This window comes from Suncus etruscus, chromosome 18 (genome assembly GCF_024139225.1).
Source record: "Suncus etruscus isolate mSunEtr1 chromosome 18, mSunEtr1.pri.cur, whole genome shotgun sequence".
Lineage (NCBI taxonomy): Eukaryota > Metazoa > Chordata > Mammalia > Eulipotyphla > Soricidae > Suncus > Suncus etruscus.
In genome coordinates this window covers 26897183-27041361 of record NC_064865.1, presented here as the reverse complement: position 1 = coordinate 27041361, position 144179 = coordinate 26897183, and the positions used below count along the sequence as shown (strand labels likewise).

General features: G+C 43.5%; 2 protein-coding genes, 1 non-coding gene and 1 pseudogene across 4 annotated transcripts; 1 reads left to right on the top strand and 3 right to left on the bottom strand.

Annotated features, from left to right (window-relative positions):
- Nucleotides 1–20587: 20587 nt before the first annotated feature.
- On the bottom strand, nt 20588–27568 carry SRSF3 (serine and arginine rich splicing factor 3). 2 transcript variants are annotated; one of them, XM_049765438.1, is made up of 6 exons: nt 27467–27568; nt 26001–26208; nt 25129–25263; nt 22944–22982; nt 22567–22653; nt 20588–22055 (listed from the first exon to the last, which is right to left on the bottom strand). In XM_049765438.1, exons 2-6 carry the CDS (start codon nt 26204–26206, stop codon nt 22028–22030), a joined length of 495 nt encoding a protein of 164 aa, XP_049621395.1. In that variant the 5' UTR covers nt 26207–26208; nt 27467–27568; the 3' UTR covers nt 20588–22027. The 2 variants fall into 2 exon arrangements, 1 of the variants encoding a protein (XP_049621395.1); XR_007491276.1 differs by lacking the exons at nt 20588–22055; nt 26001–26208; nt 27467–27568 and adding an exon at nt 23850–24304 and having other exon boundaries at nt 25129–25261.
- A 47116-nt stretch (nt 27569–74684) lies between these two features.
- LOC125996787 (uncharacterized) lies at nt 74685–74781 on the bottom strand (annotated as a pseudogene).
- Nucleotides 74782–83407: 8626 nt separating this feature from the next.
- Nucleotides 83408–138867, top strand: STK38 (serine/threonine kinase 38). The gene is made up of 14 exons (XM_049765375.1): nt 83408–83479; nt 94709–94841; nt 115231–115282; nt 116228–116350; nt 119872–119955; nt 125147–125270; nt 127302–127456; nt 129435–129537; nt 130791–130852; nt 132623–132740; nt 134156–134279; nt 135388–135483; nt 136873–136967; nt 137953–138867. The coding sequence occupies exons 2-14, from the start codon at nt 94711–94713 to the stop codon at nt 138081–138083; spliced, it is 1398 nt and encodes a 465-aa protein (XP_049621332.1). The 5' UTR covers nt 83408–83479; nt 94709–94710; the 3' UTR covers nt 138084–138867.
- On the bottom strand, nt 94049–94152 carry LOC125996767 (U6 spliceosomal RNA). The gene has a single exon (XR_007491447.1). It is a non-coding gene; the product is annotated as a U6 spliceosomal RNA (small nuclear RNA).
- Nucleotides 138868–144179: the final 5312 nt, after the last annotated feature.

Here is a 144179-nt window from a genome sequence, read left to right as displayed (position 1 = left end):
GCCACATGCACCACAGCACCTCAGAAACAAGGGAATCCTTGGAGGCGGAGCAATAGCACAGCAGTAAGGCATTTGCTTTGAACGAAACTGACCCAGGATGGACCTGGGTTCGATACACTCCTGGTATCCTGCCAGGAGTGATTTCTGTGCAGAGCCAGGAGCACTGAGCGCTGATGGGTGTGACCCAACCCCCATCCCAAAAAATAAACAAGGGAATCCCAATACCAGCCAGTTAATTGCAAATATAGCTCAGATGTGGGAAGAGCAGGCCCAAGGAGTCAAGCCTAAGGTTCCAGACCTAGGGATGGTGTTTCTCTAAGCTTCAAGTTTCTGTACCTCTATGATAGAACTGTACATGGTTGAACTGTGTGTTGCTTGAGGACTAATTTTTGCTTGCTTTTGGGGTTACACCCAGCAATATTGAGGGGTTACTCCTGGTTCTATATTCAGTAATCACTCCTGGTGGTGCTCAGGGGACCATATGGGATGCCAGGGATTGAACCTGGATCAGCCACATGTCAGGCAAATGCCCAACACACTGTACTATTGTTCCAGCCTCAAGGGTTAAGTTTTTTTTATTTTTTTTGGTTTTGGGGTCACACCAAGCGGTGCTCAGGGGTTACTCCTGGCTGTCTGTTCAGAAATAGCTCCTGGCAGGCACGGGGCACCATATGGGACACCGGGATTCGAACCAACCACCATTGGTCCTGGATCAGCTGCTTGCAAGGCAAAGGCCGCTGTGCTATCTCTCCGGGCCCTCAAGGGTTAAGTTTTAAGAGAAAGTTCCAATCTTTATTTTTTTTTTTTTTGGTTTTTGGTTTTTGGGTCACACCCGGCAGTGCTCAGGGGTTACTCCTGGCTCCACTCAGAAATCACTCCTGGCAGGCTTGGATGGGGTGGGGGGGGAAACATGGACCATATGGGATGCCAGGATTTGAACCAATGACCTTCTGCATGCTATCTCTCCGGCCCTGAAAGTTCCAGTCTTGACCATTATGAACACTTGCTGATCCATGGAACACAGACCACCTAATCCACAAGCTATTGTCACATCGAGTGAACTCTCACCACTATAGGGAATATAATTGCTTTACTTTCCTCTCCAGGATACAACCTGGATTGTATGACCTGCCGTGTCATCAATAACCTGCTTCTATGCCTGAATTTGCAATCCTACAAGGACAGTGCTAGAAAGGTTGGTGACCAGTATAGCTATCATCATGACCAACATAGTCATCACAGCTTGTTTCCTCTGCCTACAACAGTGACTAAAGCCGTGTTCAAGGAACAGACATCCAGAAGGGGCATACAATGGGCCCCTCCTAGAGATAGGCAAAACATGTATGTGAAGATCCCTTCCCTTCACCTGACCCCCAGCCTCTAGCTGACTGTTGTGCTGACAAAGGTGGGTGAACACATATCCAGATCCTACAGCATGCCCTCGTGGAGCTACACACACCCACAACACACACCCACACACCCACACCCACACCCATACCCACACACACACCCACACACACACACACACACACACACACACACACACACACACACGCTAGTTACAACCACACACACACTACTTAAATCACCACACGTACCAGTTATAATCACACACATATACCTTACAATCATCACCCAATTCAGGTCAATGAGATGGTATCTTTCTCTTCCGGACAATCTAAAGTAATACTGTGAATTTTAGGAAATAATAGCCATATGATCCAAGTAAAGCTCATTGTATAATTTTAACCATTGACCATATATGTCTGTTACTTCAGCCACAGAAACAGTGAATAAACACTGAATGAAATATTGAAACAGCCTAAAGAAACAACGGAAATATTTACTGGGAATCCCAAGATAAACAGAAAATAAAAAAAACTCCAGAAGAAAGCTAACAGTAGAGCAGCACTTAAAGGGAGGGAAAAGGTCAACTAAGGCCAGTGCAAACACCTTATTCCTGGAAAACAAAACTCAGGAGCCTATAAACAGATGAAATAGATTTTTAATCCACAAACTCTCCACTAACAGGCCTGTAGGACTGGGCAGACATCACAACAAAGCTTGTCTTTAGTAGGCAATGGGTAAATACCTCAAATTGTGATGAGGGAACAATGGTCTCTTGGGCACAGGTTCCTGGCACACAGGAGCTGAAACATATGACCTGTAGGCCCTGCCTGGTCCTGACAGAGTGGAGAGCCTGGACTCACACAGAGGTTTTCAAGTCCACTTACCCCTCCCTACTTTAGAGAAGGTACTTGCTTCCTCTTTGTGGAATTCACTTCCTCATTCGCAGAGCAAGGCCATGGTATCTCTAGTCTTATACCCCCCTCACGCCCCAACACAAAGGAAGAAACTTCCTGCTCCCAGCACACAGATCAAAGAAAATGGGATAGAAAAAGCCAATTAACCTTGTGATCCAGAAACTGTTTTTTCCTTGCAGTATGTGATCTCGAATTTGCTATTATGATCATGGATTACCTTTGACTTAAAAATGTGTGATTAAAAGGGTGGTGTGGAGTTGATGGAAGAAAAACACTGGTCTTGGCAACCTTCCCAGTCTCCTCTGTGCCAGGTACTGTTGTCGATGGTTTACACATGATATACTTCAGGTTTCTGTTCCAGCAAGCTGGAAGGGAAGTAGCGTATTTCCCTCTTCTCCGCCACAGAGTCTGAGTTCCTGGAGAATCCAAAGTCCTTACTACACGGTGAGGCCACAAAGCTGTGGCAGGTGAATGTAGTGAACACAAGAGAAAAAAAGGTCAAGCCTTGGGGCTGGAGAGATAGCATGGAGGTAGGGCGTTTGCCTTGCATGCAGCAGGTTGGTGGTTCGAATCCCGGCATCCCATATGGTCCCCCAAGCCTGTCAGAATCCATTTCTGAGCATAGAGCCAGGAGTAACCCGAGCACTGTCAGGTGTGACCCAAAAAACAAATAACAAAAAGGTCAAGCCTGGATTCAGTGAAATCGGAACCTCTTTCTGGCCATAGAGCAGCAGTAAGAGCCTTCGCCATCAGTCAGGTGCTCCAAGAGCCTCATTCCAATAGGGGATTCAAGAGGTTTCTGACATGAAATGACTACATATTAATTCAAAATCAGCCATGTAATGAAACCAAGGTGTTGCTGATGAACTTGCCTAGAATGTAGAAAGGGCTAAGAAATGGGACCTCTTTTTTTTTTTGTTTTTTTTGGGGGGCCACACCAGCGGTGCTCAGACCTGGCTGTCTGCTCAGAAATAGCTCCTGGCAGACACGGGGGACCATATGGGACACCGGGATTCCAACCAATCACCTTTGGTCCTGGATCGGCTCCTTGCAAGGCAAACGCCGCTGTGCTATCTCTCCGGGCCCCCCCCCTTTTTTTTTTTTTGGAAATGGGACCTCTTAAAGAAGACTTGAGCCAGGGGACTTTCTCTGAGTGCTGAGGTCAGGAGCATTTACTACTGAATGATGACCTTGAGTTTAACCAATTGTTTCAGTCTGAAATCTTTTATTGGCTGGTTGGTTTTTGTTTTGAGGCTACATACAGGGGAGTTTGGGGCTCCCACATGCAAAGCATGTGCTCCTGCCCTTTAAGCCCCCTTCCCATGCCTAATTTATTTTTAAAATGCATTTATTACTAGTGGGTTCACCTCAGTTAAATCCCCCAGGATAATGAATGATTCCCGAGCACAGAGCAGGGAGTAAGCCCTGAGCATGCTGGGTGTGGCCCCAAGAAGCCAAAATCAAAACCAAAACAATATTTGTTGGAAACAGAAAGAGGTAATACAGGGGGGTAGGAACTTCCCTGTTTGCGACTAATCCAGGTTGGATACCTAGCACTGCATAGGGTCCCTCAAGCACAGCCAAGGGTCATTTCTGAACACAAACTAAGAATAGTCCCTGAGACTCCAAGGTGTGGCCCAATTCACTCTTCAATTAAAATAATTTGTGTAAAATATTGTCTATATTCTCTTCAGTCATCACATGACACACAATACTAATTATCACGGTAAGAAATTTCATATTTGGGGCCAGAGAGATAGCATGGAGGTAGGGCGTTTGGGTGTGACTCCCAAAAAAAACAAAGCCAAGTGCTGGGGCTAGAGATGTTGAGGACTGCTAAGATTTGTCTTAGCAAATTTGTATGTGTGAGGTCCTGTGTTCAATTGCTGGCTCTACGTGGTTCCCCTTAGCACCGTTGGCATTGGAAATGTCCTTCCACCCCATAATCAAGCCAGGAATAGTCCTTTGAAGTACAGCCATGTGTAGCGTCTTCCCCCGCCCCCCCAAAAAAATATCTACAACCAAGCAACCTCAAACAACTAATAGGCAAGTTTGGGTGGCAGAACGGTAGGCCTGGCAGGCAGTGAGGCCAAGTTTGATCCCTGTACCACTAACACCACACAATGTGGACACAAAAATGCTGACAAATGAAAGTTTTGAACTTTCAGGAGGTCTCTCTTGCCCTGGAGGTCATCACCTATTGCCAATGTGTCAAGCCCTAGCTATAGGACAGGGGCCCAGGCTGATAACCGAAAATGAAGCTGATGGGGAAATGCCCAGAGAACAGGACAGAAAGTCCCTCCTGGGCCTGGAAAAGAATCTGCAATGAGCTGCATATTCTCACGCTCACAGGTGTCCTTGGTTGCTCAAGAATCTCCCAATTGAGCCACAGCAGGGGAAGTGATAAGGGCAGGGGATGAGGGGCCTGCCTTAGGGCTGGCACAGGCACCAGGGTGAATCAGACTTCCACCGACTGTTTGCCCTCTGTCTGAGCGTTTATCTGCCAGAGAGATGGGCATGCGGCCAGGCCCTCTCAGGTAAGAGGTTGAGTAGCCAGGTCGAGGCCACTGCCACACCAAAAGCCTTTTCTGGTGGCTCAGAGAGACCAGTGGGCCAGGATCAAGAATCTAAATGCTTGGGGAGGGTCCCAGCTGACATCCAATTCAAGGAGCTGGATCACATGCTCTGTAGGCAGTATGGATGGATTATGGCCATTTCTGCATGGTCCCAGAGCAGTGACCTCCCCTCACCTCACAAAACCAGGCTGGAGTAGGATCTGAGCACCAGGTGTGACCTCAAACAGAATTAAAAAAAAAAAAAACAGAATCTTGACAGTGGCTCAACCCCAGTCTCAGCCTCAGGCTCTCCAAGTGCAGCTGAAAGGTGGGGGCAGTCCAAGGAATTCTCATGCTGCTGCATTTGACTACTCTGGCATTTGACTGTGTTGAAATACAACGTGCCAAGGAGCAAGGCTAGGGCAGGTAAATGCTGTGCCACTGAGCTGCAGCCCTAAGCCAGATTGAGCAGTTTTTAAAAGGCAATTAAAGCTTTTTCCTGCTGAGCCAGCCTAGAGACACCAAGGACCATAATCCCTCCAGGGCCCACACCCGGTAAGATGTCCCCACCCAACGAATGTGGGGCCGATTCCTGCCATGTGAACTGGGCACCCAGAGACTTAAAAGGGAAGGCGGCCATGCTCTCTGCCTCTTTCCTGCTGAGCCAGCCTAGAGACACCAAGGACCATAATCTCTCCAGGACCCAAACCCGAGAAGCGCGGCCAGCTCTTATCTTTTAACCCCTGAATTCCATTTCTCCACATTGTAAGAAGCAATCTACAGCCTTAACAATGGAGAAATTTTGCAGAACACCTCCATGTTTAAAGAAATCAAGATGGCTGCTCTGATCATCTAAAAAGTAGAAAATAGCTAGGTATCCTCTCAAATAAGTTTAGATTAAAATTATGGAAGATGTTCAGGGAGCTCTAAAAAAGCATTGATAGACTTGACTGGAGCACAGTTAAGCATCAAGAGGATTTGACGACTGAAATTAGAAATTTTCACACTGAAATAACAGGTCTGAAAAACTGAGCTTATGCAACTCTTGCCAGCATGGGGCTTGGGAAGACCCCATGCCGGAGGCTTTCTCCCTAGCCTGTGGAGTGCTGGGAGGCTTGGCAGGCCCCACAGCTGTCCCCTCTTTATCCTCTGACTCCAGGCCTTCTCTGGGTGCCATCTCAGATGGTCAGAAGTGGGTTCAGGTGGACTCTTAGGGGTCCTCAGGCTTCCCCCCTCCCTTCGTATTCCAGGGGGGCATGCATGGAGAGGAGGGCAGCCAGATATCTGGCTTCCAGTTTCCTCTTTGATTCTAGAGGCCAGCTCTTGCCAGGTATGGGGTTTGGGGAGGCCCCATGCCGGAGGCCCTCTCCCTAGCCTGGGGAGTGCTGGGAGGCTTGGCAGGCCCCCAGCTATCCTTGTCTTTTTCCCCTGACTCCAGGCCTTCCCTGGGTGCCAGCTCAGATGGCCAGAAGTGGGTTCAGGTGGACTCTTAGGGGTCCTCAGGCTTCCCCCCTCCCTCCGTACTCCAGGGGGGAGGTGCATAGGGAGGAGGTTGGGCAGATATCTGGCTTCCAGTTTCCTCTTTGATTCTGGAGGCCAGCTCATGCCAGGTATGGGGTTTGGGGAGGCCCCGTGCCGGAGGCCTTCTCCCTAACCTGGGGAGTGCTGGGAGGCTTGGCAGGACGGCCATCCCTGGGCGCCGGTCCAGGTAGGCTCTATAGGGGTCATCAGGCTTTCCCCCTACCTCTCTCTACAGTAATGGGAATGCGCTTTGAGAGGAGGGTGGGTCATTCTAGCACTAGTTTATGTTGGGACAGTCACTGAAAATTTTTTCTTCTTGGTCTCCTATTGACAGTATTGTATGCATATAGTTTATATATGCATAATATCCAACTTGTATTGTGACCTTGATACTGCCCTACAAAGCTCATATCTAATCTTTTACTGCCTCAGTCCCAATCCTTATTTCCCCCCCATCTTCCCATGTAGGTGCAGCTCATGACATGAAGCTCAACACATAGAGTGATGAGTGCAGTTAGAGAAATGACTACACTGAAAACTATCATAACAATGTGAATGAATGAGGGAAATAGAAAGCCTGTCTTGAGTACAGGTGTGGGTGGGGTGGGGAGGAAGAGATCTGGGAAATTGGCAGTGGGAATCTTGCACTGGTGAAGGGGGGGTGTTCTTTATATGACTGTTATCATACAACTACAATCATATTTGTAATCATGGTGTTTAAATAAAGATAATTTAAAAAAAGGCAATTAAAAATATGAGGGGGCGGAGTGATAGCACAGTGGTAGGGTGCACAAGGCCGACCTGGGACAGACCCAGGTTCAAACCCTGCCATCCCCTATGGCCCCAAGCCTGCCAGGGGCAATTTCTGAACGCAGAGCCAGTAACCCCTGAGTGACACTTGGTGTGGCCCAAAATCAAAACAAAAAATAATATGTATATATAGTACATATATATGTATTATAAAAATATCCATGTAAGTACAGGGTGAGTGTGATGCACAGATGTGTGTATATATCATATATGTATATGTATACATACACACATATCCATTTAACCATCTGTGTTTCTACATGCTGGGGTGAATTTATTTTGCTGTCACTTTGGGATTGCAAAATGATCTTACTACATATAAAATATTCTTACAACTTACATATCTGTACAACTAAAATACAGAGATAGGGAGTTCTGTGAAGGCCCAGAGTCAATCTAAGACAAAATTTATTAAAGCATTACTCTTCTCCCAAATCAATGCTTACACAAATAATCATGCATTTTCCTATGTTCTCTATGACTTAGATCTATGCTGTGACTTTGTAGTCCATTCCCTTATACTTGCTGTATATTAAAAACTGACAGTGCTCAGAGGAACATATGAAATGTAAAACATGAGACTGAACCCAGGTTGGCCACAGGCAAGGCCAAGCACCCTACCAGCTATACTATCTCTCTGGCCCTTTTAAGTATTGAATGGCAAGTGACAAGTTACTTATTATAAACATATATATGATTATGCTATATGACTTTAAAATGCAGGATTAAAAGTAGATTAAGTATTTGGGATATAGTAATTAAACTATTGAATTACAGAAAGATATCTAACGAAATCTCACATCCCAAAATATAAATTGGGTCAAAAAAATCCTTTTAAATGCTTGATGATATAGAGCAGTTAAATGCTCTAGATAAAATCCTGAATTATATTTCAAAAAACAAAGAGCATTATTTTTCCTGTCTTTATAAGCCAGTACAATTCTAGAATGTTGTCTTTTGGGTGCATAGGCTGGGGAGTTTAAGCCATATTTGAACATGCTCAGAGCAAACGCAGGTCAGTGCATACAAGGCAGCTGTAATTCCTGTAATGTTATTTTTTTCTGCCCTAAAGAACATACATTTTATAGCAAAACTTTAATATTTTATACATTTAACTTTAAAAAACATCTTTTTGTTTGGGGGCCACACCCAGAGGCACTAAGGGTTTACTCCTGGCTCTGCACTCAGAAGTCATTCCTGGGGGATCATATGAGATGTCAAGGATAGAACCCGTCAATTGTATACAAGGCAAACTTGCCCCTCTGCTGTGCTATCACGCTGGACCCTGTAGTTGTTTCTTAAATTTGAAAATCATCTCCAATTCCTTTTATTTCTCCCCATCTTTTCACTAATCTCCATTTTTGTTTTAGGGCCACATCTGGTGGTGGTTGAGATTGTTGCACCAGGCGCAATGCTAGGAAATAGAAGCAGGGGTCATTCCTCTCAACAAGTGCAGTTCTCCAGTACACTGAGCTGTCTTCTCATCCCAAATCTCCAATTCTAAACCTTGAAAAGAAGGGTTTCTTATGTCACATCTACATAAAATCACGTCTACATAAAAATCTTTTAATTAAGATCATGCATTTTCCTTTTTTTCCCTTTTGAAAAAGTTGGGCCACACTCAGTGGTGTTCAGAGATTACTCCTGGTTCTCCACTGAAGAACTGCTCCTCGAAGGCTTGGGGAACCTTACAGGATGCTGGGGATAGTACGCCTTGTGTAAGGTAAACACCCTACTCGCTGTGCTATCGCTCCAGCCCCTGGCATTTTCCTTTATAACGGCATCCCATTTCTGCAGGAGCGAAGGCCTATAGGTCACTTCTGGCACTTGCTGACCAACTGTTCAATATGAGACAACGGTATGCTGTGCTAGGACCATGGCTAGATGCCATGTCACCTGGTACATCAAGGCATGCATCTTAACCTGATGCTATCTCAGCAGTCCTGGCAGTCAATTTCCTATTCAATACTATTTTTCAGCACTTAGCTTGAATACATCTTAATAATAAAGTATTTAGCATAAAATAGGACTTAAGCCTAATTTTTTCATTTGCAAAATAAAATAGTAGTAACTCCTTCAAGAGGGGGTTACTGGGAGTGGGGCAATAGGACAGGGAAGAGTAAAACACCACATTGGTGGAGGAAAGTGGTTACTCTGGAAAGTGAAATACTTGAAGGAGATATAGTGGCCCATTAGAGGCAGACTTGTGGGGAGTCAGGAAGGAAACTGGGGACATTGGTGGGGGAAAGTGGACACTGGGGCAGAGACTTGTCTTGAACTTTGTAATTCATGGTGACATCAAATTTTTTTGAAGGGAGGCCTTTGTATATGAGGTGGTGATATAAAAATATAAGATGTATATTCTTCTATAAAGCTCATGCATAAATCCAGGGAATGCTAGCTTTTGTCTCATAATTGTTGTTATGAGAAAAGATTTGTTATTATGGGAAGTTTGTTTGTTTGGTTTTTGGGTCACACCCGGCAGCGCTCAAGGGTTACTCCTGGCTCTAAGCTCAGAAATCTCTCCTGCATGACCTTTCATGCAGAAGGTCATTGGTTCAAATCCTGGCGTCCCATATGGGCCCCCGTGCCTGCCTGGAGCAATTTCTGAACACAGAAAAACCCCTGAGCACTGCCAGGTGTGACCCAAACCCCCCCCCAAAAAAAAATCGCTCCTGCAGGCTCAGAGGACCATATGGGATACCAGGATTCAAACCACCGTCCTTCTGCATGCAAGGCAAATGCCCTACCTCCATGCTGTCTCTCCAGCCTGTATGGGAAAAGATTTAAGTAAACAAATTTTACTAAAAAAAATGTGATGTCAGGCTAATGGCTGAAAGGTGAATTCTCAAAGTACTAGGAGGTACTGCCTCCTAGTGGGAAACTGAGAAATTAAATAGGGCTCTTTAACAGCTATCATGGTGGCTATTGACTTCAGGGAAATGATTAAGTCTAATACCCCAAATCTGCAAGATAGACTGGACTGGAGTTGGTAAAACTAGAAAGGCCACTGTAGAATGACTATTCATTTGTTTTCTAATTAGGTAGTCCCTTCCTATAAAAGGATATAAACTACTACTAATACAACTATTTTGAAGTGGCAAGAAACTGTTGAGAACCTTCACACATTCGTTTCTCACAACTATTCCCCCAGTAAAGGCACAGGCAGGCCACTATTACTGTTTCTCCTGCTGCCCCTTGTACCCCTTATATAAAAGCCCAGTTTACTTGGGGGTATCAGGTTTACACATTTTCCATTTCTGTAGCTTATTGGGTCTCTGCATGGTATCTCTACTTAAAGCCCACTTTTCCCTCATCACAACAAAGCACATCTGGTCTATCATTATGTCCTGGCTCTAGTTTTTTTTTATTTATTTATTTTTATTTATTTGTTTTTTTTTTTTTTGGTGGGTTTTTTTTGGGTCACACCCGGCAGTGCTCAGGGGCTATTCCTGGCTTCGGGCTCAGAAACTGCTCTTGGCAGGCATGGGGGACCATATGGGACGCTGGGATTCAAACCGATGACCTCCTGCATGAAAGGCAAACGCCTTTCCTCCATGCTATCTCTCCGGCCCCTTATTTTTTTTATTTTATTCTTTTATCTACATGTGCCTTTGCTCTTCATATTTTGGGAAGTCAAATAGAGAACAACTTCTAGTGTGTTCGTTTTTAACTCCTTGTCTTACAATACACATTTTTTGTTTGTTTTATTTTTTTTTGTTTTTTGTTTTTTTGGGTCACACCTTGACAGCACTCAGGGTAGTTGTTAACTCCTGGCTCTACGTCCAGAAATCGCTCCTAGCAGGCTAAGCGGACCATATCGGATGGTGGGATTTGAACCACAGTCCTTCTGCATGCAAGGCAAATGCCTTACCTCCATGCTATCTCTCCGGCCCCACACATATGATTTTGTATATACTTGATTTTCTTAGTTAAGGATTCTTTTTTTTTTTAACATGTGGTAGTAGGAAATGGCTCTTACTTCAGAAGTCAAAAATCATTGCTTATGTGTCTGATTCTCTGGAATAAATGTTACCAAAAGGGGGACCAACTATCAGAGTTCCCTTTCCTGTCCCAGCTTTTATTTAGGGGGGTGAGTAGGGCACATCCAATTGTGTTCAAAACTTACTCATGGTAGGCTCAAGGGACCATATGAAATGCCAGGGATCATACGGAGGTGGGATGTGTACAAGGAAAGCACTCTGGCCACTATAGTATCTCCAGCCTCTAGAGAAAAGAATTGGGATATCCCAGAGTAGATGTAAAAAACTTCCAAGTCTGAATTCAACATGTAATTCAATTTTATTGTCAGTCTGGCTGTTTCACCCATACCTTGCCTGAGGTAAAGGCAAGATTGCGAGGAAAGAGTTCAAGCAGTAGTGCATGCACCAGAATGTGCAAGGCCTTAATTAGATCCCTGCCACTCCATGGCCTTCTCAGCACCACTGAGATGCCCAGATATCATCCGAGCACCAAACCTTTAGGCCTGCAAAGATAGAGCTGAACATTGGTGTCTGCTAGACTATCCATATGACTTTCCCACCAAAGCTTTTTGCTGGTTGCAGCTACTATTGAGAAAGAAACGTAGGACAGGCAGAAATGCATATTAGAGCTCGTGTTTAGTATTTAGGGGACCCTGGATTCCATCACAGGCACTGGAGAAAAAAAAGGCAAGTGCAGGAGGTAGAAAGTTTGCCTTACATGTTTCTGCTCCTGCAACTGGTTTCTCCTCAGCAATTCAAATGGTCTCCTGAGCACCAGAGTGGCCACGCCTAAAGAGTCAGAAATTTCCCAAGCACTGAAGGGTGTGGCCCAACACTCAAAAAAAAAAAAAAAAAAAAAGATAGTCAAAGGGCATGGGCCAGTAGGCATGGTGCCAGGCTAATGGCACATATAGCTACTGTAGCTTCTTCCATAAAAGGAGGCCTAGGGGAACTGGGAAGAGACAAGAAATCATGGGAATCCCTGAAGGATCAGCATACCTTAACCCTCACTGCTCGGTAAAATCACCTGGAAACTTAAAATTATATAGACACCAAGTCCTCACCCCAGGCATTAATTTCTAGCTTTCAGATGACTCCAATATGCAGTGAAAAGAATGAAAAAACACTGATACTCATCAACAAATCCTTGAGATTCTGTGATATCCCCACTTTGAGATTAAGAAATTAAGGAAAATAAGATGTAAGTATTATGTTAAGTTCCTCCTCACACAGGGTTTTTTTGTTTTGTTTTGTTTTGCTTTGCTTTTTAGGCCACACCCGGTGATGCTCAAGGGTTATACTTGGCTATGTATTCAGAAATTGCTCCTGGCTTGGGGGACCATATGCTACACCAGGGGATTGAACCAAGGTTCGTCCTAGGCTACTGCGTTAAGGCCTTACGCCCTGCACCACCACTCCAGCACCACATTGAGTTTTTTATCCTTTTCTCTCTACTTTCCAATAAACTTTTCTACCTTCTCAAAATAAATTTGGGGGGGGGGGGGTTTGGGGCCACACCCGGCGGTGCTCAGGGGTTACTTCTGGCTGTCTGCTCAGAAATAGCTCCTGGCAGGCACGGGGGACCATATGGGACACCGGGATTCGAACCAACCACCTTGGGTCCTGGATCGGCTGCTTGCAAGGCAAATGCCGCTGTGCTATCTCTCCGGGCCCTCAAAATAAATTTTTTTTATATTTTATTTAAACACCTTAATTACATACATGATTGTGTTTGGATTCAAAATTTTTTGTTTTGTTTTTGGGCCACACCCAGCAGTGCTCAGGGATCACTCCTGGCTGTCTGCTCAGAAATAGCTTCTTGCAGGCACGGGGACCATATGGGACACCAGGATTTGAACCAACCACCTTTGGTCCTGGATCGGCTACTTGCAAGGCAAACGCCACTGTGCTATCTCTCCGGGCCCTCAAAACTTGTTTTAAGAAAAATATGGGGGCCATGGGGCTGGAGTGGTGGCGCAGTAGTAAAGCGTGTTTGCCTTGCACATGTCTGACCTAGGGCGGACAGTGGTTCGATCCCCCACATCCCATATAGTCGCCCAAGCCAGGAACAATTTCTGAGCGCATAGCCAGGAGTAACCTGAGTGTCACCGGGTACGGCCCAAAAACAAAAAAAATATGGGGGCCAGAACGACAGCACAGCACATATGTTTGACTTGCACCCTGCCAGGATTTGGGGAGCGGGGGAGACTTGGACCACACCTGGTGGTGCTCAGTGGTTAGTCGTGGTTCTGAGCTCAAAAATCACTTCTGGCAGGCTTGGGGGACCATATGGAATGCTGGGGATAGAACCTGAGCCCATCAGGTCAGCCACATACAAGGCAAATGTCCTACTGCTGTGCTATCTCACTTCTCACAGGCCCCCACAAATTTTCCTCTTGACCTTGGACCCCCTTCAAACTAATATCCCAAAATGAACAAGACATGGCTAAAGAGAATGCAGTGTAATCACTCCTATACTGGGGATGTAATGAAAGAATGCATGGGGTGACCCCTGCCTGGCAGCTCAGGACCCAAAGGAGTCCATTTTGCTTAAAATCTTTTTTTTTTTTTTTGGGGGGGGGGTCACACTCGTTGGCACTCAGGTTATTTCTAGCTCTGTACTCAAAAATGGCTGAATGGCAGACACAAGGGACCATATGGGATGTCAGGTTTCGAACCACCATCCATCTTGGACCAACTGAAATGCTCTACCACTGTGCTACCTCTCCAGCCCCTTAAAATCTTTTTGTTTTGATGTCACTCCCGGCAGCGTTCAGGGATTTCTCCTGGCTCTACTCCAGGGGTCTCAAACTCAATTTACCTGGGCCGCAGGAGGCAATGTCGGGGTGAGGCAGGGCCGCATTAGGGATTTCACTTACCGAATATTCGCGATAAAAATCGCATTAGTGGGGCCGGAGAGATAGCATGGAGGTAAGGCGTTTGCCTTTCATGCAGGAGATCATCGGTTCGAATCCCGGCGTCCCATATGGTCCCCCAGTGCCTGCCAGGAGAAATTTCTGAGCCCAGAGCCAGGAATAACCCCTGAGCACTGCCGGGTGTGACCCAAAAACGACAAAAAAAAAAAAAAAATCGCATTAGTAAGGGAAAAAAACCGCAAAAAATTGCATTAAACATTCGCATACCCCGAACAGAACTGCTTGGGGTATGCGAATGCTTAAAGCGATTTTTTTCTTACTAATGAGATTTTTATTGCGATTATTAGGTAAGCGAATAATCTCAAATACTGCGATATTTGAAGGCCGGCCTCGGGCCACAAAATGTTGTAAGGAGAGCCACAAACGGCCCATGGGTCGCGAGTTTGCGACCCCTGCTCTAAACTCAGAAATTACTCCTGGGGGGGCCGGGCGGTGGCGCTAAATGTAAGGTGCCTGCCTTGCCAGCGCTAGCCTTGGACGGACCACGGTTCGATCCCCCGGTGTCCCATATGGTCCCCCAAGCCAGGAGCAACTTCTGAGCACATAGCCAGGAGTAACTCCTGAGCGTTACCGGGTGTGGCCCCAAAAAAAAAAAAAAAAAGAAATTACTCCTGGCAAGCTTGGGGACCATATAGGATGCCAGGATTCGAGCCTGTCCTTCTGCATGCAAAGTGAAGTCCCTACCTCCATGCTATCTCTCCGACCCCTCCCTTAAAATCTTTTTAACCCCTGGGCCACACCCGGTGGCTACTTTTGGCTCTGCACTCAGAAATTGCTCCTGGCAGGCTTTGGGGACCATGTGGGATGCTGGGAATTGGTCCAGGTCAGTCCCACGTTGACCAGTGCAAAGCAAACCACCCTACCACTGTGCTCTCTTCTCCATCCCCTATTTTGCTTAAAATCTTTGACCGCTGACAGAGACATCACTAAGAGCCTGTCAGAGCTGTTATACATGTAACACATTACAATTTCAGGATAGTAACTGCAGAAAACAGTAGTTTCCTACTACCCTCCCCATGTTCGAAGAGAAAAAGAACTTAATGATTGGCCCAGCCAACTGAATCTTTTCAACTGTTGAGAACAGAGGGTAGGACACTAGTCTTATATGCAGCTGACTGGGGCTCTAAGCCCTGCACCCAATGTGGACCCCAACCTAGAGTGATCCCTAAGCACTGCCAGGTGTGGCCAAAAACTGAACAAAAAAACATAGCTACTGGACTCATCTAAAGGGCCCTAACCGCTAAGATTATTCCTGGGAACATGCACTGGGGTTGCTGAGGAAATAGTTCTGGCTTTGCCAGAACATCCCTGGATAAACATGCCTTGTATTTCTCAACACCCAATTTGGGTATGTTCTCAAAGCCATTTCCAGGGGCCGGGCGGTGGCGCTTAAGGTGCCTGCCTTGCCTGCGCTAGCCTTGGACGGACCTCGGTTCGATCCCCCGGTGTCCCATCCCCCGGTGTCCCGTATGGTCCCCCAAGCCAGGAGCAACTTCTGAGCGCATAGCCAGGAGTAACCCCTGAGCGTTACTGGGTGTGGCCCAAAAACCAAAAAAAAAAAAAAAAAAAAAAAAAAAAGCCATTTCCAGTTCGTCTATATCTGGCGCTTATCTAACTTCCAGTACGTCACTGCTGCTGCTTCCTTGGAACTTGTCCAACCTTCATACTTCGATAAACGTAGATAGCCATATTCATCAATTAGTAATATCCTTTTGAGTATCTTCTTCCGCTCTAATACTGAGGTCCAAAGAGCAGGGTCTGGGACATAAAGATAGCAGGGATTTATTTAAGACTGTTGCTCTCCAAATGAGCAACTGTGGCTCCATCCATCCCAGAGGACAGTGCTAGGAGGAAGCCCTGGGTATAGTGCTAGAAGCCAGCCCTGGGTATAGCCAAGTACCATCTACCCAATAAAAAAATTTCCTTCCCCCGCACCAAAAAAAAAATCCTTTTTAAAAGGCCTTGATTTCAGGAACCTCTCAATGATGCACAAGTTGTGAATGCACTTAAAAATCTTCCAGAGATGGGGCCAGAGAGATAGCATAGGTGTAGGGCACTTGCCTTGCACGAGGCAACCTGAAGAGGACCCAGTTCGATTCCCAGCATCCCTTATGGTTCCCCAGCCTGCCAGGGGCGATTTCTGAGTGCAGTCAGGAGTAACCCCTGAACAGAGCTAGGTGTGGCACAAAAACCAGTCAGTAAAGTTTAAAAAAAAAAAACCTCCCAGAGGACCTCTGACTGACGCTGGGAAATGATCACTCTGGACAAGAACTTATCTCAATAATTTGACTAAAAAATAATTTCCCTTCTAGCCTAGGAAGGATGCAGTTAGATCACTAGCATCCCATCTGGTCCGCCATGCCAGGAGCGAGAGCATCATGGGTGAGGCCCAAAAACTTTTCCCTTCCTAAGTGCTGGATGAAAGCATTATTTGCCAGAGGCCTAGATTCACTCCCTGACAAATCATGGTACTCCCTCTAGACTTATGCACCAAATTCATAGGTCCTAAAGGGTGTAGGCCAAGCAATCCCCACCCCCAAATCTTTTTATCTACCTTTACTAATAATAAAAAAAAAATCACTGAAGGAACGAACATTTTTTGTTTGGTTTTCTCGGGCCACACCCGTTTGATGCTCAGGGGTTACTCCTGGCTAAAGGCTCAGAAATTATCCCTGGCTTGGGGGAACCATATGGGATGCCAGGGGATCGAACCAAGGTCCTTCCTTGGCTAGGGCTTGCAAGGTAGACACTTTACCTATAGCTGCCAGTGAACCCATTATAAAATCTCATTTTTGGGACACACTGCTGCTTCTATACTCAGGAATTACCTATCCATGGTGGTGTCTGGGAAGCCATATGGGGTGCCAGGGATTAAACTCAGGTTAAGCACATGAAAGCTAAGTACCTTTTGTACTGTCACAAACCTCAAAATCCCATCATTTTAAACCCTCCTTAACTTGCCAGTGTTTTGTTTTGGGGTCACACACAGCAGGGGAGTGTGGTACTTAAGGATCAAAGGGGCCGAGAAAGCATGGAGGTAAAGCAGGGGTCTCAAACTCGGGTCCTGCCCTAGAGGAATCTTGTTCTGTTTTAGCTTGGGTCACAACCCCCAATGTTCAAGGCTTACTACTAACTTTGCACTCAAAGATCACCCCGACTTTGCCTCCTGCGGCCCCCAGGTAAATTGAGTTTGAGACCCCTGAGGTAAAGTGTTTGCCTTGCATGCAGAAGGACAGTGGTTCAAATCCTGGCATCCCATGATTCCCCCCCAAGCCTGCCAGGAGCAATTTCTGAGCATAGAGCCAGGAGTAGCCCCTGAGCGTAGTCTGGTGTGATCAAAAAAAAAAAACAAACCCGGATCTAAGGTAAGTACATGTGTACCTTTGAACCATGTTTCTCCTCCTTGGAAGAAATTTTGGTTCACTTTATCTTATTCTCTGCAACACTTGGTCTGGCCAAGAGTTAATATATTCCACTGAACTTTGATTTGAGGCCATACTAGTTGATATGACTACATGGTAACAAGATCTGGTGCACCTCTTTAAGTCCTTGACTTTTTTGGTTTATTGCGCCACCTAACAATGCTCAGGGCTTACTCTTTATAAACTTGGGGGGACATATTAAATAGATTACTGGAGATCAAACTTGGGTTGGTCATATGCAAGATAAACACCATACCTGCTGTACTATAGTTCCAGATACCTTTTCCCCTTTTTGGCTTTTGGGCCCCACCCTGCAGTGCTGTTTGTTTACTCCTTGGCTCTGCACTCAGAAGTCACTCCAGGCAGGCTCCATGTGGATCAAACATGGGTCTGTTCTGGGTCAGCGGTGTGCAAGGCAAACACCCTACCGCTATACTCTTTTCCTTTTCTAGCTTTTAGAAATGCTAAAATTCAAAACTCTAGACAATCACAAAGTATTACTCAGCTTTACAAAGATGACATCTAGATAAGTGACAGATGGTTATGGTTATGTAGTGAAGTCAGAGGGAGAAACACCAAAATCACTAGGAAATGGTACAGTGATTACCTCACACACACACAAAGCTGACAGAAGTCCCATACAGGGAACCCCATATGAACCTCTAGGCCAGTGATGGCTAACCTTTTAGAGTGCCCAAACTGCTGCACAATGCCCAGCCAGGCCGTTGCCAGGTGATTTGCAAAGCAGACACCAGCACTCACCTCCTGCTGCGCCGCAATTAATAAACTTATAAAATTTGTAGTTTTTAGATACCTAGGAGATTTGACCTCTCAGTGTCCCACATGGTCCCCCAAGCCAGGAGCGAGTGTGGCCCAAGATTGAAAAAAAAAAACGAGAGATAGCACAGTGGTGTTTGCCTTGCAAGCAGCCGATCCAGGACCTAAGGTGGTTGGTTGGAATCCCGGTGTCCCATATGGTCCCCGTGCCTGCCAGGAGCTATTTCTGAGCAGACGGCAAGGAGTAACCCCTGACCATGGAGCCTTGTATGCAGCTAACCAGGACAAATCTACCAGGAACAACTTCTAAGTTCAGAGCCAGGAGTAAACCCAAGTGCTGCCAGATGTGGCCCAAAACCCACCCACCCCCAGAACGAACCTTAGATGTGATGCATAGGGGCAACACACTAAACTTGAATTTATGTTAGATAGTCAAGTGGTTTGTCATGTGTAGAATGTGATATAAAATGAATGACAAAAGCCAACATTCTGATCTGTATTTATATTTATTGTCGAATACTCTTGAAAGTTTAAACATGGCTGGTCTTAACTAAATTTCTTCAGAAATCCTGGAGACAGAGATAGCTACAAATCATTTCCACCTAAATTTAAAAATCTGGAAATTTGGGGGGACTTCTAAAAACCAATCTGCAATTTTACCTTTCCAACTTATACAATTTTGTTATTTTATTTGTGAAAAACGCCACTTTAAATGTTTCTGAAAAAGTCCTGTTAGGGCTTTTCCAAATAACTAAGGAAGCAATGTACCAATGGTTTCAAAGATTTTTAGTTCTTCAAGACAATCCATACACTATCTGTAAAGGCACTAAGTGGCCAAATCCTAAGACTTTGGTAAAATGGATAATATATGCAATATTTTTTCAGAGTAAACTAAACATGAACCAAGTTCTATATTGGGATTAGGGTTAAATTTGTGGCCATATAACTTCAAATAAAGCCAATTCACTAAATGTTCATATCTAAATCTCTACTGTGGAAGTATTTCAGTAAAGAGGAAACATATTAGAAAAGGCTTACTATCAATAAACAAGATTTCAGTGTCTCTCAGAAGTGCTTAAATAACCAATAAATCTTTAATAGGGAAGAGAATATGAAAACCATCCCAAATTAATTTGATAGATTTCAAGGCCCAGAGATTGTGCACAGCAGGTAGGACACTCGCTTTGCATGTGGCCAACCCAGGTTAGACCTCCAGCACCCCATTCGGTCCACCATGTATTGCCAGTGATTGCTGAGCACAGAGCCAGGCGCAAAAGCTAAGCATACTAGCCCAAAGCCGAAAATTCTAAAATAAAGTTACTTCAACTCAATTCCCCCCACCCTAAGTATAAAATAGCTTCCTTACACTATTCTTAAAAAAAAAAAAAAAAAAGAGGAACAGGAAGGCAATAGTTTAGCTAATACATCACACCAAAATAGATCATTCAATATTCTGGGAGGAAAAAAATACCATTAAGACAATACTAAAACAGTACTTACAAAAACTAGAATAAAGGCATCACTCCATCCAGATAAGATTTAAAAAGTATCTACTAATCCTCTAATTTCACTTTTCTGCTGAATTAATGAAATCTACAATTTCTTAAATTCCTTAAATTGTCACACCAAGTAAGCCAAAGTTATAGTACAGTGGGTAATGATTTGCCTTCAATGTGGTTGACCCAAGTTCAACCCCTGGAATCCTATATAGTTCTCTAGCACTGCCAGGAGTAATGCCTGATCATGGCTGATGTTTAAATTTAAAAATCCACACACAGAAAGCAATAACCTCTAGAGAATACCTGTTAAATGAGTAGTACTAACTTTTAATTTGGGAAATTAGATGTATTAGTCTAGTGTTTAACCTTTTAATGTCTGTCTGGTTTTAAGTGACCCACAGAAAACTTACCCTATCAGGTTTAATTTTCTTTAAACTCAGGTTTGTTACAGCCTAAATACCCACAAATGATCCATTTCTAAAAATATAGGGACCGAAGATTATAGTGATTAAGGTGCTTGCCTCTCAGGAGACAGATTCTAGTTTAATTCCTGACACTGCTAAATGGTTCCGGAGCACAGCCAGGAGCAAGCCCTGAGCAACACACAAGTGTGACTCAAAACATAAGTAAAAATAATGAACCAAATTACTTCTATAACTTCTTAGCAATCGGGACAATTGCTAATAGGAATGGTTTTTAGGCTATGAAGAAATGGAAAAAATAAAAGACAAATGTTCTCTGTGAGACTCATACTGAATCTTATTCAACACCAATTCTCCGTATTCTCATACTGACACCTCACTGGGATTTGCACGGAAGATTAAGAATCATCAAAAACATTTTATTTAGGGCCTACATCTTTTAAATCGAACTCAATGTACTCATCTTTCATAAGACAGATCAGCACAATCCAAAACTATCTTCAAAAACACGTTTACGGAAACTAAGCCACAACTGTTGCATTATGATTTAATCTAATAGAACAAAATTAAATTACAACTCCTCTGTATTTTTAAGAGGAAGATTATACATGCCTCCATATTCATTCTTTACTGTTTACACATTTAAACCATAATGAATTTTTACATCATGATGGATCAATTTAGAATTTTCATGCAACACCTCAAATTATGAAATGGAAGCAATTTTAAAGCTTTGTGTCAAGTTTTCATGCTCATAATAAAAGCCATTTTTAATGGGCAACTCTGAACCACTATAACTTGAAAATGTTGGTCACAAAATTATTACTGACTTTGAAAACTTGCTACTATACCTGAAAATTGGCAACTACTAGGTGTTAGTTGGAAAATGACCTCAAAGTCGTCTCATGTTTCTCACAAGATTTGTGTAACCAACTGTTTCCCATGGTGGACAAAAACTATGGTAATAGTGGCTTCAACTATTACAATTATGCTATTATTTTATTAATTCAAAAGCACTTTACAAGAAAATATAAGTATGGCTTCCGATAGGAATGTTATACCTGGACTCGGTACTTAAGATTTGCAAGGAAAAACAAGCTTTCAAGTTAAACAACAATTTGTAACCAAAACTTTAATCCCAAGGAATCTCACAAAACATTACAAATGACAGCATGAAAAAAAATTCTTGCACAGTAACTTAAAAGTTCAGCTCAGCTCTACAATGTACCCTTAAACTGGCATACGGTTGGGATCTTAAATAGTCTCAATTTTCCAAATAGTTATGAAGACCTATGTATTCATATGTAACTTCGAACAACTCAGGACCTAAAGCAATGCTTGAAAAATTTTAGAACCCACACCAATAATCATCCTCCACCTGGTGAGTACTAGATTTAGAATTTTAAAATGGGGGAACCCTCTAGTTTATAATGGTACAGCTTTTAGACCATTTATTTTTAACCTACACTATCCCAGCTAATGGTAAACAAGCCAGGGATCAATTTTTACCAGTTACTTCCCTACCCTACTGTCCTTTACCAGGCAAAATTTAGATTGTCAGTCTATACATAAAGACTAAATTTGAGTTCAAGGCAAATTCAATTCTGCTTAAGGGAACATTGTAGAGTAACAATTCTTGATAGAATGCCTCTATGATCCATTTCAAACCATAGTTATCATCTTTATGCGGCACTGTTCCAAGAGACAAATGTAGCCAGCTAAAACATCTTAAAAATGCACCAAGCTTATGAAGTCTCAAACAAAACTTGAATTTTCTGTACATACTCCTGTCAAATGAAGTTATTTCCTGTACACCACTCCTTGTGTGAACTGGTCTTCTATTTTCTTTCATTTGACCTAGATCGGCTAAAATACAAAAATTAAAGTTAAACCTACTAAACAAGTTGACAGTAACCACAAAAACAATCTTTACAGTGAAGCCATAATTTTAATTCTTTTTAAAAAAGCCAGCATGTGGGGCCGGGTAGGTGGCGCTGGAGGTAAGGTGTCTGCCTTGCAAGCGCTAGCCAAGGAAGGACCGCGGTTCGATCCCCCGGTGTCCCATATGGTCCCCCCAAGCCAGGGGCGATTTCTGAGCACATAGCCAGGAGTAACCCCTGAGCGTCAAACGGGTGTGGCCCAAAAACCAAAAAAAAAAAAAAAAAAAAAAAAAAAAGCCAGCATGTATTGCCTTGCACAGAGCCTACCCAGGTTGAATCCCTGGTATCCTGTTTGGTTTTCCCCACCCAGCAAGCACTGTCAGAAGTTAATTCCTGATCAGAGCCAGGAATAATGGGAGCACACTGGATGTTAAGACCTATTTGTTTTTTTTTAAGAATGCAATACAAGGTTTGTTTCAAATCTTTAAGGATCTTACCTCCGAGACCTAGAGAAGGATCGAGACGGCTTGTGATTTCTCTCACGAGACAGTGATCTCTCTCTCCTCCTGTCTCTAGAAAGTGACCTGAACCAGAAGGAAAGATAGTTATCAGGGTTAATTGTTTTCTGGACTGGTTTTTATTTGGTGGAAATTGTGATAGAACCCTGCTTATGAGACTTAAAACAGCAAGTACTTTAGAAAGCAATTTTTGAAAGGTATACGCTGACTCACTGTTAAAATTTAACAGTGGTATTGTACCCATGTACCATTTAATTCGTTATAAAGTCAGGGTCTGTTATAAATCACCAAATCATTGAGAAAACAGTTAATATCCATTTGTAAAGATGTGAACCATAGAGGTGGCAATCATTTACCTGCTCCGGCTGCGGGAGAAGCTTCTTCGTCTTGGAGATCTAGAACCAGAAACGGGAAAATTAGGCTAACTGTCAATAACTATTTATGGCGTGAGGCATTTCCCAACTTTTCAATCTCACTGTTGGGCCCAGTGAATGTGCCGGAAGAACTGGCACCCATCGTCCAAAATTTAAAGAAAAAAGAAAAGAAAAGGGGGGGGCACAGAAGGATTAAGGAACCAAAAGCTCAAGTGAAAAGCAAGTATTCCAACCATGGATTCACTTTAACAAAGAATGCTTCACAGCAGATCTGTCCAATGCAAAACTTCATGACAAACTAACCTCACTACCCGAACACCACACCAAAATGTAGTCCCACAAAGTAGTTCCAAAAACAGTACAGTAAACCAGTATTTGGAACCCATGCAAACCTTTAAGTCCATGACAAGACTTAGGAGGTACCAGGTGGATAGTGTACTTTTGTGAAAACGCGCTGGGTGTAAATATTGATGCCATATAGTGCTACATTAAACTGCATTTGTGATTGTCACATTAAGAGTGTGTTTAGGCTTATCAAAATCACTGTAGCTTGGCCCATTTCACCCCCAAAATTTTTAAATTTGAAAACTGTTAGTAAAACCATTTAAAGGTGATAGGATTCAATAAAATTTTTGCTAGGAAGGAAAGCTAAATCTGTTAGTTATTAAAAAAATTTTAGTTTGGCATCTCACACATGCAAATAAGTTCCACTTGAAGATCTAGTTAAATGAGTTCCCTATCACCCTTAAAAGTTTTATTCAAGCAATATATATGTACGTTACCATTCAATTATGCACAGCCAGCCTTTGATCCAGAAAAAAGAATTACTTTAAGCCGCTTACTCCTTATTTTAACCAGCAGTAAACTGTATAAGCAGGAAAAACTTACTAGTTTTGGGTTTCAACAAGCTAGAAATGGTGAGGTGAGGCTGCCGGACTGACGGCCAGGAAGAATTTGCTGAAAAGGTTTTGCCAGATGTTGCGTTGGATTTAGTTGGTTGGCGAAGGGGGTGTTGTGGATTTTTCCTGCTTTTTTGTTAGCCGAAGGCTGCTGCTGTAGTTGTTGTGAAGACATTTGGTAAATAAACAGCTGAGCTGATTGGCCAGGAATGTGTGGGCGGTCGAGGTGGCTGCTGCCGATTTGGTTAAGGTTGGAGAAGGCTGAGAGAAAACAGCATGCTCGGGAACCAAAGGGCGGTGCAACCTGACGACTGGCCATGCCTGGGTCATGTGAAACGACACCAGCCAAGCTGAATGGGGCGCGCTGGTCACATGACGCTGAAAGGGCTAGTTGACTGGCTAATGCAGACTCAGAGGGTGGTGAGAAGAGACATGATGGTGACTCTGTAACGGGGTTCATTTTTATTAATAGATGGACCAAAAAGCACAAAAAAAAATGAAAAACAAGCCATCAGTACAACCATCTATTAGCTAACAAATACTCTTCATTATGATGGGCAACAGTGTTGTTTTTCAAAATAGCAAAAGGGGCAAGATTTTGAACTCCTCTCTCCTAGAAGGACTTCACTCACCTGTAAGAGGTAAATTCAGTCCTAGAGAATTATTTGAGGTCTGAGGAGATGTGGAGTTGGCATCCAGACAATACTGCCTGGTTCAAGAATGATGCCGTTTTCGATTACAAAAAAAATTGAATTCTCTCCTATTTGGGTTTGAAGAACAGATGACAGGGATTTTTTAGCCCCCTTTATTTTTATGGTCAGTGACGTTAGTTTCTGATTGATTTCTACTTTACAGTTGTAACAGTAAACAGCTGCCTGTTTGATATATATTACAATCGTGCTAACAGAAAATACATTTTTGTGAAGAGCTAGAGTTGAATGTCATGTTTGTCATAATGGAGTCAAGGAATGGAAAAAGGCCTAATTTGAAGTATAAAGTATAAGGGAAGACTTGGAAAGATGCAACTAGAAGATGAACTAGAAGATAGATCCAAGATAGAAGTTACTGGCTACCGACGTGAAAAGTGACCTAAAGACAAAAGCCAACACTCAGCACAACTCACATACCCCACACACCCAGCAAAATGTTTCAGGAAGTCTTCACACGCAAAAGCCTTCACAATAAATTTAAAACCCACCAACCTGAGAATGCCTGCTCCTATTAGCTACTCCTTTCATACCAATACCTCTAAACTCGCTCTCAAGTACCTGCGGCGAGGTGGAGGACTCCTTCTCCGATAATCATCTCGAGGGCGACGACCCCAAGAAGGAGGTGGACCACGATTTCTACTTCTCTTTTCTCCATTCGAGAGTTCCACCCTTACACGACAGCCACACAGAGTCCTAAAAGAGGAAGTACATTAAACTTGTAATGACTAAATAGGCCAAGACATTTATCAAGGTAAAACTGACCATGTCTTTGCAAATGTCTGAATCTTTTAAGTACCAAAACTTTTTATCTTTGTAAAGGAAACAAACTCAGCCAAGTCTAAAATGTGAAAGATTTTATTCAAGGAACCATTTTGTTCTTTTTGGATCGCACCCAGCAATGCTCGGGACTCTACATCCAGGAATTACTCCTGGGAATGCTAGGACCCATGGAATGTCAGGGTCTGACTGCATGCAAGGCAAGCAATCCCACCAACTAGTTGGATGGTTAGTTTGGTCCCCAAAAAACCAATTAATTCATCTGCACTTTCTCTTTAAATTTCAGCATTTTGCTTACTGATTTACAGTGTCCCCCCCTCCATCCTTCCCAGTCAACTGTTTTGGACCACAGCAGTAAATAATTGATGCATTGAACGATAGTTAAGTAATAAAATACTGCAAGAATCCTAGGAATAAAGCCACTGAGCCACATCACTAGTTGACAAGTTCTTTTCTTCACTTTTTAAAAGAAAACTCATTTCTAAACAGCGATTTAAAAAGATGGGGTCTAGGGAAATCCTTAGTTTTAGTATTTGCTTGGATCAATGATCTTTTATAGCTGGTCCCCTTTAAGCAGGGCTGGGGGTGTGGCCCAAAAAAACCCAACGACAAGAACCAACGTTTTCTTAAATAAACATTGAGCATTTAATTACCTCCCATCTAGCTCTCGAACTGCATCAGCTGCATCCCGGGGATCTTCAAACTCAACGAAGGCAAAGCCGGGAGGGTTTCTAGCAACCCACACACTGCGGAGTGGTCCATAGTAGCCAAAAGCTCGTTCCAATTCAGTTTTGTTACCATTGTTTCCTAGATTACCTACATAAACCTTACAATCCAAGGGACAGGAATCACGATGCATTTCTGTAACAAAAATGGTCAAATAATCTATTAATACTAGGAATGATCAGACTCTAAAGCCAAAAGAAACCAAAGGCAAGACAAACACAGCCCAGTCATTCTTGTGTGCCTTAAGCAGTTCAATTGGAAAAGTTGGGCCCACACACACTAGCTCATTAGAGATGAAATACGTCTCGAGACATTTGCATTTAATACCACTCCAATCGTCAGCCGCGGGTTGAACTTGCTCTTAGAATTAATTAGGAGCCAGGCCCCAAGTAAGGAGGGTTCGCATCATCCCATTGGCCTGTAAACAGTCAGAACCTGCGAATCCAGGTGCAAAGTAGCCGTTGGGAGCCCGGGGCATGGGGGACAGCAGAATTTGGGGCGCTAGAGCTTGTATAAGGCAAAAGGCTCGTAACTAGATAAAAGCGCAAAACACGGGTGAGATTTTAGCTCGTCTATCACCGCGTAAAATCTCAAAAAAGTAAAAAAAATCAGCCTAAACATGTAGGTAGGCCGCGTCTCCCGCAGACTCCAATGAAGGGACTTGGACTAAAAGACACGGTCTTCTCACTCTGGCTTTACTGAGTTAAAGCGTTAATATTTCCTTAGCGTTTCCAAGGCATTCTGGCCCCGCCCAGCGCCTAAGGAATCCGAAACCAGAACCGTGCAGCTCCAGGAAGATCAGGGTGCGGCTTAAAAGTGGGGGAGCTGGGGGGGGCCGGAGAGCGAGCACAGCGGTAGGGCGACTGATTGCACGCAGCTGACCCAGGATGGATGGTGGTTCGAACCCCGGCATCCAGGAGTGAGCAGCCTGAGCGCTGCGGGGTGGGACCCGAAAACGAAATAGTTGGGCGGCACGAAATCGGCATGAAAGCTACACGCTGATGCAAAGACGACTTAATAGTGCCGAGATCCGATCTCGATTGTTGAATATAAGGAAAACGGACCTCAGAAGGACGCGCCGCGCTCCCCCCAAAAGGCGCCATAATGGACGTCCGCAGCCTGGCGCGAGATTCGGCCCCCGGCCCCTCCCGCCCCAACCTGCGGGCCATCGCGAGGCGGGACGCCCCGTCCCGAGCTGCCAGCCCTCGCTTCATTCGGGCCCGGGCGACCCCGGGCCGGGCCGGAGCCTCGCCACCACCCCGGGAGGAGCGCCACAAAATGGCGGCCGCGCTCCTTTGTTCCAGCCGGCGCCGCCCTGGGGCGAGCCCCGCGTCCCGCGAGAACCCCGCGACCGCCGGCCTCTCCTCTGCCGTCCGTGTCGCCGCTCGCTCACCGAGATGATGGGCTGGAAGCGCGGAGGCTCCGACACACCCTCCACTGGGTCTTCCCGCTCCCTTCCCGGCGGCTCCTACAGACGCTCCCCACTAACCCCCGGCGTCCACGAAATGGCGGACCGCCGCGTCGTCTCGCCCTATTTATACGCCACGCTGGCACCACGTGATTGGCCGCGCTCGACCAATGAGAGGCGGAGGGCGCGGTGACGTAGCGGCTCCAAACGCGTCCCGGAGCCGAGGGGGGGCGGAAGCGCGCCGCAGCCTCGTCCGCGTGCTCGGGCCTTGCGCGAGCTGGGGGGCTGTTTTTTGTCTTTTGGATCCCGCCCCAGCCTCCATCTCCGCTTGCAGATAGGCTGAGTTTTAGCCGTGACTGCCGGGAGAGGCCCCTTTCCTGGAGGATGGAGCCCTGACTTAATCTTTACCTAGGCCGTGGCGTTACTAAAGGGGTTTCAGACCCGCCTCCAGCGTCCCAAATGGAGCCGTTGGTGATCTTGCTGCCGCCAATTTTTTTTTTCTTTTTTGGTTTTTGGGTCACGGCAGCGCTCAGGGGTTCCTCCTGGCTCTGCGCACAGAAATCGCCCCTGGCAGGCTCGGGGGACCCTATGGGGTGCCGACCTTCTGCATGCAAGCAAACGCCTTACCTCCGTGTTATCTCTCCGGCCCCTTGGTTTTTTTTTTTTTTGTTTGTTTGTTTTTGTTTTTTTGTTTTTTGTGCCGTTGGTGATCATGCAAACAAACCGGGCAAGGCTTCCCGCCTCTCACCCAAACTGCAGAACAGGCCCAAGACTAATGTTTAAAATGTTTGATGCAACCCAAAGGCAAAAATGAGACCAGCCGGGTTGGCCTCATCAACTGCATCTTAACATGTTTAATAGAAACGAAAAGGCAAATGGGACCGGTTAGGCCAGTTGGAATTTAACCTTTAGCAAATAACAGTAAAGTTTCTTTACAACTCGGGCCCCTAAACAAATGCCTGGGGAGGTCCTTTGGGAATGGTGGTTTGATGTAGGGATTAGTCATCTACCATTGGTTGTCGTTTCCTCTACCTTGGGAGAACAGCCATGGTCTTTAACAGTTGGGCTAGAAATTCCACGATTGTTCTCCCTCCCCAAGAACTGGGAGTTCCACTGACAAGTTTGCTATTCTCAAACCACCTACCTCACTTCTGTGCCTTCTGGCTTGCTGAAATTGATTTGGATTTCTTCTCCAGAAAAAAAAAAAAAAAAGCCAATAATAAACTTGCTTTTAGTTGATACCAACTATATTTTATTCCAGATAGTTTCTCTTTTTTTTTTTTTGGTTTTTGGGTCATACCCAGCGGGCTGCTCAGGGGTTCCTCCTGGCTCGAGGGACCCTATGGGATGCCGGGATTAGAACCACCCTCCTCCTGCATGCAAGGCAAATGCCCTACCTCCATGCTATCTCTCCGGCCCCAAATAAAGATTTTTTTAAAAAAAGAATCTTATGGGGCCTGGAGAGATAGCACAGCGGCGTTTGCCTTGCAAGCAGCCGATTCAGGACCAAAGGTGGTTGGTTTGAATCCCGGTGTTCCATATGGTTCCCCCCCCCCCTGTGCCTGCCAGGAGCTACCAGATAGTTTCTTTTAAGATTTCTTTTAAGATTTTCTTTTTTACTGAATCTCTAAAAGGTTTATACATGGTTAAAGGTGAACACAGAAGATGAGATTACATCTCTATGAATCTTATTTTCTTATGAGTGAAACCTAACTACAATCAAGCTTGTAATCATGATGCTTAAATAAAGATTTTTTTGTTTTGTTTTGTTTTTTGTTTTTGGGTCACACCCGGCAGTGCTCAGGGGTAACTCGTGGCTCTACGCTCAGAAATCGCTCCTGGCAGGCTCAGGGGACCCTATGGGACGCCGGGATTCAAACCACTGACCTTCTGCATGAGAGGCAAACGCCTTACCTCCATGCTATCTCTCCGGCCCCAAATAAAGATTTTTTTAAAAAAAGAATCTTATGGGGCCTGGAGAGATCGCACAGCGGCGTTTGCCTTGCAAGCAGCCGATTCAGGACCAAAGGTGGTTGGTTTAAATCCCGGTGTTCCATATGGTTCCCCCCCCCGCCCCCCCCCCCCCCGTGCCTGCCAGGAGCTATTTCTGAGCAGACAGCCAGGAGTAACCCCTGAGCATCGCCGGGTGTGGCCCCCCCCCAAAAAAAATAATCTTATGGGGTCGGAGAGATAGCATGGAGGTAAGGCGTTTGCCTTTCATGCAGAAGGTCATCGGTTCCAATCCCGGCGTCCCATATGGTCCCCCGTGCTTGCCAGGAGCGACTTCTGAGCATAGAGCCAGGAGTGCAGGGTTTGCAGCATGGAAGTTACCTCTGCTATAATATCTCTCTGGCTCCAGAGGGAAGTTCTTACTTAGCGCAAGAGAATGGGAATGGCAATGACAACCTGAAATGATTCTCGGGTGAGGAGGAATTTTATTCTTTTTATTTTTTCTCTCTTTTTACCTTTTTTGTTTTGGGGTTAGTTTTTGTTTGTTTAAGGTATATTCCATAGGTTGTTCCGAGCTTACTCCATATGCTCTCTCTGCTCAGGGATCACGCCTGGCTGGTGGTGCTCTGGCAAACACCATATATAAGACTAGAGATCAAATGTGGATTGACCTGTACCAGGCAAGTGCCTTAACCCCCATACTATCTCGCTGGCTCTCTTTCTCATATTTACCTTGATTTTTTTTCCCCTCTGTAAACTTTTATTTTATTTTTTATTTTAAAACTTTACATTTTATTTTTTCGGTCAAAAAATTTGAAATTAGCCTAGTATTCCTGGAACCCAGAGTCAGTCTTCTACCAGAAAATTTCAGGGAAAAGGTCTCCTTGTGGGGCCCGGCGGTGGCGCTGGAGGTAAGGTGCCTGCCTTGCCTGGGCTAGCCTAGGACGGACCGCGGTTCGATCCCCCGGCGTCCCATATGGTCCCCCAAGAAGCCAGGAGCAACTTCTGAGCGCAGAGCCAGGAGTAACCCCTGAGCGTCACAGGGTGTGGCCCAAAAACCAAAAAAAAAAAAAAAAAAAAAAAAAGGTCTCCTTGTATTTAGGCTAAGGCTGTTTTTTGTTTTTGTTTTTTTGTTTTCTCATTTTACCCATATTTGCTGGGCCAATGCAAACAATTGCCACTCTCACACCGTTGTTACTGTATTTTTTTAACTCTTTTTTTTTTTTTTTTTTGGGTCACACCCGGCAGTGCTCAGGGGTTACTCCTGGCTCTTTGCTCAGAAATCGCTCCTGGCAGGCTTAGGGGACCATATGGGATGCCGGGATTTGAACCACCGTCCTTCTGCATGCAAGGCAAACCGCCTTACCTCCATGCTATCTCTCCGGCCCCAGTGAGTCAATAATTTTCAAAAATATTTTTCCTTTCTCTTCCATCTCTTTAGTTTTTTTTTTTTTCAATTTTCTTTAAAAAAAGACATGTTGCTTTTGGTCTCCCTAAAAATATATTATTATGGGGCCAGAGAGATAGCATAGAGGTAAGGTGTTTGCCTTGCATGCAGAAGGACGGTGGTTTGAATCCAGGCATCCCATATCGTTCCCCGGAGCCTGCCAGGAGAGATTTCTGAGCGTAGAGCCAGGAGTGGCCCCTGAGCGCTGCCAGGTATGACCCAAAAACAAAACAAACAAAAAAACAAACAAAAAATATATATAGTATATATATATCTTCATTTTGCCTCATTGACTTTTTTTTTTTTTTGGTTTTTGGGCCACACCCGGTAATGCTCAGGGGTTACTCCTGGCTATGTGCTCAGAAGTTGCTCCTGGCTTGGGGGACCATATGGGACACCGGGGGATCGAACCGCGGTCCGTCCAAGGCTAGCGCAGGCAAGGCAGGCACCTTACCTTTAGCATCACCGCCCGGCCCCGCCTCATTGACTTTATTTATTTAGTGAGTGAGTTTGTTTTTGGGACCCACTCATGCTTAGGGCTTTCACCTGTTTCTGCACTAAAGCAGCGTTTTTGTTGTTGTTGTTGTTGTTGTTTTTGTTTTGTTTTGGGCCACACTCAGCGGTGCTCAGGGGTTACTCCTGGCTGTCTGCTCAGAAATAGCTTCCGGCAGGCATGGGGGACCATATGGGACACCAGGATTTGAACCAACCACCTTTGGTCCTGGATCAGCTGCTTGCAAGGCAAATGCTGCTGTGCTATCTCTCCGGGCCCTAAAGCAGCATTTTTTTTTAAAGCAGCATTTTTTTTTTTTTTTTTTTTGGTTTTTGGGCCACACCCGTTTGACGCTCAGGGGTTACTCCTGGCTATGTGCTCAGAAATCGCCCCTGGCTTGGGGGAACCATATGGGACGCCGGGGGATCGAACCGCTGTCCGTTCCTTGGCTAGCGCTTGTAAGGCAGGCACCTTACCTCCAGCGCCACCGCCCGGCCCCTAAAGCAGCATTTTTTAACCACTGTGCCATGAAATATTGTCTGCTGTGCAGTGGGAAAAATTCCAGTTTCATCTGTAACATGCGGCTTCGGCTCACAAAATAGATCAATAGATTATTTAATAATAAAATAATTTCTTTGTGTTTATTTGATTCCCATTCAAAAGAATTACTATATATGAGTTAAATTTTTTTTTAACATTTTCTAATGGTGGTGTGCCTTATGATTTTGTTTCTTGAAAAAGTGTGCCTTTGCACAAAATGGTTGAAAAGCACTGCACTAAAGAATCACTCCTGGGCCCATACAGATAGCACAACGGTGTTTGCCTTGCAAGCAGCCGATCCAGGACCTAAGGTGGTTGGTTCGAATCCCCGTGTCCCATATGGTCCCCCGTGCCTGCCAGAAGCTATTTCTGAGCAGACAGCCAGGAGTGACCCCTGAGCACTGCCGGGTGTGGCCCAAAAACAAAAACAAAAACAAACAAAAAAAAGAATCACTCCTAACAGTGCATGGGAGACCATATGAGATGCCAAGTAATGAAACCTAGGTTGGCTGTGTATAAGGCAAGCACCCTCCCCATTGTACCAGTGCTCTAGCCACTGTTTCATTGGCTTTAGAATAATCCTATTTCTTTTTCTTTTTTTTTTTTGTTTTGTTTTGTTTTGGTTTGGTTTTTTTGGGGGGTCACACCCAGGCTATTCCTGGCTCTATGCTCAGAAATCACTCCTGGCAGGCTTGGGGGTAGCATATGGGATGCCAGGATTTGGACCACTGTCTTTCTATCTTTATGCATGCAATGCAAATGCCCTACCTCCATGCTATCTCTCCAGCCCCATTTTTTTTTTCCTGAAGAATTTTTATTGTGACCAATGTGAATTACAAGTCTTTCACAGTAATATTTAAGGTACATAGTGACAGTGAATTAGGGCCATTCCCACCACCAGTTTTGTCCTCCCTCCACCCTCCCCTATTCCCAGCATGCATCCCATACCTCTCCCTTTGCCCCTAAATCGCTTGTCTAACAGGTCCCCTTTATGTATAACTTATTGTAGATTGGGTATCTTGATTCTTTTTTTTTTTTTTTTTTTTTTTTTTTGGTTTTTGGGCCACACCTGGTGATGCTCAGGGGTTACTCCTGGCTATGCTCTCAGAAATCGCTCCTGGATGGGCCCGGAGAGATAGCACAGCAGCGTTTGCCTTGCAAGCAGCCCATCCAGGACCAAAGGTGGTTGGTTCGAATCTTGGTGTCCCATATGGTCCCCCGTGCCTGCCTGGAGCTATTTCTGAGCAGACAGCCAGGAGTCACCCCTGAGCATTGCCGGGTGTGGCCCAAAAACAAAAACAAAAACAAAAAAAAAAAGAAATTGCTCCTGGTTTGGGGAACCATATGGGACACTGCGGGATCGAATTGAGGTCCCTCCTAGGCTAGTGCGAGCAAGGCAAGACACCTTACGGCCTGCGCCACCGCTCTGGACCCGGGTATCTTGATTCTGTTGTTGTTGACTTTCATTCAATATTCATGCAACTGTTTGCTCCTGGTACCATCCACTGTTTTTTCCCCTTAGTTTATGAGGTAGAACATGATGATTCAAGTTTGTGTAGAATAATCATATTTCTTTTTTTTTTTAAGGGTTTTATGTTTAATACATCTGAAAAGAATGCATATACAAGTAATCAAAACATGAGAAAGCATTTTTCAACAGTAGTGAGTCTACAAGAATTAGGAATGGGGGAGATGGAAAAAAATATTGAGGGGCCGGAGAGATAGCATGGAGGTAAGGCGTTTGCCTCTCATGCAAAAGGTCATCGGTTCTAATCCCGGCGTCCCATATGGTCCCCTGTGCTTGCCAGGAGTGACTTCTGAGCATGGAGCCAGGAGTAACTCCTGAGCACTGCCGGGTGAGACCCAAAAACCAAAAAAAAAAGAAAAAATTATTGAGACATTTTTAAAAATTGGACATTGCAATCAAAATTAGCTGATAAAACTATTAACACTTATTATAAAGAGACTTCATAGGACTCTCTTCCTGGTGTTTTGTTTTGTACTTAATTAAACTAGAGCACTGCTAGGTGTGGCCAAAAATACAAAAGTAAACATCTAAATGTATAAACATTTACTGGGGCCAGAGTAGGTAGTACAGCCAGTAGAGTGTTTGCCTTATATGTGGCTGACCAGGTTCCATCGTTGGCACCCAATATGGTCTCTCTAGTCCCAGTTTCTGCCAGAAATGGTCCCTGAGCTCAGAGCCAAGGGTAAGCCCTAAAGCATCATCAGGTATGGCCCCAAACCAAAAAGCAGCATCAAGAAGAGAGCCTAGATGTCTGGAGCAGGAGCAGGTTTGACCCCTGGTACCACATGATTTCCCCAAATACTGCCAAGAGCAACCCTGAGCACAAAGGCAAGAGTTAGTCAAATACTGCCAGGTATGGCCTAAACCAAAGAAGGAAGGGGAACTATATGCTTCTAAGCAACCCTTATTTTGAGGGAGTTGGGCCACATCTGGTGTTGCTCAGGGGTTACTCCTGGCTCTTTGCTCAGAAACCACACCTGACAGGTTGGGGGGACCATATGGGATGCTGGGGAGCGAACACCTAGCAGCACTCAGAGGTTACTCCTGGTTCTGTGCTCAGAAATCACTCCTGGCAGACTCAGGGAACCATTTGGGATGCTGGGGATCCAACCTAGGTGGGCCACATAGCAAGGCCACACCCTACCTATTGTGTTATCACTCTGACCCCTAGGTTTCCCATTTCTTGGTTGTAGTGCTTGTGCTGTGTATTTGCAACACATTGGAGCTGACACACATTTTTAGTTGGACAATTTAAACAAAAATTGGCATTTTTTATTTCAGTTTTTACTTAGGCACCATAATTTATTTATTTAGTTTTTGGGCCACACCCGTTTGACGCTCAGGGGTTACTCCTGGCTAAGTGCTCAGAAATTGCCCCTGGCTTGGGGGGACCATATGGGACGCGAACCGAGGTCTCAGGGGTTACTCCTGGCTAAGTGCTCAGAAATTGCCCCTGGCTTGGGGGGACCATATGGGACTCGAACCGAGGTCCGTTCCTTGGCTAGCGCTTACAAGGCAGACACCTTATCTCTAGCGCCACCTTCCCGGCCCCGGCACCATAATTTATAATACTGTTAATGATAGGATTTCATAGAGATTGGAGAGATAGACTGTTTGTAGGTCACCTGCCTTGTACATAACTGACCTATGTTCAATCTTTTCTGCAGAACCACCTCAGTTCTGCAGACTAACTCAGGTGCTGTAGTCATTGGCCATTTAATATTTATTATATTTATTTATCTTTGACATAATAGAGCGGTCATTCTATATTTTCTCCTCTCCCTCTAACTGATTTAACTCAGCATGGTACTCTAGTTCCATTCACATTGTAGCAGATTGCATGATTTCATCTTTTTGTTGTTATGGGCCATACCTGGCAACGCTCAAGGGTTACTCCTGGCTCTGCACTTAGGGACTACTTCTGGCAGTGCTCTGGGGACCATATGGGGTGTCGGGAATTGAACCTGGGTTGTTAGCAGCATGCAAAGCAAGTGCCCTACTTGCTATACTATTGCTCTACCCTCCAGTTTGGAAGGGAATAGATGGGGTTCTAACCCTACTATGGCTGGGAGACTGGGAGAACTTGAAGCATAGAAAGCAGCCTCAAAGGCCTCTGTCTCCTCAGAAATTGTAACTAACTGCAAAGATTGCCTATGGTTTCTCTGAGTATGACTGACTCCCCCACCCCCACCCCCAGCTTCCCACCTTCCTCTGGGGAACTCCAAGGAACAACATGTCATGTGATGACAAGACTTTCTTTACGGTGCCCAGCCCCCAAGGCAGCTCAGTTCCTGAGCCTCTTTTCTCAGTTCAGCTCCACCCTCTTCCCCTTCTGGCGCCTGAACTTCAGCCACTGCCACAGTAAATTTCCTTATTTGGTTCTAAGATCCACTAGATCTGGAAAGGGATTTGAGCTCGGAGCTAAGGGCTTGTGCAGCTGAGGAATGAGAGTTCTTTCCTACAGGGACACTGACTAGAATTCGAGTTCATGCTAATCACAAACACAGGGACTAGTTTGGTTGCGAAAGCAGCTGTGGGAAGCAGCTGCAGGAAGGCCCAGGGGCCATGTCAAGAAGTCAGTCAGTGTGTGTTTAATTTCCTTTAGAGAGAAGTGTGTCTTCTTCAACTCTTTCAACTCCCACACAGATATCCTCTTTCTTGAGTTTCTAAATTCACACACTAAACTCGGGGCCAGAAAGTCTAAAAATGTGGGGAACTGGCTTCAAAATAGGCTTCTCTCTCTCTCTCTCTCTCTCTCTCTCTCTCTCTCTCTCTCTCTCTCTCTCTCTCTCTCTCTCTCTCTCTCTCTCTCTCTCTCTCTCTCTCTCTCTCTCATGTGGGGAACTGGCTTCAAAATAGGCTTCTCTCTCTCTCTCTCTCTCCCTCCCTCCCTCCCTCCCTCCCCCCCCCCCGGGATTCGAACCACCGCCCTTCTGCATGTAAGGCAAACGCCTTACCTCCATACTATCTCCCTGGCCCCTAAAATAAAGTTTTTATGAAAGTGTTTTTTCTGGGGCTGAGGAGATAGCATGGAGGTAAGGGGTTTGCCTTTCATGCAGAAGGTCATCAGTTTGAATCCCGGCATCCCATATGGTCTCCCAAGCCTGCCAGGAGTAACCCCTGAGCGCTGCCGGGTGTGACACAAAAGAACAAAACAAACGGGCCCGGAGAGAGCACAGCGACGAAACGCCTTGCAAGCTGCCGATCCAGGACCAAAGGAGGTTGGTTCGAATCCCGGTGTCCCATATGGTCCCCTGTACCTGCCAGGAGCTATTTCTGAGCAGACAGCCAGGAGTAACCCCTGAGCACCGCCGGGTGTGGCCCAAAAAACCAAAAAAAAAAAACAAAAACAAAAACAAAAAAAAGTGTTTTTTCTATATGAAGCAAAATATTTTTTTTTTTTTTTTTTGGTTTTTGGGCCACACTCTGTGACGCTCAGGGGTTACTCCTGGCTATGCGCTCAGAAGTTGCTCCTGGCTTCTTGGGGGACCATATGGGACGCCGGGGGATCGAACCGCGGTCCGTCCTAGGCTAGCGCAGGCAAGGTAGGCACCTTACCTCCAGCACCACTGCCCGGCCCCGCAAAATATTTTTTGTTGTTAATTTTGCTACATTCAGCTGTACTCAGGGTTTACTTATGTTTTGCTCTGAGGGATCACTCCTGGCAGGCCTGGGGGTCATATAGGGTTCCAGGAATTGAAAATGGATCAGTTGCATGCAAGGCAAGTATCCTACCCACTGTGCTCTCTCTCTAGGCCCCAACAGTTTTTACTGAAAAATTTGGAGAAGTATGGGCCCGGAGAGATAGCACAGCGGCGTTTGCCTTGCAAGCAGCCGATCCAGGACCAAAGGTGGTTGGTTCGAATCCCGGTGTCCCATATGGTCCCCCGTGCCTGCCAGGAGCTATTTCTGAGCAGACAGCCAGGAGTAACCCCTGAGCAATGCTGGTGTGGCCCAAAAAACAAACAAAAAAACAAAAAAACAAAAAAAAAAAACAAAAAAAAAATTTGGAGAAGTAAAGACCTGGAGAGATACTACAGGTAGGGTGTAAATTACCAATCCTAGTTTGATCCCCAGCTTCCCATATGGTCCCCTGAGCTTGGCAGGAGTGACCCCTGGCCACCGCTAGTGTGGCCCCCAATTCCCCCCAAAGAAAAGAAAGAAAAGAAATTTTGAAAAGTAAAGGCCTGGAGAGATCGTACAGTGGGTAGGGTGCTTGCCTGCATGTGGCTGACCCGTGTTCAATCCCATATGGCCCTCCACACTGTCAAGAGTGTTTCCTGAGTACAGAGCCAGGAGTAACCCCTTAGCATCACCAGATATGATACCTCTCCCCCCAAATATCTGGTGGTCTAGTGGCAGAGCTCATTCTTTGTGGGTGTATGGCCCTGAATACCATCCTAAGCATCACACAATTTAATTTTGTTCGGTTTGGTTAGGATTTGGGGTCATACCTTGTCATGCTTGGTATATAGTTACACCTGACTCTGAACTCATAAATCACTCCTGATTGTGCTTGGGGTATCATATGGGATGCCAGGGATGAAACCCAGGCTGGCCACATAAAAGACAAGCATCTGGGCCGGAGAAATAGCACAGTGGTAGGGCATTTGCCTTGCGAGCAGCCGATCCAGGATGGATGGTGGTTCGAATCCCAGTCTCTTATATGGTCCCCAGTGCTTGCCAGGAACGATTTCTGAAGCCATAGCCAGGAGTAACCCCTGAATGCTGCCGGGTGTGACCCACAAACCAAAAATACTAATACTAATACTAATAATAATAATACAAGCCTCTCATCAGCTATATTATCTTACTAGCCTTTCACACAATTTAATAATAATAAAAAAAAAGATAATGTACTTAACTTTAGGGGCCAAAGAGATAGTACAATGAGTAGGGTGTTTTTGCCTTGCACGCAACCAACCCTTGCAACCTGGATTTGATTCCTTATACACTATATAGTCCTCCAAAGCTACCAGAACTGATCATGAGCACAGAGGCAAGAGTAAATCCTGAGCACCACCAGGTGTGGTTCAACTCTCTCAAACTCTCTCATACACACACACACACACACACACACACACACACACACACACACACACACACACACACCAGTTTAACTTTAGTTCAGTTTGACTCGAATCAGAATAGTGCAGGGAGGAAGCAAACGAAGAGATGAGGTGGGTGGAAGTCAGGGACTGGGATGGGGTGGTGGCTTTCAAAATTTATCACCAAGGAACACACAAATGGCTCTGAATATTTAACTAATGCTCCTGTTTCAGAGCCTTCCAAGGGAACAGGAGTTTAGTTCCCCCTCTTCACGCTCATGGTTCGTATGGACTTCACCATTTTATCCTATTTTCTTGTTTCTGACTATGTTGGTTACTTCAGCTCTGTGCTCAGGGATTATTCTTGGGGACCACATATATGGAATGGCAAGAATGGAACTTGGGTTGGCCATAAGCAAGGCAAGTGCCTTACCCACTATTCAGCCCTTCATTTTTGGCTTGATTGCCACTTGTTGCTTTTTGCCCTATCATTGCTTGGAAAAGAGGCCAGGAAATCACCCCTAATTAATTTTAATTTATGAAAAAAAGGCATTCTGGAGTCTGTGAATGTCAGTTACAAAAATGCCTGCTTTTGAAGACTATGAGGTCCTGAGTTCAATCCCTGACAGCATTCCACATAACATACCCAAGCTGTCATACCCTGCAGTACTGCTATTTGTGTCCCTGGAAGGGTGCCATTTCTAGCACACTGCAACCAAGTGTGTGTGAGCACCTCAACCAACTATGGGTTCCTGCTAACATGTCAAAAAATAATATGTACAAATACTGCAGCTAAAGAGTATGATCCTTACTGAGCACATGTGTATGACCTCTTAAAATCACAACAACAAAGGGGGTATAAAAGGTAAATAGGGCCCGGAGAGATAGCACAGCGGCGTTTGCCTTGCAAGCAGCCGATCCAGGACCAAAGGTGGATGGTTCAAATCCCGGTGTCCCATATGGTCCCCGTGCCTGCCAGGAGCTATTTCTGAGCAGACAGCCAGAAGGAACCCCTGAGCACTGCCGGGTGTGGCCCAAAAACCAAAAAAAAAAAAAAAAAAATTAAAAGGTAAATAAAAAAATTAAGAGCCAGAGAAATAATATAGTGTGTATGATGCTTTCCCTGGTTAGATCCTGATACCATATAAAGTTCCCTGAGCACTGACTGTCAGGTGTTGCCTGAAAGCAAAAGAAGGAAAGAGAGAGAGGGGCTGGAGAGATAGCACAGTGGTAAGGTGTTTGCCTTGCATGCAGAAGGACGGTGGTTCGAATCCCGGCATCCCATATGGTCCCCCAAGCCTGCCAGGGGCAATTTCTGAGTATAGAGCCAAGAGTAACCCCTGAGCGCTGCTGGGTGTGACCCAAAAACCAAAAATAAATAAATAAATTAAATTAAATAAAAGGAGAGGGGAAGAGAGAGGAGAGGGGGAAGAGGAGGGAGAGGGGAAAGGACAAGAGGGATGGGGAGGGGTAAGGGGAAGGGCGAGGAAGGAAGGAAGGACGGAAGGAAGGAAGGAAGGAAGGAAGGAAGGAAGGAAGGAAGGAAGGAAGGAAGGAAGGAAGGAAGGAAGGCTGGAGCAATAGTACAGTGTGTAGGGCATTTGTTGTCAACCCAGCTTGATAACCAGAATCCTATATAGTCCTTGTGTCAACCTGAAATGATCCCTGAGCACAGTCAAGAGTTACCTTGAACATCACCCTAAACCCTCACTTTCCCCCAAAAAAAAGTACAAAGAAAGGTAAAGCAATCAATGAAGGGGCCTTTCTCGTCAAAGAAATGTACTTAGGGGCCCGGAGAGATAGCACAGCGTTGTTTGCCTTGCAAGCAGCCAATCCCGGACCTAAGGTGGTTGGTTGGAATCCCAGTGTCCCATATGGTCCCCTGTGCCTGCCAGGAGCTATTTCTGAGCAGACAGCCAGGAGTAACCCCTGAGCATTACCGGGTGTGGCCCAAAAACCAAAAAAAAAAAAAAAAAGAAATGTACTTAGGAGGCCAGAATACTGATAGAGTGCGCAGGGCACTTGCCTTGTGCACAAGGCCAATCCAGGTTTGATTCCAGGCATCCCGTATGGTTTCCTGAGCTCACCAGAAGTGATCGCTGAGTCAGAGCCAGGCATAACCTCTGAGAATCACTGAATGTGGGCCCATTCCCAAATGTACATAAATCATATGGGGGTCACAGAGTTCAGCTTCCACCTGCTCCATCAGGTGCTGGCAAGGGCAGTAAGGCAGCCTGGCAGCCCCTCCTGCTGTGAATGAGGGAGTTAAAAATGCAGAAACTATATATATATATAGATTTTTGGGTCTCACCCAGTGGCGGCTCTGTACTCAGAAATGCCCCTGGCAGGCTCGGGGGACCATATGGGATGCCGGGATTTGAACCACAGTTGTCCTGCATGCAAGGCAAACGCCCTACCTCCATGCTATCTCTCCGGCTCCTTTTTGTTTTGTTTAGTTTTTCTGCTTTTTGGGGGGCCACACCGGTGATACTCAGGGGTTACTCCTGGCTTTGCACTCAGGAATTGCTTGGCTTGAGGGACCATATGGGAGGCCAGGGGATCTAACCACAGTATGTTCTGGGTTAGCACGTGCAAGGCAAGTGCCCTACTGCTCGTGCACTGCTCTGGCCCCTCAATGCAGAAACAATTGAGATTTTTTTCTTTTTTTGGGGGGGGGTCACACCCGACAATGCTCAGGGGTTACTCCTGGCTCTACGCTCAGAAATGGCCCCTGGCAGGCTCGGGGGACCATATGTGATGCCGGGATTTGAACCACCATCCTTCTGCATGCAAGACCTTACCTCTATACTATCTCTCCGGCCCCTGAGATGTTTTTTCAATAGATTTGTTACTAGGAAGCAGAAACCAGTGCAAGCATTTGGTGGTAAACTTTGAAATACCCTGGCAACAGAGTATTTTATTTTAGAAGCAGCTCATATCAGATCTTTTCATTGTTGACTGAGATGGAAACCTTGAGCAGCTTCCTGTGGCTCCTTTGAGTCTGTCATCTCTCTCATCACAACGTGTGGAAACAAGAATGACCTACCTCCATCAAAAAGGCCTGGAAGGATTAAAGCAACTCTTTGTTTTCAAAACTGGTAATTAAAGAGAAAGTATTAAACATTTAACCTCCTGTCCAGTGGGAATTATTTTCAGAGTAACTATATAATGTCAATTGAGAAATGATTATTTTGTCAAAGAATGACAACTAATCAATAGAAATGTTAAAAATGTAAAACCAGGGCACGGAGAGATAGCACAGCGGTATTTGCCTTGCAAGCAGCTGATACACGACCAAAGGTGGTTGGTTTGAATCCTGGTGTTCCATATGGTTCCCCGTGCCTGCCAGGAGCTATTTCTGAGCAGACAGCCAGGAGTAACCCCTGAGCACCGCTGGGGGTGGCCCCCAAAAAACAAAAAAAATGTAAAACTAGCATTCTGCAAATGCTAATGAAGTTGATTCAAGCAAGAATCGCCAATCAATGTTAAAAATTAGTAGGTGACGTACCTATTAAAATTACTAAAATTAGGGATCAAAGAGCTTGCTCAATAGGCTGAGTGCACACAAAACATGTGGTAGACCTGAGTTTAATGCCTGGCACCACATATGGTTGGTTTCTTGAACACCACCAGGATCTCTCCCGAAGCACGGAGGTTGGAGCAGCCTTTGACCACTGACAGATGTGACCCCAAAACTCAAAACAAAAATATATTAAAAGTAAAAAAACATTTTGATGACAAGATTTAGGATTTGAAGTAGGTACTATAATGGGTTGACTTGGGGGAAAATCTTGTACTATATTTATCTTGGAATACATAAGCCTTTAGGGTCACAGAACATATGTGGTAGGCAGAATAAATGATCCTCAAAGATGTCTACTTCTCAGTCCTGGGAATTTATGAATATGTATGTCAATTACATGGAAAAATGGATTCAAACTGAAAAGTGGATGCTGCGCTGGAGCAATAGCACAGTGAGTAGGGCATTTGCCTTGTATGGGATCGACCTGGGTTTGGTACTCTGCATCCCATATGGTCCCCTAAACCTGCTAGGATTGATTTCTGAGTGCAGAGCCATGACTAACACCTGAGTGCTGTCAGGTATGGCCCTCACTCTCCTAAAAAAAAAAGTGGATTTGCTAATAAGAACAGGGTTTATTTTTTGTTTGTTTGTTTGCTTTTTTTTGTTTGTTTGTTTTTTGGGTCACACCCGGCAGTGCTCAGGGGTTATTCCTGGCTCCAGACTCAAAAATTGCTCCTGGCAGGCACGGGGGACCATATGGGGCGCCGGGATTCGAACCGATGACCTCCTGCATGAAAGGCAAACACCTTACCTCCATACTATCTCTCCGGCCTCTTGTTTGTTTGCTTTTTGGGCCACACACAGTGGCACTCAGGGGTTACTCCTGGCTTTACATTTAGAAATCACTCCTCAGGCTCAGGGGATCATGTGGGATGCTGGGAATCAAACCAAGGATTGTCCCAGATTGGCCGAATGCAAGACAAATGCCCTACCACTGTGCTATCTCTCCAGCCCCTTTATGAACAGTTTAGAAGGGAGAAATCATTTTGAGTTGAGTGGGCTCAATATTTCATGAGGGTCTTTAAAAATGGGAGTGTCAGGGACTGGAGTACGTAGGACACTTGCCTGCAAATCCCTAATTCCATCAGGAGTAATAACTGAGTGCAGAACCAGGAGTAACTGTTGAGCACTTCTAGGTGTGACTCCCAAAACCAAAACCAGAGGAACAAAACCAACCCCAAAACGTAGAGTCAGAGGGTGTAGTATCAATTAAATTAATAAAAGTCCTAGATGGAGCTGGTTGATGGTGAATGGACATTGAGGCCTTTCTTGGCCACCCTGGGCCCCTGCTACCCCTCCAGCTGGCTGGTCTGCGGGTTCAGGGTAGCTTTGAGGAAAAGATCCACAAGCAGTCAGTAGAAGTCAGGAGACATCAGCTTTATTACAAGGCTCTAACCACCATGCGTGTATCTTACATGGCTACTAAACTAACCTTCTCAGCAGCCTCTCTCCAGCTGCCCTGCATCTAAACTCTCTTATCCCTTCATGCTGCTTTTTCTCCAGGCTTCCTCCAAAATCTCTTGTTGAGTCCTCTAAATTTCCTCTTCTGCCCCTGAGGTAACCCCTTTATTAGCAACCTCAGACTCCTCCCATCCAGGTGAGCCAGGAGGAAGTTGGGGGAGGGGTAACAAGCGGGAAAGAGACTTATCCCTGTGAGAATGATCAAGATGCAACATTATTGATTTTCAGCAAAACGAAAGGGACCATGAGCCTAGGAAGGCGACTAGGCTCTAAGGGCCAGAAAAGGCAAGTGTAGAGGTTCTTCTTGAAGCTTCTTCTCCTTGAAGCCCTACTCACAGCTTGATTTAAACCCAGTGATATCCAAGTGGAAGTTCTAAAATAGTTTTGTTGTTGTTGTTGTTTGTTTTTGGGCCACACTCAGCAGCGATCAGGGGTTATTCCTGGCACTGCACTCAGAAATAGCTCCTGGCAAGCGCTGGGTGGGGTGGGGTGGGGTGGGGGGGAGGATGTCGAGATATGGGATGTCGGGAACCGAACCCAGATCTGTCCTGGGTCGGCCACATACAAGGCAACGCTGTGCTATCTCTCTGGCCCCTAAAATACAGACTTTTAAGAAATGTATTTGAGGGCCCAGAGAGCTCAGCGGCGTTTGCCTTGCAAGCAGCCGATCCAGGACCAAAGGTGGTTGGTTCGAATCCCGGTGTCCCATATGGTCCCCCGTGCCTGCCAGGAGCTATTTCTGAGCAGACAGCCAGGAGTAACCCCTGAGCACCGCTGGGTGTGACCCAAAAACAAAACAAAAAAAACAAAAACAAAAAAAATGTATTTGAGTCTTGTAAACAACATCAGTATAGTGCCCTTTGAAAATTGTGCCCTTGGACCAGGGTGTGCAACACTTCCAAATTTCATGGCACTCGGCAGGGCCATGACAGGGTCTGTCAGCTCAGGAGGATGACAGCAAATCCGATGGAAAAGTTGCATGGAAGACCACCCAGCTCAACGAGCAAAAGCAATAACTCAGAAGGCTTAGCTAGCACAAACCAGCACAGTGTATCTTCAGATAATGACTTTAGTAACACCATTATGTGGTAGAACAGTTATCACAACTTAACTTCCATTGATCTAAGTTTTGATAATTCCATTTGTGTTGTAACAAAAATACTAAGTAAGCTTGTTGATGCCTACTGAGGGGTCAGGCTGGGTGGTGAGTGGGGAATTAGGAGATAAGTGGAGGAATATTACTCTGGTAGTAGAAGTATTGGATCTTTTTTGTTTTTGTTTTTGGGTCACACCTGGCGGTGCTCAGGGGTTACTCCTGGCTGTCTGCTCAGAAATTGCTCCTAGCAGGCTGGGGCTAGGAGACCATATGGGATGCCGAGTTTTGAATTGGCTGTGGCTGCATGCAAGGGAACTGCCCTATTGCTGTGCTATCCTCCAGCCCCCTAGAGTAAGATTTGAACAGAATTCTTTTTTTTTTTTTTTTTTTTAAGGCTAGTCAAGTGAAGCAATGGGAGTGGAGAAGGAACAAAGAAATCTATAACTGGCTGTGATCAATTAATTGTAACACCACTGCACTTGGACCAACCTGAATAGAATTCTTTAAGGTATTTGACTTATTTGGCGCTAGAGGTAAGGTGTATGCCTTGCAAGCGCTAGCCAAGGAAGGACAGCGGTTCGATCCCCCGGCGTTCCATATGGTCCCCCCAAGCCAGGGGCAATTTCTGAGTGCTTAGCCAGGAGTAACCCCTGAGCATCAAACGGGTGTGGCCCCCAAAAACAAACAAAAAAAAGATACAGTAGAATTAGGGAGCACAAGTTTTCTTTTCTTTTTTTGAGGGGGTCACATCTGGAGATGCTCAGGAGTTACTCCTGACTGCGCTCAGAAGTTGCTCCTGGCAAGTTCAGGGGACCACATGGGATATCAGGGATCGAACCTGGGTCAGTCATGTGTCAGCCTTATGCAAAGCAAACGCCCTACAGCTGAGCTATTTCTCTAGTCCCTTTCTATAAAAAAAAAGGGGGGGGGTATAGTCATCTGTGCTCAGGGATTACCACTTGGATCTATGCTAAAGGGTCACCACCCAAGCTGGGGTTGAGGTAGGGAGATGGGATCATATGTGGTGCTGGAGACAGAACCCAGGAATTGTTTGCCAGGCAAGTGCCTAAGTGCCTTACTTGCTATACTATCTTTTCAGCTTCTCTATTTTATTCCATTTTTTTTTTTGGGGGGTGGGGGTTGGGCCACACCCGGAGGTGCTTAGAGGTTATTTCTGGCTATCTGCTCAGAAATAGCTCTTGGCAGGCACGGGGACCATATGGGACACCGGGATTCGAACCAACCACCTTAGGTCCTGGATCGGATTCTTGCAAGGCAAACACCGCTGTGCTATCTCACCGACCCCTATTTTGTTCCATTCTTTAAAAATGGTTATGTAATTGACATACTCTCTTTTAAGTTTAAGGCAGGGGTCTCAAACTCCCGCCCCGCGGGCCATTTGCGGCCCTCCATACAACATTTTGTGGCCCATGGCTGGCCTTCAAATATCACAGTATTCGCGATTATTCGCTTACAGAATATCGCAATAAAATTGCATTAGTAAGAAAAAATCGGGCCCGGAGAGATAGCACAGCGGTGTTTGCATTGCAAGCAGCCGATCCAGGACCAAAGGTGGTTGGTTCGAATCCCGGTGTCCCATATGGTCCCCCATGCCTGCCAGGAGCTATTTCTGAGCAGACAGCCAGGAGTAACCCCTGAGCACTGCCGGGTGTGGCCCAAAAACCAAAAAAAAAAAAAAAAAAAGAAAAGAAAAGAAAAAGAGTGGGGCTAAAGCAGTGCTTCTCAATTATTTGGGGCCGGGAAGGTGGCGCTAAAGGTAAGGTGTCTGCCTTGCAAGCGCTAGCGTAGGACGGACCATGGTTGGATCCCCCGGTGTCCCATATGGTCCCCCCAAGCCAGGGGCGACTTCTGAGCGCATAGCCAGGAGTAATCCCTGAGCGTCAGACGGGTGTGGCCCAAAAACCAAAAAAAAAAAAAAAATTGCATTAAACATTCGCCTACCCCGAGCAGTTCCATTCGGAAATGTTTAATGCGATTTTTTTTCTTACTAATGCGATTTTTTATTACGAATATTCTGTAAGCGAAAAATTGCGAATACTTTTCGCCTAGCGAAGACGTCATTTCCGCTGCTCCTGCCTGCTGTCCCCGCTGCTCCTGCCCACTGTCCCTTGCATTATTGGAGGCCTAAAGGAGAGAAGGGAGAGAAGCTTATTACAGAATTAGATTTTGTCATACCTTCATCATGACTTCATCAAAGCCTGCAGTGAAGAGAAAGATTGATGGCGAGCACAGACAATTTCAGGAAAAGTGGGAGATGCAGTATTTCTTTGTTGAGCAGGGGCATCCCCACATGTCTTATTTGCTCAGAGGAAGTTGCAGGGCACAAGGAATACAACTTGAGACGCCATTATTCAACTAAACATGCTGAGGAATGTGCAAAATATCAAGGAAATGAGAGAGCCAAGCAGGTTGCCAGTCTTAAAGCATGTCGAATGAGGCATCAAGATTTCTTCAAGAAAGCAACCAAAGAGAATGTTACATCAGTCGAAACTAGTTATATGGTTAGTAAGATGATTGCTAAGGCAGGAAAACCATTCACAGAAGGAGAGTTTGTTATTAAAAAAAAAAAAAAAAAAAAAAAAAGCATGTTACAGGCTGCAAGTATTATCTGTCCGAAAAAGTAAGGTCAGTTTAGCAAAATCAGCCTTTCTGCCAACACTGTGGCAGAGCACATTTCTGACATGTCAAATGACATTTATCATCAACTGTGTGAGAAAGCCAAATGTTTTGATGCATACTCAGTTGCTCTTGATGAGGGCACAGATATAACAGATACTGCTCAGCTCACAATTTTTTTTTTTTTGGGCCACACCCAGCAGTACTCAGGGGTTACTCCTGGCTGTCTGCTCAGAAATAGCTCCTGGCAGGCACGGGGAGACCATATGGGACACCAGGATTCGAACCAACCACCTTTGGTCCTGGATGGGCTGCTTGCAAGGCAAATGCCGCTGTGCTATCTCTCCGGGCCCCTCAGCTCACAATTTATGTCCGTGGTGTTGATTGCAATTTTAAATTGACAGAGGAGTTGCTCACAATAATTTCAATGCATGGCCAGGTCACTGCTAATGAGATATTTCGGCATCTATGTGATGCCATTGAGAATGCAGGTTTGCCATGGAAGAGGTTTGTTGGAATAATAACCGATGGAGCGCCATCGATGACAGGGAGGAAAAATGGACTGGTGACACTTGTTCAAAAAAAACTTGAAGAGGAGGGTGTAGAGAAGGCCATTGCTCTTCACTGCATTATCCATCAGCAGGCCCTTTGCAGTAAATGCCTGCCGTGTGACAATGTGATGTCTGTTGTGAAATGCATCAACCAAATCAGATCCAGGGGCTTAAAGCACAGGAGGTTCTGTGCTTTGTTAGAGGAAATGGAATCAGAATATGGAGATGTGCTCTATTTCACCAAGGTACATTGGCTCAGCAGGGGAAATGTCCTGAAAAGATTTTTTGAGTTGAGAGAAGAAGTGGAAGCCTTCATGGAGAAGGATGGGAATGCTGTTTCTGAGTTGAGTGATCACAAATGGCTCATGGACTTAGATTTTCTTGTTGACATCACACATAAGCTGAATGCACTAAACAAGATGCTACAAGGCCCGGGGCAGCTTATCAGTGCTGCCTATGACAATGTGAGAGCATTCTCCACAAAACTTGTGTTATGGAAATCCCAGCTCTCTCAGACAAACCTTTGCCATTTCCCAGCATGCAAGGAACTTGTGGATGCAGGCATACCATTCAGTGGTGAGAAATATGTTGATGCTATTTTTAAGCTAGAGAAGGAATTTGATCACAGATTTGCAGACTTCAAAAAGCACAGAGCCACTTTCCAAATTTTTGTGGACCCCTTTTCCTTTGATGTGCAAGATACCCCTCCTGTGCTTCAAATGGAGCTCATTGACCTGCAATGCAACTCTGATCTCAAAGCCAAGTTCAGGGAGATTAGTGAAAATGCAAACATGCATGGGCAATTTTTGAGAGAATTGCCCCCCAGCTTCCCTGAGCTTTCCCGAATGCCTTTTTGGGAGCACATATTTGTGTGAAAAGTTATTCTCCACATTGAACTTCAATAAGTCAAAGTACAGGTCTAGACTTAATGATGATCATCTTCAAGTCATACTGAGGGTCTCAACTGCTTCCTCTCTAAAGCCAAATGTGGTTCAGATTTGTGAGAAGAAGGTTTGTCAAGTCTCTGGCAGCAAGGCATAGGCAAAAGATGCCACGTTCAGAAGAACTGTTCATGATCTTCACTCAATGTTCTATTCATGTTCAGAAGAAATAATTAAAACTGTTAATAATGACGTTTGAGGACTTTTTTTTTTTTTTTTTTTTTTTGTGAAATCCCTTATGCGGCCCTGCCTCACTCCGACTTTGCCTCCTGCGGCCCCCAGGTAAATTGAGTTTGAGACCCCTGGTTTAAGGTGTACAACACAGTGTATTCATACATTTACATTGCATCAACGTGAACGCCAGTGCAATAATAGCTGTCCTCTTTTTTTGACTTTTGTATTTCATAATCATCAACAGTTCTGTATAAGCACATATACATGAATCCACAATTACTTTGAAGTCTGGCTTATTATCAGAGATAGATCTTGATTTGTGGGTGCTAAAAACCTATGCAATGTTGACAGCTCCTTGAAAAGAATAAAGCTTAGAGATAGCAGAATTAGGCAGGATCTGAAGAATGGGTTGTGTTTGAGACTGTTTCATTAGCTTCCTGTCTTCTATCTGCACTTGACTTTTGACACTCAGATTTCTCATCTCTGAAATGGGGGTAATGATTCCTGTTTCTGATGGATGTCAGATAATCAACCTAAAGAACCTCTCAGAAACCTAAGACCACATTCAGTGAATAAGCAAGGGCTTGTGAATAGTACAAATCATGCAATACAAATAATGGGATACCTTGTTAAGAATCCAGTTAAAGGGGCCGGGCGGTGGCGCTAGAGGTAAGGTGTCTGCTTTGCCTGCGCTAGCCTTGGATGGACCGCGGTTCGATCCCCTGGCGTCCCATATGGTCCCCCAAGCCAGGAGCGACTTCTGAGCGCATAGCCAGGAGTAACCCCTGAGTGTCACCGGGTGTGGCCCAAAAACCAAAAAAAAAAAAAAAAAAAAAAAAGAATCCAGTTAAAATAGGCTTTTAAATAAAGCAATGACGAGACAAATTATTTTATCAGTTTATTTTAGCCTGAGCTCTCCAAGTCAGCTCTCCCTAGAGTCCAATTATTTTGGTTTCTTCAAATATCATTCTCTTAGAAGAAGTGTACGTGAGTGTAAGAAAGCAGAGAAGGCAAAAACAAAAGCAGATGGAACATCATGGGAGAAAGAAACCTGCTGGGAGTAAGCCCTGTGTGGAAATTGTGTAGAAGTGATTGAGCTATCTTGTTTTTTGTTTTTTGGGCCACACCTGGGGGCACTCAGGGTTACTCCTAGCTTTGCACTCAGAAATCTTTCCTGGCAGGGTCGGGGACCATATGGGATGCCGGGAATTGAATACGGGTCTGTCCCAGGTCAGCTGCATGCAAGGCAAACGCTCAATTGCTGTGCTATTGCTCCAGCCCCAACTCAACTATTTTAAATCTTTCTCAACAAGATAAAGGCAAGATGTGGCTCTGTGGATGGGGGGAGGGTTTGAAACTTGCTACCTGCAAGGAAAGAGCTTCATTTCTGAACCATCCCCTGGGCCAAAACTGTGTCTTTTGTTGCTAAGGAGAAGGCAGCTGGATGAACTCCACCTTGGCAGCTTCACGTTTTAATCACCTGCAAGCAGATTCTTTACATTTACTCTGCTGTGACCTGAGGGATTATCAAAAGGCAAGAGGCCTCTGGAGTCTGCTTCCTACCCCCAGAGTAAGCAGTGTTCACAGAAAAACATGAGATCTCCCTACTTTTTAGTAGCATCTTATATTCTCCTCTCAAGATTTGAGATTCTTAAAAAAAAAAAAAAAGGCAGGTTAATATAAATTTATGTGAAAATAGAATAGGAATGGCCCTCAGACTTGTTTCTCTTGATGATCTGATGGGTTTTTGTTTGTAGTGACTGGGCTATTTACTTACTTCAGGTAAGAAACAATAAATGAGGAAGAGAAAGGTCAAAAGGTGGAAGAAGGTAAATTAGATTAATGAAGCAACTAAGGAGAGTTGTGGGGATTAACTTTCTTGCTAGCTACATTTAGGCACAAGTACATATTTTATTTTTCCACATATTTACATGTGACTCATAGGCTTTGCAATTCAGCAGTACAAAATCTTCACCACCACCTCTCAAATTCCTCTGAGTAAGGATGAAGATGAAACAACTCCCCTCACTTTCTACTGGATGTTTTTCCTCCTTCTACACCTATTTATGTATTAAAGACATCAAGCCCTTCTGAATTGGTTGTGGTTTCCAAACCACATCCCCTAAAAGAATAGCACTCAACCAGGGATCATATTCCAAGGGGCCACAGGTGAAAAACAAGACAATGGCGGGGGGTGGGGTGGGGGAACGTAGTATAATATTAGGGAGGCAAGCAGGATGGGGTGGAGCATAGGAAGGAAACAAGGTTGGAGGCTACTTGGAATATTAACATATGACTTTTTTTTGGGGTGGGGGCACACCTGATGACGCTCAGGGGTTACTCCTGGCTATGCTCTCAGGAATCGCTCCTGGCTTGGGGGACCATATGGGACGCCGGGGGATCGAACTGCGGTCAGTCCAAGGCTAGCACACCGACAAGGCAGATGCCTTACCACTCAGCGCCATCGTTCTGGCCCATGGATGACTTTTGTCCCCAGGATTTACTTTGTGGTTTTTCTCCCCACTGAGAGAATGAAATATTTGTCTCAGCTCAGGAAAGGGTGGAACCTAGTTGATTTTTGTTTTGTTTATTCGGGTCACACCCGGTGGCGCTCAGGGGTTACTTTTGGCTCTGGGCTCAGAAATTACTGCTGTGCTATCTCTCCGGTCCTGGAATCTAGTTGAAAGGAGTGGTTTTGTTGTTGTCTTGAGTGTGCCTGTGGTGCTGAGAATCAAACCCAGGGATCATGGGCAAATGATTCTCCAGTTCCCCACTAACTTCAGCCTTGTGTGCATTCGCTTTGGGTTGAGTCTGAAAGAGGAGTCTTGTCTTGGCTTTGGAGGCAGGCCACTTTGCAAGTCAGGAAAAGAGCCATGGACAAAGACTGCTAGGAAAAGGCAAAGAGATGAGATTGCAGTAAAAATAGGTGGAAGAGAAAGGAGTTTGTTCCACTGATTGAGACTTCAGGTAGCCTTGGGAACTCTGTTAAGAAAAAAGATCCCAGGGGCCGGAGAGATAGCATGGAGGTAAGGCATTTGCCTTTCATGCAGAAGGAACCGGCATCCCATATGGTCCCCAGAGCCTGCCAGGGGCGATTTCTGAGCATAGAGCCAGGAGTAACCCCTGAGCGCTGCTGGTTGTGACCCAAAAACAAAAACAAACAAACAAAAAAATTCTGGGGGCTGGAGAGATAGCACAGCGGTAGGGCTTTTGCCTGGCACACAGCTGCAGCTGATCCAGGACAGTCGGTGGTTCAAATCCTGGCATCCCATATAATCCCTCGTGCCTGCCAGGAGCGATTTCTGAGCACAGAGCCAGGAGTAACCCTGAGTGCCTCCAGGTGTTGCCAAAAACCAAAAGAAAAGAAAAAATATCCTGTTTCATTTTGTCTTCAAAAGCAGAAGCAAACAAATAAGTAAGTAATTGGATTTACACAAGCAAAATCCCAGTTAAGGCTGATGTGGCTTTGAAGAATAAGGGTTTTATATTAAACTCTTTTGCTTCAGTTTCTATGCTCTAGTAATTTTGCTTTCATACCAGTAAATTTTCTCTTTTTTTTTGGGGGGGGGGGGCGGTTTACACCCGGTGATGCTCAGGGGTTCCTCCTGGCTCTGCGCTCAAAAGTTGCTTCTGGGGCCCGGAGAGATAGCACAGCGTTGTTTGCCTTGCAAGCAGCCGATCCAGGACCAAAGGTGGTTGGTTCGAATCCCGGTGTCCCATATGGTCCCCCGTGCCTGCCAGGAGCTATTTCTGAGCAGACAGCCAGGAGTAACTCCTGAGCAACGTCGGGTGTGGTCCAAAAACTAAAAAAAAAAAAAAAAAAAAAAAGTTGCTTCTGAAAGGCTTGGGAGACTGTATGGGATGCTGAAGACTGAATCCAGGTCAGTCTCGGGTCGGCCACTTGTAAGGCAAAGGCCCTACCACTGTGCTATCTCTCTGGCCCCTGGGTAAATTTTTTCTACCTTGTTTTCACCTCATCTTGTGACCATAACTCTTCACCTCCTTTTTTTTCCTCTTTGTTGCTTGCAAGTTCTTGTCAGCCACTTCACTCCTTGTTTTCCTCAATTTCTCTCACACAACCCTGAGTCTGAAAGAAATAGCTTGCCTTCCTGAAGAGCTCAGATTGTGGCTTGAGGGCAGGTGATGGGAGAATAGGCCAAACCTTTGCTGTTCTTCCAAAATGGGGCCGGGTCTGGGGTGAGAGCTATAGGATTGAGGAAAAAGAAGGGAAGAGTGCCTTGATAAATGTTCGGGTGATTCAGTGGTTATTTGGGTGATAGTTCACACAAAGAAATTGTGTGGCCACTATCAGCCATGCTCAGGGTTTTGTTTGTTTGTTTGTTTTTGGTTTTTGGGTGATGCCCCAGCAGTGCTCAGGGGTTACTCCTGGCTCTATACTCAGAAATCATTCCTGGGACCCGGAGAGATAGCACAGTGGTGTTTGCCTTGCAAACAGCCAATCCAGGACCAGAGGTGGTTGGTTCGAATCCCGGTGTCCCATATGGTCCCCGTGCCTGTCAGGAGCTACTTCTGAGCAGACAGCCAGGAGTAACCCCTGAGGTGTGGCCCAAAATCCAAAAAAAAAAAAAAAAAAGAAATCACTCCTGGCAGGACCAGGAGACCATATAGGCCCAGGGATTCAAACCACCAACCTTTTGCATGCAAGGCAAATGCTCTACCTCCATGCTATCTCTCTGGCCCCAAGGCTCAGGGGTTTTAACCAAATCATTTCCATTGATTACCTTGGACACTAGGGAATTATAAAAATGTATAAGGAAGAAAAAATGGGAGGGGGCAGAGTGATAGCACAGAGGTAGGGTGTTTGCCTTGTATGCTGCAGACCAGGACAGACCCCTTTTTGATTCCCAGCATTCCATATGGTTCCCCAAGCCTGCCAGGAGTGATTTCTGAGTGCAGAGGCCGGAGTAACTCCTGAGCACCACTGGGTGTGGCCCCTCCAAAAATGTCTGAGGAAGGGCAGGAGAGATAGTCCAGCAAGGGCATTTGCCTTGAAAGTGACCAGCCTGGGTTCAATCCCCAGCTCTTTAGATGATTCCCCAAGTCTGCAGGAGTGGTCCCTGAGCTCAGAGCCAGGAGTAAGCCCTGAGAAATGTCAAGTGTGACCCCAAACCCAAAAACAAAAATAAAAAAAAGGCGGGGCGGGAAAGATAGCACAGCGGCATTTGCCTTGCAAGCAGCCAACCCAGGACCTAAGGTGGTTGGTTCGAATCCCAGCATCCCATATGGTCCCCCGTGCCTGTCAGGAGCTATTTCTGAGCAGACAGCCAGGAGTAACTCCTGAGCACCGCCAGGTGTGGCCCAAAACCCAAAAAACTAAAATAATAATAATAATAATAATAATAATAATAATAATAATAATAATAAAGGAGGAAAATAAAGGGTACTTTGTGTCTCGGTAAAGTGGCATTCTGAGAGCTGTGGAGGGAAAAGACTGTCAGGACACTTCAGTCAGATGAGTTGAACTAGTCATCTTCAGGAGCAGAGAGCCACCTGCCTGTCTCTTTGTCTCTTACACAAAAGTCCCTGGAAATTAGATACAGCTCAGGGGAAAAGCTGGAGGTGTAGAGTGACCTTGACACCTCTAATTGCAACGTAGGATAATTGCTGCTCCAGCAAAGTGCTGTTAACTGGGGGGAAGGGTGTGCTGAGCTGAGACTTGAAGGGTGAGTTGGAGATAACTAGGTGTTTGTGAAGGTGGAGAGAAAATGAAGTCCCTGGACTGTCAATTAACTGGTGAGACATCCAGAATCATTCGCAAAACATGGAGATGAGGAAAACAGCAAGAGTGGGAGGAGAAGATGTCATGGATTAAAGAATACAGTAGACCAGGGTCTCAAACTCAATTTACCTGGGGGCCACAGGAGGCAAAGTCGGGGTGAGGCAGGGCCGCATAAGGGATTTCGCTTACCAAATATTCGCAATAAAAAATCGCATTAGTAAGAAAAAAATCGCATTAAACATTTGCATACCCCAAACCCCTGCTCCACATCATCCTGACTTGGATGTAGGATATGCACAGATTCCAGTATCTTTAAATACAGAAACCTGACACCAACAACAGCGATTGTGTGTGGGGGAAAGGTTTATTGGCACTGTAGACAATGTCTTGGGTTGGACAACCTAGTATGCTTGGAGCCTAGAAATTGTCTTATGCCAGAAAACTTCAGGGGTAAGGTCTCCTTGTATTTAGGCCAAGGCTTTTTCTTTCCATGTCCCCCATATTTTGCTGTGCCTATGCAAACAACAATTGCCACTCTAACACTGTTTTTGCTGTACTTCTTTAGCTCTTATCCTTAAAAATAAAAAAGAATGGGGCCGGGAAGGTGGCGCTAGAGGTAAGGTGTCTGCCTTGCAAGCGCTAGCGTAGGAGGAACCGCGGTTCGATCCCCCGGTGTCCCATATGGTCCCCCCAAGCCAGGAGCGATTTCTGAGCGCATAGCCAGGGGTAACCCCTGAGTGACAAATGGGTGTTGCCCAAAAACCAAAAAAAATAAAAATAAAAAATAAAAATAAAAAAAGAAGAAAAGCTTATTAAACTCTGCTAGGCCTTTAAAAAATTAAATATAGAAAGGTGCATTGACTTTTAAGAATACAGAGGATAGGGGCCGGTGAGGTGGCGTTAGAGGTAAGGTGTTTGCCTTGCAAGCGCTAGCCAAGGAAGGACCATGGTTCGATCCCCCAGTGTCCCATATGGTCTCCCCAAGCCAGGGACAATTTCTGAGCGCTTAGAAAGGAGTAACCCGGGGCCGGGCGGTGGCACTAAAGGTAAGGTGCCTGCCTTGCCTGCGCTAGCCTTGGACGGACCGCGGTTCGATCCCCCGGTGTCCCATATGGTCCCCCAAGCCAGGAGCAACTTCTGAGCACATAGCCAGGAGTAACCCCTGAGCATTACTGGGTGTGGCCCAAAAACCAAAAAAAAAAAAAAAGAAAGGAGTAACCCCTGAGCATCAAACGAGTGTGGCCCCAAAAACAAAAAAAAAATGATAAAAGAAAAAGAATACAGAGGATATCATTATACAAAACGTATGTTAATGCTTCAATTATTTATATTTTCACCAGCTTAAAGGTTCCAATAAATATTCTTTTCTAGGAAAAAAAAAAAAAAAGAATCAGCTCCTGGAAGGCTCTGGGGACCATATGAGATGCCGGGGATTGTAGCCAGGTCCATCCTGGGTTGGCAGTGTCCAAGTCAAATGCCCTACCACTGTGCTATCAGTCTGGCTCCACCAGGAGTAATTTTTTGTTTTGTTTTGTTTTTTTGGGTCACACCCGGCAGCACTCAGGGTTTACTTACTCCTGGATCTACGCTTGGAAATAGATCCTGGCAGGCTATGGGGACCATATGGGATGCCAGAATTTGAACCACCGTCATTCTCATTGCAAGGCAAAAGCCTTACTTCCATGCTATCTCTCCGGCCCCACCAGGAGTAATTCTTGAGTGCAGAACCAGGATTAATCTCGGAGAACCACCAGGTCTGGCCTCAAGACAGACAGACAGACAGACAGACAGACAGACAGACAGACAGACAGACAGACAGACAGACAGACAGACAAAGAATTAAAAACGGCAAAAAGTTTGCTCTAGCAACTAGGGATTATGTTAGGACAGTGATTCTCAAATAGTGGGGCGCACCCCCGGGGCGGGCGCGAGGCTCCGTAAAGGTGGGCGCCTTTGGCCTCGGCAAACACTCATAACAAGCTAAAAGCCCCGTGTTTATGTCTCTCATGTCTCTGGAGTTGTTGTATCCTGCTTCAAACCCCACTTTGAAAACCTATGATGCATTGGGGCCAGGAAGGTGGCGCTAAAGGTAAGGTGAGCCTTGCAAGCGCTAGCCAAGGAAAGGTCCCGACCACGGTTCGTCCCATATGGTCCCCCCAAGCCAGGGGCGATTTCTGAACGCATAGCCAGGAGTAACCCCTGAGCATCAAACGGGTGTGGCCCAAAAACAAAAACAAAAGATAGCATGGAGGGAAAGCGTTTGCCTTACATGCAGAAGGTTGGTGGTTCGAATCCCGGCATCCCATATGATCCTCTGAGCCTGCCAGGAAAGATTTCTTTCTTTCTTTCTTTCTTTCTTTCTTTCTTTCTTTCTTTCTTTCTTTCTTTCTTTCTTTCTTTCTTTCTTTCTTTCTTTCTTTCTTTCTTTCTTTCTTTCTTTCTTTCTTTCTTTCTTTCTTTCTTTCCTTCCTTCCTTCCTTCCTTCCTTCCTTCCTTCCTTCCTTCCTTCCTTCCTTCCTTCCTTCCTTCCTTCCTTCCTTCCTTCCTTCCTTCCTTCCTTCCTTCCTTCCTTCCTTCCTTCCTTTCCTTTTTTTTTTTTTGCCACACCCGGCGGTTCTCAGGGGTGACTCCTGGCTGTCTGCTCAGAAATAGCTCCTGGCAGGCACGGGGGACCATATGGGACACTGGGATTTGAACCAACCACTTTAGGTCCTGGATCGGCTGCTTGCAAGGGAAACACCACTGTGCTATCTCTCCGGGCCCGCCAGGAACGATTTGTGAGCGTAGAGCCAGGAGTAATCCCTGAGTGTGACCCAAAACCAAAAACCAAAAACCAAAAAAAAAAAAAAAATCAGCTCAAAATTTTTATATATTTTTGTTTTGCAGGTTAAAGTTTGTTTGTTTTTTAATAAAGTTACTATTTACAGTCGCACGGGGGTGGGGAGAGTCGCGAAACATGTTTTCTGTGTTAGGAAAACCTCCCAAAAACCTTTATTTCTGTTTTGCATCCTCACTCCTCTAGGTGGCAGATGTTACACTTCTTTCTTTTTTTTTTTTTTCTTTTTCTTTCTTTTTTTTTTTTTTTGTGGTTTTTGGGTCACACCCGGCAGTGCTCAGGGGTTATTCCTGGCTCCAGGCTCAGAAATTGCTCCTGGCAGGCACGGGGGACCATATGGGACGCCGGGATTCGAACTGATGACCTCCTGCATGAAAGGCAAACACCTTTACCTCCATGCTATCTCTCCGGCCCCTACACTTCTTTCAATCCAGGAAGCATGACAGGCTGGCTGTAGAATGCTTAGCTTCGGAGCCTCCGAAAGGGTTGTGATCTAAAACCTCTTGGGGTTCATTCAAACAATCTTGGGTCATACCCAATATGTTGAGGGACTACTCCTGATTCTGTGGTTGTTTGGACAGAACATGCAGTGCTGGGGATTAAACCAGGTCAGTTACATACAAGGCAAAACCCGTATTATCTTTCCAGCTGCCTAAACAGTTTTTCTCTGGAGTCCTGGGAGACATTAATGAGGCTCAGAGAGAAAAAAAAGATGACAAAGGACCAAAGATGGTGGGGCTAAAGAGGTGTACAGCTGGTTAGGCCTTCCTTGCACCTGGTCAACCACTGCCAAGAATGACCCATGAAAATAGAGTCAGGAGTTAAAAAGAGGGTATGAAAGGGAAATTACAGCATTTAAAAGCCTGGTAAAGTGTTATATTCCACTTTGTGTAAAGGAAAAATTTCCCCTGAGTTCCCTGACTGCCCTGATCACCTACCCCCCTTCACAATTGTGGGAACTTGTAGACCCAGTTACAGTTTAACTTCCTTTCTGTTCTGACATGGTTCTAACCTAGTCATGTTAACCCTGTAAACTTGCACCTAAACCTTGCAAAAATGTGATTGAGCAAATGCCAGATACTTCCTAAAGCAAATCAATCTACTGTAACTTTCTATTGTTTGAAATGCTATATACAGCTTGTATATAGGCTGGCAGTTTCTGGCTTATGCTGGATTCTAGCACAGCCCCTGCATATGCTTGTAAGAAAATAAACCCCCTGCTTTTGCATGAGACTGTGGTCTTGGTATCTTTGAATGGCACATCATTCTCCTGGACTTAACATTTGTTTCACTCAAAACAAAGATCATCCCTGATTCCTTCATATCTGTTTGTTTACAACTTGGTTTTACCCCCAAATAGAGATTTTCTTAGATGTAAACCTGGGTGGAAATGGCTCAAGATAGCTTGAGCTATTTGCCCTTATTCTGTCCGTATTTCCCCAATCAGAGTGGTATCTGTACTCAATAAAAATGACAGTTCTGGGGCTGGAGAGATAGCATGGAGGTAAGGTATTTGCCTTACATGCAGAAGGACAGTGGTGCAAATCCCGGCATCTCATGTAGTCCCCGGAGCCTGCCAGGAGCGATTGCTGAGCATAAAGCCAGGAGTAACCCATGGGTGCTGCCGGGTGTGACCCCCAAAAATAAAATAAATGACAGTTCTGGCAGGCAGCTCATTCTCGATATGAGGTAGAAGATGACTAGACTACACGTGTTTCACCTTCAGCCTGGTTTAGATTATTTCGTGCAGCAACTCTGCTTCAGACCCACTCACCCAGGATTGGAAATACGACTCCCTGGGATGGTTTCACAGTAGAAGAGAGACAATGAGCAAAGGGGACTTAAGAGACTCAAAGAAAAGCAGGAAAATGTCAGGGCTACACCCATACTGCTCAGAGGCTAATACTGGCTCTGTGCTTAGAAGGGGCCTTGGTGGTACTAGTGTTAGGGTCATATATCTGAAAGACCACACAAAGTAATGAGCTTTATATTAAAAGATTTTATTATGCACAAATAACAAGTCAAGCAAGTTTTGAGTTCCAAAGCTGACTGTCAGGTTTGTCTCCTTTAGAAGGAGAATGACCCCATCCTTAGGTAAGGGGCTTCCTTTTATGCTCTAAAATCTCATATTCGTCTATATATAGACAGATAAATATATATATATATATATATATGTATATACATATACTATATATAGCTTTCACATACCCCTGTTTAGGGCATGGTTGGAAGGTAACTATGGGATCAGCTCACCCTGCCAGCTTGCACAATGCCCTATTTGGGAGAAGTGTGGTTGGGGGTGGTGGCTGAGAGGTCAGACTGTGTGTATAAAATGGCTGGTATCTGGGCCCGGAGAGAGCACAGCGGCATTTGCCTTGCAAGCAGCCGATCCAGGACCAAAGGTGGTTGGTTCGTATCCCGGTGTCCCATATGGTCCCCCGTGCCTGCCAGGAGCTATTTCTGAGCAGACAGCCAGGAGTCACCCCTGAGCACCGCCGGGTGTGGCCCAAAAACCAAAAAAAAAAAAAAGAAATTAAATTCTTTTGGGGGCCTGCTTTAAAAATTTAAAAATAGCTGTAGGAGAATACACTATATTGCTAAGTAGCCAGAGCCAGGAAGACAGAGGTTTATTATAAAATTAGGAAGGGGCCTGAGTGGTGGCACAAGCAGTAAGGCCTAAGATAGACCGCAGTTCAATCCCCCGGCATCCCAAATGGTTCCCCAAGCCAGGAGTGATTTCTGTGTTTGTTTTTGTTTTTGTTTTTTGTTTTTGGGCCACACCCGGCGGTGCTCAGGGGTTACTCCTGGCTGTCTGCTCAGAAATAGCTCCTGGCAGGCACGGGGGACCATATGGGACACTGGGAGTCGAACCAACCACCTTTGGTCCTGGATTGGCTGCTTGCAAGGCAAACGCCGCTGTGCTATCTCTCCGGGCCCAGGAGTGATTTCTGAATGCATAGCCAGGAGAAACCCCTGAGCGTCACTGGGTGTGGCCCAAAACCAAAATAATTTAAAAAATTAAAAAAAATATTAGGAAAAGGGAAAGGAGCTGGAGCAATAGCATAGTGGGTAAGCCTTGCAAACACAGCTGACTCGGGTTCAATCCCTGGCTCCCATATAGTCTCCCTAGCATGCCAGGAATGATCTCTGAGCACAGAGTCTAGCAGTGGTTCTCAAACTGTGTCCTGTGGGCCACATATTATATTTGTTCCCGTTTTGTTTCTTCACTTCAAAATAAGATATATGCAGTGTGCATAGGAATTTGTTCATAGTTTTTGTTTTTACTATAGTCTGGCCCTCCAATAGTCTGAGGGACAGTGAATTGGCCCCCTGTTTAAAAAGTTTGAGGACCACTGGCTAGGCCCTAGAGTAACCCCTGAGCACAGCTGGGTATGGCCCCCAAACCAAAATAATAATAATAATAAATAAAAAAAGAAAAGAAAACAAAGGAGGATCATGTGGGGTTGGAGAGCACATGGGTTAAGACACTTGCCTTGCATGCAGCTGATCAGGGTTCATTCACCAGCACAATATATAGTCCCCCAGCAACCCTATTGTTGACCCCTGAGCACAAAGCCAGGAATAGTTTCCATACACAGTGGTCTGGCCCCCAAACCAAAAATAAATACAAATTAAGAAGAGGGGTTAGGGCCCGGAGAGATAGCACAGCGGTGTTTGCCTTGCAAGCAGCCGATTCAGGACCAAAGGTGGTTGGTTCGAATCCCGGTGTCCCATATGGTCCCCCGTGCCTGCCAGGAGCTATTTCTGAGCAGACAGCCAGGAGTAACCCCTGAGCACTGCTGGGTGTGACCCAAAAACCAAAAAAAAAAAAAGAAGAGGGGTTAGAGTTATAGTACAGAGGATGACATGATTACCTTGCATGTGGCTAACCCCAGGGCTTGTTTAAAAATTAGAAATATTGCTGGGGGTGGGGGCCGGAGAGAATGCATGGAGGTAAGGCATTTGCCTTTCATGCAGAAGAGCAGTGGTTCGAATCCTGGCATCCCATATGGTCCCCCGAGCCTGCCAGGGGCGATTTCTGAGCGTAGAGCCAGGAGTAACCTCTGAGTGCAGCTGGGTGTGACCCAAAAACCAAAAACCAAATATGTATATATATATATATATATTGCTGGGGCTGAAGCGGTGGCGCAAGCGGTAAGGCATCTGCCTTGCCCACACTAGCCTAGGATGGACAGTGGTTCAATTTCCCCGGCGTCCCATATGGTCCCCCATGCCAGGAGCGATTTCTGAGTGCACAGCCAGGAGTAACCCCTGAGTGTCAATGGGTGTGGCCCGAAACCCCCCCAAAATTAGAAATATTGGGGATTGGGGCTGGAGAGATAGCATGGAGGTAAGGCATTTGCCTTTCATGCAAGAGGTCATCGGTTCGAATCCCAGCGTCCCATATGGTCCCCCGTGCCTGCCAGGAGCAATTTCTGAGCATGGAGCCAGGAGTAACCCCTGAGCACTGCCGGGTGTGACCCAAAAACCACAAAAAAAAAAAAAAAAAGAAAAAAAAGAAATATTGGGGATTCAATGGGGCCGAAGTGACAACACAGCTGTAGTCTTTTTGCCTTGCATGTGGCCGACCTGGGATGGACCCGAGTTTGATCCCTGGCATCCCATAATGTCCCCTGAGCCTGCCAGGAGTGACTTCTGAGAGCAGAGCCAGTAGTAACCCCTGAGCAACCGGGTGTGACTCCAAAACAAAATAAACAACAACAAAAAAATAGAAATATTAAAAATATATAAATATAAAAAAAATAGAAATATTAAACTTTAAGAAGCTTTTTGTGTGTTTGTTTTAGGGCCATACCTTGCAGTGATCAGAGCTTAATTACAGACTCAGGGAATCCTTTCTGTCTGCTTGAGGGACCATAAGGGGTGCTAGGATTAAACTTGGTTGAGGAGTGTGCAAAATATGTACTGCCTCTTGGCTTTAAGAATCATGGGGCTGAAGAGATAGCATGGAGATAAGGCATTTGCCTTTCAGGCAGAAGGACGGTGGTTCGAATATATGGTCTCCTGTGCCTGCCAGGGGCAATTTCTGAGCATAGAGCCAGGAGTAACCCCTGAGTGCTGCCAGGTGTGACCCCCCACTAAAGAAAAAGAATCTTGAAGCAATTAGAATTAGGTTAACAGTTCAGCTGGTGAAAATCCTAGTTTATTCTGGTTTTGTTTGATACCAGTTGATTTATTGATGTTGACATCTGCTCTGACTATGGGTTGTCTGGCTGAGACCCATTTCTGACAATAGAGTATGACAGACAATAGGATTTCAGTGATTACATCAGATTATCAGTACTATAATGGAATTCACAATAAAAAAGAATCCCTTCAGGCCAGATAGTTCAATGGTCTGGAAGCTGTGCTCTGAATGTAGGAGGCCTAGTTTCATCCCCAGCACTGCCAGATGTGATTGCTGAGCACAGGCTAATAATGAGTAGCCCCTGAACACCAGTGGGTGTGGCCCAAAAGTAAAAATAAAAATAACCCCTTTGGATTTTAAACTAATTCATTGACATCACTGTTTTTGGAATTTTATACAATTAAATATAAAAAACAGCTAGGGATATAGGTCAGTGGTTGAAGTCTTGCTTTGTATGTGAGGCTTTGAGTTGAAGCTTGGAACTGGGGAAAATAAAAAGAATAAGTTGCATTGAGCTGTCTGTCCACTTGTTCCAGTTTCCCCAGGAGAGGCCTCTTGGTTCCCTGAGCATTACTTGGGAGCCTGTCCCTCAAATAAATACACTGATTTGGGGCCAGAGCAATAGCACAGTAGGGTGTTTGCTTTGCATGCAGCTGACCCAGGACGGGCCTGGGTTCAATCGTCGGCATCCCATATGGTCCCCAGAGCCTGCCAGGAGAGATTTCTGAACTCAGAGCCAGGAGTAACCCCTGAGTGCTGCTGGGTGTGGCCCCCAAACCAAAACAAGCCAAAAACCCACACTGATTTATTAAAAGCAGGAAGTAGTTCTATTTGTCTTTATATGAGTGGATTTCCAGGACTTATTAACCTTAAACATCTCTTTATACTCTATACTATACTAAGTCCCCAGTCAGTAAGTAGACTGCCCCAGTCCACAGGACCCTGTCAGCCCGCTCCCCTCCCCCTTGGTATCTTATTATGTGATCAGAGTCTAATTTGTTTTTGTTGGACAATATCTCTTCCCCTGCTTTTTTTTTTTCTATTCCACATCGAGTGAGATAATCTATATTTGTCTTTCACCACATAACTTATTTCACTTATAAGATCCTCTCCAGAATACTACTTCTAGAAAAGATACAGACGGCTATGTTTCTATATGCAAAGAAAGAATATGGAAACACACAAGACACTGATGACAAAGGTGACCTATAAGGATTAATGAGACTGGTAACCAGGGAGTAATGTGAAGTGTATGTTTTGTGTACTCTAAATTTTGTGCCAAGCATCAATACTATTTATTCAATAAATAAATGTAAATACATAAAAGGTGCCCTTGGTGAGTCATTTTGCAAGGTTCATTTGTAATACAAATAGCCACTCCCTGATTTGCTTTGGAAATGTTGATATTTGTGTACTGGATTTTCTTAAAGCATGAAATACTAGACTCTGCAAACCACACCCTGAATGCTCTAAATTTGACATCACTGACAAAACCAGCCATGCAACTGTGACTTTTTTTTTTACAAAGCCAGAAAGAATAACATATTAAAGAATATAAAGAACTCAAGCATTTTAATAGAAAATAATAAAAATAATTTTTTATTTTATTTAAACACCTTGATTACATACATGATTGTGTTTGGGTTTCAGTCATGTAAAGAACACCACCCATCACCAGTGCAACATTCCCATCACCAATGCAACTGTGACTTTCCAAAAGGCCAGACACTATCAGGAGAGACAGAGTAAATTTTGGGGGCTTGTTACATTGTGAGCATCTTAGTATGCCAGAGAAGGGAAGATGGAGAAAGTTGCTGCGACCTCCTGCCTTTATGAGCTAGGAAAGGCCTACAGGGGATGAAGTCTTGCCTAATAAATAATTATGCCCTTTTGTGTAAATAAGTGAGGGGAATATAATCTCTGTAACCATATTTGCATGAATAATGCACAAGGAGAGTAAAACACTGATATCTACATCTTATGATGTAGTGAAAAGGAGAATGAAAAAAAACAAGCAGAAATGAGGTTTTTTTTTTTGAATCTTCTAAAATATGTATCCTTTTTCTTTTCTTTCTTTTCTTTCCTTTTTTATAGGGGGTTTCGCACCAGTGGTGTTCAGGGATCACTCCTGGTGGTGCTTGGGAGACCATATGGGGTGCCAGGGATCAAACACAGGTCAGCTCTGTAAAATAAGAGCCCTACCTGCTGGACTATCGCTCTGATGTCTGGATCTATTTTCTGAACAAATAGTTCAGAAGAAAACATTAGAAGAGAAGTGAACCATGCCATTTACATGACCTATAATTTTGTTTTCAAGGAAGATGGGGGTAAAGGGGGTATAGGGTGGGCATGGGAGGGGCAGTAGGCTCCAAGACTCAGTGTTGAAACCACAGTTCAAGTCTTGCTGTGGTTTTCAAATGACAATGACTGCTTTATTATTATTATTATTATTTTTTTTTTTTTTGGTTTTTGGGTCACACCCGGCAGTGCTCAGGGGTTATTCCTGGCTCCAGGCTCAGAAATTGCTCCTGGCAGGCACAGGGGACCATATGGGATGCTGGGAATCGAACCGATGACCTCCTGCATGAAAGGCAAACGCCTTACCTCCATGCTATCTCTCCAGCCCCTGCTTTATTATTTTTATCTCATTAAAATTTGTTTGAGGGGCCAGAGAAATAGTAGGTAGGGTCCTTGCCTTGCATGCAACTGACCGGGGTTCAGCATCTCATGTGATCACCAAATACTACCAGGAATAATTCCTGAGTGCAGAGCCAGGAGTAACTCCTAAAGATAGCTGGGCATTGCCTAAAAAACAAAAAAGAATTATTTTGTATGTGATCCCAAGGGCTGAATAATGAGGTGGGGGATAGAAGAGAGGAATGTTGGATGTTTTGGGAGAAGAGTGAGAGTACTCTGGAGATGGGTAAGGTGCTGAAATTATGTGTATGAGAAGCCACTATAGAATTGTAAACTACAGGGCCTGGAGAGATAGCACAGCAGCGTTTGCCTTGCAAGCAGCCAATCCAGGACCAAAGGTGGTTGGTTCGAATCCTGGTGTCCCATATGGTCCCCCGTGCCTGCTGGGAGCTATTTCTGAGCAGATAGCCAGGAGTAACCCCTGAGCACCGCCGAGTGTGGCCCCCCCCCCAAAAAAAAGTCAAAAAAGAATTGTAAACTACAAATCTCAGAGCAATAGCATAGCAGTTGGGTGTTTGCTTTCCACGCAGCTGACCCAAGTTGGGCCTGGGTTTAATCGTCGGCATCTCATATGGTCCCCAGAGCCTGCTAGAAGCGATTTCTGAACTCAGAGCCAGGAGTAACTCCTGAGCGCCGCCGCCGTGTGTGACCCCCCCCCCAAAAAAAAAGAAAAAAAAATAGGGCTGAAGAGAGCATGGAGGTAGGGTGTTTGCCTTGCATGCAGTGATCCAGGACAGATGGTGGTTCGAATGCCAGCATCCCATTTGGTCCCCCAAGCCTACCAGGAGCGATTTCTGAGCATAGAACTAGGAGTAACCCCTTAGCGCCACCAGGTGTGATCCCAAACCCCCTCCAAAAATTATTGGGGCTGAAGTGATAACACTGTGGATAGGGCTTTTGCCAGAAGTAAATTCTTTTTTCTTTTTTTCCTTTTCTTTTGGGGGGGGGTTGGGTCACACTTGGCAGTGTCAGGGATTACTCCTGGCTCTGCACCCAAGGGTCATTCTTGGCATAGCTGGGGGGGACAATATGGGATGCCAGGGATCAAACCCAGGTCAGCCGTGCGCAAGGCCAATGCCCTACTTTCTGTGCTATTGCTCTGGCCCAAGAAGTAATTTCTTTCTTTATATATATATTTTTTTAAATTTTTTAATATTTTATTTAAACACCTTGATTACAAACATGATTGTGTTTGGGTTTCAATCATGTAAAGAACACCACCCATAACCAGGGCAACATTCCCATCATCAATGTCCCAAATCTCCCTCCTCCCCACCCGACCCCCGCCTGTACTCTAGACAGGTTTTCCATTTCCCTCATACATTCTCATTATTAGGACAGTTCAAAATGTAGTTATTTCTCTAACTAAACTCATCACTCTTTGTGGTGAGCTTCCTGAAGTGAGCTGTAACTTCCAGCTCTTTTCTCTTTTGTGTCTAAAAATTATTATTGCAAGAATGTCTTTCATTTTTCTTAAAACCCATAGATGAGTGAGACCATTCTGCGTTTCTCTCTCTCTCTCTCTCTGACTTATTTTACTCAGCATAATAGATTCCATGTACATCCATGTATAGGAAAATTTCATGACTTCATCTCTCCTGACAGCTGCATAATATTCCATTGTGTATATGTACCACAGTTTCTTTAGCCATTCGTCTGTTGAAGGGCATCTTGGTTGTTTCCAGAGTCTTGCTATGGTAAATAGTGCTGCAATGAATATAGGTGTAAGGAAGGGGTTTTTGTATTGTATTTTTGTGTTCCTAGGGTATATTCCTAGGAGTGGTATCTTTTTATATGCTTAATTTTCAGATCACACCCAACAGTGCTCAGGAGTTACTTCTGACTCTGTGCTCAGAAATCACTTCTGACAGGCTCGGGGGACCATATGGAATGCTGGGATTCGAACCACCGTCCTTCTGCGTCTAAGGCAAATGTCCTACCGCTGGCTATCTCTCTGGCCCCCCCAAGGAGTAATTTCTGAGCGCAGAGCCTGAGCCCTGCAGGATGTTGCCTAAAAATAGAAAGAAAATAAAAAAGGAATTAAAAAAAAACCCATCATTCCTGGAGTGATAGTATAGCGGGTAAGGCACTTGCCTTGCACGTGGCCAACCTGGCTTCAATTCCCAGTGCCCCATATTATTCCCCAAGTGGAAGGAATGATTCTTGAGTGCTGCATAAGGAGTCAATGGCCATTAACATCAGCTGACTTAGATCTTATTTTCTATTTATTTATTGTTTAAATAAATCCCTGGGCAAATGCCCAGGGATGCTGAAGGATGGAGGATTAATATCTAGACCCTACTACATGGAGGCCCCTCCAGATTCTGTGCTCAGGGGGTACATTCAGTAACATAGACTTCCTGCGCTTTCTGGGCTCAGCCCTTTGAGCTATCTCCCTGGAGATCTCACTTTAAATTATAGGCTAGCTTGATCAGAACTGTGCACCCATAGACCTTAGCTAGTTTGTGGACTCAGTTAAGCGTGGAGTCAGCAAGGTGTTAGTCACAGAGTTGGGAAACCTGCCTTTAATCCAGCTTTGCCGTTGTCTTTCTTTTTTTTTTTTTTAACAAACCCAATAGTTTATTTCAAAGTATAAATTTCAGACCTGTTGGACAAAATCCCACTACAGTTAACACTTATACAGACACCTACCATACATTTATAAAAGAAAATAACCACAAAACCTTCAAAACCTAATAAAAATAGGGTAACTTGCTACAGCCCACTTTATATTAGACATTAGATCTTACATTGTCTTATTATTTACACTTTCAACTGCAGTAAAGAAAAATCAAGATGCAAGTTTCCCACAAAGGATTTATTTTTATATTTAATTTTTAAATGGCTGGTAAATACTAAAGCCAAGATTCCAAAAGGTTTCTGATTGACAGTTACCTTATTTACAAATAAAACCTTTGTTTTTTTTTTAAAAGACAGCATTTAAACATAAATGATGCATACTTAGCCAACTCTACCAAAAAAAAAAAAAAGGATATTTTAAGATAAGACAGAACATGTGTTTGTATTGTCCTATTCTTCCCCACTGGCTGGCTCAAGGGGAGTTAAGTTTCAAGAATTAGATATACTATTTAATAGAACACCTCATGAGAACTGAGAATTGTTCTAATCTTAGTTTTTTGTCCTGAAGTCTAAAAGGAGGGGTGTGTGGGAAGGATTCAGGGATTGTTTACCTAGTAAATAGTAAGGAAGGCAGAATTATACATTGGTTTTTAGATAGTTACATGTAATAATCTAATACTGGGACATGGCTCTTGGGAAATTAGAAAAAAGCAATCCAATGACCAGTCAATGATGAAATAAAAAAAACAAATAGTATACTGAAATAGCCCAAGAAAGGAAGATCAGGGAGAACACTTGGAAGGTCTTTGCAGTACTCTCCTGTGCTAAGATCACAGTGTATAAAATGGATAGAAAAGATTCCATGGGGAGGGAAAAAAAAAAAAAAAGAAAAGATTCCACAGCCATATTTTGTTATTCTTGTACAGTACTGGAAAATTTGTGGAACAAGATAGATGTTTATCATGCAAAAGTAACACCTTGCTGCATAAATGATACAGCCGGGCATCAGTTTTTGAAGAAAGATGTACCTAAAATCCTAAATGCCTTTCTTTTTTTTTTTTTTTTTTTTTTTTGGTTTTTGGGTCACACCCGGCAGTGCTCAGGGGTTATTCCTGGCTTCACGCTCAGAAATTGCTCCTGGCAGGCACAGGGGACCATATGGGATGCCGGGATTCGAACTGATGACCTCCTGCATGAAAGGCAAACGCCTTACCTCCATGCTATCTCTCCGGCCCCCCTAAATGCCTTTCTTTAGGTAATTTTTATTTATTTATTTATTTTTATTTATTTATTTATTTATTTATTTTTGGTTTTTGGGTCACACGTGGCAGTGCTCAGGGGTTATTCCTGGCTCCAGGCTCAGAAATTGCTCCTGGCAGGCACAGGGGACCATATGGGGCGCCGTGATTCGAACCAATGACCTCCTGCATGAAAGGCAAACGCCTTACCTCCATGCTATCTCTCCGGCCCCAGGTAATTTTTAAAAATTCAATCTTTCACTTACTGTCTGGCAATGGGGGCAGGATTAGTGTGTGTTCATGGGGGTGGGGGGAACCACTGAGTCAAATTACCTCAAAATGTTAACTGTTAACAATGGATGTTATCTTTGCATGCAATTTATAAATTTACTGGCAAGAACATAATTTTGAAGAGGTTTACTCTGACAGTGCAAAGTAGAGAGGAACTTACATAATTGTTACTTTTAAATGCCACACAACATCCTACATTTCAGGTTAAAATATCAGAAGTTTCCAGGATTCCCAAAAAGGCAGTAGGAATAGTGGAAGCTAAAACTGTAGCATTTTTAGCATTAGTAGTATTGTTTGTAATACTTTGCGAAAAGGTTGCCGTTGTCTTCACTTCTGCTTAAGCCAGTTTTGATATTTGTAAAGTGGGAAGATTAAAGATTAGATGAAGGGACTTCTCAGCTCAGATACAGTTGAATTCTGAAGCATTTGTTAGAAATTTAGAGCTAGAGGGAAATTGATGAGCTCGTGTTCTTTTTTCCCTTCAAATATAACAAAGTCGTGTTTTATTTTAAACTATGTAAACATATATATGTTTAATACATATAAATATATACATATATATGTTTTATTGAGCTTACTCCTGGCCCTGTATTCAGGGATCACTCCTGGTGGTGCTTAAAGGACTGTACAGGATACTGGAGATTGAACCTGGGTTGACTGCATGGAAGCAAGTACCCTACTGATTGTACTTATCTCTAAGCTTGGGTGGGACATATGATAAAAAATAGTGCCAGCAGTAAAAGGTTTTTCCTTTCATCTCTGTTATACCTTTATTCTTTAATTTATACTACAAAATTTAATTTTTTCTAATTAACATTTTAGTTAATGTTATTCAATGTCATTCCAAAACATTTTTGGGGGTATGCCTGGCAGTGCTCAGAGATTACTCCTGGCTCTGCACTCAGAATTACTGTGCTCAGAAATATGGGATGCTTGGGATTGAACCTGAGTCGGCTGTATGCAAAGCAAAAATCCTACGCACTGTGCGATCACTCTCGTAGGCCGGTCCTTTCAGCACACATCTCTATTGTCTCTGGGAATTATTACAATAATGTCTTTTATTTTTCTTAAGTCATATAGATGAGTGAAACTATTCTGTGATTCTCTCCCTTTGACTTATTTCACTCAATGTAATAGTTTCCATGTCCATTTATATATAGGAAAATTTCATGACTTCATTTTTTCCTGACACTGCATAATATTCCATTGTGTACCACAGTTTTTAGCCACTCATTTGTTATTTGTTGCTGGATATGTGGGTTATACATGTTTTAAAATTGTTCTTTTTTTTTTTTTTTTTTTTTTTTTTGGTTTTTGGGTCACACCCAGCAGTGCTCAGGGGTCACTCCTGGCTGTCTGCTCAGAAATAGCTCCTGGCAGGCACGGGGGACCATATGGGACACCGGGATTCAAACCAACCACCTTTGGTCCTGGATCGGCTGCTTGCAAGGCAAACGCTGCTGTGCTATCTCTCCGGGCCCCAAAAATTGTTCTTTTTATCTCGAAAACATTCCTTGGTATTTGTTAGATATTGTGTCCATCTTTAGTTAACATGACCTTTTTTTGTTTTTTGTTTTGTTTTTTTTTTGGGCCACACCAGGGGTTACTCCTGGCTATGCACTCAGAAATTGCTTCTGGCTTGTGGGACAATATGGAACACTGGGGACTGAACCGAATTCTGTCCTGGATCAGCCACGTGAAAGGCAGATCCCTACCACAGTGCTATCACTCCGGCCCAACATGGCCATTTTAATCATGTTTTTTCATAACCTGAGCTTGGAATGTCTCTCTTCATTACTTTCTGTGTTCTATTTCTTATAACCTTGCTTTATGCTTTTCAGTGTATTGGTCTTTGACTTCTTTTGTTAGATTTACTCATGGTATTTTATCTTTTTTTTAATTTATTTTTTTATTTTGGGTTCATCCCCAGTAGTGGTCACAGATTACTCCTGACTCTGCACTCGGAAGTCGCTCCTGGTGGGCAATTTGAACCACCATCTGTTTGAATCAGCTGCATGTAAGGCAAACAAATGCCCTACCGCTGTGTTATCTCTCTGGACCCAGGTATTTTATTTATTTTTTATTTTTTATTTTATTTTTTTGCCTTTTGGGTCACACTCGGCAGCTCTCAGGGGTTACTCCTGGCTCTATACTCAGAAATCGCTCCTGGCAGGCTCAGGGGACCATAAGGGATGCTGGGATTCCAACCACCATCCTTTTGCATGCAAGGCAAACACCCTACCTCCGTGCTATCTCTCTGGATCATTTTCTTAACTTTCCTGTCCTATGAGAAGCCTTTTCAAAGCCAGGGATGGAAATAGGCTGTTGAGTGTCCTTTAATTTCTTCACTTGAAGCAACACAAACATAGTAAGTTGTAAAATAAATTCATAAATAAATAAATAAATAATAAAATAAATACATAAATAAAATAAATAATAAATCTATAAATAAAATAAATCCATAAAATCCATGAGTTGTGAGATTGCCCCACACACTTTATCCCAGTCATACGGGTCTAAAACAGGTAGGGTAGTTATGAAGGATTATAAACCAAGCCTTGGGGCCAGAGCTGGGCACAAGCTGTAGGGCATCTGCCTTGCATGCGCTAACCTAGGAAGGACCCGGTTCAATCCCCCAGCGTCTCATATAGTCCCCCAAGACAAGAGTGATATCTGAGCACATAACCAGGAGTAACCCCTGAGCATCACTGGATGTGGCCCCCCCACAAAAAAAAAGAAAAAGAAAATAAAAACCCATCAAGCCAGTCAGGAAAGAATCATGGAGTCTGTTTGCTTCTCACTCCATGGCCTCTCTCAGAGTGCCAAGCCAAAATCTGACCTATCTTTATAAAATCAATATGAATTCACCAGGAGGGAAAAGGTTCAGAGAGAGACAAAAGTTCCTAACTAGGTGGACTTTTACACTACAAAGGCAGAGGCTTATGAGGGAAGGGAAGAGGAAGATGGGGAATGCTTTTGTTTTGGGTGAATAGCTGGGTGTCATCTTACAGTAGGTAATTTACTTGTTTCTCATCTAAGGCCACACACACACACACACACACACACACACACACACACACACACACACACACACACTTCCACCTATACTCACACTCTTGGCCCATACCTGGTGGTGCTCATGGGTTCCTGGTGGGCTCAGGGGACCATATAGAATGCTGGGGATCAAATACCCTACACTGTGCTATTCTGGACCCTCCCTAAAACATCTCAAATAAATTTGGGAAACACCATAAAATGACTTATTTATATTGGATCCAGGGATTGAACTCATGGTTGCACACACACAAAAGGCTTGTGCTCTCCCACTGAACCATCTCTCTGGCATCATTTTATATATTTGGGGGACACACCCATATGGTGTTGGGGTGTTAAACCAGAATATGTATGTGCTCAGTAGTCATTTCTTGCAGAGGAGGTGCTGGAATCAATCAACCCCAGGCAAAGCAGGCACTCAGGCTGTTGAGTTCTCTCTCTTGCCCAGTAGGGTTATACCTAGCTCTGTGGTACTGATGGCAGGGTAGACATGTTGTGCTGGGGATCAAATCCAGGGTCTTGGTAGGTGTGCATTCTACCACTTGAGTTGCATGTCTAGACCTTCTTTCTCATGCCTTCCTCGGGACTCCAGGCCATGAGTGTAGTCAGGATTACACATACCAGATAGCTCACAATGTCACACTTGCTCTGAGCACTTTTTTTGGGAGTGGGAGGGCTTGGGTCACACCAGTGGCACTCAGGAGTTACTCCTGGCTCTACGTTCAGAAAGAGCCCCTGGCAGGCTCAGGGGACCATATGGGATGCCAGGATTCAAACCTGGGTCCGTCCTTTAAGGCAAATGCCTTACTGCTGTGCTATCGCTCCAGCCCCTTCTGGACATTATTTTTTTAATCCTGAACCATCTTCTTGGTCCTTTCTCAGTGGGGAGCCGTAGCATCAGTTTAATCAGGATTTACTCAGTGCAAACAGGTGACATTGGGATTTGTACTCATGACTTTGTACTTGCCAGTCAAATTCTTTATAAGGTTAAAACATCTTCAGGATTCTCAGGAGCAATCTTTTTTTATTGGAGATCATACCTAGAAGTGCTCCAGGCTTAATCCTGACTCTGGTCCCATTAGGTCGCCTCTGGAGGAAACTGGGGGACCATATGGGATACAGGGATTGAACCTGCAAGTGCCTTAACCTCTGTATTCCATTTCCTCATGAGCAGTCTTGATGGAGAATCACGATGTTATTAAATGTGCTGAGAAGATCTGCATAAAGAAACTCCCATTTATTTAACTTGGCATTTTCCTGTCCTTCGAATGTGAAACCTTGGGTGTGTCCTATAAACTCTATTTGGAGAAAATGAGATCCAAATACACCCATTTGGGTATGTATGAGCTCAGCTATGAGGCCCTTTGGAAATATGGGAAGACTTAGCACATTCCAAAGTAAACCTGAGAGTCTTATGACTCAGGCAGAGCTCTCCACCCTACCAGCTGGAAAAACAAAATCTTTCATTTTCCCCTTTCTGGGTAGTAGTGATTGAACTTAGGCTTTACATGCAAGACTTGTGCTCCACTACAGAGTACCATTGGATCCACCACTGACCACCACTGGATCTGCCCTGATTCACCACTGGATCTTGGAAAGAAAAGCATTCCATGGTAGGCACATCTGAATCCTCCTTGTTGTGCAGCAGTTTTCCACTAAAGTCTAATGAGGTCAATGTCCAACTTGTTATGTATCACTTTTCTGATGGAAATTTTTGCTTTTCATCATTTTTTGTTATAGTTGTTCAGAAATTAGCATTCTCTTCTCTCCATGCTACATATGGCTTGCTCATTTTTGCCTCTCTTGATTTTTGTTTGTTTGTTTGTTTGTTTTTGGGTCACACCTGGAGATGCTCAGGGCTTACTCCTGGCTCTGCATTTAGGAATTACTCTTTTATTTTATTTATTTATTTATTTATTTATTTATTTATTTATTTATTTATTTATTTTTGTTTTTTGGGCCACACCCGGCGCTGCTCAGGGGTTACTCCTGGCTGTCTGCTCAGAAATAGCTCCTGGCAGGCATGGGGGACACCGGGATTCGAACCAACCACCTTTGGTCCTGGAGCGGCTGCTTGCAAGGCAAACGCCCCTGTGCTATCTCTCCGGACCCTACTCTTTTATTTTTTAATAATGGCACACAATCATATTTTATTTCAAACTGGTTTGCAAAAATATGGAACACTTCATGAATTTGTATGTCATTCTTTCACAGGGATCATGCTAATCTTCTCTGTATCGTTTCAATGTGCTGCCGAAGTGAGCACTCAGGAATTATTCTTGGCAGTGCTCGGGGATCATATGGGATGCCTGAGATTAAACCTGGGTCAGCCACATGCAAGACAAATGACCTACATTTTGTACTATTGCTCCAGCTCATCCCTTTCTGATATTTTAACTTGCAAATGGGGAGTGGGAGGGTTGGAGTGATAGTATAAAGGGTAAAGCATTTGCTGTGCATGCATCTGACCTGGGTTGTATCCCCAGCATCCCATATGGTCTCCAAAGCAAGCCAGGAGTAATTCCTGAGTGCAGAGCCTAGAGTAAGCACTGAGCACTGCTGGGTGTGACCCCCCCCAAAAAAAAAAACTCAAAATACCAAAGGAATGGAAAATTTATGCAGCATTTTAGGTGATGGGTTGGCCTTGCTATACATTCTTTTACTGTTGTTGTTTTTCTTTTCTTTTCTTTTTTTTGAACTAACTCAGTGATTACTCCTGGCTTTGCACTCAGATATTACTCTGGGCAGACTTGGGGAACCATATGGGATGCTGGGGATTGAACCTGGGTAGGCAGCTTGCAAGGCAAATATCTATCACTCCAGCCTCCAACTTTTTTTGTTTGTTTGTTTTTTTGTTTTTCGGGCCACACCCGTTTGATGCTCAGGGGTTACTCCTGGCTAAGCACTCAGAAATTGCCCCTGGCTTAGGGGGACCATATGGGACGTTGGTGGATTGAACTGCGATTGCGATCTTTCCTTGGCTAGCACTTGCAAGGCAGACACCTAGCAGACACCTTACCTCTAGCGCCACCTTGCCGGCCCCCAGACCCCAACTTTTAAAAAAATTCTTTTACTTTATTGAAACACAGTGACTTACAAAATTGCTCATATTACAGTTGTTTTTGGCATTCAATGTTCCCTAACAATTCCACCAAGAGTAACATTCCTTCCACCATTGTCCTCAGTTTCCTTACCAAGCCTTCCTCCTAAGCAAGCACAAAATAATTTACATTTATTTTTACAACTTAATGGTAATGGAATCATTGAAAAACTTCAATAAAAGAAAAATTTACACATTTTTCATTTCTGAAAATTTTCACGGTTAGTTCCTGTAGAAAATTATTCCCTCACCTCCTCCTCCTTTATTTTTCTACACACACACATCTTGTTTTTTGTTTTGGGGCAGTAACTGATAGTATTTAGGTTCTATTTAAGCTTTGAACTCAGGGATTACTCCAGGCAGGGATTGAGGGACTGTATAGGGTGCCAGGGTTCAAACCTGGAATGGCGATGTCCAAGACAAGTGCCCAAGTATAGCAGTTAGGTCACTTGCCTTGCATGAGACTGACCTGGCTTCCCATATAGTCCCCCAGTCCAACAGAAATGATGCCTGAGTGTAGAGCCAGAAAGAAACCCTGAGCACAGCCAAGTGTGGCCCTAAATCAAAACCAGTAAGTGCCCTTGCTGTACTCTCTCTCCAGTCCCATTTACAGACTTTTGGAAAAAGATTAATGTAAAATTTTTTCCTTTTAAGACCTCTTTTATTTTTAGGCAAGAGTTTGCAGATAGACTAGTATTTAGAGATCACTGGCTTTGCACTCAGGGAGCACTCTTAGTAGGCTCAAGGAACCATATGCAGTGCTTAGTATTGAACCTAAATTGGCTGTATGCAAAGCATGTACCCTATCTGCTGTACTGTATCTTTTAAGATCTCTTAATTGTTTTAGCTCCACAATTAAGAGTTCAGATAAAGGGCCCGGAGAGATAGCACAGCGGCGTTTGCCTTGCAAGCAGCCGATCCAGGACCAAAGTTGGTTGGTTTGAATCCCGGTGTCCCATATGGTCCCCCGTGCCTGCCAGGAGCTATTTCTGAGCAGACAGCCAGGAGTAACCCCTGAGCACCGCTGGGTGTGACCCAAAAACTAAAAAAAAAAAAAAGAGTTCAGATAAGGGGCAGGAGAGGTAGCATAGCATAGAGGTAAGGCGTTTGACTTTCATGCAGAAGGACGGTGGTTTGAATCCCAGCAGCCCATATGGTCTCTTGAACCTGCCAGGAGCGATTTCTGAGCATGGAACCAGGAGTAACCCCTGAGCGCGGCTAAGTGTGGGAGGGAACACCCGGTGATGCTCAGGGGTTACTCCTGGCTCTGTGCTCAGAAAATCGCTCCTGGTAGGCTCAGGGGACCATTTAGAATGCTAGGTCCTGGGTTGCCTGTGTGCAAGGCAAATGCCTTACTGATGTGCTATCACTTTGATGAAATATTAAGTTAAAGAGTCAGAAGCCAAAGAGATAGTACAGTAGGTAAGGCACTTTCTTTGCATGAGGCTGACTTGGGTTTAATTCCTGGCATTCCCTTTGGTCCCCTAAGCCCACTAGGAGTAATTCCCGAATTCAAAGTCAGGAATAAGTCCTGAGCATCTCTGGTTGTGACCCCCCCCAAAAAAAAAAAAAAAAAGACAGCTCTTGTAGACCTAGCTAATTTTACCAATGTTTCTCTGAAGGACAGGAGCTTACAGATATATTCCTTCACCTGGCCAAGGTGTTTACTAGACCCACTTGGGTATTTGCTCTCTCAGTTCAGCACTCTCCTTACTGCTTGATTAGGACAGTGGGAGAGAAGTGGAGAAAGAAAGGCAGCTAGAGGAGAGTTATTTACCTGCTGCCGCTGCCTCTCCTCAGTACCCAACATGGCCTCTTGAGCACCACAAGGGGGCATTCCTAAGCACAAAGCCATGAATAGGCCCTAGCATCACAGGATGTGGTCCATTCACCTGCTCCATCTTAAAAGAGTACCATGCTCAGGCTGCATCATGTACACAGCAAGATAACATGCACTCAGTCTGTTGAGCAACGTGATTAATTTATATGACTTAATTTGGCTATACTATGTAGCCCAGTCTAATCAAACACTAGATGTTGGAGAGAGAGAGAGAGAGAGAGAGAGAGAGAGAGAGAGAGAGAGAGAGAGAGAGAGAGAGAGAGAGAGAGAGAGAGAGAGAGAAAGAGAGAGAGAGAGAGAGAAGAGAGAGAGAAGAGAGAGAACAATGAGTAAAGGCACACAGTTGATCAAGACTTGATCTCTAGTACCCCATATGGTTCCCCAAGCCCCACCAGATATTATCCATGAGTGCAGTCAGGAGTAAGCCCTGAGCACAGTCATGTGCAGCCCCCAAACAAAAACAAAAATCCAACAACCTCCCTAGCTCAAAAGATCCCCCCAAAACATTAGGTATTGCCAGAAATGTTTATTTTGGATATGATTAATGCTTATATACTCTGGACTTGAAGATAAATACTCTTCATTATATGGGTTAGCCTTGCCCGGTCAGTTGAAGGCCTTTAGAGCAAAGGCCAAGGTTTCTCAAGGAAGAAGGAATTCTTCTTCAAGAAGACAACATAGAAAAATTGTTTGGAAATTTCAGACTTCAACCCTGAGCACTTCAGAAACCAAAACCATCAACTCTTGCTTGAGTTTGCTTTCATTTGTTAACCCCACAGTGTGGAACAGGGTTTGTTCCCTAACAAATCCTTTTATCCCCTATTAGCTTTACATTCCTGGAGAATTCTGACTAAAACAGAATAGTTCAAGAAGAATAACCCCAGGGAGAAAAAAATAGACTGATTTTGACATAACTGAGAAAAAATTTCTAGTTTTAATCCAGAACTTACAGATAGGCCAGTGCTAAAGGGATCACTCCAGATGATCCTCAGGGGATTAAATGATGCCCTAAGTGGAAAGTTTTTTGTTTGTTTTGGGGCCATACCCAGCAGTGTTCAGGGGTTATTTCTGGCTTTGCACTCAGGGCACTGCTAGTGGGTTCAGAAGACCATTTTGGATGTTGAGAATTGAAGCCACATCAAGGCAAGTACTCTACCTGCCTTACTGTCACCTTAGTCCCAATAATATCAATGCTATTTAAGAAATGAGAAGAAGGAAATGACAATGAAAGCATTGAAAGGAGTTGCTTCTGGTTAGTGAATCCAGGGAAGTGGGTGGGCAAGGAGCTATTATTTATTCACTTCCAGTCTTGTTTATTGTTTGATCTTTTTCAATTCCATATAAGGACTATGGGGCCGGGCGGTGGCGCTGGAGGTAAGGTGCCTGCCTTGCCTGCGCTAGCCTAGGACGGACCGCGGTTCGATCCCCCGGCGTCCCATATGGTCCCCCAAGAAGCCAGGTGCAATTTCTGAGCGCATAGCCAGGAGTAACCCCTGAGCGTCACAGGGTGTGGCCCAAAAACAAACAAACAAACAAAAATCCATATAAGGACTATTATTATTGTTATTATTATTATTATTACTATCATTATATATTATTTTGTGTCATTCTCAGCATTGTTCAAAGCTTATTCCTGGCTCTGTACTCAGGGATAACTCCTGGTGGGTTCAGGGGACCATATCGGGTTCAAGTGATAGAACCAGGGTAGGAGTACCTGCTTACTCGACTATCACTCCAGCACCCTTACAAGAATTATTTTGATAAAAATGAAAAAACAAAGGTAAAAGTTATGGGCCCCAATGTGAACAATTTTGAAGAGATATTCATTTATTACACAGTAGTGTTCAGGAGTTATTACTGGCTTTGCATTCAGGAATTATTTATGACAGCGTTTGGGGACCCTGTGAAATGCAGGGGACTGAACCTGGGTTGATTGTTTTCAAGGCAAGCATCCTACCAGCTGTACTATTGCTCTGGCCTTGGTATAGAGATATTTGATTAAGAAAATGATGGCTTTTTAAAATTTACTAATATCTTTAGTTAAACACAATGATTACAAAGAAGTTGGGTTTAGTCATAAAAATGTACACCTCCCCAGGGCCAGAGCAGTGGTGCAATCAGTAGGGCATTTGCCTTGCACGCACTAACCTAGGACAGACCGTGGTTTGATCCCCCAGTGTTCCATATGGTCCCCCAAGCCAGGAGTGATTTCTGAGCATATATCCAGGAGTAACCCCTGAGCGTCACTGGGTGTAGCCCAAAAACCAAAAAATAAAAAAGGTACACCTCCCCTTTCCCATTGTAACCTTCCCACCACAAATGCTTCTCATCTCCCTTCCCCTGTCTTTGAGACAGGCATGATAGTTGTTGATGTAGTTTTTTTTTTTTTTTTTTTTTTGGTTTTTTGGGCCACACCCGGTGACGCTCAGGGGGGACCATATGGGATGCCGGGGGATCGAACCGCAGTCCGTCCTAGGCCAGCGCAGGCAAGGCAGGCACCTTACCTCCAGCGCCACCGCCCGGCCCCGTTGATGTAGTTTTTTTGTTTTTGTTTTTGTTTTGGGCCACACCCGGCGGTGCTCAGGGGTTACTCCTGGCTGTCTGCTCAGAAATAGCTCCTGGCAGGCACGGGGGACCATATGGGACACCGGAACTCGAACCAACCATCTTAGGTCCTGGATCGGCTGCTTGCAAGGCAAACACCACTGTGCTATCTCTCCGGGCCCTGATGTAGTTATTTTTCTAACTGCATTCACCACTCTTTGTGGTAAACTATCATGGGCTAGTTCTTTCAAAACTCATCTCTATTGTCTCTGGATATTATTACCATACAATCTTTTATTTTTGAAAACAACTGTTTGTGATCCCTCCATTCAGAGACCCAACTAACCTCATTAAAGGAGGCAAAGACGTGAATCAAGTGGCAGAGCATGTGTTTTGCATGTATGATGTTTTGGGCATGTGCTTTCTGCTAGGTGTGGCCCCCATAACAATAAAATAAATATATTTAAAAATGGTAGGATCCAGGACTTGTAATTTGCAATGGTCTCAATAAAGTTTTTTTAGAAAATGAGAAAGTAGAAATTAAAAAAAGGTAGGATCTAACTACATTAGTATTGGTACAAAATAGACAAAGGTCTACTCATATAGTACAAGATAGATTGTGTTCAGAGTGAGAATAAATTATGGTAGCACTTAGCTTTATGCTCCCTCCCTAGTTTCAAAGGAGTCTAGAAGAGGGATTTTCTGATTTAATTGTGGGAACTGGAAAACTCATTAAAGGGAGTCAGGGTTTAGGTGATCATAAGAATACCCATTAAACTTGTTTGTTTTGGGGTCTCATCCAAGTTCTACTCAGGAATTAATCACTCCTGTGTTCAGAGGACCTTATGTGGTAACAGGAATTAAACCTGCATTGGCTACAAGCAAGTTCTGTACTCTCTCTCTGGTTCTTCATTAAACTTCTTGAAGTCATGGTAAAATATACTGTTTGGATCTGTCATAGTGATTGATGGTGGCTTACTTGGATGTACTCTATGATGGCTTTTTTTTTTTGGTTTTTGGGGCCACGCCCAGCGGTGCTCAGGGGTTACTTCTGGCTGTCTGCTCAGAAATAGCTCCTGGCAGGCACGGGGACCATATGGGACACCGAGATTCGAACTAACCACCTTTGGTCCTGGATTGGCTGTTTGCAAGGCAAACGCCGCTGTGCTATCTCTCCGGGCCCATGATGGCTTTTTTTTTTTTTTTTTTGTCTTTTTGGGGTTGGGTGTGAGGAGTCTATACCTGCCAGTGCTTAGGAGTTATTTCTGACTTTTAACTCAGAAATCACTGCCAGACAAATGCCCTATCCACTGAACTACTTCTCTGGCCCTGGGCAAGGCTACTTTTTTTGTTTGTTTGGAGGTCACACCTAGTGATGCTCAGGGTTTACTACTGACTCTGCATTTAGGAATCACTCCTGGCAGGCTCAGGAGACCATAGTGCAGAAGACAGAACTGAGTGGGCTGTGTGCAAGGCAAGAACCCTGCCTGCTGTCCTATGACTCTGGCCCTGGAAGTGGGGCTATTTTTGAGGACAATATGATTCCCTTTTAGAGCAGGGGTCTAGCTAAATTAATACAGAATCTAGAAAAAAGAGAAATAAACCTGTAATATTGGAAAGACTTCAATATAAGGTTTGCTTTGAGTTTTAGGAAGAAAGGGGTGGGAGAACAGAAAGAACAACTTTCTGCATGTAAGGGCAAACGCCCTATCTCTCCGGCCCCCATCAAATGTTTTTTTATATATGGCTAGAGGACATATACTGGACATTGTAGTCTGGGGGATGAAAGTAGTGAAGCAAAACTTATGCCTTTTTTTTTTTTTTTTGGTTTTTGGGCCACACCCGGTGGTGCTCAGGGGTTACTTCTGGCTGTCTGCTCAGAAATAGCTCCTGGCAGGCACGGGGGACCATATGGGACACCGGGATTCGAACCAACCACCTTTGGTCCTGGATCGCCTGCTTGCAAGGCAAACGCCGCTGTGCTTTCTCTCCGGGCCCAAAACTTATGCTTTTAAGACCACAAACCCTAGCGTTCTTACACAGTTTCATAACTGTGAAGAACAGTTGCATTAGAAATCACGCTGGCCGATTTAACACATGCTTACTTTGTGGCCTGTGCAATTTTTCGAAGAATTAGTGATTGTCCATTCAAAGGATGTTAGATAATGGGACTCTTCACCTCAAGAGGAGGTGCAATTTAAATAGTATGAGTAGCAGCAGAGTCTCTTTACGTTGGTGGGGGGGTCGGTCTCCCGAATGGTACTCACATAAGGGACAAGTCCCACTTCTAGACCACTTAGAGATGAGGACCTGGAAGAGCTAAAGCTTTGGACTCAGCGCTGCTGCTGTGCTCCAGCAAGGTTTGCTGTATTGGGGATCAGGGCTACACCAGATGGTGTTTGGTGGTACTGGGGGTGGGGGGAGGACACAGTGCATGGAGTAGAGTGGGGAGTGGTTTTTGTTGTGCCAGTGCTCCAGTCCTTTGAGCTATGTCCGCAGCTCCTGGTCTGTAGGTAAACAAGTCTAAGAACTCACTTGGTCCCAAGGTTGGGAATGCTAATTCTTACTTAATAAATAGTAGGTAAGGGCCAGGCTCGTACAGACCGATTGCTAGCTGCTAAGGTCGAAAAGTGAGGGAAGTGGAAATGTTTGACATTTCACAGAGCTAGATAGATATGCACGGTGGCGTGTGTGAAAGAGAGCATGAAGACACACATTCAGCTAGGAATTCGTGCCAAACTGGTTGAATCCGAGCGAACTCTGTCATCTAGTTTAATCGTATCAATCTGGCTTTCACGCCAATGTCAACTTCCTGGTCTTGATGATGGAGTCGAGTTATGCAAGAACGTGAAGGGTTGCTGCTGGGTGGGTGAAAAGCACGGGTCTGAATTTCGCAAGTTTTGCTGTTTACAGACCAACATTTCGCAAGTTTTGCTGTTTACAGACCAACATTTCACAATAAAAACAGTCAAGAACATCACAAAACCCAGAGGGAACCTTTCCCAGTCCACCCCACCGAGACAGAGGCCTCAAGAAGACAGAGCTGCGGCTCCATGGGGCAATCTGGTCGGGACAGAAGGGGCGGAGCGGAAGGAAGCCAGGGGGGTGGGGCAGCGCAGGCGCAGTGCCGCAGCATGCGGGGGGGGGGGGCAGAGTCGAGTCGCGCCTGCGCAGTCCCCGTCCCGGGCCGCCGCTCCAGCCCCCTCTCCGCGGCGGGCGGGGGGGGGGTGCGAGGGGGGGGAACTCGACTCGACTCTCTTGGCCCCTCCGCGCCGCCGTCTCTTCCGGCGTGTGGGCGCTTCCTGTTGTGTCCTCGGCGGCGACCGCCCCAGCACTGCTCACTGCCCTCGCTCAGACCCCCGCGAGTCCCTCCCGCCCCGCCCCGCTCCGCCCCGCCCCGTCCCTCCCTCCCGGGCCAGCTGGCCGCCGCCGCCGCCGCGCCGGGACTTCCGCGGCCCCGCCGCCCCCGGGCTCTGGTGAGTGTCTGGACTCAGCCCGGGCCGGGAGGTCCGGGGCTCCGTCGCGCTCGGCCCCGGCCCCCCCGGCCTTTCCCGTCGCGAGCCGCGAGCCTTCGGTTCCGACCGGGTCTCCCCTCTCCTCCTCCTCCGGGGTGCGGCCCCTCGAGCCGGCCCTTCAGCCCGCTTAGCGAGCTCTGAGCGCCCGGGCGGAGAGGCGCGCTGGGGTCGAGGGCCGCCCCCGCCGTCGGCCGAGCCCGGGAGCTCGCTCTGGCGCTGCGCCGGTGCTTTCGCTCGTCGGCACGATTCCCGATCGGTTTCGGGGGCCACACCCCGCGGTGTCTGCGCTCAGAAGTCGCCCTGCAGGCTGCTGGGACCCCGGGGACGCCGGGGGTCGAGCCGGGTTCCTCCCGCCGCCGCCAGGCCTCCCTGGCCCTGGCTTGTGCTTCTTTTCCCCGTAGCTCCCAGGAAGGTGGCGTGGAGGCCGCCCCGAGCCACCTCGCCCCCGGCTCCGACTCAGGATCGCCCCATTCCCGCCGCCTCCGTTGCCACCCTCGCGGGGATCGCTCGGGATCCCCGGGCAGCCAGCCCCAAACGCTCAGGGCTTTGCAGAGAAAAGCATTCCATGCCCCCTGCCCCGCACGCACCCACCACGCAGCACCCAGTAATGATCGATGGGAACCTAACAAAACCAAACCAACCCCGACCATTTCCCTAAGTGAGTCTTTTATGAGGTGCCTAGTAGAGAAGCCCGGGAGGAAGGTTATTCAGGTGGGGCCAGTGACTTAGATAGCTCCGGAGGATAAACTTGATAGGCGATTTTGAAGGAATATACTCTTAACTGCTCTCCACCCTCCCAGCCCCCCCCCATGTCGAATTGTCCTGAGGGAAGAGTGAAAGTTAGTGGATTGTCTGCCCCAAAGAAATAATGAGAAGGAATATTTAGAGAGATAACAGAGTGCCATTGTAAAGTCATTAGTCAATCAGGCATGGCTATCTTGATCGACTAAAACTACGTTTTAGTTTTTCACTTGATCTTCTAAATATTTGCTGTACTCTGATTTTATGAGGATCCTGTTCTGTTCCATATTAAACACTTTTATTTAAAAAAAAAATGTTTCCTACCTACTATAGGCTAGTTCTGCAAAGTAAGAGAATAAAGCAAATAGGAGTTTCCAATGACCTGGAGGGTTAGTACATTAAGACTTGAATGATCTCGAGAATGAGCTAAAGCACTATAAAATGTACCTGGCTGACCCATAAGTCTCTAAATTTACGTTTTTGGGCTTTTTCTTTGTTTTTGAGTTATACTTGGCGGTATCCATGGGTTACTCCTGGCTCTGTGCTCACAGATCATTTCTGGCAAAGTTCTGGAGACCGCATGGGAAGTTGGGTCTTGAACCTGGGTGGCTGTGTACAAAAGAAGTACCCTACCCATTATACTATTTCTCTAGCTCCAATAGGTCTCCCAGTTTTTATTGTGCAGTAGTCATTGTATTTTTTTGTTAAAAAATTATTAGGAATTGGGCTAAACTATGAGTGGAGTAAAAGAAGGAGGAAGTTTTAAAGAAAAATTAGAAGGAAGGCTAAGTACTACCTTTGCCATTACATTAGAGACTATGTGAAAGTTGAAAAATCACTCTTCTAGAAAATTTGTTGGTCGAATATATACGCATCTTTGAGTGCACTTAATCTCATATGGATCTGTTTTGAAGGTGTAGGAAGTTAGGCCAGTGACTTAAATGGATATGAAATACACTTCTACTCCTGTCCTCATTTTTTCTGTTATCTGTCAGAAATGTAATCTTTGTTCTTCAGCTTTTTTTTTTTTTTTTGGTTTTTGGGCCACACCCTGTGACGCTCAGGGGTTACTCCTGGCTATGCGCTCAGAAGTTGCTCCTGGCTTCTTGGGGGACCACATGGGACGCCGGGGGATCGAACCAAGGTCCGTCCTAGGCTAGCGCAGGCAAGGCAGGCACCTTACCTCCAGCGCCACCGCCCGGCCCCGTTCTTCAGCTTTTTTGACAACTGAAAATCATAACTTGCTTAACCTGCTCTTTTTTAATGACCTATTATATGAAAGCATTGTTTTAGGTTTAAATACTTTTTAGTTGTTGGATCTTTATGTTGAAATAATTTCAGTTCTTAAAATGTGGCTGTTGTATTAAATGCATAGGTTTCCAGAAGTTTTTTAGATTATGGAGGAGTACAGAGCCCTCACTTGCTTTAGACTTGTTTTTAAATCTGGTTTTAGAGTTTCTTCACCAAACTCAGTACATGTGGTTTTCATTGTGGGTGGAGGGGTACAGGCTGACAAATAAGGAACCACACCCAGACTTCATAAACCAGAGGTAAAAAAAATTTCTTCTACTGTTATCCTAAAATTATTTGAGTTTGCTTTTGTAACAGCAGAAGCTTTTCTGTAGTGATGTTTCTTTATATTTATTATTCTATCTTAAGAACTGAATACATGAATACAGTGTCACTAATTTATGGCTACTGATTATTTAGCATATCATGAATCAAAATGCATGACTCTAAAGTCAAGTCTTGATTATTGAATCTCTGCTTTGAAAAGATCATTCTTTTTTTTTTTTTTTTTTGGTTTTTGGGCCACACCCGGCAGTGCTCAGGGGTTACTCCTGGCTGTCTGCTCAGAAATAGCTCCTGGCAGGCACGGGGGACCATATGGGACACCGGGATTCGAACCAACCACCTTTGGTCCTGGATCAGCTGCTTGCAAGGCAAACGCCGCTGAGCTATCTCTCCGGGCCCGAAAAGATCATTCTTTATGTGATTTCCCCCAACTAACTTTTTTTAAATGATGGTTTTATTTTGCCTTTTTTCCTTATTAATGAGTGTGTACATAGTCTTTGAAAGCCTTAGCTTTAAATTTTTTTTTTTTTTTTTTGAGGTCACACCTGGCGGCAGTCAGGGGTTACTATTGCCTGGCTCTGTGCTCAGATGTCGCTCCTGGCAGGCTCAGGGGACCATATGGGATGCCGGGAATTGAACTGGGGTCTGTCCTGTGTTAGCCACGTACAAGGCAAATGCCCTACCGCTGTGCTATTGCTCCGCCTCCAAAAGCCTTAGCTTTAAAAGGCTTCTTAGTATCAAGAAATCTTAGTATTAAGAAAACTTTACAGAAAATGTATTATCTTTGAAAATGGCCTTGGCCCCTTTTGATTTACATTCAGCTTTATATTGGGAAGGAAATAAGAAATAAGAAAGAAATTAAATATTGAGCACTATTACCAACATTTGAGCAAGTCAAAGTGAGCAATGTGACTAACTTTGATGATACAGACTTGTAAAAGTACCTGTGGGAAGATGGGATTCAGATTTAGGAGGAAATGTTCAATAAGATGTAGATCTTGTTTGAGTTTATTATCTCATATGTGTAACTAAAAAAAATAAAATTCATTGCTTTGGGCCAGAGAGATAGCATGAAAGTAGCGCGTTTGCCTTGAATGCATAAGGACGGTGGTTCTAATTCCGGCATCCCATATGGTCCCCCGAGCCTGCCAGGGTAATTTCTGATCAGAGGGCCAGGAGTAACCCCTGAGCGCTGCCGGGAGTGACTCCCCCCCAAAAAAAAATTCATTGCTTTTTGTTTGTTTGTTTTTGGTTTTTGGGTCACACTCGGTGGTGCTCAGAGGTTACTCCTGGCTCTATGTTCAGAAGTCGCTCCTGGCAGGCTCTGTGGACCATATGGGATGCTGGGATTCGAACTAGGGTCTGTCCTGTGTTGGCCGTGTGCAAGACATCACTAAAATGAATCATTATTTCTAATAAAGGGGCCAGAGACATAGCACAGCAGTAGGGCTTTTGCCTTACATCTGACCAACCCTGGACTGACCTGAGGTTTTTGCTTTAGCTTGGAAAAAAAATTTTTTTTTGGAGGGGAGTCACACCTGATGGCGTTCAGGGGTTACTCCTTGCTCTGCACTCAGAAATTGCCCCTGGCTTGGGGGACCATATGGGATGCCAGGGATTGAACCCATGTTCATCCTGGGTTAGCTGTATGCAAGGCAAATGCCCTGCCACTGTGCTACCACTCCCCCCACTTGGCAATTTTTTTTTTTAATTTAAAAAAAATTTTGGGACATGCCTAGAAGTGCTCAGGAGTTAGTTCTCACACTGCACTCAGGAATCACTCTTGGCAGGCTTGGGAACCATTTGGGTAACCAGGGATCGAACTGGGGTTGACCAGGTGCAAGCACCATCATCGCTGTACTAGTGCTCTGACCCTACTTGCAAATTTAAATAGAAGACATTTATCAAATATCATTATAAGACATGTCGTAAACCAGGGGTCTCAAACTCAATTTACCTGGGGGCTGCAGGAGGCAAAGTCGGGGTGAGGCAGGGCCGCATAAAGGATTTCACACAAAAAAAGTCCTCAAACGTCATTATTAACAGTTTTAATTATTTCTTCTGAACATGAATAGAACATTGAGTGAAGATCATGAACAGTTCTTCTGAACGTGGCATCTTTTGCCTATTCCTTGCTGCCAGAGACTTGACAACCCTTCTTCTCGCAAATCTGAACCACATTTGGCTTTAGAGAGGAAGCAGTTGAGACCCTCAGTATGGCTTGAAGATGATCACCATTAAGTCTAGACCTGTACTTTGACTTATTGAAGTTCAATGTGGAGAATAACTTTTCACATAAATATGTGCTCCCAAAAAGGCATTCGGGAAAGCTCAGGGAAGCTGGGGGGCAATTCTCTCAAAAATTGCCCATGCATGTTTGCATTTTCACTAATCTCCCTGAACTTGGCTTTGAGATCAGAGTTGCATTGCAGGTCAATGAGCTCCATTTGAAGCACAGGAGGGGTATCTTGCACATCAAAGGAAAAGGGGTCCACAAAAATTTGGAAAGTGGCTCTGTGCTTTTTGAAGTCTGCAAATCTGCGATCAAATTCCTTCTCTAGCTTAAAAATAGCATCAACATATTTCTCACCACTGAATGGTATGCCTGCATCCACAAGTTCCTTGCATGCTGGGAAATGGCAAAGGTTTGTCTGAGAGAGCTGGGATTTCCATAACACAAGTTTTGTGGAGAATGCTCTCACGTTGTCATAGGCAGCACTGATAAGCTGCCCCGGGCCTTGTAGCATCTTGTTTAGTACATTCAGCTTATGTGTGATGTCAACAAGAAAATCTAAGTCCATGAGCCATTTGTGATCACTCAACTCAAAAACAGCATTCCTATCCTTCTCCGTGAAGGCTTCCACTTCTCTCAACTCAAAAAATCTTTTCAGGACATTTCTCCTGCTAAGCCAACGTACCCCTGTGAAATAGAGCACACCTCCATACTCTGGTTCCATTTCCTCTAAAAAAGCACGGAACCTCCTGTGCTTTAAGCCCCTGGATTTGATTTGGTTGATGCATTTCACAGCAACACACATCACATTGTCACCCGGCAGGCATTTACTGCAAAGGGCCTGCTGATGGATAATACAATGAAGAGCAGTGGCTTTCTCTACACCCTCCTCTTCAAGTTTTTTTTGAACAAGTGTCACCAGTCCATTTTTCCTCCCTGTCATCGATGGCGCTCCATCGGTTCTTATTCCAACAAACCTCTTCCATGGCAAACTGCATTCTCAATGGCATCACATAGATGCCGAAATATCTCATTAGCGGTGGTCTGGCCATGCATTGGAATTATTGTGTGCAGCTCCTCTGTCAATTCAAAATTGCAATCAATACCACAGACATAAATTGTGAGCTGCGCAGTGTCTGTTATATCTATGCCCTCGTCAAGAGCAACTGAGTATGCATCAAAACATTTGGCTTTCTCACACAGTTGATGATAAATGTCACTTGACATGTCAGAAATGCACTCTGCCACAGTGTTGGCAGAAAGGCTGATTTTGCTAAACTGACCTTTTTCAGACAGATAATACTTGCAGCCTGTAACATGCATTTTTTTTTTAAACAAACTCTCCCGTGAATGGTTTTCCTGCCTTATCAATCATCTTACTAACCATGTAACTAGCTTCGACTGATGCAACATTCTCTTTGGTTGCTTTCTTGAAGAAATCTTGTTGCCTCATTAGACATGCTTTATGACTGGCAACCTGCTTGGCTCTCTCATTTCTTTGATATTTTGCACATTCCTCAGCATGTTTAGTTGAATAATGGCGTTTTAAGTTATATTTCTTGTGCCCTGCAACTTTCTCTGAGCAAATAAGACATGTGTGGATGCCCCTGTGCTCAACAAAGATATACTGCGTCTCCCACTTTTCCTGAAATTGTATGTGCTCGCCATCAATCTTTCTCTTCACTGCAGGCTTTGATGAAGTCATGATGAAGGTATGACAAAATCTAATTCTGTAATAAACTTCTCTCTCTTAAGGCCTCCGATAATGCAAGGGATAGCGGGCAGGAGCAGCGGAAATGACGTCTGCACTAGGTGCAAAGTATTCGCAATTATTTGCTTACCGGATATTCGCAATAAAAAATCGCATTAGTAAGAAAAAAATTGTAAAAAAAATCACATTAAACATTTGTATACCCCGTACGAAACTGCTCGGGTATGCGAATGCTTAATGCGATTTTTTTCTTACTAATTCGATTTTTTTGGTTTGTTTTTTCAGGTCACACCCATTTGATGCTCAGGGGTTACTCCTGGCTAAGGGCTCAGAAATTGCCCCTGGCTTGGGGGGACCATATGGGACGCGGGGATCAAACCCCGGTCCTTCCTTGGCTAGCGCTTGCAAGGCAGACACCTTACCTCTAGCGCCACCTCGCCGGCCCTGACTAATGCGATATTTATTGCAATTATTTGGTAAGCAAATAATCGTGAATACTGTGATATTTGAAGGCTAGCCATGGGCCACAAAATGTTGTATAGAGGGCCGCAAACGGGCTGCTAGTTTGAGACCCCTGTCGAAAACCATACACATTACAAATATATATATATATATATTTTTTTTTTGTTTGTTTGTTTGTTTGTTTTTTTTGGGCCACACTCGGCGGTGCTCAGGGGTTACTCCTGGCTGTCTGCTCAGAAATAGCTCCTGGCAGGCACGGGGGACCATATGGGACACCGGGATTCGAACCAACCACCTTGGGTCCTGGATCGGCTGCTTGCAAGGCAAACACTGCTGTGCTATCTCTGGGCCCGATTACAAATATTTTTAAAAGTTTATGTATACAGATGTATGTACACACACATACATACATATATTTGTCACACCTGGCTGTGCTCAGGACTTAGTTTATTTTGTTTTTCGGGGGGGGGGGGTCCACAACTGGCAGCTCAGAGGTTACTCCTGGCTCTATGTTCAGAAATCGCTCCTGGCAGGCTCGGTGGACCATATGGGTTACCGGGATTAATCCGGGATTCAAACCACTGACCTACTGCATGAAAGGCAAACGCCTTACCTCCATGCTATCTCTCTGGCCCCAGTACTTACTTTTGACTCGGGACCTTATGTGGTTGCAGGGTCAAGGCTGAATTTTGCTATAAGGCAAACCTTTCCCTGCTGTAGTGTCTCTCAAGCCTGTGGAAGTTGTAAATGTAAATATTTTTGTTAATGTAATGTTGATATTATATATTGAAGAAAATACACAAAATATGAATAGCCCAAACAAGAATAGAATGACTAGTGGGGCCAGGGATGTAATTCAGGAGTAGAATGCATGGCTTGCTTTAGATGAGGGCCTGGATTTTAATCTAAAAAGTACAAAAACAGTTAAATAAATATAATGTATTTTACTGCCTAGAGTTAAGCCATTTATAACTTTTATTTATTTATTTTTTGTTTTTGTTTTTGGGTCACACCCAGCTGCGCTCAGGGGTTACTCCTGGCTCTATGCTCAGAAATCGCTCCTGGTAGACACGGGGGACCATATGGGATGCCAGGATTCGAACCACCGTTCTTCTGCATGCAAGGCAAAAATGCCTTACCTTCATGCTATCTCTCTGGCCCCACTTTTATTTATTTCTAATAATTCTCTGCTGTATATTAGACACAAACAATTGAAATTATATTGTACATATTGTGCATTGTATATTGTAGTTTTTATTTATTTATGTATTTATTGGTTTTTGGCCATACCCAGCAGTGCTCAGGGGTTACTCCAGACTATCTGCTCAGAAATCACTGCTGGCAGGCATGGGTGACCATATGGGACGCTGGGAATCGAACCACCTTTGATCCTGGGTTGGCTGTCTGCAAGACAAATGCTCTACTGATGTGCTATATCTCGGGCCCCTGTAATTTTTATTTTTAACTTTCTTTCTTTTGGATTTTGGGCTAGACCTGGCTGTGCTTGGGACTTACTTCTGGTTCTTTGCTCAGGGACTACTCCTGGTGGGGTAAGGGACCATTTGGGTTACTGGGAATTGAATTTGAATTCAAGGCAAGTGTACTATCACTCTGGCCCCTTTGTAACTTTTGTTTGTTTGTTTGTTTGTTTGTTTTTTGGGTCACACCCGGCGGTGCTCAGGTGTTACTCCTGGCTGTCTGCTCAGAAATAGCTCCTGGCAGGCACGGGGGACCATATGGGACAACCGGATTCGAACCAACTACCTTTGGTCCTGGATCGGCTGCTTGCAAGGCAAACTCCACTGTGCTATCTCTCTGGGCCGCCTTTGTAACATTTTTAAATTTATATTGTAAATGTTTCCCCTGACCGCAAACATTTGAATATATATTATTTCTCTTGGACTTTTTTTTTTGTTTTTTTTGGGTCACACCCAGCCGTGCTCAGGGGTTACTCCTGGCTGTCTGCTCAGAAATAGCTCCTGGCAGGCACAGGGGACCATATGGGACACCGGGATTCGAACCAACCACCTTAGGTCCTGGATCGGCTGCTTGAAAGGCGAACGCCGCCTATCTCTCCGGGCCCTCGTCTTGGACTTCTTTTTTTTTTTTTTTTTTTTGGTTTTTGGGCCACACCCGGTGACGCTCAGGGGTTACTCCTGTCTATGCGCTCAGAAGTCGCTCCTGGCTTGGGGGACCATATGGGACGCCGGGGGATCGAACCACGGTCCGTCTCCTAGGCTAGCGCAGGTAAGGCTTACCTTACCTCCAGCGCCACCGCCCGGCCCCTCGTCTTGGACTTCTAAAAATAAATTTTTGTTTAGTTTTGAACAGTCAAGTTATATTTTGATTTATTTTCTTGTTACAATGCTGTCTTTTTTTGTGGGAGGGGGGGGAGTCACACCCGGCAGCGCTAAGGGGTTACTCCTGGCTCTACACTCAGAAATCACTCCTTGCAGGGTCAGGGGACCTTATGAGATGCTGGGATTCGAACCACTGTACTTCTGCATGAAAGGCAAACGCCCTACCTCCATGCTTTCTCTCCGGCCCCACAATGCTGTCTTAAATCAATTTTGTAGTATAGGAATCCTTATAGACCATTTATTTCTTTGAAGTAGATTTCTAGATAGCAAAGAATTATACTGTCTTTATTACATTGTTTTTGCTACAGCATGTTTTATTTATTTATATTATTGTTATTGCTCTTTTTTTTTTTTTTTTTTTCTGGGTTTTGGGACCGCACCTGGACTTAGTCCTGGCTTGGTGCTCCATGATCATTCAGAGAATCATTTGCAATGTCTGGGATTGAATCTGGGATATCTCTGTGCAAGGGAAGTGCTTTAATCTCCTGTGATGTAGAGATATCTCTAGCGCTCTTTTTTTTTTTTTTTAAACAAAGCTATGGGACCTGAGCACAGTGGGTAGGACTTTTGCCTTGCACACAGTCCATCCAGGCTTGATTCTGGCATTCCATATGTCTTCTGAGGTTGCCAGGAGTAATTCCTGAATACAGAGCTAGCAATAACCCCTGAGTGTCACTGGATGGGCCCAAAAAAACAAAAATCAACTAACCAAACAAAAACCGCAATGCAGCAGTAGGGCGTTTGCCTTGCATGCAGCCGATTCAGGATGAATGGTGGTTCAATCCCCTGAGCCTGCCAGGAGCAAGTTCTGAGCTCAGAGCCATGCAGTAGTAACCTCTGAGCACTGCCAGCTGTGACTCAAAAACAAACAGTTAAAAAATCTCCACAATGGGCCCAGAGAGATAGCACAGTGACATTTGCCTTTCAAGCAGCCTATCCAGGACCAAAGGTGGTTGGTTCGAATCCCGGTGTCCCATATGGTCCCCCGTGTCTGCCAGGAGCTATTTCTGAGCAGACAGCCAGGAGTAACCCCTGAGCACCACCAGGTGTGACCCAAAAACCAAAAAAAAAAAAAAAATCTCCACAATGCTAGAGGAGCTTTAGTGCAGTAGTACTGAATAGATAATACAGTGGGTAGGGAGCTTGTCTTGCACCTGGCCAACCCTATTGATCCTTGACACCTCATGATCCCTTAAACCTGCTGGGAGTGATCCCTTAGAGCAGAGCCAGGAATAATTCCTGAGCGTCACTGGGTATAGCCCCAGAAAACAAAAACAAACCACAAACTTTAGTGGTTTTTGTTTGTTTTGGCTTTTGGGCTACATCTGGCTGTGCTCAGGGGTTACTCCTGGCTCTGGGCTCAGAAATCACTCCTAAAAAGCTGCATGCAAGGCAAACTTCCCTACCAGCTGTGCTGTCACTCCAGCCCACAAATCTAGTTTTTTTTTCTGTAAAAACATGGAATGCTTCATGAATTTGTGTGTCATCCTTGCGCAGGGGCCATACTGTTTTCTGTATTGTTTCAATTTTAGTATATGTGCTGCCAAAGTGAGCACAAATCTAGGTTTTATTTATTTTATTTTTGGTTTTTTGGGCCACACCTGGAGATACTCAGAGCAGACACGCGTCATACCAGCTAAATTCTCTCCAGCCCATAAAGCTAGATTTTTAAATACATGTAGTACTGTATTCATTCAGTTGCTTTTATTATTTCTGACTACTACATATTTCTTAGTAGTATTCACAATATTTTATTTCTTTATTGAATTACCTTATCTTCCTATAAGACAAATAATGGCATAATGAAGATCCTCTCAGAAATACAGATTCTGGTGCATATTCTCTTTATAACCAATACATGACGAATTCTCTTTGCCTTATACCCAGGGGTTTTAGTATGTATCATAGAGTTATAGTATATACAGGGTCTTTAGTATATATTTATTTTACCAAGATTTTTTTATTAGCTTTTGTTACTACTTTGTCCTCCAGGAATGTGATAGTTATGTTATTACCAATAGTTGGATAACGCATAGTTGTTAGAATTTTAGCTCTGAACTAAAGCCTTTTTATTTATTTATTTACTTATTTATTTATTTTGTTATCTAGCAGCCATGGCAATGACAGGCTCAACACCTTGTTCGTCAATGAGTAATCACACAAAGGAAAGGGTGACAATGACCAAAGTGACACTGGAGAATTTTTATAGCAACCTTATCGCTCAACATGAAGAACGAGAAATGAGGTAAAGAATTTTGGTTTGAGAAAGTTTAAGTTATGGTTATGGCATTCATATCAAGTAATGTAAAGCACATAATATTGTTGAAAGGAGATAAGAATAGCAGCAGTCATGTTGGTTGAAATGAATGACAGTAGAATTTTAAAGCCCTTGCTAGTACCCTACTTATTTTTTCTATTGGCCAATATGATAAAATTTTTTGTAGTAAATAAAAAAATTATTTGAGTCAGGTCATGGGATTTTGTTAAGTATAACTTTTTGTTTTTGTTTTTGTTTTTTGGGTCACAACCGGCAGCACTTAGGGGCCACTCCTGGCTCTACGCTCAGAAATTGCCCCTGGCAGGCTTGGGGGACCACAGGGGATGCCGGGATTCGAACCACCGTCCTTCTGCATGAAAGGCAAATGCCTTACCTTCATGCTGTCTCTCTGGCCCCAAGTATAACTTTAATAAAAAAAAAATATATATATATATATAAAATTTTTTTTTGTTTTTTTGGCCTTACCTGCTATATTGCTCTAACTCCAACAAGTTTGTGTGTGTGTGTATGTGTGTGTGTGTGTGTATGTGTGTGTGTATTTTTTGGCCACACCCATTGGTACTCGGGGGTTACTCCTGGCTATGCGCTCAGAAATCGCTCCTGGCTTGGAGGACCATATGGGACGCAGGGGGATCGAATCGTGGTCTGTCCTAGACTAGCGTGTGCAAGGCAGACACCCTACTACTAGCCACATTTCTGGCCCCTGTTAAGTATAACTTTGATAAAAGTGTGATATAATGAAAAGGTCAGCCTATATATAATATGACTTCAGTATTTATATTTAGTAAAATCTGTATGAGGTTGAAACAAGTTTCCTAGTTTTTCTGTATATCATTTCCCTCTTCAGGAAAATGGGGTAATACTTATCTGTCTTCCAGGATTGCTATGTATTAGATGTAGCCTATGAGTGTTTATTAATTGTGTTTCACACCATAGTTATCACTTCATGGTAGTAATAGCAGCTCTCATTGTTGGTCTGGTGTACTCTTCATTTAGTAATTCATAATGAAAACCTTACCCTAGGGGTTGGAGAGATAGCACAGTGGTAGAGTGTTTGCTTTGCACGTAGCCGACCTAGGATGGATGGTGGTTTGAATCCCAGCGTCTCATATGGTCCTCTGAGCCTGCCAGGAGCTATTTCTGAGCGCAGATCCAGGAGTACCCCCTGAGTGCCACTGGATGTGACCCAAAAGCCAACTCCCTTCCCCCCAAAAAAGAAAACTTTACCCTAGTATTTATTAAGTAAATATTCAGGAGTACAGAATATTTGAAAGAATAGTTAATTGGTAAAATCTAATTTCGTCCAATTTTAGAGGGTGGGGTTGGTTTGGGCCACACCCAGTGGTGCTGCAGATCTGCTCTTTGCTGTGTATTCAGGATATGATGTGCTGGGGAGCAAATCAGGGTTAACCACATGTAAGGCAAGGTCTTTATCACTGAGCATATTCCTGGCCATGTCAGATTTTTTTTTCCAGCATCAGTAAAGTTATTGAAATGTGGGCAAGTCAGCCTCCTTACTTTCCTCCCTCCACAGTGCTGGATATCTTAGGGTTGGGCACTCTGCAGCCTGAGAGTCAGTTTTGTTTTGTTTTGTTTTGGGGTTCCCACCAACCATTGCTCAGTAGTGACTCCTGGATCTGCATTCAGGAATTATTCTAGCAGGCTTAGGGGACTGATCATAAGGGATACGAGGGATAGAACCTGGGCCAGCCACATACAAGGTATGCACCTTACCTGCTATATTGCTCTAGCTCCAACAAGTTTGTGTGTGTGTGTATGTGTGTGTGTGTGTGTGTGTGTGTGTGTATTTTTTGGCCACACCCATTGGTACTCAGGGGTTACTCACGGCTCTGTGCTCAGAAATTACTTTTGGCAGGTTCGGAGAACCATATAGGATGCTGGGGATTGACCTGAGTTGGCTGCATTCAAGGCAAATGCCCTACCCACTGTGTTATTGCTCTGGCCTCCAAATGTATATTGTGAAATTTAAACCTCTCTGGGCCAAGGTCAGATCAGAGGCATATTCCTTGCATGCTCAAGACCTTGAGTTTAATCTTTAGCACCAGGTGATCCTTTGTAGCTCTGGAAGCCCTGGAGCAACATTGGATGTGACCTGTCACTAGGCTTGAGCATTAAACCTTTTGGCTTGGTTGGTCAAGAGTAACTGGGAGTGACCCTAAGATCCCTTGAGAACTATTAGGGAGTTTCTCTACTGAACGAAGAAGAAAAAAAGGAGGGAGGGAAGGAGAAAGGCAAAAAGGAGGTAGGGAAGAAGGGAGGGGAGGGATAGAGGAAGGAAAGGAGAGGACTAGAGAGGGGAGAAGAGAAGGGAGGAGAAGGGAGATGAGACAAGATGAGGTGCTCAGGAGACTTGGGGCCATGTGGAGCTGGGGATTGAACTCCTCAGGGATTGGTATACACAGGGATTATGCTCCTGACCCTGAGCTGTCACCCAACACCTCCTCCTAAAGTTTTTAAAGTTCATCCATGCTGCTGTTATAGCAATGGTTCATTCCTTTAAACTGCTGAGTACCTGTTTTCTGAATATGTCTAAATTAGTTTCTAATAGTTTATAAACTATTCGAACTTTTAAAAGTTTTTGTTTATTTTTATGACTTTTTCTTTTACTTATTTTATTCTTTTATTTTATTTATTTTTATGACTATTTTTTCTTCTCTCCTTTAAATCTATTATTAAACTTTTTGTTACAAATGCATATGATCAAACTCCATCAATCAAACAATTTAGGGAGACACTGAATTGGGACAGAACTCACAATCTTAAGGATACTTTAGTTCTAACCAAAGGAAATTACAATCAGCGCTGAGCAGTCAGAAGTGTCTCATCTTTTTTTTTTTGTTTGTTTGTTTTTGTTTTTTGGGTCACACCCGGCAGCACTCAGGGGTTACTCCTGGCTCTAGGCTCAGAAATCGTCCCTGGCAGGCACAGGGGACCATATGGGATGCTGGGATTCGAACCACCGTCCTTCTGCATGCAAGGCAAGCAGCTTACCTCCATGTTATCTCTCAGGCCCCAGAAGTGTCTCATCTTAATATTGGGGCTAAATTAATGCTGATGCCAAGTCTTCACTAATTTATTTATTGTTTTTATTGAATCACTGTGAGCTACAGAGTTATTAAGTTGTTCATGGTTGAGTTTCAGTCATACAGCGTTCCAAAACCCATCCTTTCACCATGTGAGTTTCTGTTTTGGGGCCGTTCTTGGTTCTGTGCTCAGGAGTGACTCTTGGTAGTTCTTAGGGAACCGTTATATGTGCTAGAGACTTGAAATGGGAATGGCTTCATACAAAGCAAGTGCTTTACCCTTCTATACTATCCCTCCAATTCCCCCCTCTTTTGAATCTGTAAACTTTATTCTACAGTCTATGTCCATAACTACTTTGAATAAGTTTGTATGCATTCTGTCCATATATCTTTTTGAGAACATTTATTTCCAGTTCTTGGGTATATAGCAATGGAATTGCTAGATTATAAACATATATAGGTATATGTTTACTATAAACATACAGGGAGTTTTGTTAGACCTTTTTATAAACTACAATCACTAATGAATGCATAGTTTTCAATTGTTTTACCTTTTTTTTGGTTTTTGGTCACACCCAGCAGCGTTCAGGGGTTACTCCTGGCTCCAGGCTCAGAAATCGTTCCTGGCAGGCTCAGGGGACCATATGGGATGCCGGAATTCGAACCAATGACCTGCATGAAAGGCAAACGACTTACCTCCATGCTATCTCTCTGGCTCCTGTTTTACATTTTTTGCTAGCATGTATGTTGTCTTATTTATTTATTTATTTATTTATTTATTTATTTATTTATTTATTTATTTATTTATTTATTTATTTATTTATTTATTGGTTTTTGGGCCACACCAGCGGTGCTCAGGGGTTACTCCTGGCTGTCTGCTCAGAAATAGCTCCTGGCAGGCACGGGGGACCATATGGGACACCAGGATTCTTTTTTTTTTTTTTTGTGGTTTTTGGGTCACACCCGGCAGTGCTCAGGGTTTTTTCCTGGCTCCGTGCTCAGAAATTGCTCCTGGCATGCACGGGGGACCATATGGGACGCCAGGATTCGAACCGATGACCTTCTGCATGAAAGGTAAATTTTACCTCCATGCTATCTCTCTGGCCTGGGACACCAGGATTCTAACCAACCACCTTAGGTCCTGGATCAGCTGCTTGCAAGGCAAATGCTGCTGTGCTATCTCTCCGGGCCGTCTTTTTTATTTATTTATTTATTTATTTTTTATCAGGCCAAGTGGTATTCTGTCCTTGGGGGTGGGGTGGCTTCTCAGTGGTACTGTGCTTGGGGATGAATCTGAACCTCTGGCATGCAAAACATGCACTCAGTCCTTTGAACTATCTTTTAGACCACTCATTTTCTTTTATTTTCTTTTATTATTTTATTTTTGTTTTTTGGGTCACACCTGGCAGTGCCTAGGGGTTACTCCTGGTTCTTTGCTTAGAAATCGCCCCTGGCAGGCACAGGGGACCATATGGGATGCCGGGATTTGAACCACCGTCCTTCTGCGTGAAAGGCAAACGCCTTACCTCCATGCTATCTCTCCGGCCCCGACCACTCATATTTTAAACTTTAGCTATTTTGAGGCTAAGGGGGAGTAGGGAATTGAGCCATATTTGTCAGTGCTAGGAGACTATCCTGGCTATTTGCTCTGGGAACCGTTTGTAGTGCCTTGGATCAAATGAGTTCACTGCATGCAAGGTGAGTACTGTACTGTCTTTATCTCCCTATTACAACTTGAGCTCTTTTTATAGAGTACTTGTGGGATCTTCCTATTATTTAATTTGATGATTGTAGTTTTTATTGCTAAACCTCAGAGGCTACTCTCAATCCAGTTCTTGTGGTCTGTCTTAGTGCTGCTCAGGGGACCAGTTGATGAAGATTGAATCTGGGTCTCTTGTAGGCATATCTGTGCTCTAGCCCTTTGAGTTGTCTTTGTGACACCTCATCATTGTTTTATTCTATTTTGGCAGTGTTGGGATTTGGGTGTCACATTGAAGACTACTCTTAGCTCTGTTGCGTAAGGGTTCCTGTTGGCTGTGTTTTACCACAGAAAGACCTTTGTGGGGCCGGAGCAATAACAGAGCAGTAGGACCTTACATGCAGCCAACCCTGGACAGATACGGGTTCGATCCCCGGGATCCCACATGGTCCCTCGAGCCTGCCAGGAGCAATTTCTAGGCCCAGAGCCAGGAATAAACCCTGAGCGCTGCCGGTTGTGGGCCGCCCCCCTTGAAAAAAAGAAACCAAACAAAAGACCTTTGTGGTACTTTTATGTTGTTCTTGAAAATTATTTATATATTTTTATTTTTGACCTTTTCTTGGCCACATTTGGCAGTGCTCAGGGGTCACTTGGCTCTGCACTCAGGAATTACTCTGCTTAGGGACCATATGGGATGCTGAGATCAAGCTCGGGTTGGGTTGACTGTACACAATGCAAGTTCCCCACCTGTTCTACTACATTTTCAGCCCCTTGGACATTTTTCTTTTTTTTTTTTTAATTTTTATTTGACCATATTGGCTTACATATCTTTTTTTGTTTTGTTTTTTTTGTTTCGTTTTTTTTTTTTTTGGTTTTTGGACCACACCTGGCGTTGCTCAGGGGTTATTCCTGGCTGTCTGCTCAGAAACAGCTCCTGGCAGGCACGGGGGACCATATGGGACACCGGGATTTGAACCAACCACCTTTGGTCCTGGATCGGCTGCTTGCAAGGCAAACACCGCTGTGCTATCTCTCCGGGCCCTGGCTTACATATCTTTCACAGTAGTATTTTAGGTACATATTAACATTGAATCGGGAATTCCCATCACCAAATTTGTCCTCCCTCCACCCCCATTCCCTTCCTGTAACCCGTATCCCCCCCTTACCCCTGGGCTGCTAGAGTAAGTGGTCCCTTCTGTGTCTAGCTTACTTCTAGTGATCATATATCTGTTTGGTCCTTGTACCTCCCTTGTTTCCCCTTCTATTTGAGAGATGGAGCTAGAGAGTTCAAGTTATGTGGTTTTGTTTGAAGGAAAAAAAAGGCAATAGAATGGGGTAAAAAAAAATCAAATAAGCTGAAAATGGTCGGAGTCCTAGAGGCTTTTAATCTCAGTTTGAGAGAGAACAGGAAAAAGGTAATTAAAACACTGCAACAATACAGAAAGAAATATCAAATAAAATATCCAGTGAGCACTGCAGCAATAAAGACAAGCACCACAAGTCTTGGTCTTGAAATTAAACCATGCCAGAGTGCCAAAAGAAAGAGAAAGATAAAATAAAATAAAATTGGAGACATCAACTTCAATATCTACCCCAAAATAAAGAACTAAAAAAAAGTCAATCAATAATTAAATATATAAGTGGATAAAAGGATTGTTTTGTGCTTTTTTTTTTTTTCTTTTCCCCCTTCATAGGCACACTAACTATTGGGGACATTATAGAGGGAATTCCCTTGGCCTAGGAGATACAGGGATTCTCCACCCTTGAAGTATACTGTCATGGAATTAACTATAGACTCCTTGCATGATCATTTACTCTCCCCTCAGTGCTTATGTGGTGTATGGAAGACTTCTGCTTTGTCATGGATGGTAAAATCAGACCTCTGTATCTAGAGATCCTGGTGTCTGCCCTTGAACATTTTTATTTGTTTTTGGGCCACACCCGGCAGTGCTCAGGGGTTACTCCTGGCTGTCTGCTCAGATATAGCTCCTGGCAGGAAACGGGGACCATATGGGACACCAGGATTCGAACCAACCACGTTAGGTCCTGGATCGGCGGCTTGCAAGGCAAGCGCCACTGTGCTATCTCTCCGGAACATTTTTAAATGAGATTTTTTTTGTATCTTTTATTGCGAAGCATTTTCAAATGTTGAGAATTGACTTGTCGAAGTTCTTCATCTATACCTAGATACTAATGCTTAGTTTGTTTCAGTCCTTGACTTTTCTGGTTTTGGGTCATATCTGACAGTGCTGGAGGTCTGCTCTTGGTTTTTGACTCATGGGTCCTTATTGGTGGTGCTTGGGTGGGTGGGCTTGGGAGGGGTCTCAGGTAGTACTGGGAATTGAACCTTCTGCATTCAGAATATGTGCTCAACCCTTTTGAGTGCTCTCTCCAACTCTTCTGCTCATTTGTTTGTTTGTTTTGAGACACACTCAGGACTGACTCCTGGCTCTGCTCAGGGATCACTATTGGCGGGGCTCAGGGCACAGATTATACGTGGTGCTAGGATGCACCTGGGTCAACCACATGCAAGACAAGTACACTATCTCTCTGGCCTTTCTGTTCATTTAATTAACTGTCTTTAGATGAACAGGTTTCAAATTAATTGATAGGTTTTTATTGTTATAGTTATTTATTATATGACCTCAAAGAAATCTTTGTCTGCTCAAGTTCTAAAAATACCCTTTATTGGGGTCAGAGAGATAGCATGGAGGTAGGGCATTTGCCTTGGATGCAGAAGGTTGGTGGTTCAAATCCCGGCATCCCATATGGTCCCCTGAACCTGCCAGGAGCAATTTCTGAGCGTAGAGCCAGGAGTAACCCATGGGTACTGCCGGGTGTGACCCCCCCAAAAATAAAATAAATGACAGTTCTGGCAGGCAGCTCATTCTCTTCCTGAGCACTGCTGGGTGTGACCCAAAAACAAACAAACAAAAATACTCTTTATGGGGTCAAGAGATACTATGGGCCAACCTAGCATCACTGGCATTCCATAGTCCCCTAAGTCCACCAGGAGTTATACCTGAGTGCAGAGCCAGGCATAACCCCTGAGCACTGTTGGGTGTGGTCCAAAAACAAAGTAAAGAAACAACAAAACAAACAAAATAACCAACCCCAAAAACCTGTTTTCTCCTGAAGGTTTTTTTTTTTTTTTTGCTACACTTGGTGGTGTTCAGGGTTACTCCTAGCTGTTCTCTGGGCAATGTATAAGGCACCAGGGATTGAACCAGGCTCAGCCACATGTAAAGCAAATGCTGTACCTATTGTACTATCACTCCAGCCCCCTTTCTGAACTTTTTTTTTGTTTTGGGGTCACACCTGGTGACGCTAAGGGGTTATTCCTGACTCTGCACTCAGAAATCACCCCTGGCAGGCTCGGGAGACTATATGGGATGCTGAGAATCAAACCACTGTTGGTTGGTCCTGGGTTGGCCGTGTGCAAATCATCACAGTGGTAACTGTGCTATCTCTTCAGCATCCCCTTCCTAAACTTTTTTTTTTTTTTTTTTTTTTTTTTTGGTTTTTGGGTCACACCCGGCGGTTTTCAGGGATTACTCCTGGCTGTCTGCTCAGAAATAGCTCCTGGCAGGCATGGGGGGACCATATGGGACACCGGGATTCGAACCAACCACCTTTGGTCCTGGATCAGCTGCTTGCAAGGCAAACACTGCTGTGCTATCTCTCCGGGCCCCCCTTCCTAAACTTTTATAGATTTTTTTTTAATTGATTTTTGGGCCACACTTGATGGCGCTTGGGGGTTACTCCTGGCTCTGCACTCAGAAATTGCTACAGGATGGTTTGGGGGACCATATGCGATGCTGGAGGATTGAACCCGGGTCTGTACCGGGTCATCCGGTGCAAGGCAGAAATGCCCTACGGCTGTGCTATCACTCAGCCCCTGAACTTTTATAGATTTAGATTATTTATTTGTTCTTAGAATTTATCTTGAATTACTAAGTGTGTATGTGCAGTCAAATGCTCTTACCACTGAGCTGGGAGATGAGATGTAATTTTCCTTATTTCAATAGCATTCACTGCAAAAAATGTTTTTCTTTTGACTACATTGACACTGTTGCTGAAAATCAAATGACAACACAAACTTTGTATTTATTTCTATATTCCTTCCAATGTTTTATTGATGTTTTTGTGGGATGTTTTACCTGGCTGTGCTTAGGGGCTACTTACTGCTAATACAGTGCCTCAGCGTTATTCCTGGTAATTCTGGGGACCATTTGCTACAGGAACCAGTTAGGGATCACTCCAGCCTATCACTCCTTTGAACTATCTCCCCCATTATTGATCTTTTTCATTGGCCTTTGTAACATTGAACTGCTTTTATTATTGTGGATTTTAGAAGTTAGGTGGTGTATGTACAGCCAAGTAGTTTCCTCATAGCCTCCTCTCCCTAATAACATAGTTGTAAGTCCCAACTTTCATTCTTTCACAAGACTTAACATATCTTAGATTGTGTGCACTTTCATATAAATTTAATTTCATTTTAGCAGTAATAGGGATCAGATCCACTGTTTCATGTATGCAAGGAGGGTTAAAAAGATAATACAGAAGGGTGGGGCCAGAGGTAGGGCGTTTGCCTTGCATGCAGCCAACACACGATGGATGGTAGTTCGAATCCCAGCATCCCATATGGTCCCCCGAGCCTGCCAGGAGTGATTTCTGAGTGCAGAGCCAGGAGTAAACCCTGAGCACCGCTGGGTGTGAGGGTGTGATCCAAAAACAAACAAATGGATAATACAGAAGGGTAAGAAAATTGCTTTGTGGGGCCCGGAGAGCTAGCATGGTGTTGCATGCAGAAGGACAGTGGTTCGAATCACAGCATCCCATATGGTCCCCCGAGCCTGCCAGGAGCAATTTCTGAACGTAGAGCCAGGAGTAACCCCTGAGCTGTCCGGGTGTGTCCCAAAAAACAGGGAGGAAGGGAGGGAAGGAAGGAAGGAAGGAAGGAAGGAAGGAAGGAAGGAAGGAAGGAAGGAAGGAAGGAAGGAAGGAAGGAAGGAAGGAAGGAAGGGAGGGAGGGAGGGAGGGAGGAAGGAAGAAAGGGAGGGAGGTTGGGAGGGAGGGAGGGAAGGAAGGAAGGAAGGAAGGAAGGAAGGAAGGAAGGAAGGAAGGAAGGAAGAAGGAAAGAAGGAAGGAAATTGCTTTGTGTGTAGCCAGCTCCAATTCAAATCCCACCAAACTATATCTTTCACTTACTATATACATTTTAGAATTAACTTTTCAATTTCTATAGAAAAACCTAATGAAATTATGATTATTCATGTATTGAATCTCAATATCAAATGAAGGAGAATTGTTATCTAAACACTGTTGAATCTTCTGATTTATGTGAATAGTACAGCTCCATAATTTTTCTTTATAATGCTTTATAGTTTACCTTGTTAAACTTGGTTTTGGGAGCACACCTGGCATTCCTCAGGGACTATTCCTAGTTCTGTGCACACTAGCATCCCCGACTATGCTCTGGGCAGTAAATATGGTACCAGGGATTTGAACTGGAATCAGTTACTTGCAAGCTTTACCTCTTGTACTGTCTATCTAGCCTCTAGTGTTTTATAGTTTGTAGTGTGTGGACCTTAATTGTTTTTTGTTCATCTGTCCCTAGTAGACTTTATTAATATAAACACACTTTACTATGTTTTTATTATAACAATAGTGACTATACCAGATTGAATTTTCCTCCAGTGACAAATGAGAGAAAAATAATGTTTTTCTTTGATTCTTGAGAACTTTTTTTTTCTTTTTTTTTCTTTTCGGCCACACCCGTTTGATGCTCAGGAGTTACTCCTGGCTAAGCGCTCAGAAATTGCCCCTGGCTTGGGGGGACCATATGGGACGCCGGGAGATGGAACCATGGTCCTTCCTTGACTAGCACTTGCAAGGCAGACACCTTACCTCTAGCGCCACCTCACCAGCCCCGATTCTTTTTTTTTTTTTTTTTTTTTTTTTAATTTTGAATTATGAGAACAAAGATGCAAAGAAAGAGGACAAGGTAAAGTTACAGTGGAAGTACAATCACCCATAACATAATTCTCAGAAGTCCCCTTGCTGATATCTTAACTTTGAACTCCCGATTCTTGAGAACTTTAATCTTACGAGTTTTGGAGGAACCAGTTTCTTGCAACACCCATGATATTGTCCATAGGGTAATAACTACCAGTGGTGCTTGGTAGTAAAGGACATTTTGCTAAGTTGTTCTATTATAATTGTTCTTCTATTAATACTTTGGTCCTTGCTCAAGTATTCACTTTTTTCTTGTAGTGTGTGTGTTTTTGTTTGTTCGTTTGTTTTTGATTTTTGGGTCATACCCAGCAGTGCTCAGGGTTTACTCCTGGCTCTGCCCTCAGGAATCGCCCCTGACAGGCTCAGGGGACCATATGATTTGCTGGGATTTGAACCTCTGTCCATCCTGGATCTGCTGCGTTCAAGGCAAATGCCCTACCACTGTGTTATCTCTTTGGTCCCTGTCGTGTGTGTGTGTGTGTGTGTGTGTGTGTGTGTGTGTGTTTTAGCGTTTGATCATGTGATTCTTCATTGTTATGCACAGGATCTGGCCGAAAGATAGGTTTTCTATATTCATATGGACTGTCCATGGAATGGTAGTAACATTATTATCCTTCATCAGATGTCAGTGTAAACTCAACATTGCAATGATAGTCTTCTAGAAGAGAAGAAAAGGTATTATTCTGAATTGGAAGTAAATGTTTTAAGAGGGTTCTGCTTGGTGTTGCTCATTTTATTTCTACTAGTACCATGGAAAATCCAGAAATAAATTTTATTTCTTGACAGTGGCTCACCACAAACCAGACATCTTGCTTCAATCTGGGCAAGATTGAAAAAATATTCTATTCTAAGTGATTGTTTTAAAATGTCATTGAGGGACTGAAAAGATGGTGCAGTAGATAAGATGCTTATCTTGAATTCATCTGGCTCTGGTTTGATCTCCAGCACCACATACGTCCTCATACTCTGCCAGAATTCACTTCTGAATATAGAGCCGGGAATAACCCCAAAGTTTTACCAGACGTGTCCCCAAATACCATCCTCAATATCATTGAGTTTGCTGCCAGCATATGGAAATGCAATTAAGTTTTTGTTCTTTTTTGTGGGGGACATAGTTGGTGCATGGAGTTGCTCCCTGCCAAGTGCTCAGAGGGTGTTCTTGGTGTTGCTTGAGGGAGTGCCAGTGATTGAACGTGGGGCTCTCACATACATACATGTACTCTAGCCCTTTTAGTCACCCCCTTGCACATATGACTTTATTCCTATAATTTGATGATTTTGCTTATTTTAGTAGGGTTAATTTTTTATTTCCTCAGGTTAGTTTAGACTCATGTTCAATGTAAACAATCATTACATATTCAAATAGTTTTTTAATTTTTTAAAATCTATACCTTGTTTCCTTTTCTATCTTTCTTGACTTAGGCCTTTAGATCCATTCCTGAGCATAAGTGATGGTAGAAGTCATTTTAATTTTGCTCCCATTGGAGTGGGAAAATACCAACTGTATTACTGTTAGGAGGTTTTTTTGTCAGAATTTTCTCTGTGTGTGTGTGTGCACGCGTGTGTGTGTGTGTGTGTGTGTGTGAGAGAGAGAGAGAGAGAGAGAGAGAGAGAGAGAGAGAGGAGAGAGAGAGAGAGAGAGAGAGAGAGAGAGAGAGAGAGAGAGAGAGAGAGAGAGAGAGAGAGAGAGAGAGTGTTGCTGTTCCATGGAGTTTTTTCAGGATGTGTATGACATTTTTTGTTTGTTTATTTTGGTGATGCGCAGGGGTTACTCCTGGGTCTGCACTCAGAAATTGCTCCTGGCAGGCTGGAGAAATGGCGAAGCGGTAGGGCATTTACCGTGCACGTGGCTGACCCAAGATGGATCTCGGTTAGATCCCTAGCATTCCATATGGTCCCCCAAGCCAGGAGCAATTTCTTTTTTTTCTTTTTTTTTTTGGTTTTTGGGTTGCACCTGACAGCGCTCAGGGGTTACTCCTGGCTCTACATCAGAAATTGCTCCTGGCAGTCTCGCGGGACCATATGGCATGCCGGGATTTGAACCACCATCCTTCTGCATGCAAGGCAAATGCCCTATCTCCATGCTATCTCTCCGACCCTGTTTTCTTGTTTTTTTGTTTTTGGGATTACTCCAGACTATATGCTTAAAAATCGCTCCTGGCAGGCTCGGGGGAACCATATGGGACGCTGGGATCCGAACCACTGTCCTTCTGCATGCAAGGCAAATGCCCTACCTCCATGCTATCTCTCCAGCCCCAACCAGGAGCAATTTCTGAGTGCATAGCCAGGAGTAACCCCTGAGCGTCGCTGGGTGTGGCCCAAAATAAAAAAAGAAAACAAAAAAAAGAAATCACTCTTGACTTGGGGATTATATGGGACTCCTGGTGATCGAACCACAGTTTGTCCTAGGTCAGCAGGATGCAAGGCAAAAGCCCTACCACTGCACCACTGCTCCAGCCCCTGTGTATGACATTTATTTTTATTTATTTGTTTTTTGGGGTCACACCTGGTGATGCTCTGGCTATGTGCTCAGAAATTGCTCCTGGCTTGGACCATATGGGCTGCCGGGGGATCCAACTTAGGTCCGTCCTAGGCTAGCAAGGGCAAGGCAGAGGCCTTACCGCTTGCACCACCACGGCCCGACATTGTTTGTTTGTTTGTTTATTTATGTGTTTATTTATTTTTGGTCATACCCGCCAGCGCTCAATGGTTACTCCTGGCTCTATGCTCAGAAATCACTCCTGGCAGGCTTGGAGGACCATATGGAACGTCAGGGGATCCAACTGAGGTCGGTCCTAGGCTAGCGAAGGCATGGCAGATGCCTTACCACTTGCACCAGCACTCTGGCCCCGACATTTTTTTTTTTTTTGGTTTTTGGTCACACCTGGCAGCGCTCAAGGGTTACTCCTGCCTCTACACTCAGAAATCGCGCCTGGCAGGTTCGGGGGACCATATGGGATGCCAGGGTTCGAACCACCATCCTTCTGCATGCAAGGCAAACGCCCTACCTCTATGCTCTTTCTCCATCCTCTGGGCCCTGACATTTTTATTTTAACATAGTAAATTTTATGGACTGTTTTTGTTATTGTTGTTGTTTTTAGTCACGTGATACTGAGAGGTCACTCTTGGCCTGTTGGGGGACCATATGGATGCAGGAGATCCAACCCATGTTGGCTGCATACAAGGCAAGCACTTTACCTGCTGTATAGCTCTAGCCCCAAAAAGACAAATGTCTTAACCCCCTGTATTATCTCTCTGACCCCTACACTATTTTTTTTTTTTTGATAAGAATTGATAGCTATTTTAAGGTTTTCTGGTATAATTTGATAGGAATAGTTTAGGTTTTCACACTAGAAAATTCTAAAAAAGTAAAACAACACCACCCTGATTGTTAGAAATTAACTTAGGGGACCGGTGAGGTGGCGCTAGAGGAAAGGTGTCTGCCTTGCAAGTGCTAGCCAAGGAAGGACCCTGGTTCTATTCCCCAGCGTCCCATATGCGTCCCATATGGTCTTCGCAAGCCAGGGCAGTTTCTGAGCACTTAGCCAGGAGTAACTCCTGAGCATCAAATGGGTGTGGCCCCAAAAAACCAAAAACCAAAAACAAACAAAAAAAAAACCCAACAGAAATTAACTTAGTAAGTGGACTAGTATTAGAACAGTCAGAAACGAATTTTCAATCTTTTGATATTGGGGGAATGGTAGTCTCTTGTTAGATAATTATAGTTATAATGACATGAAACAATTGATTACTTGTATTTTATTATGACTATAAAGCTAAACTACAGGGCCCGGAGAGATAGCACAGCGGCGTTTGCCTTGCAAGCAGCCGATCCAGGACCAAAGGTGGTTGGTTCGAATCCCGGTCCCCCCTGCCTGCCAGGAGTGATTTCTGAGTGTAGAGCAGGAGTAAACCCTGAGCGCTGCCGCCAGGTGTGACCCCAAAACAAAACAAAACAAACAAAGATCACTGGGAAATTGTTCTCTTTATGAAAGTGAAAAATGAGAAAGAACTTTGGACAAAGTTACAGAAATTCTATAACAAGTCTTTTTTTTTTCTATAACAAGTCTTATAAGATTTAAGATTGTTTTAAAAGTTTTCCCCCAACTCTGCATACAGTGTTGTCCAGAGGTGTTTGAATGCCTGTGGTAATGTTACTAGTCATTATAAGCTGAAACCATTCATTGGTGCACACACATTTTCCATTGTTACTCTGTTTTTCCTTCAGGAATGTGGCTTTTATTATGGCATTTTATTTGGCTTTATGACATTTATTTTTATCTTTTTTTTGCTGCTATTATTATTTATTTATTTATTTATTTATTTTGGTTTTTGGGCCACACCTGGCGGTGCTCAGGGGTTACTCCTGGTTGTCTGCTCAGAAATATCTCCTGACAGGCACAGGGGACCATATGGGACACTGGGATTCCAACCAACCACCTTTGGTTCTGGATCGGCTGCTTGTAAGGCAAATGCCATTGTGCTATCTCTCCAGGCCCTGTTATTTTTTTTTTTTTTTTTTTTTGGGCCACACCCGGTAACGCTCAGGGGTTACTCCTGGCTATGTGCTCAGAAGTTGCTCCTGGCTTGGGGGACCATATGGGACACCGGGGGATCGAACCGCGGTCCGTCCAAGGCTAGCGCAGGCAAGGCAGGCACCTTACCTTTAGCGCCACCGCCCGGCCCCCTGTTATTATTTTTTATATACATCTTTACACATAATTCTCTTTTTAATTTGATTCTATGAAACCAGTAAGTATTGAAAATTAGGCATGAAAGTGACTTGGAGAGTTTATAAAAGTCAAATAAAAACTAAGGAAAATGCTATTTTATCTTATATACTTGCTTCTGTTCTTCATGAAAACATGTTGGTAGATTAATTAAAGCCAAAAGTGGTCATTTGCAAGGCAAGTACCTTATCTCTTGTACTGTCTCTGTGCCCCCAAAATGTTTTAATTGTTTTGTATCCAAAGTATAATTTTTATTTTTGATTTTGGTCCATACCTAGTGGTAGTTAGAAGTTACCATAGGCTCAGTGCTTGGGGTTGCTCCCAGTGGTACTTACGGGACCATATATTTTGGGGGGTTGAACCTGGGTCTCCTGCATGTACTCCTACCTATTGAGCTATCTGTCCAACCCTTGCTATTGTGTGTGCTTCTTTTTGTGTGTGTGGGGGGGGGCACACCTGGTGGTGCTCAGTGGTTACTCCTGGCTCTGTGCTCTGAAATTGCTCCTGCCGGCTTGGAGGGACCATATGGGATGCCGGGAATCAAACTTGGGTCTGTCCTGGATCAGCTGCGTGCAGGCAGATGCCCTGCTGCTGTGCTATCTCTTCAGCCCCTGTGTGTGCTTTTTTAAAAAAAATCTTGTTATATTTAGGCAACGTGTTTGCAGTAGTAAATAGTATTAATATTTTGATGTTCCTGCAAAGTGCAAGGCTGGGGATGTGGTTCAACAATAGAGTGTGCATACATGTGCATGCACGTGTAATTGTGTGTGTGTGTGTGTGTGTGTGTGTGTGTGTGTGTTTGATCTCTGATATAACAGAAAACAAATAAAATAAGTAAAATAAGAAATAAAGCTAAGTCTGGGGCTGGAAAATTATAGTGCAGTAGATGGACCACTTGCCTTGTGTGTGACTGACCTGGATTCCATCCTGGCACCACATTTGACCTTCTGCACATGCCAGAAGTGATCCCTTAGTATAGAGACAGGAATAAGACCTGAGTACCACCAGGTATATAAACCCCCTGACTCCCCCCAAATAAAGCTAAATCCAAATACCTGTCATTTCAATACTACGTGTGTACCTCAATATGCATCTCTAAAAAATTGGCCATTTTCTTGTATAATGACAGTACTATCATGAATGAATCTAACAAAGCTAGCAATAATTTCTTCATCGTATCTCACAGAGGAAGTTGCTTGTCAGTTTCATTTCAGGCCAAGCTTGTCTTTTTTTTTTTTTTTTTTGTGCACTCCATGTTTTTTTTTTTTTTTTATTTGATCCCATTAAGTCATTACTATGGATAATTCAGCATGTTAGGCTTTTTCTGTATACATTCTCTAATGAAAGACTCCAGAATTGATTCTGAACTAAATCTAAACTAAAACTAATTTTTTTTTCCTGCCCTTCCAACTAAAACTAATTTATCACTTGTTATAAATTTGTCAAAAACTCAGTTTGAATTCTATTTCAAATATGGTCAGAAGGACTTTCTCTGTTACACATTGTTTGATAGCACTTGGACTTCTAGCCCAGCTGGTTTATTCATTCTAAAAAACATAGAGTCAGAGGATCTGAAGGCACTTGATTTTCAAGGCACAAACTAAACTTAAATAAACATAGTTGAGTTGTTAGAATTATTGCCATGATGTTAGGCCTGGGCTTTTCTTACTCTGACTCTTTTTACCTATTTAACAAATGAAATAGAATTAGTTTACAGAGCTGGAGCGATAGCTTAGTGTTAGGATGTTTGCCTTATATGCTGCACACCCAGGTTCAATCCCTGGCATTCCGTATGATCTCTTGAGCCTGCCAGGAGCGATTTCTGCGCTGAGACAGGAGTAACCCATGAGCTCTGCTCCCCAAACAACAACAACAAAAGAATTAATTTACATGCCAAAACTACCACTTTTTCCTCCTGTATTTGTAAAGACATTGGTGGGATTTGGTTTTGTTTTTTTTTTTTTTTAGGTTTTGGACCACACCCAGCGGTGCTCAAGGGTTACTGCTGGTTCTACACTCAGAAATTGCTCCTTGTGGGGCTGGAGAGATAGCATGGAGGTAAGGCGCTTGCCTTTCATGCAGAAGGTCATTGGTTCCAATCCCGGCATCCCATATGGTCCCCCGAGCCTGCCAGGAACAATTTCTGAGCGTTGAGCCATGAGTAACCTCTAAGCGCTGCTGGGTGTGACCCAAAAAACCAAAAAAAGAAAAAGAAATTGCTCCTTGCATACTGTTGACCTGGGATGGACCCAGGTTGGAGCTCCGGCATCCCATAATGTGATTTTCTGAGTGCAAAACCATGAGTAACCCAAATGCAGCCGGATATGGCCCCAAAACAATAAAAACAAAAAACAAACCCCAAAAAACCCAAATAAAACCAAACTCAGGAATCACTCCTGGCAGGCTTGGGAGACCGTATGGGATGTTGGGGATCTGACCTGAGTCCATCCTGGGTTGGCATGCAAGACAAACGCCCTACCGGTATGCTATCTTTCTGGCCTCAACATTGATGGGTATTTAAAAAATTTCTGGAAATTAGGAGGGAAAAGATGGACACATGGAGCTATGTGGATACTTGATTCTTTCATAATGTTTTCATAGGTCTTCCATTTCCTGGTAGTTTGGTCATTTGTTCTTATTTATCTGGTCTCATGAATTTGTAATGTGATTTTAATATTATAATCACTATAGTAAAATATTACTTATGTTTGGGTTTTTGGGCCACACCTGATGGAGCTCAGGACTTACTCCAGGTTCTGTGCTCAGGAATAATTCCTGGCAGAACTTGGGGGATCATATAGGCTGCAGACTCCACCCTGGTTATTTGCATGCAAGGCAAAACACCTTAGTACTATTGCTTTTGCTTCTTGTTGCTTCTTATTTATTTTTTGGTTTTAGGGTTACACTTGGCAGTGTTCAGGGGTTACTCTCGGCTCTGCTGAGGAATTACTCCTGGCAGTGCTTGGGGGACCATATGGGAAGCCAAGGATCGAACCCGGGTTGGCTGTGTACAAGGCACATGACCTACCTCCTGTACTGTCATTCTGGCCTCTATCGCCCCTATTGTTGTATTAATCAGGATAGTTTATTTTAGGAGACTTTTAGAAAGAGATGCTCCATATCAGATACCTAGCAATGTCCATGCCTTTTTTTTTTTTAAAAAAATCTTCAGTATTGATTTTTCTTTTTAAGTCATCTAAAAACAACTTGATGCTTAAAAAAGATAGGAATTACTTCTCAGATTTAGGTCAGGAATATATATATATATATATATATATATATATATACATATATATATATATGTATATATATATATAATTGCTTTTCAGCCTTTTGGCTAAGATCAAGTGAAAAATATACATCTATTTTGATCTTGGGCTGGTGAGGAAGGGACTGTCAGGAACTTAAGAAGTGCTTAGGGTATAGAACAAGGCTACAAGTTGAGGAGGCTTGAGGAAAAATATTATTACTGAAATAAATATTCAAAATAAAGTTGACTATTTCCTTATATTTCTCTGTATGGTTCCTTGGTTTACTAACCTCTTTCCCTTTCACACAAGAATTAAAGACTTTTTCTCTTGACACCATCTCTAATTGGAACCTCATTGCAGTTGCCTTTCTTTTTACCTTAGTTCCAGATCTTTACTGTTGAACTATTACAGTTGCTTTCACTCTGTCTCAGTTTTGTTATTTGCTTTTCTTGCCAGTTTATCAGCCCTTATCTAAAATACAGAAATCAACACAGCCGACCAGTCCTCTTTATAGAACAATAGAATACTGTGAGCCTGGGCCACTTTAAGTCTACAAGAGGTTGCTTCATGGACTCTGTGCTGTGCTTTTGTTCTTCTTTGCCCTGCTCACATTGCTTGTTTTCTGAAATGTTGAGAAATGATAAAAGGGAAATTCAGTCCATATACTTACTTTCATTTGTCATATCAGATAAATATTGAAATGTTGTCTTTCAGTTTTATCAGATAAACATGAGATTTTAATTCAAAAATACTATTTGGATTCAGTTTCTAAGTTCAGTACTTAAGTATTTATTTTTTTTGTTTTTGTTTTTGGGCCACACCCATTGCTGCTCAGGGTTTTTTCCTGGCTATGTGCTCAGAAATTGCCCCTGGCTTGGGGGACCAAATGGGATGCAGGGGTGGGGGGGGATTGAACCACATTCATTCTAGGCTAGCCACTTGCAAGGCAAGCCTTACCTCTAGCGCCACCGCTCTGGCCCCAATACTTAAGTATTTAGAGTTTTCTGTTTTGATGGTGTAATTACATTTTTTTTATTACTTTCCTCCCCCACACCTAACTTCTGCCCTTACCTTTTTGTTTATTAGTTGCTTGTGGTAGAGAGGAGGAAGATGTGAAAACAAAGGAAGTAGGTTTCAGTCAGACAGACTGGAGAGAAACACCCTGGTATAAGAAATTATCATACACCAGCTGCTTTGTGGTTTCTTAAGGAGGAAATGCAGCCAAAAAAGAGAGAGAACTTTCATTTCGAAATAGATTCTTTGTTGTAATAACATCTTATACAATCTTTCATAAAATGCAGAACTACCTAAGAGTGGGAATCATTTCAGGTACTTTAGTAACTATAATTTATTGCTTTAGATTTCTTTAAGATGTACCAGTTTTTTTTTTTTTTTTTGGTCACACCCAGCAGTGCTCAGGGGTTACTCCTGGCTCTAGGCTCAGAAATTGCCCCTGGCAGGCACAGGGGACCATATGGGATGCCAGGATTCGAACCACTGTCCATGCCCTGCCTCCATGCTATCTCTCTGGCCTCAGATGTACCAGTTTTTATGATTTAAGACCATTTCAAAAAGTTACTAAAAAGATATTTCAAATGCCTTATTTCTTCTTAGACAAAAGAAGTTAGAAAAAGTGATGGAAGAAGAAGGCCTTAAAGATGAAGAGGTAATTAATATTGGAGATATCCTTCTGAAACTAGCATGGTAAACCTTGTCTTGTCCAGTTAGTCTGTTGAATGGGGCATGGGGAGGATTTTAGCTTAGTAATAGGAGCTTAGTAATTGAGGGTGGGTACACTCATAGATTTAGGTATTCATGTAGAGGAAGAAGTTAGGAGAGGGAGACTGCTCTTGTGCATTGTTAATACACTAATTAGACCTAGAATTCTTCAATGGGAAGAGATAATATCAAATTAAATTAAATGCAATTTTTTTTGCTAGCTTATAGAAATCACTTGAGAAATTTCTAGAGCATTAGATCAGTTTTCCTTTCATCTGTCAGGGCAAAATATTTCTCAAAATTATTTCTTTCCTCCCCAGATTACAGATGTGATAGGAGGAAAACGTAGTTTTATAGAAAACTGGGGAAGGAATTAATTGGTAGTGGAAATGCCTTTAAAATTAGGAATGAGGGGGTTAGATAGTCTGATTTCTTAGAGGAGTTATCCATTTTTTTAGTCTGGCTGGTTATATTGTGTCTGAAGTTGTGGGGGAAGGGAAACCTGACCTTTTCAGGGTTCTTTTTGTTTTTTTGTTTTTCGTTTTTTTTTTTTTTTTTTTTTGGACCATACCCATTGACTCTCAGGGGTTACTCCTGGCTATGCGCTCAGAAATTGCTCCTGGCTTGGTAGGACCATATGGGACACTGGGGGATCGAACTGCGGTCTGTCCTAGGCTAGCACTTGCAAGGCAGACGCCTTACCTCTAGTGCCACCGCTCCGGCTCCCTTTTCAGGGTTCTTATATAGTGGTTTTCTGTGTGAAAAGATAATGCTTAGTCCGGTGTGACTCTATGCTATTCAGATAGATTGAATCACAAACACAGCATTGCTGTGGTATTTCTGAGTTTGGCTCTTCTTTCCTACCCTTCTTTCCTTTGTATTTAAACTCTAGAAACGACTTAGAAGATCAGCACATGCTCGGAAAGAAACAGAATTTCTTCGTTTGAAGAGAACAAGACTTGGATTGGAAGATTTTGAGTCTTTAAAAGTAATAGGCAGAGGAGCATTTGGTGAGGTAAAAAAACCACAACTACTTTGCAGTTGGAGAAGTACTAAAGAACTTAGAAGCTAATATATCTTGAACTTGATTGTTGAGATAACTGAAATATGAGGCAGGCAGGTTAAGCTTGTCAGTCTCACATATATTTTGGGAGGGCCCAAGTGGTGCTTAAGATGCCAGGAGCTCCTCCTGGCAATTCTCAGTTAACCAATCCAGTGGTTTAATGTGAAACCATGAGAATGTGGTGCTCTGCAGTCCTGGGATTACTTGGGCCACTCTAGGTTGCTCAGGGGTCTCCACAGATGTACAAAATGATGCTTAGGTTGCCATGTTGTATCCATGGGACTAGATTCTTTGCATTTTAACCTGTGAACTATTTCTAGCTCCCACCCTCATCCCAGCTCCTTTTTTTTTTTTTTTTTTTTGTTAACAAGGTAGTTTTTATTGAAGGTTATTTAGAAAGATGTAGTGGGGAGAGAGGATGAAGTGTGTGTTCAAGAAAGAACATAGTTTTTTTTCAGTGTGCAAGTAAGTAAGCAGAGAAACAGGGACAAACAAGATACATGTTCAAGAAAGATGACTGGCTTGAAGAACAGCTCAGCTCTGTATCTTAACTACTTTCTCTTCCCCTCTCCACTATTCCAGATCTCTACTTTCTGTTTTTCCAGAGATGATGTTGATGCTTTGAGTTTGATTTAGAAGGAGTATTGAAAAGGAGAAGGAAATCAGTACTTTTTACTGAGTGCTTCTCTCTCTCTGCCTCCCTCTCCCTCTTTCCCTCCTTCCATTCCTCCCCACCTCTTTTTTGGGTCTAGCCTGGTGGTGCCTGGGTTACAGCTCTGGGAACCATATGGGGTGCCGGGAATTGAACCTGAGTCTGTCCCGTGTGCTCTCTGGCCCCCCTCTTTTTCCTTTCTCTTATTATAACTAATTTTTTGTTGTTGTTTGGGCCACACCTGGTGACGCTCAGGAGTTACTCCTGGCTATGTGCTCAGAAATTGCTCCTGGCTTGGGGGACCATATGGGAGGCCGGGGGATTGAACCACAGTCCATCCTAGGTTAGCGAGGGAAAGGCAGACGTCTGTCTGCCTTACCACTTGAGCCACCGCTCCAGCCCCCTATTATAACTCATTCTTTTTTTTGTTTTTTGTTTTTTTGGGACACACCTGGCAGCGCTCAGGGGTTACTCCTGGCTCTTAGCCTCAGAAGTCACTCCTGGCAGGCTCAGGGGACCATATGGGGCTCTGGGATTCGAAGCACCTACCTTCTGCATACAAGGCAAACGCCTTACCTCCATGCTATCTCTCTGGCCCCTGTTATAACTAATTCTTGTTTTGTTTCATTTGGTTTGATTTTTGGACCACACCTGGTGGTGCTTAGGGTTTACTCCTGCTTCTGTACTTGGAATTACTTCTGGCAGGCAGACTGTATAAGATTCTGGCAATCGAATCTGGGTACCTACATGTAAGATAAGCACTCTACCTGTTGCATGTCACACCAGTTCCTGTAATTCATTTTTTTGATGATAAAATTAAGGCTGAAATTTATGTTCCAAAGTCACATAGCTATTGAGCATTGTTACTAGGAGATCTTCTTGACATTCATGCTTTTGTTTTTCCCTTCCCACACTACCTCTCTATAGCAGCAAACTAACAATACATTTATGAAAATAAAAAGCACAAACTGAAAACAAGGAATGAGAGTTACAGTGGATATTGCAGTTTTTATATTACATTTTATTACATTTATATTACATTTTATATTACATGTATATTACATTCAAAGTTCCTTAAAGAGAATGGATAGTGTGAACAATTTCTTTTCATTTTATATTATCCAAATAGTATAGTACATATTTTGTATAGATTTCCATTAGAAAATTGATTCATGAACATTTATATAACAATTATCTTGGGGAAGGGATGGAAAATGCTTTAATTCCATGCTATCTCTCTGGCCCTAACTAAAACTTTTGTTTTTACTGAATTTTTCAGCAAAAACAAAGTTCCCAAATATATCGTCCAATTAAAAAGTAGCAAACTCTACAATAAATATTAATTTTAAAAGGGAACAAATACTACTAAAATATGTTTTGTTCTGAAAAATAAATTTGAAATAGCATGAGAACTGAGTGGCATTGGGAAAAGAGAAAAAGACATTTTTAAAAAATAAATAAGTTCTGGGGCAGAGCTATATAGCACAGTGAGGAGTGCATTTGCCTTACACGAGGCTGACCAGGATTGGATCAGTGGCATCCCATACGGTCCCCCAAGCACTGCCAGGGGTAATTCCTGAGCACCTCTGTCCTAAAAACCGAACCAAACCCAAACCCAAACCAAACCACCCAATAAAACAAAAATAAGACCAAAAATTCTTTGAGTCATTGTGAGATGCATTATACAGTTGTTCATGATTGAGTTTCAGTCATACAGTGTCCAACACACATCCTTTCACCAGTGCACATTTTCTGCCACCGAAGTCCTCAGTTTACTTTCTGTCCCCCACCCATCCTCTCCCCTGCCTGCCTCTGTGGCAGACACTCTCTCTCCTCCCTTCTTCCCTCTCTCTCTCCCTCCTTCCTCCTGCCTCTCTCTTCCTTCTTCCATCTCTCCCTCTCTCCTCTCTCCCCCCCATCTTCTCTCTCCCTTTTGTCCTTCTTACATCCTCTCTCTAGCTCTCGTATTTTTTTTCTTTTACATACTGTGGTTTGCATTATTGTTACTGAAGGGGGATCATGCACATCACTGTCTTATGTCAGCTCCTAGTTCTTATCCAGAGTGATCAGTTCCAAGTATCATTGTCATAGTGCTCCCTTCTCTTCCTCTCTCCCATCTTTGTGGCAAGTTTCGAACCATAGACAGGTCCTCCTGGCCGTTGGAAAAACAGTTTCACCATTGTATTTGTATTATTATTTGTATGTATTACTTACATACAATATATGATATATGGAATGGTATGGATGAAGTTCTAATAAAACTAAAACACATATTTTCAGTTGGAACCCTTATATTAAATTTGGTTTTTTGTTTGTTTGCTTGTTTGTTTGGTGGAGGGGTCACACTTGGTGACGCTCAGGAGTTACTTCTGGCTATGCACTCAGAAATCGCTCCTGGCTTGGGGGACCATATGGGATGCCGTGGCCTGTCCTAGGCTAGCACTGGCCTTCCTGCTTCATACCACCGCTCTGGCTCCAAATTTGTTTTATTTTAAACTATTTGTTTATTGATTCATTGGTTGATTGATTGGTTTCTGGGCCACACCCAGCAGAGCTCAGGGTTCACTCAGAAAATTGCCTCTCAGGGGCCGGCGAGGTGGCGCTAGAGGTAAGGTGTCTGTCTTGCAAGCGCTAGCCAAGGAAAGACCGCGGTTTGATCCCCCTGCGTCCCATATGGTCCCCCCAAAGCCGGGGTCAATTTCTGAGCGCTTAGCCAGGAGTAACCCCTGAGCATCAAATGTATGTGGTTTGAAAAAACCAAAAAAAAGCATTAAGTTGGTACTATAAACTTTTGATTTGCAATTTCTTTGATAATTCTTAGGTGCGACTTGTTCAGAAGAAAGATACAGGGCATGTGTATGCAATGAAAATACTTCGCAAAGCAGATATGCTTGAAAAGGAGCAGGTAAAACACATTTATAGCAGAGCTGTTGGCTTATGATGTTTTTGTTGTTGTTTTTCTAAAACTGAGTTTTTTTGCTTATTTGAAATATCTTTGCTTATTAGATTTTCTAAGCTATGTCGTGTATTATATAATTTTGTTTTTCACCTAAAGAATCACATATTTTTAAAGTATAAAATAAGACCAAATATTTTGTTCTGTCTTTTAAAAATTAAAAATCAATGTGTAAGGTATCTGCTGTTTTTATCTCTATTTATTACATGATGTTCCTTACATGAGGTCACTTTGAGGTCACACCTGGCATTGTGACGTTTCTTATTGAGTGCCGAGAGATAGAAATTGTGTCTGCATCTTAGATCTAAGATCTAGATTTATGATTTGGAAATGTGTCATAATCTACTTCTGCATATTAATATACTTCTGTGTCTTAATATAATTCTATACACTCAAACCAAGTTTTTGAGAAAAATAGCCCATAAGTATTTAAGAGATAATAGTGTTCTAATTTCAGAATGAATTTGAAAAATATAATGCAAACGGCAGATCAGTGCAAATTGTTTTATAATAATTAAATAGCATTGTAAAAACCTAAAATATTTTTCAAATATGTTTATAAGTTGCTTTAAGAATATTATGGAGGGTTGGCAAGATAGCTCAAATTGCTAAAGAGCATATTGTGCCTGAAGTTTGATTCCCAGACCTGCATAGGTTCCCAAGCACTAGTATGTGTAGCCCCTGTGACCGTGGCCTCTCCTGAGGTAATTCTGGTAGTTCTCATCGCTGCTAGACCCGAGTACTGAACCTTAATGCCTACTTAGCTGGGTTGAGTAGTGCCAGGAATTAGCTTGGGACTACCACTAAAAAGGAAGGAACCTTTTCTCACCAAAATGGATTTTAAATATTAGCATATTGCAGATGAAAATGCATATGTTAAATAAATTGTTTACATTTTGCTGACTGCTTCAGAATAGACTAGAGAGAATCATGACTGTAAAGACCTTGTAAAGATCAGATGTTACTACAGGGCATGCAGCCATGACTAAGAGAACTCCAAATAGAGAACCCAAGAGCAATAACAGAGACTGGCCTCACACCCAGTTGGTTCTGCCTCTTGAGAGGATGTGTAATTGATGAAGCTTTTCTACCCTTCATTTCTATATCACCTCACAATTTTGAATTTTAATTTTTTTTTCTTTTCACATATTACCCAGAAACTTCAGTTTCCAGGGATTTTGTCTGAGGTTGTCAAGTACCTTGGTAGTAAATCCTCAAATACTATATAGTTTATACTAATGCTGACTATTAAAAGTGCACTGTGGTTCTGTTTATGGATTATGTAAAAATTAGTATGTAGTATAGATGTATAGGCACTGAAAGAATACCTACAGTTATTCTTGGGAAAGTGTATGCTTTCATTTAATCTTGAGAAAGCATAAAGGTATATTGATTAGTCAGTATGCTTCCGATTTCACAAATTTTCTTTTACAAGACACATACCATATAGTTTTTAACAAGACCTCTATCAAATAGCATTCAGAATAATAAAGAGAAGTAGACATCGTGACTTTTAGAGCATACTCCTTCATAGTGTATACCAGGTTTCTCACAGGATTACAGAAGACTATCCAAATATACTGTAATAAAACTTTTTCCCGAATATTATACTTTCAGCAAATTTTGAAAAATTTAAATTTGAAAGTCAAGGTAATATTCTTAGAAGTAGAATTTTAGGGGCCCGGAGAGATAGCACAGCGGCATTTGCCTTGCAAGCAGCTGATCCAGGACCAAAGGTGGTTGGTTCGAATCCTGGTGTCCCATATGGTCCCCCGTGCCTGCCAGGAGCTATTTCTGAGCAGACAGCCAGAAGTAACACCTGAGCACTGCCGGGTGTGGCCCAAAAACCAAAAAAAAAAAAAAGAAGAAGAAGTAGAATTTTATATGATGCACTTAACTGAATTGCTCGCTCACATTGCTGATGTCCTTCCATTGTAGGGTTCATCTCAGTCTGGTCCAGTTTAATTTCTGGCCACATAAAGGATGCAGCATGTTTCTTCTAGATGAGAGTGGAAGTAGAACAATAGAAATTTATTACTCCTGGTAACAGTGACACAGTTTTAATATAATTTATAATTTTTTGTAAAATATGTCTTATTTAGATAAGTTATTGTTTGCTTTTTCTAAACTGAGCAGGAATAAAAACGGCTACGGAGAGTCAGAATATCATTCTGTCCCAGAGGATGGAAGTTTCTGCTACCTAGAAAATAAAATTTCAATGATTAGAGGACCAGCATTTAGTTCACTTCTTTGCTTTTTTTTTTTTTTTTTATGGTTTTTGGGTCACACCCAGCAGCGCTCAGTGGTTATTCCTGGCTCTACGCTCAGAAATCGCTCCTGGCAGGCTCCGGGGACCGTATGGGATGCTGGGATTTGAACCACCGTCCTATGCATGAGAGGCAAACATTCCTATCTCTATGCTATCGTTCCGGCCCCCTTTGTTTTTCTTCAAGTGAAAAAAGAAAATCACTGGTTGTGATACCTTAAGGTTTTTGAGTGGGACAAAGGACAGCTGTTATCTTTGCCTTCTTAGTGCTCAGGAGAGTAACTAACATGTAGTTCCCACCTTATTAAATATTTATGGAACAGGGAGACGTGAATCTTTTGTGTCACTTGCAACTTTTTTTTTTGTCTTTTTTTGGGCCACACCCGTTAGATGCACAGTGGTTACTCCTGGCTAAGTGCTCAGTACTTGCCCCTAGCTTGGGGGGACCATATGGGACGCTGTGGGATTGAACCGCGGTCCTTCCTTGGCTAGCGCTTACAAGGCAGACACCTTACCTTTAGCGCCACCTCACCGGCCCATCACTTGCAACTTTGACTCATTTTTTTATCGCGTATTTACCTGATTCTGCTCCTGTACCTCAAGGTTTCTAAATGCTGTTTCATCTCCAAGAGAGAAGAGCACAGATGGTGTGCTCACAGAGATGGTAGCTTCCCCCTTGACAAACAGGAAATGTTGCAGTCACTATTTTGTCTTCCAAAGTTAAGAAGTGATAATTGGGGGCCGGACAGATAACATGAAGGTGGGCCATTTGCCTTGATTGCAGAAGGACAGGACAGTGGTTTGAATCCTGGCATCCCATATGGTCCCGCGAGCCTGCCAGGAGCGATTTCTGAGCATAGAGCCAGGAGTAACCTTGAGCACCTCCGGGTGTGACCCAAAAACCCAAAAAAAGAAGTGATAATTGTAACACCTTCCCATTTTTCTTCTGGCTTCCTGTAACAGGCAGAGAGACCATAACTAGAGACCACAACTACTAGAAGTAGAGGCAGGTGAAAACCCTTGTCCACTCATAGTGTCTGATGATAACACTTGCTGCAGTTTAGCTAGTGACATTGGTGTTTTCCAAAAGCTTTGCTTCTGTATTGATAAGTAAAGGCAGATATTTTACTCAGCATCATGATTTCGTAACACAATTCCATATCACCTTGATTTTCCATTTTTCACCCTCATGCCTTGTCAAAATGTGAAAAATGAAGTTTTTCTACAATATTGAAGCTACTTAAAGTTTTCCTAAATTTACATTTTTAGTACAGACTTGAATATATAAACTCAGCTTCTCCAGACCTCCAGGGGTTAACATGGAAGATAGTGGGCAGGCTAGGTGTAAGATAGGAGAGATTGATTGATTTTTTTTTCAATCTCAAATGGAAATAAGATCTGGCTTTGCCAAAGACATCCTTGTAACACAATTAGAATTCAGAATATTGTATAAACAAAACAGCAACCAGGGCCGGAGAGGTAGCACAGCAGTAGAGCATTTGCCTTGCACATGGCCTTGCACGTGGCCGACCCAGGACAGACCTGGGTTTGATTCCTGGCATCCCATATGGTCCACCGAGCTTGCCAGGGATGATTTCTGAATACAGAGCCAGGAAGAACCTCTGAACACACCAGGTGTGGGCCAAAAACCAAAAACCAAAAAAACAAATAAAAAAACCACACAAACCAAACCGAAAACCCAAAAAACAGACAAAATAGCAACCATGTTTTCCAACAAAAATGCTAGTGAATTTTGATTATCTCTGAGAGTATTAGAGTATTAGAGAAGTCAAACTTTATAGCAGGGGTCTCAAACTCAATTTACCTGGGGACCGCAGGAGGCAAAGTTGGGGTGAGGCAGGGCCGCATAAGGGATTTCACTTACCGAATATTCGCAATAAAAAATCGCATTAATAAGAAAAAAATCGCAAAAAAATTGCATTAAACATTTGCATACCCCAAACGGAACTGCTTGGAGTATGCGAATATTTAATGCGATTTTTATTGCGATTATTCAGTAAGTGAATAATCGTGAATACTGCGATATTTGAAGGCCGGCCGCAGGCCACAAAATATTGTAAGGAGGGCCGCAAATGGCCCCTGGGCCGCGAGTTTGAGACCCCTGCTTTATAGCCTATATTAGGACCAGAACTTCTTAAGGATTGGACTGAGCTTTAATCTATACCTTAGTTAACCCAACTTTGGATTCTGTGATCCTTAGAAGAGAAGAACAGAAATTGACACAAACATACTATATTATATTTAAAAGTAAGTAATGATCAACATTTTGATAGTTTGCCAGTTCTCACAGATCTTCAACAGGATCTCCTCAGCTTCTGCTTTCGTCTAAGTAAAAACTGAAGACTGTCTTAAATTTGAATCTTTAACTTAGTTTTTATGTGTATTTCAGTTCAGAAAGAATTGATAGAACACATCAGCACTAACTAAATGCTAATGACATCATAGTGTTGTGGAGTTGTCAACAAGACACTGTTTTTGTAGACCCAAGGCAGTACTTTAGAGATTCTTATCTTGGAGATTTACTTTTTATCATAATAAATTATTTCAACAAAAATATATGCAAGAGAATGGTAATTTTAACTAATCAGTTTCAATTTATAGTATCATTTAAGTTGCCGTTTGCATTAAATCCATTCATTTTGCCATTTTTTAATCCTTTCATCACTCAGGTTTTCATTGCTAAATATCTCAAGTCAAATGTCAGTTTTGAATTAGAAGGTTTGCCTAAGCATAAATTATATCTTTTGCATCGCCACAATTTAATACTCAAACAGTATTTAAATTGTTTAAACAAATATACAATCTAATAAAACAAAGCAAAGCTTGTCATTAATCAAATGCATATACCTCCAGGTTGGCCACATTCGTGCGGAACGTGACATTCTAGTGGAGGCAGACAGTTTGTGGGTTGTGAAAATGTTCTATAGTTTTCAGGATAAGCTAAACCTCTACCTAATCATGGAGTTCCTGCCTGGAGGTAATTACTTGATGATGAAAGGTTATTTTTCCTTTTTCGTTTTGTGATTTTTTTCTCTCACACCAATTAACCCTCCTCTCTACTTCTAATTGTCCTCACAGAGTTGCTTTCTCTATCTTTTTTAGGTCTATAAAGAGGTCAGTAACCTGTCTTGTGCTGAGGTGTCTTTCTATATTCCTTAGTGCTATAAAAGTAACTTTCTCATTCATCCTCATGATTTCTTTTCTACTTTTTAAATGTATAGGAAAATATTAGGGACTCTGCCTGCTTTCCTGTCAATGGAAATCATGTATATTAAGTTACCAGTGACAGATTTTAAGCTCTAACAGTTCTTGCTTCAACCTTTTTCTTTTTAAATAATTAATATTAATAAATGAATTTCTCATTTCTTAGTATTCAGAATTAATTTTTCACTTCTGAGATTTCAAGTTTTATGTAACAACATGTGTGTCTCTTAAGACAGCTAGTTCCAAAGTTAACCCAGAACAGAACAAACATGCTATCTGTTGTGGGGAACACAGTATGTTTTCAGTGAGCAGATAAACTGAACAGTATTGTTGGGGAAAGAAGAAAACTTTGTTTTTTTTTTTGGTTCTATACTAAAGTAAATAAAATTGTGTCATAATATTTTGGTTTTATGAGAACCTTTAGACCTAGGGTTATCTCTCTATCATCTATATATCAATCATCTATCTATTTTTTATCAACAATTGATGAAGATTAGAAAAGAGACTGGTAGACTGAGAAGAAATTTCTTTAGGTGCTTATATTGGAATAAGAACCAGCTTAGACAGCCTTGACATGTATTTCCTCTAGCCTTACCTGCACCATCTTTCATAGCTTCTCATGTCTCCTGGACCCTTTGCACTTGGTGGAGTTGGCTGGCAAAACCATAGATCACCTGGCCTGAGCTCTCTCATCAGCTAGGCAAGCTTACACAGGTGAGGCCACTAGCTGCTCTTTTGGGCCATAGTGCAAGGACAATGAAGCAAACTGAGATCTGACTTTCTTGCACTGCCCTCATATCTATGTTATACATTCATTGCTACAGGACGGCTATATTTTAAATCTTGGCATTGAAATAATAAGGTGGGGAAAAGGCATTTTGAGAAAGTATTTTATTTTTGCCTAAAAGTAATTTTCTCCAAGACTAAAAAACTTCTCCCCAGATTATAAGTGAAATTCAGAAAGCTTAATGTTCTATTAAAATCAAAGGTTTCTTTCTCTTTTCCCTGTTTTCTAACATAAATGACTGTATGTGAGGTCCTAACTGAATTTTTCCTGTTTCTCTTAGCTTTAATTTACTTACATGTATTTTCTTTGCTTTCGTCTATCTGTTGAGTTAGGATCAGAATTTTTTTTCATCATTTATTGTTACTGGCATTAAGTACAGATAATTGAAATTTGAATCTGCAAATAAATTAACAATAGTATGTTGTAAATGTTGCATAAGGCATATTGATTTATATTTAAATACAGTAAAACACTGGCGGAAAATACCCACTGATCTTTTTTTTTTCTTTTTTCCTTTGTTGGAGGGGGTACTCAGATATGAACAGTGATCTTTAATTTGTTTATATTCTCGAACTTTGTGAATATTTGACCCTCTCCATATGTTTAAATTTTTGTTTGACATTTCAACCTCCCTATAAGAACATCAGTACAATCTGTATGGTTCTAGCCAGAGACAAGTGTGTAATATATATGTGCAAAGTAAAGTAGTTTTTTCTAGTATAAAGATTTCGTTAGCCAATTTATTTTTAGTGTGAAAAGATTTCTTCTTTCTTAAGTAACATGTAAACCACAGCTTAATGGTCAGTCTCAATAGCTTACATGAAAATACTTTGCTTTCTGTGCTGTGAATTTTACCTCTTAAATAGAAACAATTTACTATTTCTATTTATACTGATGAGTGTCTGGAACACAGAAGGATTTTAGGATTTCCTTATGTTATGGCAAAAAAAGAAAACTGGCACTTCCTCATGTATTCTGTCTGTGTGTTTGTGTTGGTTTTTGTATCTTCATTTCCAGGGGACATGATGACTCTTTTGATGAAAAAAGACACCCTGACAGAAGAGGAGACTCAGTTTTATATAGCAGAAACAGTTTTAGCTATAGACTCCATTCACCAACTTGGATTCATCCACAGAGATATCAAACCAGACAACCTTCTCTTGGACAGCAAGGTATAGTGCAGAACATGATGTTGTGATTTCTGATCTGTGCATCCTTTGCTTTAAGCTATGGTAGTACCTATGGTAGGCAAGCTGTGGAACCATGAGCTATCTTATGTTTTTTATTTTCAAATTCTGATTTGCTCTCTCAATATGCTATTCCCAAACTTGTAATACATTTATTTTATTTGAAAGATTTATGATTTCTATAAGGCTTATAATTTTATTGAACAGTATTCTTAAAAATAAAGGCCATTTAAAAATATCAAAAGTAAAATTGAGTTATAAGTTTTATTATTATTATTATTATTTTGTTGTTTGTTTTGTTTTGTTTGTTTCTTTTGCTTTGTTTTTGGGCCACACCCAGTGATGCTCAAGGGTTACTCATGGTTATGCACTCAGAAGTCACTCCTGGCTTGGGGGACTGTATGGGACACCAGGGGATTGAATCGAAATTTGTCCTAGGTTAGTGCATGCAAGGCAAATGGCTTATCGCTTGCACCACCGCTCCGGCCCTATTTTTTTTTTTTTGGTTTTGGGGTCACACCTGGCAACGGTCAGGGGTTACCCTGGCTCTACACTTGGAAATCGCTCCTGGCAGCCACATGGGATGCTGGGATTTGAACAACCGTCCTTCTGCATGCAAGGCAAACACCCTACCTCCATGCTATCTCTCTGCCCCCCCCCTCTGTTTTTATGTTTTACGAGACCAGTGGTCTTAACCCCTGAGCTATGAGGTCATCCCCTGTATTTTTTTTTTGTTGTTGTTCGTTTTTGTTTTTGGGTCACACCTGGCGGCGTTCAGGGGTTACTCCTGGCTCTGTGCTCAGAAATCACTCCTGGCTGGCTTGGGGGTCCATCTGGGGTGTCAGGATTCAAACTACCATTTGTTCTGGGTCGGCTGTGTGCAAGGCAACGTCCTATTGCCGGGATTCGAACCACCGTCCTTCTGCATGAAAGGCAAACGCCTTACCTCCATGCCATCTCACCAGCCCCGAGCATGTACTTTTCATTTAAGAACAGTTTTTAAGACCATCCTCTGTTCTGTGGACAGTTGTTTGGGAATATAGTCCTTCCCTGTCGAAGAGGTGCTTATTCAACTTACTTGAGGCAAAGAAGGGAAATGGAGTAATTATCCAATTCTAGTAGATGGTTAATTAAACAATGATATACTGAGTCAGTTGAATTGAATATGATGCAGATTTAAACAGTAATTTTATTTTTATTATTTATTTTTGGAAAACTTCCCAATTAGTACTCTGGGGCCATCTACCACTCATGAAACTTGACCAGGTCTCTAGAGTGTTCAATGCTAGGGCCTGGGGAGATGGAGTGAGGAGGTCATTAGGCCTTGCTGTGCCACTCGGGAGACTCCAGGGCTACAGTCAGTGGTGTGGGGGCCAATTGGAACCAGGGCTTGAACTCAAGTTTCGCTTACACAATGAGCCCCTGTGCCATCTTACTGACCCTAAGAGTGATAATTTTGAGGCCCATAATAGAAATTTCAGAATGATTTCGAAGCTAATAATAAAAACTCAGAATATTTATTTCGAGCTGGTTTTAAAACATGATAAAATCCTAGGGCACTTTCCTTGTACGGGACCTACCCAGATTAGATTTCCAGATTAGGTTCCCGTATGGAACCCCCAACCCTACTAGAATTGATCCTTGAGCACTGAGCCAGGTGTGATCCCAAAACAAAGTAATAATCTTTGATACTTTGAAGGGTTCAGCAATGTTACAAGTTTATATTTGGATGAAAATTTAGATCATATAGAAAGTTAAATTATTTTATTAGTAAATAGGATTTGGGATCTTAGTATTAGTAAATAAGATTTGGCATTTTAAAGCTGTATTTGCTATTTTATTTTCCTCTCAAAATAGGTGCCTTCCTTGGAACTATAATGGTTATGTCTGGACTGGAGAAGATATGTTCTTTCCTACATCCATGAATATTTATCCATTTGTTACCTTGTTTTGTTTCCCGTAGGGCCATGTGAAACTTTCTGACTTTGGCCTTTGCACAGGACTGAAAAAGGCACATAGGACAGAATTTTATAGGAATCTGAACCATAGTCTCCCCAGTGATTTCAGTAAGTATTAATAGTCATATTAGGCTTTTTTTGGGGGGGGGGGTCTCTTAGGTATAGAAGAGATTTTTTTTGATAGCGAAAATAGAGCAGGTTAGGATCTCAACACAGCCTGAATCTGTAGAGAAGAAAGATATCTCTGCAGGTTTGCCTGTGATATGTGTTATATGAATGCTATCAAATATGCTAAGGCAGATGTCCAAGTCAGCCTTCTTTGGTGCTCTGCTTGAGTAGAGAAAATCAATATGGGATAAGCAAGCCAGACTTTGAGAAGAAAAAGATCCTGAGAACAATTCCAGATTAAATTCCTCTTAGTGACTTCTTCCTGTCATGACAGAAATTTCTCTTGAAAGAGTTTTATCAAACCATTGAAACTGCAGAAAAATTAGTCAATTCTAAAATAACTTATTTAAACTGTATTACATTTCAGAAGTTTCTGATTCTGTAGCTGTTATTATACTTGGAAATGTAATGGTAATTTAAAAAATTGTGAGCAATTTTGACCCACTTTGGTAGGACTTCTAATAAGACTTAATTTCATACAATTCTGTTTGAGATCTGGTTGGTTGGTCCTGTCTATACACAAAATTTATATCAGAGAGCTGCATATGTATCATTACACAGTTCTTTGTCATTCTTTTTTTTTTTTTTTTTTTTTGAAATTTTAAACTTTACTTATTTATTGGTTGGTTGATTGATTGGTTTTAGGGCCACACCCAGTGGTGCGTAGGGGTTACTTCTGGCTCTGCACTCAGAAATCACTCTTGGCAGGCTGGGGAACCATATGAGATACTGGGAATCGAACCGGGTCCCTCGCAGGTTGGCCTCATGCAAAGCAAATGCCCTACCACTGTGCTATCTCTTCGTCCCCTCTCTGCCATTCTTTTTTTTGGGGGGGGGGGTCACACCTGTCAGTGCTCAGGGGTTACTCCTGGCTCTACGCTCAGAAATCGCTCCTGGCAGGCTCAGGGGACCATATGGGATGCCGGGATTCGAACCATCGTCCTTCTGCATGCAAGGCAAACGCTTTTACCTCCATGCTATGTCACTAGCTCCTCTCTGTCATTCTTGAAACAAATGATTTTGAGGCTATAATTTGAGCTTATAAACAGTTTGAGAAGTGTATCATCCACATTTACGACTTATATGCAGAAAAACAAGACTTTAGGATTTCAAATGACTTCAACCAGGGTAAAAATTTATAGCAAACTATTTCTCTCTGAATTCTGGTGAAGATTTGTTTTCTCTATTCTTAGCTTTCCAGAATATGAATTCCAAAAGGAAAGCAGAAACATGGAAAAGAAATAGACGTCAGCTCGTAAGTAATACTTGTATCTTCTGTTGGTATAAACCTATATGTTTAGTTAAAAAAAAAGTGCACATGAAGTAAAGCAGTATATTTCTTAATTTTTAGATTACCTTAGTAGATCACAGTTGTTAATGACTATAGCACCCAAAGGAGAGCAAATATTAGGTTACTTTGCTTTAAACACATGCCTTTAAACACTGGTTTTTGAGGCACACCTGGCATTGCTCAGGAGTTCCTCTTGGCTATGCTCTCAGAGATCGCTCCTGGCAGGCTCGGGGGGGGGGGGGGGGACCAGGAATCAAACTCGGAGAGATCCCAGGTTGGCCGCGTACAAGGCAAATGCCCTACCACTTGCTATTACCCTGGCCCCAGCTTTACACATTTTTATAGGTAACCTTATTCTGAACTTTTATGTAGGTGATAACCCCTTACTTTGAATTCAAACTTTTTTCCTTTTTGTGGGGAGGAGTTTGGGTCGCACCTGTTCAGGGTGCATTCAGGGGCTCATCTTGGCTCTGCTCAAGGGTAACACTTAGTGGCGCTTTGGAGACTGTAGCAATGGAGATCTCATTGGTTTGGGCATTGAACTGAACTGATACTGGCTGCAAGCAAAATCTTAACCCCTGAACTGTCTTCCCCAGCTCACATTTTCCCTACTTCAAAGTGAAAGGAAGAACAAATACTTTTAGTATTTTTTTTTTTTTTTTTTTTTTGGATTTTGGGCCACACCCGGCATTGCTCAGGGGTTACTCCTGGCTGTCTGCTCAGAAATAGCTCCTGGCAGGCACGGGGGACCATATGGGACACCGGGATTCCAACCAACCACCTTTGGTCCTGGATCAGCTGCTTGCAAGGCAAACGCCGCTGTGCTATCTCTCCGGGCCCTACTTTTAGTATTTTTAAGACAGTGGTTCTGGGGCTGGGAAGGTGGCGCTAGAGGTAAGGTGTCTGCCTTGCAAGCGCTACCATAGGACGGACAGCGGACAGCGGTTCGATCCCCCGGCGTCTCATATGGTCCCCCCAAGCCAGGGGCAATTTCTGAGCGTATAGCCAGGAGTAACCCCTGAGCGTCAAATGGGTGTGGCCCAAAAACCAAAAAAAAAAAAAAAGACAGTGGTTCTGAAACTAAAAGAAATTTTGATTCTAGAGGGTAGACAATATTTCTCCATTCATCTGACTCACTCTTTCCTAATTTGTATAAACAAAGAACTTACGTTTTAAAACTGGAAATAATAGAATGCTTATTATTTAACTCAATCACTTGATTATTATGTACACATGAAGTTATGCCTGAAGCTTAAAAATAGCATGATTGGGGGCCGGAGAGATAGCATGGAGGTAAGGCGTTTGCCTCTCATGCAGGAGGTCATCGGTTCGAATCCCGGCGTCCCATATATGGTCCTCCCGTGCCTGCCAGGAGCAATTTCTGAGCCTGGAGCCAGGAATAACCCCTGAGCACTGCCGGGTGTGACCCAAAAACCACAAAAAAAAAAAAAAAAAAAAAAAAAAAAATAGCATGATTGGGGTCAGATCAATAGTATAGCAGGTAGGACACTTGCTTTGCACGTGTCTAACCTGAGTTCACTCCCAGCATCACTAACACAGTTTTATTACTCACTTCAGAAGCTCTCTGGCAAATCAGACTTGCAATTAAGCTACTTGCAAATCCTGCTTATATAGTTTTTGGGTAGCAGTTGTTGATGCTTGAGCCTTTGGTCTCTAGAATTCTGGTCATCCTCCTGACTGCTGGGTCTCCCTGATGTGTGATACATGTTTCAGGCCTTTTCCACAGTAGGTACTCCTGACTACATTGCTCCCGAGGTGTTCATGCAGACTGGGTACAACAAGCTCTGTGATTGGTGGTCGCTTGGGGTGATCATGTATGAGATGCTCATCGGTAAGTTGCATGCTTTCAGAGATCTTTTCTGCACAGCCAGGAAAGATGAATCCTGTGTTGATAATGGGCTCTGTTTCAGTTGGGGTGATTTAAAACTGCCTTTAAACTGAAAACTGGGTAGAAACTCGTGGCATGCAATGGGCATCCTGTGGTTGCTTTGCTGATCACTTGTCTTGCTTTCTTTCATCTTCATCTAGCAGCTTTTTAAGTCATTGGCATTTATTAAATACCCATTGAATGTAGAGAGCCTTAAGTGGGCATTTCCCCTCAAACTTCTTATCCCCTTTCTTTCAAAGCCTTCAAAGTATGGAACTCTCTGCCCTTTCTCCCTCTAATTTGGATGGTATGTCTGCATATTTTGGGGACACCTTTGTGGGGGTGGTAATATGCCTGTGAGCAATAGAAAAGTGAGTATTTCATGGTAGAAATGAATGAATTTGGGAGGGTGACTGATGGCATCTGTCTGGCCACATTGTCTTGGGTGCCTTTGGTGGTGAATGCAGACACTGTATGGAGAGCAGAAATGTGCGCTCCTTCTCTGACTTGTACTTCTCAAAAAGAGATATGCTGCTCTCCAAAAGCCTGCTTTTTTTCTCATTCAGCTTATTTGCTACTGTTCTCACATTAGGATAGTGTCAGAATTTTATTTCTTTTCTTTTTTTTTTTGGTTTTTTGAGTCACACCCAGCAAGCAGCGCTCAGGGGTTACTCCTGCTCTACGCTCAAAAATTGCTCCTGGTACACTCGGGGGGGACATATGGAATGCTGGGATTTGAACCACCGACCTTCTGCATGCAAGGCAAATGCCTTACCTCCATGCTATATTTCCGGCCCCCAAAAGAATTTCTTTTCTTTTCTTTTTTGGCTTTTGGGCCACACCCAGCGGTGCTCAGGGGTTACTCCTGGCTGTCTGCTCAGAAATAGCTCCTGGCAGGCACTGGGTGGTGGGGGGGGAGACCATATGGGACACCGGGATTCCAACCAACCACCTTTGGTCCTGGATTGGCTGCTTGCAAGGCAAACGCCGCTGTGCTATCTCTCCAGGCCCAGAATTTCATTTCTTAAGGATGTTATTTCAAATCCTTTCATTTCTTGGGCACATTTATAATTCTACTTTATTTTTTTCCCCTAATTTCAGTTATGATCTGGCTCCCTAGTGGTAGCAGAAATACCATTTCACTTTAGCTTTAAGACTTTGGTGGGGGTTTGGGGGTGAGAATATTTGTTTAGATGTTTTCTGGGAATGAATAGAAAAATCATGTCCATATCATGGAGGACATAATGGTTCTTTTTTTTTTTTTTTTTTTTTTTTTTTACATAGTGGTTCTTAAAGGTACAGAATTATATTAAAGAGAATACTCTTTGACTCAATATTACAGGATATAAAAGCTCTGAAGTCCCTTTTTTTAATTACAGGCTATCCACCTTTTTGTTCTGAGACTCCTCAAGAAACGTATAAGAAGGTGATGAATTGGAAAGAAACTTTGACTTTTCCTCCAGAAGTTCCTATCTCTGAAAAAGCTAAGGATCTAATTTTGAGGTATCAGTCAAAAAACATCTCCTTTTTTACCTTTAAATGACATGAGTGAATCTATTTTTATAAAACCTTACAATCTTTTTTTAATCTCTCCCCCTTATTTAATTCCACTTAAAAAAACGATGAGGGAGATTGTTTTTTTTCCTTTCTTTTTCCTTTCTTTTTTTTGGGTGGGGGGTGTTTTTGGTCCACACCTGGCGGTGCTCAGGGGTTACTCCTGGCTATCTGCTCAGAAATAGCTCCTGGCAGGCACGGGGGACCATATGGGTCGCCGGATTCGAACCAACCACTTAGGTCCTGGGTTGGCTGCTTGCAAGGCAAATGCTGCTGTGCTATCTCTCCGGCCCCGTTTTTTTTTCCTTTCTTATTTTATTTTTGTTTATTTGTTTGGGGGCACCACTCGTGATACTCGGGGGTTACTCCTAGTTCAGCTCTCAGATATCACTCCTGGCAAGCTTGGAGGCCCCATATGGGATTGAACCCAAGTTGGCTTCGTTCAAGGCAAATAGGCTCTGGTTCTAAATTATCCCATCCCTTCCCTCCCTTTTCTTTTCCTCCCTTCCCTTCTATCCCTTTTCCATACCTTCCCCCTTTCCTTCCCTGAAGGCTTTTGTTTTTGTCTTAATTTTTGCTTATGGGCCATACCCAGCAGTACTTTGAGCTTACTTCTGGCTTTGTGCCAGATCACTCCTGGCAGAAACTGGGGAACCATATGGAGTGCCAAGATCAAACCTGGGTTGGTTGCATGCAAGGCGTGCAACCTTATCTGCTGTGCTATTTTTGTCATTGTTTGGTTTTTGTTTGTTTGTTTGTTTTTTTGGTTAACCCAGTTATACTCTTGGTACGCTCGAGGAACCATACAGGATACTGGAGTTTAAATCTGGGGTCAGCCATATGCAGCACAAGTGCCCTACTCTCTGTATTATCTTTCCAAACAATCCCATTTTCTTTTTCTTCAGAGCATATTTTTTTTTTTAATTTTTTATTTGTAATTATGAGAACAAGGATGCAAAGAAAGAGGACAAGGTAAAGTTACAGTGGAAGGACAATACATAACATAATTCTTCAGAGCATATTTAAGGTATACTAAAAGGCCTCCGTTTTTTTCCAGATTCTGCTGTGAATGGGAACATAGAATTGGAGCTCCTGGTGTTGAAGAAATCAAAAGTAATTCTTTTTTTGAAGGTGTTGACTGGGAACACATCAGGTATATTCACATAAAAGCTTTGAGGATTATCAGAAAATTTGTAGTTCCATTACTAGTTTGGAAGCAACAATACTGGTAGAATGAGAGATTCTTATAATTCATGTTTGTTTTCTGTTTTTCATTCATGGTGAAGACTGGCAGGGGATTCTTCTTAGGCATGTGTCATGTGTTGTGGGAGATAATGAAGGCAGCTGTGATATACAAAATGCAGTGAACATTGGGTACTGTGATGAAGGCAGTATCTAAGAATTATGTCACCTTATTTCTATTTTACAACACATTAACCTCTGCTGAGAGCCACGAATAGGGAGAAAAGAGAATAGTTATGTTTTGATTTTGTATCCTTGTGTTTTTACCTTGACCCCCTTTTTGTTGCTTTTTTGTCCCACTGTTGTTACACTTTTTTTTTTTTTTTTTTTGGTTTTTGGGCCACACCCGGCGGTGCTCAGGGGTTACTCCTGGCTGTCTGCTCAGAAATAGCTCCTGGCAGGCACGGGGGACCATATGGGACACCGGGATTCGAACCAACCACCTTTGGTCTTGGATCGGCTGCTTGCAAGGCAAACGCCACTGTGCTATCTCTCCGGGCCCTGTTGTTACACTTTTACCTCTGGTAAAAGAAGGCGGAGCCCTACATGAGAAGTACTTAGGAATTCTTGATCCCTTTTTAGAAGACAGAGGAAAGATTTAACTTGGAATTTAATGTATACTGTTATTCTTGTCTATGATCTGTGAATGTCTATGTCTATTATTATTGTCTGTCTATGATCTGTGAATAATTTTTATATATTTTCATCCTGAGTTTGAATGTAATTGCTAGGCTGGTTAGTCAGTGGTTAGAAGCTATTTTGTAGAAAATAAATGGTGCTTGTGTGTGAATGGTGTCTGCTTGTTAGACCAGGGTTTGTTTGTTTGTTTAAGAAATATTTGACGGGGGCCCGGAGAGATAGCACAGTGGCGTTTGCCTTGCAAGCAGCCGATCCAGGACCAAAGGTGGTTGGTTCGAATCCTGGTGTCCCATATGGTCCCCCGTGCCTGCCAGGAGCTATTTCTGAGCAGACAGCCAGGAATAACCCCTGAGCACTGCCGGGTGTGGCCCAAAAATCAAAAAAAAAAAAAAAAAAAAAAGAAATATTTGACTAGGTTGTTGCCCGAGCAGTGTCGCAAAGCGGTAAGGCCTTGCTGGTATTAGCCTAGGACGGACCATGGTTTGGTCCCTTGGTGTCCCATATGGTCCCCCAAGCTAGAAGCAGTTTCTGAGTGCATAGCCAGGAATAACCCCTGAGTGTCACTGGGTGTGGCCCAAAAAAACCAGCCAAACAAACAAAAGAAATATTTGACTAGGTATGATTTGTGAGCACTAATTTTTGTCATGTCTATTATTGGCAGAGAGAGACCAGCTGCAATATCTATTGAAATCAAAAGTATTGATGATACCTCAAACTTTGATGAGTTTCCAGAATCTGATATTCTTAAGCCAACAGGTAATATTTCCAGCATGGTCTTTTGCTGCATTACTTCCTACTCCCCCTCCAGTTTTGAGGTGCTGTTTACAGGGCAGAGAATATGCAGATTGATTTCTGTATATATGTCTTTGTAAGTATTTTCCAGTGTTTATGCCGGTAGGAGTGAGGCCTTATCAAATGGAAATAAAACCCTCATGTTTAAGAATTCACCTGGGTGGATAAGTCACACAGGTCTGTTATTTTGTTATTTATTAAATTAATGGTTAGATTAACTTAAAATGACAAAATATTAAGAAAATAAAAAACACTGATCAAAAACAGAAGATTTAAAACATAGGCAAGAACGGAGAGATAGGGGCCCGGAGAGATAGCACAGCGGCGTTTGCCTTGCAAGCAGCCGATCCAGGACCAAAGGTGGCTGGTTTGAATCCCGGTGTCCCATATGGTCCCCGTGCTTGCCAGGAGCTATTTCTGAGCAGACAGCCAGGAGTAACCCCTGAGCAATGCCAGGTGTGACCCAAAAACCAAAAAAAAAAAAAAAGGGGCCGGGAAGGTGGCGCTAGAGGTAAGGTGTCTGCCTTGCAAGCGCTAGCATAGGACTGACAGTGGTTCAATTCCCCGGCGTCCCATATGGTCCCCCCAAGCCAGGGGTGATTTCTGAGCGCGTAGCCAGGAGTAAACCCTGAGCGTCAAACGGGTGTGACCCAAAAACCAAAAAAAAAAAAAAAAAAAAAAAAAAAGAACAGAGAGATAGCACAGCAGTAGGGCTCCTGCCAGGAGTGATTTCTAAATAGAGAGCCAGGAGTAACCCCCTGAGTATCACCAGTTGTGGCTCAAAAACTAAAAACAAACAAAACAAAACAAAAAAACCATAGGCAAGCAAATGTAGAAGTTTTGTACAATTTGGAAAATAGAAACATTATCTTCAGAATGTTATCTCAGTTCACTGCAGCGGGATCTGTAGGGTAAGGGACCACATTCTCACTGTGTATTTCTTTCCTAGTGGCAGCAAGTAACCACCCTGAGACGGACTACAAGAACAAAGATTGGGTCTTCATCAATTACACATATAAGCGCTTTGAGGGCCTGACAGCTCGGGGAGCAATACCTTCCTACATGAAAGCAGCCAAATAACACTCTTCAGATGGAATCTTAAATGGAGTAGAGTTCTTTGTATACCATCACGGTTTTTCTCTCACATACTCTTTTTAAAGTGCTTCTAAGAAGTTCATGGAACCCACGAGTATGTTATAGTCAAGTCTCTTGAAATGTGATAGTAAGTGGATTTTTCTCCATAATACATCTGAAAACCTATAGAAGAGAGACAACTGTTTCTACTGCATCAGCCATAGACTGCTGTCCAGCTTCTTTAGAAGTGTCATGAGCCAATTTGATAAATATTTGAAAAATCTTTTCTCCTGAGTTCTTCAGAATGAAGGTAGAAAAAAACAGCCATCTAAACTTTCTTGACATTGTAACATACACTTCCTCAAATAACAGCCAATTCTTGTGATTTCGTGACATGCTTTCTGCCAAGCCCACAAAGTATTTCTCTTTTCTCTTTACAACTAAAAGTTCCATAGTACTAAAGAAATAAAGCAATAATGGAAGCCTGAGCAGCCAGCATTCTCGCTGAAGAAAATGATCCACTATCCTCTGTGAGGGGTAGCAGTGATAATTTCTCCCCATACCTCAGCCTTGGGTGAGTGGCTTTTTATAGCCTCCTCCATCATGGTGCACTTTATTTATGGTACTAGGAAAAAGACTCTCAGTTCTTTGATTTATCATCTCCCTCTTACCCACTGAAAATTTTCACGCTGCTTTTCTGAGTGACAAGGAAAGGGGAGAAATCAAACTTAGCTCTTAGAGATCCCAAAACCAATGGGCATTGCTAAGGAGCTTTGGATCAAGTGAAACACCCTTTTCCATCACAGCTGTAGCAGAATATCTCTAAGACAGATAACTGCAATAAATCAGCAACAGCCACATGTGCCGTCAATAGGAACTGTCAGTTTCTGGAATACAGGAAGGAGTGGCCAAGCAGAGGTAGGAGACCTGGAACCTCATGGTTAAGGTGCTGCTCATGTTCCTGCAAGGTTTCCAGAACCTACTCAGAAGGGTTGAAGGAACCAGACCATAGAAATTGCAGTTCACTCCTCAGCCCTTGGTGCAACTGTGTTTTGTGTCTCTCTTAGTATTTATCCTTTCCCTACTACTTTAATTGACCATCTTGCCTTGGAATCAAGATTACAAAGTTTTTCTTTGCAGATGCCTACCTGGAGGGTGCTCCTCTCTCTCCACAGGGTCAACTGGAGGTGCTCCTCTCTCCCTACAGGGTCACCAGCAGTGGGACTGCTTAGGCCACTGCTCTTCTGGTGCTCTCCCTAGAGAGGACCTCAAAATTAGCATAAAGTGCCTTCTCTTTCATAACTGCCACCACCTTTTGAGGAATTTTGCTATGTCAGGAAAATGTGGAAACTCCATTTTAATGTAGCATTGCTTTTTTTTTGTTTTTTTGGGCCACACCTGGCGGTGCTCAGGGGTTACTCCTGGCTGTCTGCTCAGAAATAGCTCCTGGCAGGCATGGGGGACCATATGGGACACCAGGATTCGAACCAACCACCTTAGGTCCTGGATCTTCTGCTTGCAAGGCAAACACCGCTGTGCTATCTCTCTGGCCCCCATATCATTGCTTTTTAAAAGTTTGATAACTCTGAAAGCATCATTTGCACCTGTATGGTAACTTTGCCAGTCACAAAGAATGATTTCTGTCAGCCTCAAGATGGTTAAGGTCAACTTAGGAAGGGAAATATTTCCTAGCTTAGCCATTCAGAAAAGAAAAATGGAATATCAAAGTTACATTTACAAGTGAAACTGATTTGGGTTTTAATGTCAGAAGAAAAAAAAGACTATATTAACTTTGGATGAAGGTAGCCTGTTTGCCCCTTAGCCTTTCATTCATAGTCTGTTAGTAAGAAGGAAGTAAGAATCCTTTGTGTAACTTTGTAGTTTCTTTTTATTACCAAATACTTGGGGTACTGACCCCCACCTACCATGTGTTTTGCAAGAGTGAGTAAACATGGTGAAAAGTGACAAAGGGTTTGTGTGTTGGGGGAGTGGCAGGGATGATTTGGGGAGGGGGGGAATGCCTGTATTTTTAACTTTGAAACTTCTGAATAAACTGTGTGAAAATAGGAATATATCTGTGGTGTGCTTTAAAACTTCCTTGGGTTGCAATTTGAATTTGCAGAGTGCTCATGTCTTCTTTTAAATCCTTTGCCTGCAAACCATTGTAGAACTTCCTAGCTATCTTTATTCAAAGTTCCTTACTTCCTCCCTCCCTTCTACCTCCCCTCCCTCCCTCCCTCCCTCTTCCTCCTCCTTTTTCCCTTCTTCACTCCCTCTCTCCTAGCTAAGTGAAATATACTTAGATATGTGGGGAGAAAAAGAATAATTAACTGTTCAAGAGAGTACATTGGCTTCTCCAGAGTAGAAAGACAAAGCAAAGAAACAAACAGGCGAGAGACATGTTCAAGGAAGGACAGGAATTTGAAGAGCAGACGTCAGAGAGAGAGAGAGAGAGAGAGAGGAGAGAGAGAGAGAGGAGAGAGAGAGGGAGGGAGGGAGGGAGAGAGAGAGAGGAGAGGAGAGAGAGGGAGGGAGGGAGGGAGAGGGAGAGGAGAGGAGAGAGAGGGAGGGAGGGAGGGAGGGAGGGAGAGAGAGGGAGAGGAGAGAGGAGAGGAGAGAGAGGGAGGGAGGGAGGGAGGGAGGGAGGGAGGAAGAGAGAGGAGAGAGAGAGGAGAGGAGAGAGAGAGGAGATGAGAGAGAGAGAGAGCCTTATATCTTGGGGTCTGGCTGTATGCTCTTTTGAGTCCTGAGAGAGGGGGGGGGGAGGGAGGGAGGGAGAGGAGAGAGAGAGAGAGAGAGAGAGGAGATGAGAGAGAGAGAGCCTTATATCTTGGGGTCTGGCTGTATGCTCTTGAGAGAGGGAGGGAGGGAGGGAGAGAGAGGGAGAGGAGAGGAGAGAGAGGAGATGAGAGAGAGAGAGAGAGAGAGAGAGAGAGCCTTATATCTTGGGGTCTGGCTGTATGCTCTTTTGAGTCCTGAGAGAGAGAGAGAGAGGGAGGGAGGGAGGGAGGGAGGGAGAGAGAGGGAGCGGAGAGGAGAGGGAGGGAGGGAGGGAGAGAGAGGGAGAGGAGAGGAGAGAGAGAGAGGAGATGAGAGAGAGAGAGAGACCCTTATATCTTGGGGTCTGGCTGTATGCTCTTTTGAGTCCTGAGAGAGAGAGAGAGAGAGAGAGAGAGAGAGAGAGAGAGAGAGAGAGAGAGAAGGAGGGGGGGAGGGAGAGGAGAGGAGAGAGAGAGAGAGGGGAGAGAGAGAGAGAGAGAGAGAGAGAGAGAGAGAGAGAGAGAGAGAGAGAGAGAGAGCCTTATATCTTGGGGTCTGGCTGTATGCTCTTTTGAGTCTTCTAAGTTTGTGCTCAAGAAGTTTGTGATACAAGCCTCAGTGCAGTAAGACCCAGTGGAGACGCAATGAGAGAAATAACCCTGCTAGACCCTTTGGGCACAGTGTTACAGCCCCATCCCATCTTTCCAACTTGGGGTCAACCCTGAGTTTCATTAATTTGTAAAGGATGGGACTTACTTCAGTCCTTACTATTTCTAGATTAGGTCTATCTTGGATGTTATGGGCATTTGAGTTCTATGTGTAGTTCTTCACACTATTTTAAGGCAGTGCAAGGACGCAGGAGGAGACAAGGCACAGTTCCACAGCATAGGAAAGAAACAAAATGTAGCATAACCAGGAGTATGGATTCGTGGCAAGAGGTTGGTAGGTGGAGGCCAAAGGTGCACAGTCTGGTGATGGCACTACCTAGTTTACCCAAACAATGGACTTGTTTTCCACCCACAGGGTCAGGCTGCTTTGCAGCCACAAGATAATCTCACCCACATAAACCCCTGAGACCTCCCTGGCAGTGGGAAAGACTGAGTGACATAGGAAAGAAGCACCTTGAGACTACAGAAGGATCATGGGAAAGCAGCACAAAACCCCACCATGCCTTGTGAGTGAAAATTGCAGGCCCAATCAATCAGTAGTAATCCCCTAATGATCTCTCTGAAACAGTTCACAGTGGAAATGCTTAGGTTGTTAAATGAAATTTAATAACAAAAAGGAACATACTGCTAATAAAAGAGGAGATGAGAACAGAAGTGAGAAAAATACTATCAGAAATGTCAAAATGGAAAAACTTGGTAGGCAGAGTATAGCTACTGAGGACTGAATTAGTGATCTTGGAGGTGAAGTACAAGAAAACCTCCAGATAACAACAGAAGATGGAAAAAAGCCTCAAACGACCGGATGACAAGATAACCGGGATGAATTTAAGAGAAACAATATAAGAATCATTGAGATCCCAGAAAGCCAGGAAGAAAACCTTATGAAGAGGCAGCAGTTAAAGACAACATTGTTGAGTTCTTAGAGCTGGAGAACACATACACCCACGTTTTTGAGTACCAGCTAAAAAAAGAGACTGAAATAAAAATACCCTGAGGCAATTTTTATCAGAGTACCATAAATGGAGATAGAATACTGAAAGCAACAAGATCAAAAAAAAAAGAAAGAAATTACTTGCAAAGGAAAATCTGTAAGATTTACAGCAGATTTACTAAAGGAAAGTTTTGCCCTGAAGACAGTCATGCGATATAGTGAAAAAATTAATAAATGAATGTCTCAAAAAGAATAATTAACCCAGCCAGACTCTAATTCATATTTTAAGGAACAATACACAACATCATATACAACTCAGGAACTTCATGGATTCAAAACCACCTTTAAGAGAAAAACTAAAAGGGCTACTTTAAGTCAAAAACCATAATACACAGTACTTCTATACAAAGCATAAAACTTCATGGCAGTAATTTGTCAGTGGACCAGATGCACCAGTAAAGAGACAGAGTGGCTGTCAAGATGGATTAGAAAATTAATCCAACAACAACATTATGCTATCTGCAAGAAGCACATTTGAACAGTCTGAGCAAACACAAAGTAAAAGGAAAGAAGACAGCTTTTAAAGCGAACAACCCTCTCAAAAAGACCAAGGTGAGCATACTAGTATTAAAATAGTGAAGACTTCAGGCTCAAAAAGAAACAGAAGTGGTTATTTCTTTTTTTTTTTTTTTTTAGTTTTTGGGTCACACCCAGCAGTGCTCAGGGGTTCCTCCTGGCTGTCTGCTCAGAAATAGCCCCTGGCAGGCACGGGGGACCATATGGGACACCGGGATTCGAACCAACCACCTTTGGTCCTGGATTGGCTGCTTGCAAGCAAACGCTGCTGCGCTATCTCTCCGGGCCCAGAAGTGGTTATTTCTTAATGATAAAGGGACATGTACACTGAAGAATTCACACTCCCAAATACATATGTACATAATGAGGGACCATCAGAATACTTAAACTAATAATAATAGGGCCTGGAGAATTAGCACAGTGGAAGGGCATTTGCCTTGCAAGCGGCTGATCCAAGACCAATGTTGGTTCGAATCCCGGCATCCCATATGGTCCCCTGTGCCTGCCAGGAGTGATTTCTGAGCACAGAGCCAGGGGTAACCCCTGAGCGCTGCTGGCATGGCCCCAAAACAAAACCAAAACTACTAGTAATAGACATCGATAGCAACACTGTAGTGGTAGGAAACTGCTGTGTTACTTCTCAATAGATCAACTAGACAGGAATTATATAAGGAAATACTTGTTTTGAAGGAAGAAATGAAAGGGGAGCTTTGGGGCTGGAGAGAGAGCATGGAGGTAGGGCATTTGCCTTGCATGCAGAAGGACAGTGGTTCAAATCCCGGCATCTCATATGGTCCCCTGAGCCTGCCAGGAGTGATTTCTGAGCGTAGAGCCAGAAGTAGCCCCTGAGTGCTGCCAGGTGTGACCCAAAAACCAAAAAAAAAAGGGGAGCTTTATATATATATGTGGTTATCATCCCCCAAAAGCCAAATAAACATTCTAGTGTACAGGACATTCTCCAGAATAGGCCATGTGCTGGGACACAAAACATTCTATTTAGTCAGGAGGATAGAAATCATACCAACTACCTTCACAGACCATGAAGCACTGAAAATAGATGTTAATCACAAACAAATTGAGAAATAGTGCAGACACCTGAAAACTAGCTCTTTACTAAACAGTGGGTCAGAAAGGAAATAAAAAGAATTCCTGGAAACAAAAGGATTT

Bases quoted from the DNA above. Each gene is read 5' to 3' on its own strand.
- SRSF3 (XM_049765438.1), bottom strand. From the start codon at position 26,206: ATGCATCGTGATTCCTGTCCCTTGGATTGTAAGGTTTATGTAGGTAAT. The intron at 22,654-22,943 runs GTAAATGATTGC...CTTCTGGTTCAG, and splicing joins TTCTCCCGCAGCCGGAGCAG to GTCACTTTCTAGAGACAGGA. The intron at 22,056-22,566 runs GTAAGATCCTTA...TTTGTATTTTAG, and splicing joins TCCTTCTCTAGGTCTCGGAG to CCGATCTAGGTCAAATGAAA.
- STK38 (XM_049765375.1), top strand. From the start codon at position 94,711: ATGGCAATGACAGGCTCAACACCTTGTTCGTCAATGAGTAATCACACA. The intron at 129,538-130,790 runs GTAAGTATTAAT...CTCTATTCTTAG, and splicing joins TAGTCTCCCCAGTGATTTCA to CTTTCCAGAATATGAATTCC. The intron at 130,853-132,622 runs GTAAGTAATACT...TACATGTTTCAG, and splicing joins AAAGAAATAGACGTCAGCTC to GCCTTTTCCACAGTAGGTAC.